Genomic DNA, 139,248 nt, shown 5'->3' with positions numbered 1-139,248 from the left:
TTTATAAGTTCTGCAGGCAACTCCCAGGTACAAACTTTTAACAAATCTCACCATCAAAGGTTATGACAGGTGGCTTTATATTTTCTGTACTTTGTTTGGTATTTTTGTTTTGTGAACAAACCTATCAGCAATCATAGCTAAATATAACTATGGAATTATAAATAATCACTCATATTCAGTAGCTCCGGGCTTCATTGGACAACTTCATGATGGCAAAATGAGCAGACAGAGCTGACTTCCTGTTTCTCAAAGCATGACGAAGGGAAACTCTTTTTTTCTAACTTGTCTGTTCACAGATAAGGTTGATGTTCATTCTTCTGCTGATCAACTGATCCTAATAATCAACTGGTTGTAAAACTGACACTATTCTCATTTTATCTGCAGAAACTCAGGTACGTTTACATTGTTGATTGTGTTGATTTAACCAAATATTTAATCGAGTTCTGTCACTGTACATATTGTCAAAAACACATATTGTTGTTGAAAATATTTCAGTTTTCAACAGACATTGAAAGAAAGTTGAAGATTTTGATTTGAGTGTTGTAGATAATTTCGAAAAGCAAAGAGGATTAGTTTTTTCCTAATGTCGTCTTCCACACATCAGTTCTAGATGTGTGTTAAGCTCCTGGGTGCAAACAGCATTCAGAGTTAATTTACAATGAGTTAAACCTCTGACCTCAGAACTACTTTAATAAATGATCTAAATGTTTGGTTTCCAGTCTGAAGGTCTATCAAAGTCTGTCTGAGAACATGCTGACAGTCATCATGTTACTGAGTGTCTTCTTTCTTCCTGGTGAGATGTTTGTCCTCTTCCTTTCATTCACATGAATCATTTCTAGTCTGAAATATTTGATCCACATGTAACCTGCTGCAGCTTAACTGGAGTTTGTGGATCATGAAGTTTCTCTGCAAATAGATTTAGCTCCACATAATATTCATCATTTGTCTGATTTTACAGGTGTTTTTGCTGACTACTGTCAAAACAAACCAGTAGCCCTCTTGATCACAGCACCAAAGGAGATTGAAGCTCTAAGTGGATCTTGTCTGGAAATCCCATGTAGCTTTAAGACAATGAGGCAGTTTGTCAGCAGGAGAACTACCAATGGAGTCTGGATGAAAAATGACACAGATTTTAGCAGCGATCCAAATGTAGTTATTTTCAACAGCAGTAGGTCAGTTAACAAATATCCACTGAATATCACTGGAAACCTGAGAGAGAGAAACTGCACCACTCTGTTTCCTGATTTAAATACAAGTTATACAGACAAATACTTCTTCAGGATTGAGAATGGACCATTCAGAACAACAGCTTGTGCTGATCCTCTTCAAATAAATGTTAAAGGTAAGAGAGGTTTTACTTTATAAAACAGTAACATTAACATTCATCTTGACACTGAAATTATCTCTGGTTTAAGAGAAAATACTAAACAATGTTATAGTCAAGACCACCTAACCCGAGAAAAGACCTAGACTTTTAGGGTACGAGACCAAGTCAAGACCAAGATCAGGGCCCAGTGCTGTATGACACAATAAAATGTGAAACAGGATAAAAATTGCTTCTCAAATTGATCTGAAAGATTCACATTCTCATTAAACATCTGGATATTAAATACTTAGAGCTGAAAAAAATTTAACCAATAATAAAATTGTACAATCCGTGGTGGTCTCATGCCATCCTTAAAAGATAACGCCTTGGGCGTTTGACCATATCATTCATGTCAGAAACCACCACTCTCTGCACCATAAAATATTGCAATTAAGGCAATGCACTAACAATAAACAACGCCCAACTATCAACACTGACCAAAGAGCAACAAGCAAGAAGTAATCAAGCACAAAGCGCACACCATGACTGTTCTCACCCTCTCTCCCACTGCGTGAAGCCAGGCAGCACACAGTGCATGTCTGCCACATGATAGGTGATAAAAACAATCGAAGAGCAAGAGCATGCTCTTTCGTCCTGTGTATTATTTATTTGCTAATTAAATAAATATCAATATATATAATTAAATAGAATAATGATAGCTACTGCAGTGAACACAGAGCATTACAAGAACAAAAAAACGCTCATAGTCCCCACCATCTATGAAAGCAAAGCGCTGCTTAATTAGTTGTCACCATCTGATTTTTTATTATTATTATTTGTAGTGCTATTCTATTACTGATGATTAGACAGACATCTTCTTTGGTTCAAAGAAAACCACTGTGCATGTCTTGGAGTGCCGCGTGCCAGTGAAGGGTGGGAAAGGGAGTGAAGAAAATAACAGAAACAAGTAATTAGCAAGTCAGGTTATTGTTTCGATTTTAATCGGTGCGTTTTGCATCCAGGAAAAACAAAGATGTTAACAAACAAACTAGACAGTATGCTGCAAGTTTAGTGATATTTCCACTAAACTTCGAGTACTACAACACTGCTTAATAATCCCTTTTTCAATAAAAAATAATCAATTTGATTTTGTCTAGAATTGTTTTAAAGCTTTAAATTATTTTTCTTTTTCATATTCAGCTATCCATCATGATGTAGCTGTGCAGAACCACATTAAAACTGTCAGTAAGGAAAAGAATATTGAATGAAAAATCTGCAGTTGGCAGAATGTTTAGTTTAAATAAATAGCACTTTAAATGATCTACAGTACATTAATGTGAAATTTAAGCACCTCCTGCCTTATTATAAACTTAATCAATGAGTTTTTATTATTCATGTCTGGAAAAATAAACTTTTATTTATTTAATAATAATCATCTGTTAATGAAAGTTGTTTGAATTTTTTTTTCTTTCTCAATCGTCATTAAAATAACTGCAGTACTGCAAATATGTAGATGTGCTGCACAGACAATAATGACTAGAAAATCGCATACATGCAGTAAGACTTCATTTTTAATTGGTTAATATAGAAATAGTAAAGCATTGTATAAATATGCTCATTTTAATTTATTTTATACATAAGAAAATGTAATTAGATGTTCATTTTTTTAAATGTGCATCTGATGTGAAACCCCAGATTCTCCTTGGAGTCCCAGCATTAATGTTCCCTCTGACCTGAAGGAGCATCAGTCTGTCACTGTAACCTGCTCAGCTTTCACTCCCTGTCCAAACTCACCTCCTGAACTCACCTGGAATCTCCAACAAGACTCTCTCAGTCAAACACAGGAAAAAACAAATGGAACTTTTACAACTAAAATCCAGGAGATCATCACTCTGTCAGACACACATGATGGCTACAACATCAGATGTTCTGCCAGATATCATGTGATTGGAGGAAACAAGACAGCAGAGACAGAAGTGACTCTCAGTGTTTCATGTAAGTGATTCGGTCAGCAGGTTATGGATCTCCTGTTTCTGATCGATAAAGTTCATGTGTGTCTCACTTTCCTCAGATGCTCCTAGAAACACCTCAGCATCCATCAGTCCATCAGGTTTGGTGTCAGCAGGTAGCTGGGTGGAGCTGAGTTGCTCCAGCAGAGCCAAACCTCCACCCAGATTCACCTGGTTCAGAAAGAGCAAAGAGGGAACATTTAATGTTTCTGTGGAGCAGGTTTACAACTTCAGTGTTAGTGAGAGAGGAGAGTTTTACTGTGTGGCTACAAATAATCTGGGGAATCAAACATCATCAGTGATTCTAACTGCTGAAGGTAAAATGTTACTCTTTCTTGTGAATGTATAATCTCTTTTTTATATCGGAAATGTTGAATTTATTTAAGATAAGAGGCTTTTCTCCATGCATGCAGCCAAAATGTTTAGCTAATAGAACTAAATCTTTAAAAGTTGATTTGAAATTGTGTCAACTTTTACTCAAAATGGAGAGACAGGTTGATGTTAACATGATTCATGTTAAATATTTCATTTATTTTGTTAAAATCCTTCATGTGTTAAACATTTCTTTTCATCAAGTGTTAGGAGTTGGGGTCTATGCTACGTTGAGGATTCTGGGAACATTGATGCTATTCAGTGCATTCTGCATCTTTCAGTGGTAATAAATGTTTTTCTATGAGCTGCAGACCTGCTGGTCTCTGTTACATGTTGAAATTTGTTAATATTCTGATTTTTGTCTTTCAGCTGGTTTAAATTATCCAACATACAAACGAAGGTAAGCTAATTAAACCCAATATTTATTTTCAGTCAATAACAAAATGTGAAACTTTTAGGAAACATTTTGTTGTAGACAACATCTTCAGCTGACCACTATCTTCCTTTTAAAGATAGAGGTCAGTTTAAATTATTAGCATAGAGGAAATTTATTTTCAGTTCCTGAAAGTGATAATCTAAATATATTTTAATTAATTAATTTATTTATTTACATGATGACAACCTAAAAATGTTGCTGACATAACTGACTCTTCACTGAAGCACATTTTAATTTGCTCAATCAGTCAGAGCAGAAAAAACATCAAAACTTCAGCCTGTTTTGTATTTATGACATATTTATAGGATGGATTCAAAAGAAAACTGGTCAAACTGAATGAATATGTTTTTTCACCAATATTTTTTTTTTTCATTTTAATTTTTTAAGTTAAAACCTTTGTAATTCCATTCAAAACAGTTTATTTCCAATAAAGTGTTTTGCAAAACCAACAGATTGACATTCCTTCGCTGACTCTTGTCCTCAGGGCACAGGAGAAGCAGACGATGTCCACAGAGTGACAGGATCAGGCATCATGAGCATCAAGGAGACATAGAGGACTGATGTGATAGACTGATGAACAGTAGTCACTTTTCACCAGTCTATCAGGTCACCAGTCCATCACTGGTCCAACAGATTTGGTCCAACACTAAATTGGTATTTCTCCTGCTGATAAACTGCCTCATTGTCAGTTTATGAAAAGACATATGTATATATATATATATATATATATATATATATATATATATATATATATATATATATATATATATATATATATATATATATATATGTGTGTGTGTGTGCGTGTGTGTGTGTGTTTTTACATCCTTTAAAATCTTCAAAGAAATTGTATTTTTTGCAAGTTACTCCTAATTTGTTTTACCTTTACCTGATTATTTAACATTCTATACATTTTTTTTTTTAGGTGAAAATATTTTATTTGGTTTAAAATATGCCTTCCACCCCCCAAAAAATGTATTTAAAGTAAAAAAGAAAAGCAAAATTATTTTGATGTAGGAAATAGCAACGTCTTGGTGGCATTTAAACAAATGTTAATATTGTCAGAGCTCAAGTGTTCATCAGGTTAACATGATGCTTTAAATCTCAATGTTTCTCACATTTTAAATCAGTTTTACTGACACAGAGCTAACAGAGTCTCTCTCTCTCTGTTAATTATCTTATTCTAATTTAAAGTTAAGTTTGGCTTCTCTTCTCCTCTGTTGTCACATCATGACTCTGTCCAATCAGGTGTTGCTCCTGTTTCAGAAGCTCATTTCTTTTTCTCCTCTTGATGCATTTCAGTCTCTGCCTGCACACTAAACTCCATCAGCAGCTTTCATACTGCAGACGTCTCTCATGTTTCCTTGTGATCTGAGGAAACTTTAAAATAGAGGAAGTTGTTTTTTTTCTTTTCTTCGGGTTTATCATAAAGACTGTAACTAATGTATTGACTGAAGTGAAGTGTCTTAGTTGTAAATATGTTTTCCGTTCTTGTTTTATATGATTATCTTTTCATATGTTTCTCATTCATATTTTTCAAAAATAAAAACGGTTTTAAAATGAAAACTAACTTGTAGGCTGTTTCAAAAACAAGGTCTCAGTTCCTCTATTATTTTTAGTTCTGTTATTTGCAGGAAATATTTGCAGCACTTCTATTTTGGGTTCATAAGCAGGCACGTCTGTAGATGAAGTGACAGATGGTTGTTATGAACCCCACTGGCTTTTTATTTAATGTTTTAAAGAAAAAAGCGAAACAAAACAGTAAATGTTTTCAAAGGCACCATTTATTTTTCAAGTCACTGTTCCCACATGTGAAAATTCTTATACATTGCACTTTCATTGAAAAAACAAACTTGAAAATACCTGATAATCTCCGAGGCATTTATTGGTCCGACTTTTCACAAACTGAGTGTAAACATCAGCTGAGATTTGATATCAAACCGTTTAATCACAATCATTACACAAATGGCAGAGAGAATAATTTGTAGAAATCTTAAAAACTGTAGTGAGGAGTTGGCAGACATCTTCATCAAGTTGAGCTTAACTTAATATTAAAATGCATTTCATGACACTATTAGTTAAAAAAAAAACTTTAAATGAGTAAAAACTTTCTTTAAAAAAAGCTCTTTGGTCTTCAGTCTGTAAACTCTACAAAGGCACTTTATGGTCACCCTGATTGAACATCAGCAACATGCCGGCAGGTATGTTTGGACGGAGGTAGTGATGTTAAGTCCTTCTAAGGATACGTTCACACTGCAGGTGAATTGGCTCAAACCTGATTTTTGAGGAATGTGGAATGTCGAGTTACCATGTCAGACTTTTTAGAATAAGTGTGAGTCTACATGTGGTGCTGAATCCAACTCAAATAATTTTCTTAAATGCTCTTTCCAGCATCTCCCCGTCACAGTGATGTGTCGCACCAAACAAAATGCTGAATTTCGCTCTCTTTTTACTGGTGCAATTCCTTCTCAGTGCCTGCTGGCACATTAACGTAAATACACATTGTTTTTCATGGTTTCTGCACCAAAGATTGCTGTGTGAATCTATCGTTGTTTTGCACATTTGTAACCGCGAACAGTCGCCACGGAAGTCAAATACGGTCATCATTTTAATAGTAATGGAATGAAAGGCTGTGCAAAAACAAAAACAAAAAAAATGTGATTCCCAAAAAAAATCAGATTTGAGCATCGAGATCCACAGTGTGAACGTGGCTTTTGAAAGTAGGTACGAGTTGAACTGCAAACTGAGCCGCGTTTAAGCAACTGTTGCAGCATTAATAGTGTCCAAAACGTAGCTATTGCATTTTTGAGAACTGTGTTCACAGGCACAGAGAAGGTTCAATCATCTGATCTAAAAACTTGTTTATGTCTTAATTTATCACAGGAAAAGCTGTTTTCTCAGACAACATGATCTCCTCTGCACCTGAACCCAGTCATAGACTCTAACTGACCCTGATGAATCCCGTTTCCTGAGTGCCTCTCTTCGTCTGGATTAGCTTCCTGTTCCTGGCTCATCTAAGCGTGGACTCTGTCCTCCAACGCCTTCAGCTCCGTCTCCACCTGAGCGGGCAGATCAGCTCCGACCTGCTGAGTGAAGTACGCTCTCAGCTCCTTGGTCTCCTTCTGCCAGAATGGTTTGGGCACATCGAACAGGGCGCCCATATCCACCTTGCTGCCCAGACCTTTAGTGTTGATGGCGCCATCTTCTGGCAACCAGCCAATGTAGCTCTTCTTGGCTGCTTCCTCTTCCCTCTCTCTGCCGCAGCGCTTGAAGATCCACTCCAGCACGCGGGCATTTTCTCCGAACCCGGGCCAGAGGAAGGCGCCAGTGGCAGGGTCCTTTCTGAACCAGTTGACGTGGAAGATCTTGGGCAGCTGGGTGGGGGCCTTCCTGGTCTGCATGCTCAGCCAATGGGCGAGGTAGTCGCCGAAGTTGTAGCCAAAGAACGGACGCATGGCGAACGGGTCGTGCATGACCACCTTACCTGGACGAAAAGCAAAATAACACAGTCAATCAAAAAAAATGGGCCTGGGAAAAGGTTATGTACCAGTGTAGGGTTTCCACAGGTTCAAATTTAAGACTTTTTAAGATCATTACGGATAAAATTTAAGACCTAATACATTAATGTAAGACTTCTTAAGGATGTGCAGCATTATTAATCCCCAATATACCAGTTAGGTGTGTAAAGGCATGTACCTTTATGCTCTGCAGCTGCTGTGGCCTCTGATCTCATTGCAGCTCCAACAAACACTCCATGTTGCCAGTTGAACGACTCGTAGACCAGAGGGACTCCTGCAAACATCAGCATTACTTCATGCTCAATGCTGCGCTGGGTTTGAAATGTTATTAAATGTACCAAAGTTAGTTAGTTAGTTAGTTAGTTAAACTTTATTGTCATATTGCATACACAAGGTGAATACAAAACGAAATTTCGTTGCATACAGCTCAGGACAGTAAATACGTATATAAATATAGAAAAATATAGAGTGAAGGAATAACAGTAAAAGAGTTCTTTGTTCTGTGCAAGAGGCAGATATAATGTGGAGACCAGATTTTCAAGTGCAATACGGTTGGGAGTTCAGCAGTCTAATGGCAAGTGGAAAAAAGCTGTTTCGGAACCTGGATGTCCTGCACCGGATGCTTCGAAACCTCTTTCCAGAGGGCAGCAGGGAGAACCATCCATGCTGTGGGTGTGAAGGGTCTCTGACGATGTTTCGACCTCGGGACACGCAGCGCCGGGATGAAAGGTCTTGAACGGAGGGAAGGGTGGCCCCCATGATCCTCTCTGCTGTCCGCACCACTCTCCTCACGTTCTTCCAGTCGGAGACGCTACAACCACCACACCACACAGAGAGGCAGCTGGTCAAGATGCTCTCTATGGTGCTTCTGTAGAACGTCTTGAGGATGGGTGGGGGCAAGTGTGCTCGTCTCATCCTCCGCAGGAAATACAGACGTTTCTGTGCCTTCTTGACTAGAGACGCGGTGTTCACAGTCCAGGAGAGGTCGTTAGTGATGTGCACCCCCAGAAATTTGGTGCTGCTGACCACCTCCACAGCCGAACTATTTATGAGCAGTGGAGAGTGGCTGGGCCGATTTTTCCTGAAGTCGACGATCATTTCTTTAGTCTTGTCAACATTCAGGATCAGGCTGTTCTCTCTGCACCAAACTACTAGCTCCTCCACCTCCTCTCTGTAGTCCAGGTCATTATCATCTGTAATGAGGCCCAACACCGTTGTGTCATCCGCGAACTTCACAATGTGATTGGTGGCGAACCTTGGGGCACAGTCGTGTGTCATCAGAGTGAACAGCAGAGGACTCAGGACGCAGCCCTGAGGGGAACCTGTGCTGAGGTTGATGACATCGGAGGTGTGTTGTCCAATCCGGACTGACTGTGATCTGTCGGTGAGGAAGTCTAATAGCCAGTTCCGCAGGCGGTTGCTGAATCCCAGGTGTCCCAGTTTTTCTGCCAGATGCTGTGGGATGATCGTGTTGAACGCTGAGCTGAAGTCCAGGAACAACATCCGCACATGACTGTTCTTCTTTTCCAGGTGAGCCAGGCTCAGATGAAGGATGGAGGAGACAGCATCCTCAGAAGAGCGGTTTCGGCGGTAGGCAAACTGGTACGGGTCGAATGTGGGAGGGAGTCTGGAGACGATATGCTCTTTTACTAGTCTTTCAAAGCACTTCATCATAATGGGAGTCAGTGCCACAGGCCGGTAATCATTGAAGGAGGTGACTTGAGTTTTCTTTGGCACCGGAATGATGGAGGCAGTTTTTAGACAGGCTGGCACTGTAGCTTGGTATAGTGAAGTGTTAAAAATGTCTGTGAGGACACCAGCCAGCTGACCTGCGCATTCCCTGAACACCCGCCCAGGTATGTTGTCAGGGCCTGGGGCCTTGCGTGGGTTGACTCTTTTCAGAGTCTTTAACACCTCGGTCGTGTCCAGGCAGAGTGGCTCCTCTTCCTGGTGGAGGACAGTTTTCTTTGCCGGAGTGTTATTTAGTGACTCAAATCTTCCAAAGAAGTTATTGAGACCATTTAAAAAGTCAGCATCAACTTCCCCCACTGGGGGGGAGGATGGATTGTAATCTGTGATCGCCTTTATTCCCTGCCACATAGTTCTGGTATTGCTTGTGTCGTGGAAGAACTCCTGTATTTTCCGACTGTGGGTTCGCTTTGCTACCCTGATAACCCGGTTCAAGTTGGCTCTAACTGACCTCAGTACTTCCTTGTCGCCAGACTTGAAGGCTGAATTTCGTGCTTTTAGCATGTCCCGTACCTCCTTAGTCATCCAGGGTTTTTGGTTGGCCCGGGTGATAATGTTCTTAGTGATGCTGACGTCGTCTGTGCACTTGTTGATGTAGGCTAACACAGTCATGGCGTACTCATCAATATCGGTCTGGTCGTCGAAAGTGGCTGCTGTCTTGAACATATCCCAGTCAGAGCACTCAAAACAGTCCTGAAGTGCCTCCATGGCCCCCTCAGTCCACATTCTCACCTGCTTCACTATAGGTTTTGTTCTGATCAGCAGGGGCTTGTATGCAGGAGTTAGCATAACAGATAGGTGGTCTGAAGAGCCAAGATGGGGGCATAATCCACCAAAGTACAACATGATCAAATTTGGCCTGTAATGGTTTTCTTATGCAGATGGAAATTTTTGAAAACCAATGTTATCAAAATTCCAAATATTTGGAAAAAATAACCTTTAGTATGAGTATATAGGTAGTTACCTATAAGAGTAGCAGCAGTTTTGCTGAAAAAAGCCTTAAAGTAATATTTTCTTTCCTACTTAATAAATAAATGCTTCATTGTTCTAAATTATATAGTGTGTTTTCTATGTGAATGGAACAAACCTTCAGGCCTTCTGCCTCCAAATATGATGGCGTCGATGGGAACCCCTTCCTCGCTCTCCCACTGGGGGTCAATGATGGGGCACTGACTCGCCGGGGCACAGAAGCGTGAGTTAGGGTGGGCACATGGTGTGGAGCTTCCTGGGTTCAAACAAGAAACATTGTACATTATATTATATTAGTATATTACATTCTTCAATTTTAAAAACTGGAACTGGCATTACTTTAGTACACCACAAGATGGTGCTATACTCACTAACCAGGGGTGTCAAACTCCAGTCCTGAAGGGCCGCTGTCCTGCAGTTTTTAGATGTGCCACAGGTACAAAACACCTGAATCAAATGGCTTAATTACCTCCTCAGTTGTCCAGAGCCTTGCTAATGACCTAATTATTCTATTCAGGTGTGGTGCAGCAGAGGCACTTCTAAAAGTTGCAGGACACCGGCCCTCGAGGACTGGAGTTTGACACCCCTGCACTAAACTAAGCTTCGTGGCAGAACTAGTAATATTCATATAAGTGTGGAGAAAAGCATGATTTAGGATAATTTATTGGTCTTTTAGGATCTAGAATGTTTGAATGTCTGAATCTGGTTCTACCTGGTTTCCATGTTTTGCCGTGCCAGTCGGTAAGCGTAACCCCAGCTGCGGGGTGCTCCAGCCCCTCCCACCACACTCCTCCGTCGCTCGTCTCGCCAACATTGGTAAACACCGTGTTCCTGGAGATGGTGGCCATGGCGTAGGGGTTGGTCTTGTCAGAAGTGCCCGGAGCGACTCCGAAGAACCCGTTCTCTGGGTTGATGGCCCTGAGTTTGCCTACCAAGACCCGACAAGCTCGATTTAACACACAGGGACATGAGGGACGACGTCAGTATGTATCATGATAGGCTCACGCTCACCTTGACTGTCAAACTTCATCCACGCGATGTCGTCCCCGACGCACTCCACCTTCCAGCCGGGGATAGCAGGCTTCATCATGGCCAGGTTGGTTTTACCACAGGCGCTGGGGAAGGCCGCCGCCACGTAGCGCTTCACGCCCTGAGGGTTGGTGATTCCAAGGATCTGGGGACGGAAAAGAGTTGTAAACCAAGATAGAAGACGTTCCACAGTGCATGGACACTGTTGTAATATCGTTTTTCTTTTTGGTCTCACCAACATATGCTCAGCCAGCCAGCCCTCATCCTTGGCAATACGAGAGGCAATACGGAGGGCAAAGCACTTCTTCCCAAGGAGAGAGTTTCCTCCATAACCGCTGCCGAAGGACATAATCTGCCTGGTGTCCGGCAGGTGAGATATTAGGACTTTGTCTGGGTTGCAAGGCCAAGAGTTGACCAGAGGAGCTGGAGGATGAGAGATTTAGAAAGGTAAATGTAAACACAAACGCATCCCACCTGAACTTATTCAGTCCCTGAAAACGTTTGAGAACGTTTGAGTACCTTTGAGCGGGAAAGGTCGTCCTAACGAGTGCTGACAGCGGACAAACTCTTCTCCTTCGTACAGTTTCTGCAGAACAGGGGAGCCCATGCGCGTCATGATCCCCATGCTGGCTACGACGTACGGCGAGTCTGTCACCTGAAAGATCCGCAACATGTTCACGACAAGATCCCTGGGTAATAACCATAAAACTACACAGATTCTAATTAGGCTGTAATATAAACCACAACAATAAAGTCCAACATCACAGTCACAACTAAAAAAAAAAAAAAAAAAAAATCAGCAGGGTTATCGTTTTATTGCAGGCTTTTTTGCTGAGTACAAGGCATTTAGAGAACAGATAGTACCTGGACGCCATATTTACTTAGTGTTGAGCCGACAGGTCCCATGCTGAAGGGAATCACATACATGGTCCGACCTACAAGGGGAACCCAGAGGTAAATAAACACATTAGGGTTGTTGATTTCCAAATTATTTCTGATAAATGTCGGCAGTAATGTTTGTATCTTTAATGTTAGAGCAGGGTACAGGGCCTCTTGTGCCATTACAAATCCCTTGTTTTACTAGAAGACTTACAACAACAACCAGTATTAAATAAGCATGGTAAAGGAATTAAAGAACTAAATATTGCTCCATATCACGTAAAGTTCTCAGAAGTTCACGTGTGGGTTCTTGTCCCTATACTATAAAGCACCAATGCTTCATCTAAGCACATGGAATAAAAAACTTCAGACTGTTTTCTAAACTGACTAAAAGCAGTTAAAAAAAACAATGCCAAACTGCTGGATCTCGACCACAGACAAAGTGCAAAGTAAAACCAAGATCTGAGTTAAGGAAAGTGAAATAAAGGCAAGAATCAAAGCTAGACAAGTGTAAAAAGGAAGGTTATGTTGCCTTACGAAACAAACTTTAGTATTAATTTTAAATATCCCGGAGGATCAATTTTAGCCCATTTGAAGCAACGAAACTGAATGGCAATATTGACGGATGTGACCAGCAGGACAAAGTAACCATCTGTTCAAACATACAGAGATACTGAGGGTGAAAGACTAAAGTTGCTTAGAGTTTTAAGGATGATCTTATGTATATTTTTAAACAACATATAGTTGGTTGTTTATTGTGGAATATCCTTCAAAATCTGAACTTGGGCACGGCAGCGGCTCAGAGGTAAAGTGCATGACCCTTGCATGGGGCCCTCAGTCCTTTATGCAGCAGTCACAGGTCCTGCCCCCTTTACCTTTCCCGCATGTCTTCCCTTCTCTCACAAATTACATTCCTTTCATTTTGCTATGAAGTAAAGGCGACTTGAGCGAAAGAAAACCCTTTAAAAAATGAAAACTTGAAAAGTTGAAGGTGGCAAAGAAGTGAGGTTAAAGGGATCGTTCAACCTACCTGCCATGCACCCTGGGAAACGGTCTCGTCTGGCTTTCTGCCAGTCCGACTCGCTCATCCAGCTGCCCAGCTGGCTCTTCACCCCTCCAGCAGGGATGGGGATGGTGTCTCTCTGGTTTTTGGTTACGATCACAGTTTTGCTCTCCACCCGGGCCACATCCTTCGGGTCTGTACGGGCCAACCAACTGCCGAACAGAAAACTTAGCTGCAGAACAACTGTTCAGAATAAGCTATCGAGGAAGATCAGCCGATCATTCGTGCAACTCCTACCAGTTCTCGTATTTGGGAAGCTTCTTGACCATGCCGTCCCTTTCCAGGCCGGCCAGGATGTTGGCCGTTTCCTCAGGAGTACCGGTTACGACGTGGATGTTGGCGGGCTTGCACTCGTCCGCAGCTCCCTTCACAAAATCAGCCACGGTAGGCGGTAGAGAAGGGATGGAGGCCAGAGACCGGACCCCGACACTGGCCCCAACACCACCCTGCCTGTAAGAGTAGAGCACCCAGAGTGCTTAGACTAAAAGTGACTAAACTTTAACGAATAGGTAGTGATCAACTACTCCTGGTTATTTGCTAGCTAATTGCCATACAGAGACCCCCTTCCTATAAGGTACACCTCATATTTCAGAAGGAACTTGTGTCTGAGTTACAGCTGCATTCTTCTGCCTGAGAGTGGACAGATATTTCCCATGTACTTGTTTTTCTAGGGCTGCCAAGTGTAATTTAATGTTTTCATGTGGCTGCAGGGGTAGCTGTGTCTTGTACTGCTTTATGGGGAAAAAAGGGTGGATTGGTCCTTTTCAGTTTGGGCTGAAAACCTCATAATGACATCTGCGGACAAAGAAAGGCCTGTGGGGGAGCCAAGCTATTGTTTGTCAGCAGCATAATATTCATGTACACGAGTCAGTGAGTGGCAGTTGCCATGTTTACTGGTAAAACACAAACCTGGGTGTGTGTGTGTGTGTGTGTGTGTGTGTACCTTCTGCCTGTTCACTACCACAAAACATACAGTGTTATCTGCTCTGCCGTGGCCAACTCCATGTTGTTGCTTAGTCTCTGTAAGTTCAGCAGGCCTTAGGAATTAAAGATGACTATTACAACAAAATTAAAAGTTTAGCTGGTTTAACAGGCAACACAAGTCCCACGCTTTCATTTCAGGGATGTTTGGTCAAACACAGGCACGTGACTCCCAGGTGGCGTCTTTGAGTCTTTATTAAGCGAACACCACGTCCACACAAATACTTCAATAAATGCATGCAGATAAACTCGTAAAGCTGGTCTGAACATACAAAGTGTACGTGCAGCAGGTATGTTGATGAACGTGTATCATCACAAAGCGAGGGCAAAGAACCAGAAACTAGTTAATAAAGCAGAGGCCAAAACTTTCTTTGAAGTTGTGCTTTGAGAATTGCTTAACCATTGGCGTGAGAGCAATTAATCATCAACACAGTCAAACTTGTGCTGAGAGTGCAAGTAAATGTGCCCCAAGACTCAGAGTGGCAGTGTCCCATCTTTGATCTTGTTATCTTGGAGATAAACTGGAAGTTACATCAAGCAGCTGGAGCACAGGAGGTGGTCGGCAAGAAGATAAACCCTTTTTTGGTTTCTGAATACCGATGGTTGTTGACCATCGGTCTACAAAGATGTATGCAGCTGGGAGTCGAACCAATGAATGTTCACAATGAAAACACCGACTTTGGATGTTCCACATGTACTGTCGTGTTCACCATTTGATTTTTATATTTGAGCATGTTCCTAGATGGGTTACCTTTGGACCTCAGATAGGTGGGGCTGATAGACATGCAGGTTTGCTGATATTTGGCCATAAACTAAATCTACAAGACAGCTGCTAAGATCTTCCTCCAAGCACACAACGCCCACCGCTTTGTTTTTTTTTTACTGACGTGAAAACAGAAAAACAATAAAGTATTCTTAGTTTCCCCTAAAATATTGCTCAAGTCTTATGTTGCTCTCTTAAACCCCATATTGTCTATTGTCTAGGACTAATGAGCTGCATTAAATAAAAACCACTAATGATTTGTTGTCAGGCCAACAATGTTTGGTTAGAAAAGCACAAAATGAACTTTCAACACAATTAAGTAATTTGTGGGGGAACTTATTGGGTACTCAGTATAAAAAAAACTGTGGCTACAGAGTGAACACAAATGATTTGGAAGCTGTGAGAACATAGCTGCTCACTAGCTGGTACGGTTAGAACAACACTGAACATTTCTAAGGGGGTATTTCGAATTTGTTTTATATACCTAGACTGCAGTTGGTTATCTTTAGTCCTTAAGCTGATCAAACATGAACTGTATACTATTCGTGGTCCGTTGTGTCTAAAATATTGAAAAGAAATTGTAGCTTGGGAAGCTGAAACACCTTTGTACGATGTTTCATTTACAAAATAGAAAATCCAGGATTGCTGTTGATTTTCCTTAGCGTTGAATCCCCAGAAGCAGAGACAGCAAATTTAGTGTCTCCTCTTAAGTGTATTAATGCATATTTATGTATATTTGGTTTGGGAATGATAGTTATAAATTATTTTAGAGAGGGTCTCACATATTAGCAGATTTCAGCTATTCATTCACAGTTGAGCCCACTAACCCTTGTGAGTTCTATGTTGAACACAACTAGTGATTAGCAAAATCTTTATGCTGTTAGTGATTTGGTTTTTTTAAGACAATTCTCCCTGTTCTCACAAACTACTGCTTTTACCTCGCCTCGTTTTGTCTCATTTCGTCTCCTGAGCCGGATGCATCGTAGCACCCCAACATTTCACATATTGACCTGCATATTTAATTATTCATTGAGTTGAGCAGATCAATTACAGATCAGTGAGGTCGAAACCGAACAAAAAACCTGCCACTGTCTTCTGACCCACAGGACAGACAGACAGAACCCTGCCAAGAAAACTTAAGGATAAAGACCCTCTGTTCGCCTTTTCTTTTGTGATTCTGGATGAAACAGTCTCTTCAGTCAGACCTGCAGTGAGTCAGTCTTTTCACCACACAGGCAAACAGTTATGCACGTTATTCCCGTCATGCTGTTAATTACTGTAACTGGTGAGGTATAGCCAAACATTATGATCACTGTGTCTCAGATCGAGAAAAGAAATGACCTAGATTGGATTTTGACTTAAATTTGTTAGAGAGAAGCTTGTTAAAAATTAGAGTAACATGGCGTATAACTGGTAGGACTGGATTAGTCGTTTTGTTCTTTCTTCTTTTAAGAGAATTTGCGTCTTTTTCAAGCTGGTGACCTTTGCACTAGTTTAGTTTTTTTCTCCCCTCAAAACAGAGAAACATCTCCTCGTGTTTCTCTGTCTGCTACCAGTTCTCCACCCAGTTCCTACCCCAGACCAGATATGTTGAAGAATGTCGCCTCACGGCACGTTTTGCAAGATTAACGAGATTATAATCCGGCAGGAGGTAAACGGGACTATTCAGCAAGGAAAACATGGAATCCTGCTTTCAGTCGTAGGACGTTTCCTTGAAAACGCACACCTGCGATTCGACAAGCCAATCCACACACACCGCAGGCCAACACACCTCCTCTCCCACCTCACAACCCCTGCCTGACAGATCCTGGTTGAACGTCGAGGGGCCAGAGTCTGAGGCAAGCAGCAGCCAACAGCAGACAACATGCACACATGCTGAATTATATTTCGCTTCCAGTGACAACTGCACTTGGCAACAGGCCTTCAGGCAGAAATACAAACAGAATGCCCCATTGATGCTCACAAACACACATATACACACGCTGCACACAAAGTGTCAGTGTCTCTCTGGAATGCACCTTTAGAGATGAAGTAAAAGCACACACTATTTTAACTGGTTGCTCACTTTCACTGCAGGCTTCCTGTGTGATGTGGCCTCATCACAAAGCCTCCGGGGTGCAACGGTAAAGAGAATGAAGAAAATGAACGAAGGAACAGAAACTGAACACAAATTCACTGCTTTGGCAAAAGACACAGAGATGTTGTTTTCCTGAAAGTCAGTTGACGTGGAGCCGAATCAAGTCGGACTAGTTTCTGACTGCAGCCCGCAGAGAAAGTGGGGATCCCTTTTCCCCCACTTTTCTTTGCTTCAAGAGTTTCCAATAACTCTTGAAGAAAAGGTTTAATACTTTAAGTGGAAGTAAACAGAGATTTCGCTGTCAAATAATAATAATAATAATAAATGACATCAGATTAATTGAACTGCATCAGAAAATATTGAATGACACGAGTAAAATACTCACCTTCGTATAACTCCTAATAAAAGGCACGACATCTTTTGGTGCTAAACTTGGACTGATAAGTTTTTAAAAAACGGTTAAAAAAAAGCCACATAAAAGTTATCTGCGGTGAGGGGGGGGGGAAAGCGAACGACAGCAGCTAAAGTTTTTCACAGCTCATATCTGTTCTCTCACTGAGGACCTTGTACTTTGCTCCAAGTGAAACACCTCAGAAGCGGCTCAGTAGATGCTGTCCTGCCTCTGCTGATCCACGACCGGAGCGGACTGATGGCTCCACGGAGTCCCCACGCTGCTTTATCACGGTGAACTCCAGACGCTCGGCTCGCAAGCTTGCAGAGGCGGGGAGGAGGCGCTTCTGGTGGAAATTTACATATGCTGTTGTTAGTTGGCTTGTCCGCAGATTGTGTCCATGCTAATGATGTCCCTAAGCCAGGCTGCTCGCCCTGTTCCTCCCGGATGATGCAAGCCCCGACAGTTCCTGCACTACAGCACGTAAAAACTGACGCAGAGAGGCTCCGGAACAACCCGGAAGCACAAACTCAAGCGCGGAAACAACCTCAAAACAGACAACTTGTTCTGTTCTTATAAGAATGGTGATAAACACGTTACAAGCTCGGTTTTTATCTCTTTTTTGTCAAAACATCACAGTTTCGGTCTTTTAAGTCGTAAAATGTGCGTAAAACTAACGCGTCTTTTATTATTATTTCTAGTCACTCGAAAATAACTTTTCAAACCCACATAGAGGAGACCTGGGATGACTGTCATTTTTTGCTTCTGCTCATTTAACTACTTCTTTCTTGAGAATAAAGTTCTCAAACCAATACACGTTTTTACAGCAAATGGCTTTAATAGGACGCCCTGTAAGTGTACTTTGTTGCAACTTGTAACAAATGCAGTCAGTTGAAACAATGAGACAAAATAGTGACTACATTGTAGATTCAATTTTACAACAAGTGTATCTGAGAAGTAGAACAATGTCTGTCACTCTTTATGATGGACAGAAATTAAAACACAACTCCTACTGACTTTGTAGTTCTCGCTGTATATTCTCTATAAAGCAACAAACAGACATGTGGAGTAAATTTCTGACATTTCTAGACTAAATTCAAGCTAATGGTGACCTACTCTTGACTTATTAGGGTCTGAAGTTGATCACAAATTGTTGGTTTCTGTTCCTCAGGATCTCAAGAAAATTAAGATCTGGCAGGATTTCTTGTTACAGATTGAAAATCCAACTCAGTTTACTTATGTACCAACTCACAATAAATGTGGTGTGATAGTACAGTACAGTACAGATGATGACTCCAAACATGTGTCCAGTTAATACCCAATTAAATAAAGCATACAATACAACCATGTAGGGAAAACATAGTTAAATACACAATGAACTAATCAAAATGATAATGCAAAACGGACATATAACATATAATGCCAGTTGGTAGACTGTTATCTTTCTGAGCCAAATGTGTGGAGTCATCAATTTTGCAGTAATCTTTTCTGTGGCAAGAGTTGCTAGTTGTTAGAGTTGTTAGAAATTATCGCAATAATTCTCAATGTTTCGCTTGTGACAAGGTGTTCCATTAATGCTGAAAAGATTGTCCACGTTTTGTGTCCGGATTGTTGGAAGAAGTTACTCTGACAGGACTTTTGTCTTTATTCAGGACTGTGTCCTTTAACAGAACCGGATCAGAATCAACCCCACACATGTATCGCATCACAATGCTTTACTGTATAAAGTTATCCTTTCTGTGTCAGGTAAACATGTTTTCTATGTGACCTAAGCAACAGGAAGGATTAAATAACAGCAGAAATCTTCTTTTATTTTCCATCCAGCAGAATTTTAGTCTGTATTTATGGGGGCTTTGGGTTAAAGTTGCCTGTCTTGTTACAAACACATTGTTGGAAAATCATACTTGACCATACTTTTTACAAGACTGATGAGTGATTGCTTTTAAATTTTAAGGTAAGCCAAGTTAAAAGTCTAAGAAAATAATTGCAAAAGCACCTACTTCTCTTTTTCCAAATAGATTATAAGACAAACCAAAACAACTATGTACTGTGGCAAAAATTCGGAAACTTACAAGGTCTCCTGACATGCTGCTTTTCACTTTCTCTTTTGTGAAAATGTGTTTAGTAGACCAGCTCAGAGATCGTCTCAGAGTCTAGTATTCTGGGCCTCTCTGTGTTCTGACTAAAGCAGCAGTCCAAAATGTTTCCAGCTGTGAGAACACAACACCAGCAGATCCCGCAAAATGTAGCTGCAGGAAAGTCCAGACCTACTTTTTTCTACATATTGCCAACCCATAGTCCGATGTTCATGTGTGGAAACCAGTTGTTGAAACTATAATTACAGAGCCACAGCTGATTTGAGACAAACACTAAAGGAGGTTTAGCACAACAATGTTTCAGAGCACAAACACTGTGTGGTGAGCTAACACACAGAAACCATGCGCTGCCAGACATGTAATGACACTTAACTTGCGGAATAGATTGTCTGGCACCACTTCTGTATGACAAAGTGCAATTTCTACCAAAACAGCTTAAAGGGCAGGGAGAAAATAAACCTTTGCTGTATTTGAAATTTGAATGGCAGATTGAATGGATGGTTTAGATAAGGGAGAGTTTTACAAGTAGATAAGCTTTAACAACGTAGCAATGATGGGTCCAAAAGTATTTATATACTTTTGCAAGTATATGAATACTTGCAAAAGTATTTATATCTCCTGAACTTTTTCTGTTTGTTGTGGTACAACCATAAACTTCAGTGTATTTTAACTGAACGATGAACGCCAAGTGGTAGAAAAATGTGAAGATGAAAGAAAATAATTTTTATTTTTTTTGCATTTTCTTTCCCATACAAATCTGAAAGGTGTGGTGTACATTTGTATTCAGTCCCCCATACTCTGTTACTCATGAATAAAGTCCAGTGCTGGATTCAATGGGCTCTTTATCAAAGTGTGTCCAGATTAAAGCTAGAAATCCCTTTTGCAGGTCACCACAGGAAATTTCTGGGACAAGGTGATCTGGTCAGACGAGATCACAACTAACCATTTTAGATGCTAAAAGCAAACAAAGTTAGAAACCTAACACAGCATTTTAACACACCATACCTATAGTGGAATATGGTGGTGACAGTATGATACTGAGGGGAGGAATGGAACTAAGTGCAGGGCAATCCTGGGAGATGATGAAAAAGGCCGGAGTGAAGGTATACGCTCTCCATCAGAACAACTACACAGTAAAAAAAAATTCCGTAAAAAAACAGGAAAATGTACTGGTAATTTTCTGCCAGTACATTTTCTGGTTTTTTACGAAATTTCCAGCAGAATTTTTTCTGTAATTTAACAGATTTTTTTCCTGAAATTTAACAGCTTTTATATGTAAAATTTTTAACATAGAAAACAACCAGGTCATGTAGCGGTTCCATTGACACTTTGCCCTACGCCTGTTAGGAGATGGAACCCAAATAACAGGGCAGTAAAGTGGAGGGGCAAATGGTTCCCTGACCGTCCTGTTACGCTGCGTAAATCACTGCCAGTTCAGACTTGAGAGAATAATGCATTTAGTTCCCACAGATTCTATTTTTTTTCATAGCGCATGCTCACTGCGTGCTATTATTAGCCCTAGCAACAGTTGCCATGCTGCTGACAATTATGTCATCAGCATGACTTCAAATGATGTCTGTGTCATGAGGCCCTTCTAAGGTTGACTTTGTGATGTCATAGAGGCAATGACATCACCAACTGATCAGTTAATTCTCTGATCAGTTACCATAAATCAGTTAAGTCAGTCAGCACAAGATTCTTTTGGACGTTTTAGCTCAGCTCAATTAAGATGAACGACGAAAGCCCACAGAGAGAAATGGATGTAAAGCCTAAGGTCTCTTTTTGGACAAAAGTGAAAAAAACATTGTCCAACAAAGTTCACCCTGGTCAAAGAAGCCCAGATTACAAGAAGAGAAACTTTCTCAGTGAACTTCTGTGGGAAGTGATTGAAAAGGCTGCAGATGGACCAACTCTGCATCTTGTCAGACACACCTTTCAGGAACAACACAGCAAAATTTTGATCTTGCTTTTGAGAAAAACTGGAGAATTAAATGTGGACGTACTCTCCGAGGTGTCAGAAGAGGTAGGAGAAAGGATTTTCCAGAGTATTGCGAGAGATGCATTTCACTTTGTCAGTGGCCTGCATTTAATCGCACGCCTTGATTACCCAGAAGGACACCAAGTAATTGTGGAGAAATTCAAAAAGCACCTGGAGAATCCTATTCCTAAAAAGAAAATGTTAGCGTCTACAAAAAGAAAGTTCAGAAAGAAATTTTGTCCTACTGAAGACTTGTATGCAGATGAAAACTGCCTGAGTGAGGATTATACTCAGGCAGCCATGGACCCTGAACAGTTTTTGAGGGACGCAAACAGGATGGGTTTCAGACGAGGAACCGAAGACGAAAGGAGAGTTATGGTGGAAAATATTCTTTGGAGAATGATTTATAAGTCTAGTTACAGATCTAGCTATGGGCATTACAAAAGGAAGCACACCGAACCTGTCCAGAGAAAGCTTGCTCCAAAAATCTGGAAAGAAGTAAAGGACATAGATTTCGTCTTTTTTGAGAAAATGGAAAAGAAAATCTGCAGAGACATCTTGCAACTTCTCTGGGGCAATGAAGATGCAGTTAGAGAACTGCTCTCCAAGTTGATCAAAAGCGACAACCCAATTGTTATTTATAAGGTTGTCCAATGCTTCAGAAGAACCCTGGCACGGCCGCGGAAAATCATTCTCCGAGACACCGTTCTTCAAAAGGCATGGGGGCTCATAGGCTGCGTGTTGTGGAGACGCTTCAGAAGAAGAAGAGAGGCAAGAACCTACCAAGAGTGGACCGAACGCTGTGTTTAGTCCACGCTTAGTTGGGCCTCAAAGTTTGGTTTGCTCAGAGGTCGGTACTGACTCGGAGGAGTCAGGAACCACCTCCGAGACAGGATCCGGCTCCGAGATAGGACCCGCCTCCGAGACTGGACCCGCCTCCGAGTCTGGACCCGCCTCAGAGTCTGGACCCGCAGCAGAAACAGGACCCACCTCCGAGACAGGAACCGCCCGCCAGACAGGAACCGCCCCCGAGACAGGACCCACCTCCTAGTGTGGACACGCCTCCGAATCTGGACCCGCCTCCGAGAGCGGTCCCGCCTCCGAGCCAGGACCCGCCTACAAGACAGGAACCACCTCCGAGTGTGGACCTGCCTCTGAGTTTGGACCCGCCTCCGAGTCGGGACCCGCCTCCGAGACAGGACCGGCCTCCGAGACAGGACAGGCCTCTGAGACAGGAACCGCCTCCGAGACTGGACCCGCCTCCAAGTCTGGACCCGCCTCCAAGTCTGGACCCGCCTCCGAGACAGGACCCGCCTCTGAGACCGGACCCGCCTCCGAGACTGGACCCGCCTCCGAGTGTGGACCCGCCTCCAAGACCGGACCTGCCTCAGAGTCTGGACCCGCAGCTGAGACAAGACCTGCCTCTGAGACAGGAACCACCTCCGAGTGTGGACACGCCTCTGAGTCTGGAGCCGCCTCCGAGTCTGGACCCGCCTCCGAGTCAGGACCCGCCTCCGAGACAGGAACCGCCCCCGAGACAGGACCCACCTACTAGTGTGGCCACGCCTCTGAGTCTGGAGCCGCCTCCGAGTCTGGACCCGCCTCCCAGTCTGGACCCGCCTCCGAGACCGGATCCGCCTCCGAGTCAGGACCCGCCTCCGAGACAGGAACCACCTCCGAGTGTGGACCCGCCTCAGAGTCTGGACCCGCAGCTGAAACAGGACCCGCTTCCGAGACAGGAACCGCCCCCGAGACAGGACCCACCTCCTAGTGTGGCCACGCCTCCGAGTCTTGACCCGCCTCCGAGACCAGATCCGCCTCCGAGTCAGGACCCGCCTCCAAGACAGGAACCGCCTCTGAGTGTGGACCCGCCTCCGAGTTTGGACCCGCCTCTGAGACGGGACCCGCCTCCGAGTCGGGACCCGCCTCTGAGACAGGACCGGCCTCCGAGACAGGAACCGCCTCCGAGAAAGGACCCGCCTCCGAGACAGGACCCGCCATCGAGACTGGACCCGCCTCCAAGTCTGGACCCGCCTCCGAGTCTGGACCCGCCTCCGAGACTGGACCCGCCTCCGAGTGTGGACCCGCCTCCGAGACAGGACCCGCCTCTGAGACCGGACCCGCCTCCGAGACAGGACCCGCCTCCGAGTGTGGACCCGCCTCCAAGACCGAACCTGCCTCAGAGTCTGGACCCGCAGCTGAGACAAGACCTGCCTCTGAGACAGGAACCACCTCCGAGTGTGGACACGCCTCTGAGTCTGGACCCGCCTCCGAGTCAGGACCCGCCTACGAGTCAGGACCCGCCTCCGAGACAGGAACCGCCTCCAAGTGTGGACCCGGCCTCTGAGTGTGGACCCGCCGCAGAGTCTGGACCCGCAGCTGAAACAGGACCCGCCTCCGAGACAGGAACTACCTCCGAGTGTGGACACGCCTCTGAGTCTGGACCCGCCTCTGAGTCGGGACCCGCCTGAGACAGGATCTGCCCCCGAGACAGTACAGGCCTCCGAGACAGGAACCGCCTCTGAGACGGGACCCGCCTCCGAGTCGGGACCCGCCTCTGAGACAGGACCGGCCTCCGAGACAGGACCCGCCTCCGAGACAGGACCCGCCTCCGAGAAAGTACCCGCCTCCGAGACAGGACCCGCCACCGAGACTGGACCCGCCTCCGAGAAAGTACCCGCCTCCGAGACAGGAACCGCCTCCGAGACAGGACCTGCCCCCGAGACAGGACAGGCCTCCGAGACAGGAACCGCCTCTGAGAAAGGACCCGCCTCCGAGACAGAAACCGCCTCCGAGAAAGTACCCGCCTCCGAGTCTGGACCCACCACCGAGACTGGACCCGCCACCGAGACTGGACCCGCCTCCGAGTCTGGACCCGCCTCCAAGACCGGATGCGGGTTCCTTCCAAGTGACGTTAAGTCCACAGTAAATGTAGTTTTAGAACACAAAACACTTAGATTGAAAGTAGCTCATGCAAAGTGATGTAAAAATGAAACCATTCTACAATCAATTTGCAGACTTTATTTTCCAATTTAAGAACATAAATTGACGTCATCTAGTGTTTATAACTAACCTTTGCTATTATATATTAAGAGTTAAACATATTCTTGAGCTTGCTAATGTTTATCTTCTGCACATCACAACTAATTTATTGCATTTTACTATGCAAATTTCAACGTATAAATTAAATGTAAAGCAATCTTGACTAGTCTTTGTAGTCAAACAGTTTTGTTAATTACTATAAGATGGAACATACAAAACATTGCTTTGGAACATAAAAATCATAGTTGTAAACAGGACCAACATACTTCAAAATAAATGCAGAAAAATAAATGAAATACAGGTATAAATATTTAGTTAAAAATCAAATGCTACATAAACCCAGCCTAATGCCAACAACAGTGGAAGACACTGGATTCATGAGTGTGTGCTTTCATTACCTCTAGTCGCTGTGAACATAAAACAAAACAGTCTATTTTATGTTTATGTTCTGCAAAAAATAGGTTAATCCAACTCTTAGGTCCAGTTACTAAGAGCTTGAAATGTTGTTTGACCAGTTCTTGTGCTTCGCAAAGGTTCTTGGTGCACCAGGTTTGATGAGATGATCAATCACGTTTAAACTTCAAAAGCTCAAATTTTCCATGGATTCCCAGTCATTCAGTTCATTAAGGGACTTGAACCATCTGGTGGGAATGCAAAGCTGCTTCTTCACCTTCGTCTGCGTCATGTCAGTCGGCCTCATTCAGGGTTTGAGCCCAGAAAATCTCTAAACAAAGAGAATGGATACTTAAGTTTAACACAGAAACACTTCATGCTGTAAACATACTTTTTACAAAATGCTTCTAAATTACATTACAGCAGCATATCACCTTTCTCATCAGCGTCTCACCGATTGCTAATACCTCTATCACAAACAACAACATTGAGTAATTTTGATAAAAAATCTACACTAGGAGTGTGTCAATTGCAGATTTCTGGCCAATCTTGAAAAATCTGACTTGTCAATTCTGATTTTGGCCGATACTGATCGTTTTGTCTGAATATTGCCAAATGCAGAAAACGTCAGTGGGTTGGCAACAGTGGGGTGACCATTGATAACTGCAAACATGGAGACATGACCTGGTGGGCCGGTCTATCAGTCAAACGTCTCTAACAGCTCTCGAGAGGAAAGCGGTTGATTTTTAGATCTTTGCTGAGGTAGATAAGATCAGTGGATGAAATCACTTTCACATGTATTGGCGGATCACCAATCTTCAAAATTAAGGATTTGGGGAAGATTTATTGGTGCACCCCTAACATACACAATACACAAATATTTTCTTTTGAAAATAAAAACATACCCTGATTTTTGCATATTTGTTAAAATAAAGTCACCATGTCATGATTTTATGTCACGAGACGTATAATTTGTGAAAATAAAAACTCCTCCATTTCCCCTGAGCTACTATTTCCATCTGAAGAAATCCATCACTCCCAACCAAAACCAACCAATCAGAGACAGGATAGTCTTAGCATTGTCAATCAACCTCTTCATGTTGTCAATAAACTTAACATTACAGGAAAACCATTTATCCACTGTCATCGGTGTCCATGCTAACTAGCCTTAACATTCATGCAGCGTAGCCAAATGCAAGAGATCAGGGAGAAGTGGGATGAGCAGCACCACAGTGACAGTTTCAACATATATGTAAAAAAAAATGTATTATAAGTTATAGTGCTGCATTAGATATTATTAGAAAGACACATAACAAAACATTATGCCTATGTTATTGTAGAAAACACCACATATTTCTTAATTTAAACTAAAGGTTTAACAGGTTGAGTAAAACAAAAACAAATGTACAACCTATTTTAAAGATGCTTAGTTGCTTTCCAGGAAAAAGTTCAGGAGTGTCTGAATGCAGCTGTTGAGAGGAAACAAAATAACCATTTAAGGAGAAAGAAATATAAACACCCAAACATGCAAGTCTTCCAATAATTAAATCAATTAGTTTTTTTATATAATAAAATAAAATAATTTATTCTGACAACAAATTTAGAACAGTACTATTTATATAGTTTTTAAGCTAAGCTACAATAACCAATAATGAGTTTGCAAGTAGGCATTTCAGTAAAAACTCCCAATTGGATTTTTTTTTTTTTTTTTTTTTTTGCAAACGTCACTTTTATTTACTCTCAGTGATGTTTGTTCCTATTTCAGAAATATGAAAATTAACTATCTGTATGTACAATCCACTAACTTACAATTTATATGAAGCAAGAAGCTTCTGACCCATTGTAACAGTTTATCAACATTACCTAATCTCAACATGCCTGATTAGAGCACCAAACATGCAACAAATTTAACTGACTGAAACACGAACCGTCGCCACCCCAGTCTTACCGTCGTCCTCTGGTCTAACGGTTTCCCTCCGCCCCCACATTACGTTCGTTCGTCTGTCCCCTGGTCTAATGGCTGCTCCCGCTCCCCCCAAGTTTACGTTCGTTCGTCGTTCGACCCCACCATACTCCCCACCCGCGACATCTCCCATATTCTAAAACCCCAAACTTGACATTGAAAGTATATTTACCAAAGTTAAATGGCCACCTGCTTTTATGTTAACAACCGGGACATCAACTCATGTTATCAAATAAGACAACTGCAGCTTGATATTTTTAAAAAGCAGTATTGAGACATAAGTAGCATGACGCCATGAACGGTTGGCTTTCACGCGCCCAGTTCAGTTTGACTTGAAAAAATGGCCTGTACTTTGAATTGGTCAAATACATGAATAGTAATACAGCAATCACCGCATTTTACTTTTATAATACACAAACAAACACAGCATTGTAAAAAATAATATATTTTTTGTAAAAAAAAAAAAAAAAAAAAGACTGCAAAACAGTCTGCAATTATAGACTGCCAGGAGTCTCACGAAGTCAAACGAAGTCAACTACAAATATTTAAAAACATTATTCACAGAAAAGAATGTGTTTTTATTTATTTTACTTTACCAGGGAGGTGGCAGAAAGGTAACTCCGTCTCTTAATCCAACCGAAGTCCAAAAAATATATGTTCCAGGGTCCGGTTAGCGAGCTTGACATGTCGTCTGACCAGTTTTCGCGCTTCGCGAAGGTTCTTGTTCCGATGATGCAATGCATAAAATGGAAAATACTGTACAAATACCTGTAAAACTAAAAAACGGAGAAATTCCTTCAAATTTCTACAGTACATTTACCCGGGTTTTTTTTTACAGTTTTTTTTTACAGTGCATCCTTAGCATGCAAGAAGGTTTATGAGTATATCAATGTCTTAGAATGGCCCAGTCAAAATCTAGAGAACCTGTGGCAAGCACCATGTACTCCTTCCAAATTAGCAGAGCTTGAATTCATAGTTTGTGGTTGTAATACCTGGAGGTGCAAGTGTTGACCATGTTTGTAAGGGAATTAATATTAAATCAAGTTACAACGAATTATAAAAATATTTCTATGAAGTGATGTAAAGAAGAATCAAATAAAATATTAAAGAATACACTTTTGGTAAGCTCTACAGTTGTTTGTGCGAGTGGCTGATGGTGCTTACGTGGCTCGCTGTGATGACTTTTAACTGGATGCAACTTTTAACTTTGCAACTGGATGCAAAGGAAGGAAACTACATGCCTGTTCTGTTTTTATTTGTAGCTACTGATGGCTGCAGAGGGTCAAACCTGGTGCAATAGCATACTTTCCAAACACAGAAGCAAGTCCAAAGGTTCCCTGTGCACCTCCTCTCTCTGTGCCCCACTTTTTTTTTTCTTTTTTTTTTCTTTTTTTTTTTTAGAGATATGTGAACTTTGTCCAGACCATTTCTCAACTGAACTGGACCGAACTCTGTGAGCTTTTAATCACTCACCCAGTCAAAATAAGTCAATAACAGGTTGTGTTTTCAGTGCAAACAAGTCCAGCCTTTGCTCTTTGGATCCGGCCCTGAATTACATGATTCCGAAGAGTTAAAGTTCATCAGCAGAAAACAGAGTGGTCCACCCGCAGCCTGTCACACAGAGCAAATGATTATATCTAACAGAGGTAATTCATCCCTCTTGACGGATGTACTTGCTAACACAGTAGTGCGGTATAAAACGACGCACTGTAAACAAGCAGAATCCTGTTAAGAGGAGGAGGCTCTGTCCTCTCTGGAGCCTTTATTTGTTTGACCGGAGCAGGTTAACCACAGCTCTGTCCACAACAGTTCTGATGAAAGAGACCCCGTGACAACAGATGTGCGACAGCAGGTCCAATCAATGCTGCGTTCAAACTCAAACTCTGCATTTATTTAAAAAAATTGGGTTGCTACATTGCTGCCACTACGTAAGTCTGGCATGAGAGATGAGCCTTGTCCTCAAATACCTTTAAAAATTAATTAAATCTCCTCACATTAGTTCCTTTCCCATGTTAATAAGGTCACTAATGCCAAATAGTCTTAAAAAAAAGAAGAATGTGACTTGAAAAGGACTAGCTGATACAAAAAGACACTTTAAACAGACATAATGTTGTATAATGTTGTTTTTCATGAGCTTGTTCAAGGACTGTTAATGTTTGTACTACATGTTCTCCTCTTGTTTGTCACAAACCCCTTCACAACCCCTGAGAAAGAAACAGCGACACCAAGTGGAACCAGGCAGAACTAAAACTTATGGACTAATTTAAACAAGTTCATTGAGTCACTGAAGTAAAATGAGGGGAATCCAAAAACGAAACATAAAATAAAATAAAATCATTAAATAATAATAATAATAATAATAATAATAATAATAATAATAATAATAATAATAATAATAATAATAATAATAATAAAGAGATGGGGTTTTTTTCCACGCTATCTTTACTTTGTTTTAATCAGCCTGTGAAGTCCAAACTATGCTCAGTTGGTACAAAGGGACCCAAAGTGAGAACCATTACACCTCCACCAGCCTGAATACATACCAGGATGCTTGCTGGAATATTATTCTGTTACTGATCAATTTTAATGACTCTCTGAACTGAAGCATAAATCTCATGTACTTAGTTGACAGAAAATGCACCCAGAGTAACCGCAACCTTCCTGCTTCATGGTTCAAAGTCTAGTGCATTCAACCATAGTGTTCTGAATATCGTTTGAATCATTTTTTACCATCTTGAACCAATTTGGTAATTCTTCTCATGGATGAACCAACTTAAATTGTATCTAAATCATTTTTAAGATTTTATTTCCACTTTTTAGTGCTACCAATTTTCATTGAAATTACCCTAAAAATGATTTGAACAATGGTTGTTTGAGTGATTGATTAATGTCCTGTTAAAATGAAACAACATGCTAGGGAGTGGATTTTAAACATAGGTTATGTTTTGGTTGAAATTATAAATTTGCTTCTTTTATTCAGAGTTTTTCTAAGTGGGTTTACCTGCAGGAGTTTTCTAATAGCTTTTCCTCTCAGGTCCACTTGTTCTGGGAAGAGTAGTGTTGGGGTGGCATAAAACTACAATGCCCACAATTCACCGCGACCGCTCGCAGCGAAGTGGGGGAAAGTACGGCGTTGTCACAAAAAACCCTGCTACTTTCATTTTCGCTCTTTATGCTGAGTAACTCTGAACACTTTCCGTGTTCTGCACGGCGTCGAGTTTCACAGTGAAAAACGCGTATTTACCCTTTTCTCAATCGCTTTTGCCAAAGCTTAATCATTCTTTTATAAGTTTATTAAAATAAGTTTTCATCTGCAGAGCGGACATGGCTTCTCCGGGTATTCAACTCGAGTCGAAGAAACAGGTGAGCTCCGCGGCTAGCATGAAATGTTAATAAGAGCAGTTTCAAACGCGCTGTCTCTTTAAAACACCTGGACAGAGAGGTAGTGATGCTAACAGGTGGGCTCGGGGGGGGGGGGGGGGGGGGGCAGCTGTGTGTTGGCTTTGATTAGCAGGCAGACATTAGGGCTGGGGTCAGGTCAGGTCAAGGCTCAGGTTAGCCTCACGGCCTACAGTAGCGTTGCGTCGAGAAATATAATCCGAGCAGGCTGCAGGCTGTCACTATAAAAGCTCTAAAGTGATATTTTTGTTTCAGGTGGATGACTTCTGTCAAAACCTTTCCAAGGAGGTGATGTTTTATTTTTAATATTGTTTTTGGAAATATTTGGACTCTCAGTGATTTTTGAGTGTTTGTTATTGACGTGAATTGTCTTTAACAGGCAGAGCAGCTGCTGTCCAATTTTTTTCCTGAGAAGATTGAACAGCTGCAGATGCTCCTGAAGGTATGAGGAACTCCTCCTTCTCATCAAAAGTTCTTAGAAGTGAAACCAAAAACATTCATGGTGTATTTTATGAAAAAACGTCACACCTTTTGGGGTTTTTATTGTTATGGCAGACATCTTTCAGCTGCGATGACCTAGCTTCCCTGAAGGCGCCACTGGACATCCCAATCCCAGACCCGGCCAAAGAGGAGGCCAAGCGCAAGAAGAAGGAGGAGGTCGGTCCTGAACAAAAATGGTGTCCAACTCTGACCTGGATTAAATAACATAAATATAACATTTTATTAGTTTTTTAATTTCTCACTTCAAGCTCATTAGCTCAGTGTTTTTATCTTTGTTTTTACGTTTTAAGTATGGCACTGAAAATGATTTCTTGGCTACCGTGGCAACAAATCTCTCCAGGACTTTCATAGACCTAAAGATGTGTGGGCCTTTTGTTTCAGATGATGCATAATCCCCTTCAATATTTTTACTTGGCAGAATAAGTCCCACAAGAGGTGTTCACATATAAATAAAACAAAAATAAATCTCCTTACATAAAAATAAATATTACATCCTATCTGCAACATATTTGATGTCGATATTTTTCAGGGGATTAAGTGAAAATGATCAGTCTGCTAAGTTTTGGAAGGAAGCTTTATTTGCAAATGCGCTTAAAATGTTGGTACATGTTCATTTTAAATAGTCATAAAGCACACGTGAGTAAGCTGTTCAGCAGACAATCGGTGAAAAACGCTTGACGAGAGACTTTTCGTTCTCGTGTTGCAGAAAGAGGCGAAGGAAGGGAAGAAGGACAAAGACGGCGATAAAGAGGAGGAGGATTCAGGTAAAACTGGAACAAAGAGGAGCTGTTTCCCAACACCAATCACGGCGCCTTGCTAAAGCATTCATAACTCATGAACCTTTTCGTGTTTTCTCACATTACAGCTACAGACTTCAATGTGTTTCGTGAGGGGGTATCATGTGACAGGCCAAAACAAAAGTAGAGCAGAATTAGGAAGTGAAAGAAAAAGGAAATGTAAAGGGGATGGGTACTTTACCAAGGCGCTGCAAACTACTGATTAGAACAACGAACAAAACTAAATTAATTCAGAAAACGGCTCCAATTCTGCCTCTCTAAAGTATGCATGTGTGACTCCATGTCCTCTAGGGCCTCCTTGTGGTCCCATCTGCAGCAACGAGAGAGTGGAGAGTCTCTTGAATGAGGTCAAACCTGAGATCCAGACTCTGAAGGAGAAGCTCAACACGGTCAGTGTATCGTTTTAGTCTTTCCGGTTACCTCCTGCAGATCTGTTAGACCTAATTAACGAGTCGGACGATGTTTCCTGTCAGGTGTCAATGTGGGTGCAGTTGCAGATCCCCAGGATTGAAGATGGCAACAACTTTGGAGTGGCCGTACAGGTTGGTAACTATTAAAAATCTGCTGGTAAAACGTAGACATGCTCTAACGCTGTTGGAATGATGTGGAGCTGAACTTTCAACGTTCGATCTTGTTAACAGGAGAAAGTATTTGAGCTGCTGACCAACACGCGCACCAAGATCGAAGCATTCCAGACTCAGATTTCAAAGTAAGGGCCAACTAATGCGTGCCGGGTTTTTGGCCAAAGATGAGAAGGAGCTGGTTTAACTTCTGTCTCTGGTCCTTTTCATTCTCACTCGTCAGTTCTGAGTTTGCGTCTGCAAATGTGTACTTTACATCAGCAGATGGAGGGGAACACCACAAGGGCCATCGGGTTGTGTCTGTTGGGTAGCATTTCTGATACCCTGAGCTTTGATTTAAACTCGTATGAATCTGAGTAAAGTGTAAAAGTGACAGTTTTTTAGCCAAAGATTTTCTGAAAATCAATAATTATCCCTATTTACTCCCTGTGTTTTGTAGGGGTAACAAACCACAATGTCTGTCAATAGTTAAAGTTTGCAAATACTAAAGACACCGCTTTTAAAAACACTTGTAACTTCCTATTTTAATGATTAACACTCTAAATATACCTTAATAAGCATCAATACGCACAGTGGAAACTGTCTTCTGCTGCATAAGCTAATACCTACAGTCTTCCTTGTCTCTGCTTTTAGCCAATCAGCAGCCAGGAAAATAAATGGTGCTTCTGGATTGGCTGGTTTGTATACATATGCCAATAGAATATCAAGTAGCATTGCACATTAGTACTTTTGCTCCAATGCTGCGCTTTCTTGAGAATATTCTAGATATACATTTTAAATATACGCAAATAATTTTGAGTCGCATTACACAGAAAAATCTGCAAATACTGAATTAGGATGTAAAAACCAAGAAGGTCTTCTGTGTTAGCCTGCTGCTAATCTTTTATGGACGACCAGACCTTAAGACGTTTGCCACAGTCCATAAGAACAAAAAACGTGGCATTTTTTTTAACTATGAAGCTTTGTTCTTTATTTGTAAGGCATTCTGTGTGAATACAATATGTAATAGGTTTTGAATGGAGCAAATCATCTTCGCTAAGACAAAATACAGTTTTTCTCCATGACAACATGCAATGCTTCAGCCAAGCACTCTGCCAGAAGCTCGGTTGTCACCTTTTGATCTTCTGCTCTGTCTTTACTTGTTTCTACCGGTTAAATGATGACACGTTGAGGCTGGTAACCTTTTGTGAGCAGCTCCTCTTGTGTTTGTTGCGCCAGGTATTACAGTGAGCGAGGCGACGGTGTGGCCAAGGCCTCCAAGCAACCCCATGTGGTGAGTAACTGTCACGTTTATCAGCCAGAAACCTTTACAATCATGTGGTTGCAACGTGACAAAATGTGAACAACTTCATCTTAAATTCAGCATGCACTCACTCTCTTTTAATTATTATTTTTTTATTTCACTCCTCCTTTCTGACACAGGGAGACTACAGACAGCTGGTTCACGAGCTGGACCAGTATCAGTACAGAGAGCTTCGCCTGGTGGTCTTGGACATCCGCAACACATACGTAAGACGCCATACCTCCACGCTGTTGTTGGACTGATTAGAAAAAAGTTGTTAATCACATGTGTTAAAGAGGACACTGCCATCTGCTGTGTTTCGAATCAGATATCCAGCATGTAAACAATTCCAGCTGCGTCCAAGCAGCGGGGCGGTGGTTCAGTGGTGCCCCAGTTAATAGGAAGGCAATGAAACGAATTGCTTTGCTTGTGTTTAAACTGATTAGCGCGCCATATCCCGTCCAATAACCCGTGCTTCTCGCCCCTTTGGTCTTTGTCCTCCCATGTTTGACGCTGGCGATGAAGACTGCTCACTCGGGTCTCATGTCTCCCTCGTAATCATTTCATCCTGCTGTTTCTCTCTCTCTTCCTCTCTCGCCCCTCAGGCGGTGCTGTTTGACATCATTAACAAGAACTACGACAAGATTAAGAAGCCCAGAGGAGATGGGAAAGCTCTCATCTACTGAGATACTGAGACCAGCTTTGTTTTTTTCTTGGTCTTTTTTTTATTTTTATTTTTTTTTAGACAAGCTACTGCTACTTTTCTGTGACACTGATTGAATTCCAAAACACACACGTCCTGGCAGAGAATGACGTTCTCCCAGAGCGCTGCATGCATGTTGTTTCAGATGACAAAAAAATAAAACAGGATTCTTACGAGTGTTCTGCTGATTACTTTGAACAAATTTAAAGGGGCAGTGTTGCGTACAATTAACTTTTTTTTCATTTCTATATTGTTCTATGCTTTGATTCCTTTAATCTCCCATGGCAACCACTCAAAAGGCAAAAACATTTGCTCTCACCAACCGGCACATTTTCAACGTAGCCACTAACTGGAGCTGCAGCCTCCCAGCCGAGCCTCTGCCTCCCAGAGCACGCCTCCACCCGCCCCCTCCCCCACTCGGCTCCTTTAGACTAGCCAGCAGCAATAAGCGAACACCTGAGCCTCTGCAGAGCTCGTTATACGTGAAACGCTCTAAGGAACAACTGTAGATGGGGAAAATAGTGGAAAGTTGTTGGTGACTTCCTGAAGGTGGCAGGAGCTTCTTAAAGAGACAGAGACCCAATTTCAAGATGTTCAATTGCGAAGTCAAGTTTCTTCGAAGTCATAATTGATAAATGTATTATTTTTATAACAGCTGAAGATAAGTTGCTTGATTGTGCTATAAAATGGCACATTGTACCTATACAATACACAATACTGCCCCTCTCAACTACTGGGAGTGTTTATCAGAGTCTGCCGGTGAAGAGGGCCTCTCCGGGTAAACCAGGGGACCCCTGACTGGGCGTTAGCCGGTACCATCCCTGATAGAGGCCCCTCCACCCCAGGTAGCCCAGAGCTCCTCCCAGCTGCTGAGACGGCCATGCAGGAAAGTATGCCAGCAAGCACAGGAGCAGGACCAACCATATGACGAGCAGAACTACACAGAGGAGGAAGAGGACTCCCAACGGAGAGCTAGGGGACCTATGAAGACGCCTCTCCTGCGCCAGGTGGCAACCGAATACGGACAGTTCCTCCACAAGCAGCAGGCAGCACAGGCAGAGGACGAGCGTTTCCTGCGACACTTCGTACCCTCTCCACATCATGTTGGCCTTGAGGCACGACGCCTTGCTCTGGTTTTCGTGCAGCAGTAGCAGAGGCTGCCCCGGGGCGGGGGAGCTGTGGGCGTCCTGGGCGGGCGCCAGGGGTTCGTAGCAGGCACCAGCTGCGTCCTCCAGCAGGGTCAGAAGGCGCCGGCAGCCCCACCACAGCAGACCAGCGAGGCCGATCCGAGATAGGTGGCGCAGGGTGAGGGAGACGGAGCGGCGGGCCGAGAAGGTTAGGAGGGCGACGAAGGAGCCTGTGAGGATGCAGGTCCAGCCCCAAGTAGACCTGAGGAACTTCCTGTAACACAGAGGAAAACATACGGCTCAAAAGTCTGGAAAATAGCATGAAAACATAAACTTACCTGCCCAGGACACTCCAAATGATTCCAGGTTTCAGATGAAAAGGCAAAAAACTGTAGAGATAAAAAAAAATGTCTTGCATCTAGAAATTGAGCTGGTGTCAAAATGAGATTATTCAAATACTAAGTGAGAAGCAGAGATGGGCAGAGTTTTTACCCTTTGCCCTCTGATCTTTGAAGGAAACACAAAGTGATTAAAGATAATAAAGTATTAGAAAGGAGTAGCGCAATTATATTATGACAGGCCAATGTTATAAAACAAATGAATCTCAACTATTACTATGCAAATAAGTAGCCTTACTTTGTGCAGGGGCCATTTTAACTTCCCTAGATTTGGACAAAAACAGACTTTATAGTCATTCATCTGTATATTTAAAATGTAAAATAAGTAAATAAGCATCAATATTCAGTAGGTGTAAGATTATTGTTAATAATTAAGGTTAGCTAGCCCCAGAAAATATTCATAGGAGCGGCCAGACTCTGGTCTTCGTGCTGCCTATCTATATATATAAAGTTAGGTGGCATTAAAAAAAAAAAAGCAATAATAATATAACTATATTTTGGAGAGAGAAGGGGATTCATTTATGTCATGATTTAACATGATTCTCTGAAGGGAAGGGGCGGTGGGGTGGTCATGGCCCCCATTAACCCGCCCCTTGGGGTTGCAATTTTTGAAGGTTAATCTATCGATTTGAATACAAATCAATGTTCTCGGCATGAATAGTATTCCTTATAACTGGAATTACCAAGTTACAACTTTAGTTTCACTCTTATACACTCGAGTGTTTTTGTCATATTCCGTTCATTATTGTTGGTCTTCATGCATCAAGTATTTTCCCTGTTTTTTATCGACTTGCTTCTCAGCCAACTCAGCTGTCATGTAAAAGCATTTCATATCCAACAGTCCCCATAAATCACTCGCATTAGGACCCAAAGCTAATCACTTTTTGTCGCTGAAAGCTCTCACCTGTACAGGTAGTGGTTGCCGTTGGCGAAGATGCTGTACCTGGACACCCAGAAGCTCAGCAGAGGCCCAAAGAGGACCAGCCCTGACAGCATGAGGTGGAAATGCCTCCGGACCAGGCTGCATCCTAAAACCCAGGCCAGCAGCCGGATCACCAACTCCAGAGCGGCGCACAGAGGTTTGAGGATGAATCTGCCCGGGAGAATCAGCTCCGCCGCTACCTTCTGCAGCTTTTCCAAGTTGACTTCTGCCCCGAAGCTTTTCAAGGAGTTTTCGGTGTTTGGATCCATGTCAGTCGATGGTCTTGTTTGTTGCTTAACAGGCTGGTGTCCTGTCGGTGTCTCTATTTTGACTGTAGAAGGCACACCAGTCCCACTTTGTGGCGGTCAGGCATGCAGCAGACCACATGGTATATAAAAATACAACACCTCTGCCCCCTTTTACCCTTAAAATCCCCCACCCCCATCCGAACACAGGCTGAAAGAGGAGCTGTGTCCATGCAAGCTGCTGCTAATGATCCCATTATGTTTTTCAAAGCAGTGGTACAGCACCAAGTCTTAGTGTTGACACGACAGCTAAGAATACTAGACACTCATAGCTACTGTTATTTTCTTTTCATTTTTGCTGTCAAATTTTAAAGAATTACTCCTACATAGACAATCTGTCTTCTTTTTCTGACTCTCCTTTCATTTCTCTAATAGAATTGCCTATTTTTAGGTAAAAAGTTGCTGCAGGCCTGCAGTTCGCTCCAACAAACAGCTACATTTCTCACAATGCTTTCAGCCTTTTTATTTCCAGTGCTGGTCATCAGGGTGCAACCTTTTTTTTTTTTTTTTTTTTTTTAACTACGAGCAAAAACACTGACCACTTCCATTCCTTCCGTTAGATTCCTGTGCTAAAAACAGGGTCAGCCGGGCCTGCTACTCCCACGTTGAGCTCACAGACTCATTCTCTGGCAGCTGAACACGTTTCAGACTGAAAGGAAAACTGAAGTTGGTGGGTTTTTCGACACGATTCGAACGGTGGGCGTAAATAAACGAGCCACGCCAAAGAATCTCAGTCTAATTTTAAAGCACTTGCAGCATGGCTGCCACTACAATGTCCTTCAGGCCTCTTTGCTGTGGTTACTGCAGCCGGCCGCTCATTGTTCATTGTTGTTTGTCGGATGCATTTCAAGCAGCTCCCCTGATTAAGCATACAATTAGTCCAGCGATATGAAATTGTGGAAATTCGATTTTCAAAACAGAGCAACGTCAGAAAGACGGTTCATGTCCTGTGACTTTTTAACTGGGTTTGAAGTGCAATCAGATTACCCTTCAAACCTAAAGTTTAGATCTAATCACCACGCATCCCTCCACTGGCTTTTTTTTTTTTTTTGCTATAGAATACAGTTTTGACACTTTCTGAACGGTTTCTAAAACTGATAGCCACCAGCCAGCGACTAAACGTGCTTAAGTTGCTTTGAGGACGCCGACCCACAGGAAGTGGTGGTTCTTGTTTACGTTTTTAGAATATCCTTATGGTTCAGTCCAGGATGGATCTGTCTACCTACTTAATGCTGGGAGCATTTTCCATACTATTTAGTACTAAGCAGCTTTCTGCCACAAGAACAGCAAGAAACAAACGTCTTTCTAAAGAAAGAGTAGGGATATGTAGAAATATAGAGTAGTTTTGGTTAGATTCCAGCTTCCTCCCGTCACATGTCTGTTCCTCTGAGCGAGGCTCGTAATCTCAAGTTGCCTACTGATCTGTGTTTTGGTGTATTAGGTGAAATGTGGCTGTAGTGTGTAGTGCTTTGGTTTATCAGTTTGCCTGCAAAAGTGCTTCATAAACTCAGTCTGTTTACCTTGTTTTTATTAGCTGCATTTGACTGAAGAGATTTTTTTTCGTCAAAACAATATTGTAGTAGTCTTGATATGGGGGAAAAGCCACATGGCCAATTAATGACCAAGTAGTGATGCATACATTGTAATGAAACTGCAGCCGCTTTTCTGCCTATTTTTGTCATTCAGATAAGGTGTACTATTATTGAGAACTGTGTGATCTTAGCTTTTATTTCTCCCAACAGTATGGTTAGCTTAATATGCTAGCAGTGGTGGTAGCCAACACCTATCTGTGAAGAGAGTGAACCAGTAGATCAGTTTTATGCAACCATGTCCTGTTAAGTAATTACTAATTCTACCTAAGGAGTCTTAATATCTGCCTTGTATTGTTGGAATGATTGTTTTCAATACCTTTCACAATTTCATACAAATTTTGCTTTTCAAGTTATCGTCTACATTTTTTGAGAAAATCATCAAAAGGCTCATTTCAGTTTTGAAATCTGTCTCCAAGAAGCTTCTGCTCTTTCTGACACTCCACCTTCAACACTGCTTCTCTTTTATGCTGTTTACAACCACTCTTAGGAGCATTAGACTGAGAAGTGGTTCATATGAGTCTAGCCACAAAATAAAGCTTGAAAATGTCAATTTTACAAAATAACTCCTTTTAAAAGATTCAAATACTCAAAAAAAATTGTTTTCATTTAAAACCAGATTGTTTTAGAAAAGTTTTTTTCCTGCTATATTTCATAAATGTCAACATTTATGAAAATATGTTTTATATTTACCCAGGTTATCTTTCGTTTTAAAACTTTCCAGTATGTCAAAAAAGCAAAAATCTAAAAACAAAACATCAAGAGCAAATATTTCAATTAATATTCTCGTTTGAGATGTACCCGTGTTCCCTTTTTTATGCTTTTGCCCATTTTGTTTTTTTTTTGTGGACAAATCAAATTGCATCCACGTTTTTAAGCTCGTCGCTCCTGCCGAGAACCACAAAGAAACATATTTAATAGTAAGAACCGACAGTCTTTGTGATACAATCAAAGAAAATTCTCTTTTTATCGACAATGTAAAACAACTGTCTGAAATTGAGACTTGAAGAAATTTATAAACACCTGAAAATTGCATATACAGATCAATGTGAGAGATATTTACCATGAGAACGTCCCCGGGTCAGGTTTCAGCACAATATCACGCATATTCAAATCTTTGAAATTTATCACAGGTTCATACTGCCTAACACAAAAAAAAAAAAAAATCACTCTTAAAAAAAATAAAACAAAAACCCACCTTGGACCAGTATTGCGGACTGGTGAACAGAAAAATCTATCATCAGGCGTAATATTTGGGATTTTGGGCATCTAAATCTCATCACAGCAAAAATGAAAACAAATACCGACATCAGTTCCCCGCAATGCACATCTCATTAAAATACTATACATGTATACAGAATCATCATCATTTTCTCCCTGCAATATCCATCAAGTCTAACTTATTACGTACTAACTTATTACGTTTTAATATCGCTCTGACTGCAGCACTCTGCAGCGCATTTAGAGGTCTGGTTAAATCGAAAAGCGTCGCCTGGTTTATTTCAGCACAAGACCAAAAAAAAAAAAAAAAGAAAAAAGGGAGGGGGGGGAACAAAGATCCAAAAACAAAAAAGAGGACGTCCCTCGGTGTTCAAAGCCGCTCGGGAGGTGGGACCATTTAGCCGTTCCGAAGCAACACTCCACAGCCGTGCCAGCCTCGTGATCGATAATATCCAGCATTGAATTCAAAGGGTCACAGTTCATCTGAGCTTCCGAACTCCCAGCAGCCTCGTTTTTGTCGTCGCGTCCTTCATCTCTTCTCTTCCCGCTCTTCCTCCAGCGGGTGGGTTTGTCTGTGCTCCCACATGCGCACTGCTCCGTCCCACTGTGGGCACAATTTAAAAAACGGGATTAAATACAAAGTCCAAAGTTTTTTCTTTTGGGTTTCTTTTTTTTTTGTTGTTTTTAGTCATGTGTATGTTGTCAACTTGCTTACCGCATTTTAGGACATTTACAGGTTACTAAATTCTGGTTATAATACTTAAGTTTGTTTAAACGTCTTAAGGACTTGATTGTATTCTTAGTTACCATTTCCACAATTTCCACAATTCATGACATTTCATTCTAGTTTTCCAATAATTGTTGAGTTACATCTGGTTGTATCCGCTCTGTTTCCTCAAACACCGAGTCGGTGTTTGTCTCCGTTAACTCCCCTTTCCTCTCCACCGTCGCCACATGCACGCTCGGTATGAGGGTTTGCTGTAAAGTCATCTGCTGTTGCTACGTGGTTGTCCAGGAAGAGTTACTGCTACGAGTCAATAACTCAATGCAACCTGCTGGGTTTCATTAGATAGAAAATGTTTTTAACTAATTTGAATAAAGAACTGAACTAAACGTTTCATAACTAGAATGAGTTGAATTGAAAACACTTTTTTTTCTGTAAAACGTCTCAAGATGACATTTGCTGTGAATCGGAGCTACATAAATGAACTGGATTGAACTGAATGAAAGCTGAGCTAAAGACAGCTTCATGTATCAACTCCGTAATCGTGTATTTGTTTAAAAATGACATCAAAACCATGCTTAAATCATTTTTAGCACATTCTGTGAATTAGCCTCTACTTCTAATACAAACATTTAAGGCATAACAGCAAGAGAAATGTTTTTGATTATAAATTTTACAAATCCTACATGCCGGCACATGTATTCATAAAGAGACCATTTTTATCTGAAAATTGATAGATAGGAGTTTGAAAAAAGGGGGTAAAATAGCAGCAGAATATGACAAGATTTTTATTTATTTTTTATGTTGGGAGAAATTTTTTGAGAATTAATAGCTTTTTAAAACTGCATGACTAAAAAATAACATAATTCTTTATTAGTCTCACAAATGAGAAATGTATTTATATTAATATTATATTGAATAAATATTATATTTAACTAATATATTAAATCTCTAAGCAAAAATAATCATCATAATTAACAGTAATAAATTCTATAAAACATCAGTCGGTGTGTAATTAACCTATATTTTCAGTTTCACTTTATTTCAGTAACTAACTTAACTTTTCAATAGTTCTCAATTTTATTGAACATGACTGTTTCACACATTGCATATATAAATAGAGAAAACAGCTTTAGTCTGCTGTGAAATGACAAATCTGTCAACTTCTACGCTTTAAATTCAAGACCATTGTACAAAGGGTCCAGTTTATATGTTTCTATATAAGCGATTCTAAAGTTAAAATGACTTCCTTTAGATGTGATGCCTGTCTGCATGAATAAGACTCACAGAGCTGCTGATGATTTTGTCATCATAGGGGTGCCAGCTGACGTCCCTCACACACGCGTCATGACCCGACAACCTGGACACCACCATGCCAGTCAGGACGTCGTAGACTGGACACACACACACATATATACAAGCAACTCGTCAGATTTGTGTAGAGCAGTGGTTTCCAAACATTTTCTGGGCCCCCCCTATGGATTACAAATAGATGTCTGGTTGAACAATGTGTGTGGGGGAGAAGGAGGGGGGGGCGACTTTTTTGGGGGGCAAAATAGACATCAACATCGGTAGCCTACAGGCTACTTGTTAAGCTTAAGGTGATGTATTGTTATTAGCTAGTCATCCTTTAGCTAGCATTACCTGCATCCAACAGTTTTACTCAATGGAGTCTGTTAGTTTGGGGAAAAAACAGTGAAAAGTTCTTTGCGTTTTGCTGGTTTGCTGTCATGATTCACACCTGCGTAGCTCTGCACAGCAGCAGCAGGTCTCCTTCACTGCCGCACAGGTCTAAACCCAGTGCGAGAGTCCTAGCACTCATGTTGCGTTTAAAGGCGGCTCGGAAAAACAGGTTACCACATGTTAACAACGGATTAAACAGTTTTAACTGCTGATAAAAGTGACAGAGGACACAGATATGGGAAGTGTGGAAGCCCCTACTGTATCAAATTTACAGAGGAATAACAGAGTTAGACATTCTAAGGTAAAAACTAGAGATGTGCCAATCAGGTTTTTTCCTGCCGATACCGATCACCCATGAGGGCCGATCACCAATACCGATCACATAATTATTATTATTATTTTTTTTATCATAAACACTACCAGTTACATTATGTGGAAAAGGGAACCATGAATTCACCTCAATTTAGACAAAAACTCGTTTTTAATAACTTTTTCCAAGAAGAAAACTAAACAAAACAGGCATTGTACAAATTGTACTGCTATCGGTAATACTATCTTTAACAGACTGATAACATATCGAGGTTCTGAAGAGGCTAAATAATGCAAAGAGCCAAAAATAAAACCTCTCAACATTGCCAAAAAAAAATTTAAGTATAAAACTTAACATTCAAAGGCAAATACAGGTTCCATTACAATAAACAATCCTGAGTTACTGAATGAAAACTTCCTGATAGCATGGCGGCTAGCTGATTACTGCTAGTTCTGAGTGGCTGTTTCTGACTGAGCGGAGTAATTATGCAGAACAGGGAGGAGATCGATTATTTTTTTAGAGATTATCTGTCTCATGTTAGGACAGCGAAAGTTTTAATACGTATGTAAAATGTATTTTTTTAAGTTAGATGCTGCAGCTTTAAGCAGAGGTTCGGTGTGAGAGTCACTACCAGGTGGAGCAGAAGCGGCGCTCCGTCTGTGAAATATTACTACCTGTAACGCGTAGCAGCGGTTTAACATTGAGAACAGAACCAGCGTCTTACACCGCAGCTCGAAGACATAAATAATTTTGCGGGTTATTTGTTTAGCTTTCTGACCACCATGCTAATCCGGGTGAGTGTTTGTAGCTGTGTGCTGCTTTACCTGCTATCTGATCCTCCAAATGTCTTTCTTACTGCAGTGAGCCTCGATGTAGCCAAACTCCGTCAAGTATGGCATTGTTTTTATGTCGTATTAGCTACGTTGTGTTGATGCATTTTGACGTGCTTCAATTTTCCACTGCAACACGCTCCTTCCCCATTCACTCAGTGCGTTATAGTCCCACATCGCTTAGGATTTGCTGCTGCGCGTTTGCGCAGAGTGAAGAAAAGAGGAGACCAGCTGCACAGGCAGGCTGAGAAATGAGGTGCAGATAGCCAATCACCGATCATACACTTTTTCAGGAAAATCGGCCGATTATGATCAGTGACCGATCGATCGGCACACCTCTAGTAAAAACCGAACGCATACAGCGTTCATGTTTTTTTTCATCCAGACAGCTTTCTGCGCCCCCCTGCAATGGCATGGCGCCGCCCCTAGGGCGCGCGCCCCACAATTTGGGAACCTCTGGTGTAGAGGAAGAGCGGCCTTTTTTTTTCACGCCGGGAGTTCCGCTGGAACGCCAAGAGGAACGAGGACTCACTGACGATTTTTCCCGTGGAGCAGCCGGAGTAGATGAACCTCTGCCCGGTGCTGAACTCCGGCGAGAAGCGGCAGCGGATGAGCGTGTGCAGAACGCCGTGGCCGCGGTAGGTCATCACCGAGGTGTCGCCAGTCAGTTTGTGTTTCTTCAAGGCTGCAAATCCCCCCGCCCAAAAAAAAACTTATTAAAAAATGTAAAGTTTAATGTAGGAAAAAGCTGAATGTTTCCAACACAAGTGATCTGAACTTTCCATTTAAACTTATCAAACTACACTTTCTCAATAAGGTATTTTCTTATAAATTCAAGTGTTACAAAAAAGTTAATCAATCCGAATAACTCGATTTAAAATCATATAATGAAGGATTCATTACACTTGAAATCGCTTTTGCAACAATACATTTTGCTAGACGATAAATTGTCACAGTAATTATTGTGATAGACGATAATATTGTTGTTTTGATGTCATTTTTGAAGCCATAATATAAAGAAGATATAATGTAAGTATCAGAATGGAAATGATCAAGCTCATTTTTATTCACAATGCAGTTAATTGATTATCTGATTGACTGCGACAGGCTTTGCCTAACAATCCTCTCAAGTATGCAGTGATCTCTTGTTCTTTGTGCTGCTCCTTTAGCCAAACTTCTTCCTTTCACTCAGTTTAGCAATAGCACTCTGAGAACACCCATCTTTTTCTTTTTTTCTTTATTGGACTAACTGAATTTTCAGTTTTCATCATCCAAATTAACAGAATTAAATGATTTAAATGCCTAACTCTGTTTGCTTTTTTATATTTAGCCGAATTACTACATTTGACTAACTTTAAGACGACACTCTAATTTACTTAAGTGAGCCCCCTCGGCCCCGTCCTCACCTCTCTGGGGAACCTGCTGCCAGCGGTAGTCCCAGTTTTGTTGGGTGACTGCCAGGCGGGAGGCAGCCAAACCCTCTTTGGGTGAGAATTTCCGAACGTCCCACAGCTTGATGGACTGGTCCTTCGAGTTGCTAATGAGATAGCGAGCGTCGCCCTGACACACGAAACGCAACAAAGAGTTGAGGCGCACAAGCCGAACATCATAAACAGCTCAGCTTTTTTAATGACGGGGCCGACGGACCAGCAGTGCCACCCACCTTGCTGTGGATGAAGGTGACGCCATCTCTGTGGCCGGCCAGCTGTCCGACGGGCTGCGGCCTGTCCTCTCGCAGCGTCCGTCTGTCCCACACCTTGCACAGAGCATCGTCGCTGCCAGAAAAGAGCAGCTGGGACGAGCTATCGGCGAACGCCACCGCGTTCACGTCGTCCTCGTGGGCATCGATCTGAGGAAGGGTGAGGGGGAAAAGTGGGGGCGGGGGGGTCGCAAAAGAGAGAGCTGGTTATTGTAGGCGAACTCGAAGCGCCGACACGTAATAAAACAGATATAAGGGATGGATTCAGACGGTGAAGGAGCAGATGGTGGGAGTCGCCTACTGACTGCTGGGCAGAGTGAAGCTGAGGGGCGGGGGGTGAGGGAGTTTGGTTCTTATCCTGAGCTGCACTCTGCGGAGCAGCATGACTAGTCGCTGGAGAAAAGTCTGACACTACAGGAGACTTCGGTTGATAGATGATCATAGAGAGCGCATTCTCTGTGCCAGCGTTGTACATCTGGAGTAGATGTTACGCGTTCGTGCCATTCTTCTTCGCAGAATAGATTAAGCTCAGTCAGAAGAGATGCAGAGCAGCAATATTTAAAGATGGAGAATGTAACTTTTATAAACAATGTTGTTTTTTTATATATATTTGTTAAAACTGTCAGTATATCCTTATGTTACAATACGAGACAGATAATGTGTGGAAAAAAAAAATAGCTCCTCTGGCTTCTCCTTACGTTAGTGTTCCCAGTTGGAAATAACCAATCAGAGCAAGGGGGAGGGTCTTAATGCTGTCAATCACCACCACTTCTGTGCTGTGACTAGCTAGTTAGCATAGCTGTCAATGATGGAGGATGAACAGTTTTCTTGGAACAGTAAGTTGTTTCTCCCCCCCTAGCACATGAAGCAGCATGTACATTGATTGACAGCACTAAGACCCTCCCCTTGGCTTTGATTGGTTGTTTCTGACTGGGAGTGGTGCTTTTCTGCAGATGGCAATAGGACCAAAAGCAGATGCCAGAGGTTATCTGTCTCCAATTATAAAGTGATGATCGCCGTTGGATTTAAGCTGGGAACTATTATTATTATTATTAATAATTAGAGTATTTTGATGTAATAAGAATATGCTTTGATCTCTTCCATTATAGCCCCTACAACAGGTTTTCTTCCAGGATTGCCTTGTATTTAGTTCCACCCATCAGCCCATAAGCCCCATTTCCCCAACAGGATGATACTTCCACTACCACATTTCACAAAGGTGATGGTGAAATCAGTCTGCCAGTTTCCTTCCTATGTATAATGTTTACATAAATGTTCATAGTATATATGACACAAGCACACCGATCTTCACTCACCTTCAAAGTTCGTTTATTCTGCTCAAGATCAAAAACGTAAAGGCAGCCGTCGTTTGCTCTGAAAACACAAAATGGGAAACACTGAATACATTCTCGCTCTCGACACTTCCAAGCAATTTACAACCTTCCTTATGAACTGGTGAAGTAAGCAGCACGTGCTCCCTCAAGACAAACGGCTGCAACAACGGATTCAATTTTCCTTAAAAGAGCTCAGTGCTGCCTGTCAGTCACTGCTTTGACGCGTTAGAGCGAGTTGGACTCACCCGCCCAGAATCTCTTTGCCATCTGTTGACGCAGCCAGCGAGAACACGCAGAACCTCCTCTCATCTGGACTACAGAGCACACACACACACACGCACGCACGCACGCACGCACACACACACACACACACGTTATTATCACAAAGCAGTAAATGCCAACCACGCAGCCGACCAAGTGATATTGCACATCAAAAAGAAAAGAATAAATCAAAAAAATAAATAAATAAATACATTAAAAAAAAACAGCGACATGAGTTTGAATGAATGATCTCTGCGTTGGACAGAGGGACACAGACACACACGAAGAGGAGGGACAGGATGGATGATGGGGCGACAGATGCTGACAGCGTCATTCGTCCCGGTGGAAATGAAGGGGGAGTTGGAGGAGGCCAGGCGGGTAAGGAGTGATAGATTACCTGCTTAATGTTATAAGTTACTATGAGGGGAAACACTAACTTGAGGTCCAGGGCGGTGTGGTTTTCACTGTCTCCATCTATACTGCACAAATGAACTGTGGGAGAGACAGAAAAAGAGAGAGAGAGAGAGAGAGAGAGAGAGCGAGCGAGCAAGTGAGAAGCAAAATTTCTTTATCGCACCAGTTGAATAAAAGATTTTGGAATATGCACGGGATAGCTATCGATAGCTCATAGTGAGGTTTATACAAGAATAAACAGTTTTTGCATTTGCCTGAGTGTGTCAAAATAAGAGATTGATTGACAGCACCGTGACCCTCCTCCTCCTGGCTCTGATTGGTTGCTCCTGACTCAGCTGTGTTTTTATGCAGATGGCAGTAGGACCACATGGACAAGGTAAAGTAGTTTAATTTTTTTCTTCTTTTTTTTCTTTCACAGATTATCGGTCTCATAATATACTGTCATGACATAGTGACACTTTTAAGAAATGTCAATATGTTTTCAAAAAGTTACCTAACGCAGCTTTAGGTTTGGGTTTCAAAATCAAAAAGGTGAAAAATATTTTGTACAAATAATTAATATTTCATGTTATTTTGGTGGCACAAGGAATAAATGTTACTTTCTTGTTTTAAATAAAATAAATTAGATACACATTTATATTCTGATGACTTAATTATTTGAATGACTAATGATTACTTTATTTATGGAGAAGCGGCAAAAGCAAATGAGGTGGATCAGCAGGGCTTGCACGCTTTCACATTGACAACTGATGTGAAACATCGTCCCAGCTGCCCCGTAAATTAAAACGATAGCTGCTAGCAACGACACTTTGAAGTTCTGCTGCAGAACGACGGGTGAGGAAAGCAGAGGAATGGGACGAGTCATGATCCGAACATCATCTGTAAAACATGTGTGAGCATAAGAACTTCAAACAGCTCTGTTATTAGTAAAATCTGTTTTACAGCAGCTGCTCTCCTAAGAAACAGCACGACTTTGCCTCTGCATTAAATATAAACAATTAATGACTCACAACAAGAACAGAATCGGATTTTCCCGAGCTGCTCTTTTATGTCCTTCTTAAAGAGAAACCAAAACGACTAAAATCAGTAAACCAAAGCTTCGCCAAAACCGCATCTCAGAAATTGGCAAGAAAATTCCGACCGACGTGGGAAAAAAACCCCGCGCAAACACGAGACGCGGTCACTAAATTTGGGCAAATACATTCCCTGTTGTAACAGTGTTTCATTTCTCATTTTACCTTTAATACACTGACATTTAGCGTAGCAAACCGTCTCACTGATTTGGAGCTAGATACATTTTCAATTCGTCTCCCATTTGTCTCGACATGCATTTTTAGTCATTAAAAATAGTCAGCCTTACTGTAATCAGACCAGCTGGAGTAGAGCACGTTGCGAGCGTCCGGAGTGAAGCAGACGTCCAGCACGCTCCAGCCCACGTCACGCGCCTTCACCGTCCGCTGCAGGTGGAAGCGCCCCCTGGTGGTGTCGTACAGGCGGATATTCTGGTCTGCAAGACAAACAACATATATTTGCACTGCTAAAACTCAAATATTTCCAGGTTTTAGTATAGAAAATGACATTACTCTTATATAGCTATCTATTATTATTATTGTTATTATTATTGCAATAGTTTGATGGAAGTTTGGCCCATTCCTTCTGAATGAACTGGTGTATCTGAGTCGGGTTTGTAGGCCGCCTCACCCGCACACAAAACTTTCTTTGAGACCAAGATGAAGATTTTGCGATGACAACTCCAAAACATTGACTTTGCGTTATCCATTTGCGTTACCCAGCTTTAGCTTTCTGGATGATGTCTTGAAGTTTTGCTTCACTATTCTGAATCTCTTTTGTGAAGTGCAGATTAACGAATGCGTACATTCAAGCGTCTTTGCCGTCAAGCTCATCGACGTAAAAACTGGCTAATTCGTTCTTCGTTCTGCGCTCAGCGACCTTTAGGGCCCAATTATACCTAAAAGATAAAAGATTCAGGACCCCAGTCGAGCTCTACCACCAGCATTAGGCTCCTTCTTCAGTGTCTGCAGCTGACAGTGAGCTTTTTAATGAGGAAAACAAATAAAATCCAATGACTAGGAAGGAAGGTGGCAGCTGTATTGTTTGCTTCCAAAACAGCAACCTAATAAAAACAGAAGTATGCAATAAATGAGGAATTGGGGGGGGGGGCAGAAAAAAAAGGCTTTTAAACAAGAACTGCAAATGATTCCAGGATCATTTCCTCTGGGTTTTCATGTCAGATACCGTATTTTTTACCTTGGCAGGCGGAGAGGAACATGTTGCCCTCTTCACTGTACACTCCACAAAAAGCTTTCTGCAGGTAAGTATCCTTGTGGGACACGTAGTTTGGCAGAAAACTGCAAAAAAGAAAAAATGGTCAGAATAGGGTCAGAAAAGTCCTCGTTGTATCCAGTGAATAAAAATCTAATTGTAGTGAATATATACTGCTCAAAAAAATAAAGGGAACACTTCAGTGTTTACTTAAATGTTAGTGTTCCCTTTATTTTTTTGAGCAGTGTATATATATATATATATATATATATATATATATATATATATATATATATTTTACCAATTTTCATTGTCTTTTTCTGAGAGGGGGAAATCTACTCACTGTGTGCGAATACGGCTGCACTCTCCATGTGAAAAACTGGAGCCTCTACATCTGCCTTGTTCTCTCTGGGCATAAAACAGTTAATAAACAATTACTACCTGACAAAAACACACACACACAATTAAACTCTGTTAAATATATGTTTATAGTCATGTTTAAAATAAAACAAGTTGGACTAAAGCACATATTTTGCCATGTTTTTTTTTTAATCTTCGGGATCAGACCTCTGTGAGCATGTTGGTGAAACTGTGTCGGCTTTTTAAGGCGGATGAGGCAGTAGCCAGGAGGATCTGCGTTCGGATCTCACTGCGGTCCACTTCCTGTGTGTCGGGCTGGGAGTCCACTGGACGGAAATAAATACAGTCTAATAAGCAGAAAATTCTGGAAGTGTGTGCTTTTAAAACATAACATTCCTACAGTTTTCAAGAACTTTCTACTCAGGGGTCAACGTGATTTTGCATGAGTGCTAAAAAAAAAGACATTGTAGTTTTGAAAACGGGGACAACTGATTATGGAAGAGGAGATGATCAAATCGAGAATTTGTCTGGCTCACACGGAGATTACCTGGCGGATTGTAGCGGTCGCCCAGCCGCCCGTCCCAGGCTCCGTCGCTGTCCTCATCGGAGTCGGAGTACGACTGGACCAGCTGCAGTCCAGTAGCTTCATGGCCATGGACCACTCTGACCTGGCCCCTGCACACAAAAAGGCAACATTAACCAACATCCAGGAAAAAATACTGAAGGGAATCTTAGCCGATGCACCAAAAATAGAATAATTCATACAAATTATGTTGTATGTACAGTATTTTTTGTTTTCCTTTGTTAAAAGGTGAACGAGGAGCTCAAAAAGTAGATGAGAGCAAAAAAGTCACACTTAGTTATTTTCAGGTTACGATAATCTATGAAATTACCTTGAAATATTTCACTTTTTTTCACACATTTTGTGCTAGACCAAAAATAGAGTAAAGCAGAATTGTCAAGTGGAAGGAAATCAGTTTGTGTAACAATAATATCGCAAAACGACTGCCGACAGCGCAATCGTTTCTGGCCAATTTAGTCCAGATGTCATGAGTTCACACTCTGCTTACAAATGTAACCTTCAATCTGCTGGAGTCTTACGCCAGTAGGCAATGCCAAGGAGTGCAAAGGTCACAGAGGTTCCTGGAATATTATGGGATATTACATCCACTGTACATTTTATGTTTTTCTTTTATTTTTAGGACCAGCTTGCGGATTCACGCCATGCAGGAAGGTGCTCCACTCACATCAGATCAAATAACTTTTTTTTTTGCTATTGAAGGAAAACGCCACCTGTGAAAGAAAACTGTTTGCGCACAATATCAGTGGAAAAAATGGTAGTGGCAGCATCATGAGGTGGGAATATTTTCATTTCTTGTTTGTAAAAAAAAAAAAGCTCAAAACCGTGTTTCATTTGACTTAGCTTTATCAGTTTAAAAACTTTGTCTTTTTACTTATAGGGTCACTTAGAGAAATGTAACTTTTTTGTTTTGATGGACTGAATCCGAGTAAGCATATCAGCAATGGAGTCAACAAGTATAAAATTACTATTTTGCGATTAAATTACAGCCATTAAATGAAATTAACAGTGGTGCAGAGCCATGCCTTTTGTGATCAAGCCAGTAGTTTTATATTCTAGAACGGGATTTAATTACAAATTCTTTATTTTTCAGCACAGTATTTTTCAGTCAGAACGTAGGTTATTTATTCTGTAATGGAAAAAAAAAAAACAACAGCCACAAATTTTAACGCCCTTCAAGTGACCCCTAATACTCCTTTGTACCTAACAGAAAAACATTCTTTTAGGGGATGATTTTTCATGAGCAACTAAACCAAGAAAACTATCCATCCATCCATTTTCTTGTACCCTTGTCCCTCAGTGGGGTCGGGAGGGTTGCTGGTGCCGATCTCCAGCTGACGTTGCGGGCGAGAGGCGGGGTTCACCCTGGACAGGTCGCCAGTCTGTCGCAGGGCAACACAGAGACACACAGGACAAACAACCATCCACACACACACTCACACCTAGGGGCAATTTGGAGAGGCCAATTAACCTGACAGTCATGTTTTTGGACTGTGGGAGGAAGCCAGAGTACCTGGAGAAAACCCATGCATGCACAGGGAGAACATGCAAACTCCTTGCAGAAAGACCGGGGCCGGGAATCGAACCCAGAACCTCCTTGCTGCAAGGCAACAGCTCTACCAACTATGCCACTGTGCAGCCCCACCAAGAAAACTAAATACAGATAAAATGCAATTAAGATTAAAAACCCATAAACTTCAAACTGATTTAATACCTTGTGACGTTACACGAATGAGCTGGTATGATTATCGATTAGACCGTCTGCTTCCATGCACTTACACTGTGAGGTTGTTTAATGTGTGTAGAGAACGATCACACAGAAGATATAGCAGATGTGAATGCGCTACTGTTTTCTATGCCAACAGTCTCGTGAAAGTGATAGCCCTGCCATTCACAATTTAATTTAAAGGGATTCTGTGCATTCTCGTGTCATCTTGACTCAATTGACCTACATAATATAAGCAAACAGGAAGTAGGTCGTTTTAGTGCCCTTATGTGAGTTTACAGAGATAATTAGATTCCAGTAAGGAACGTCTTCGTGAGTTGTCCAGTTATTGAGTAGTGTCTTCATAAATAACACACAAAATAACGCAAACTTTGCGCTTGTTTTTTGTTGTATATACAGGGGCGGATCTACTGGGGTGGCATGGGGTGGCAGTTGCCACCCCAAATGAGAGCCTTGCCACCCCTGTTGCCACCCCAGCTGGCGACTATGAATTCAATAAATAGTTATGGAAAATCGGACATTAAGCGCATGAATCTCTTTTTTCCGACAACATTGAATGCAACACAATGCAACCTGACACCTACTGCTGAGTAGCGGGAAGTGCAAGAGAAGGACAGAGCGCGAGGCAGCAGCATTGATATGGATGGATATAAATGACTGGACTAGACATTACGTGACTTATCGTGCGCCACACCTGCGCCATTGCTGTCCATTGAGTCACCATTATGGGTGGTCAGGAAATACCACAGTCACGCAAAGAATCTGAAAAATGGACGCGATATTTAACGGTTAATTCAACCCTATGAATTAGATAACAAGGGCTTCAGATTTAACAGGTGAGGAAAAAGTTTTAACTTAAAGAAAACATTGAAGAAGTGAGCAGTGGGTCAGTTATACTAGCCTAACTGTTGCTAGCCTTCTATTGACTTTGATAAGCTTAACATGTGCTGCGTAGTTCGGTGTGTTTTGGTTCCGTTAGCACTAAAACAGGTCAACCTGCCCACCAAGTCATCAGTAGAGCAGCTGTTTAAATAAGCTAATCAACCACCGCTGTGCTCAGGCGAAAACTTATTAATAATGACAATATAGACATCAAGCCTGTCAGCATAATGTCAGACTGAATGTTCCGTTTTGGTGTTTTTGATACTTTTTTGTGTGGGAAATGTTTGTTTTTTGGTGTTGATTCCCCTGATCTGTAATCTCTGCTCCATCTGCTCGTTGAGCTGTTGTCTGCCGGTTGCCATGGCAACGGGCCCACGTAAAGCCGACACACAGAGCGAGAAAAGGCGGAATAGAAGTGGTGTTTGGTTCTTCACCTGTTTAAAAGCTTTATTGTACCTTTATTGGGGCGTACTGTCTGCAGCCGCTGCAATTCCTAAAACTTAAACAAGCTACAAAAACTGAACTAATCATCAAACTAGGGCTCCTGCAGCAAATTTAAAATAAAACGATTGACCAATATAAGAGAAATGTGCCCCTTCTTGCATCTTGACAGAACTAACAGAAACAAAATTGTTTATAGATTTATATCACGGAGAATTTGTCAGTTTTCTCCTCTTTAGTTTTAGTCATATAACAAATGATGGCGCTACAAATATTTTTGTGACAGTTTTCTGCTCGTCCTGCATTGGGATAAAATGGTTTTCTGGATATAATTCAATGAATCACATAGCAACTAATAGGCGCTGTCCAATTCAGTAATACATATCAATTAGCAGGAGTATGAAAGACATAAAAATAATTTACTATATTAAGAAATTATATTTAATCCTCAGTGCTACATGAAGCTCATTTTGAAACAATGCAAGTTGAAAACAATATTTTGCAACAAGTAAATCAAGTAAATTAAGTCCAATGTTAGGTCTGTGTAAGCTAAACGTGAGAACGAGACGTTTTTGTTGCTGCCACCCCTGAAAAAATCCATGTCCCCCTCTTGCCACCCCATAAATATGTTTCTAGATCCGCCCCTGTGTATATAAATGAATTCCTGCCACATTTACCTTCTCAGTAGGTAAGCCAGCACTTCAGCTAAATCGACGTCCTCCTCGAAAGCGGACTGCCGGTCGCTCTGCTGCCTGTCAGCCGTCCTGCGGCCTCGGCTGCTGCTGCCGCTACTACTGCTGCTGTTGCTCTGGTTCTGGTTCGGTTCTGCTGCTTCAGACTGGTCTCCTGGGTTGCCACTGGAAGAGCCCCTTCCACAAGACATCCCAGAACTGGACTGCGAGCCCATAGACTGAGAGGGCCTAGCAGAGACAGAAGGTTAGGAGACATTTTGGGAGGACAATTTCGGGTTTTAGTTTTGCAGAGGTCATGTGAAGAACACTGTGTTTATTAGGAGGAAATTATTAAAAGAAGAAGCGTTAGGTAATGTCAGGCTGCATCTAAAAGAGTCACTTTGACAAGTTATTTCATTACTTTGACTTCTTAAACCCAAACTACCTATGTTAAACTACGTATGTGGTTCGCCAAATAAAATCTACCGTCACATGTATCCTGTGTGTATGTGCTGCAGAAAACGATGCAGATTTGAAAGAGTTAGCTAAAGTTGCTAACGATAACATTAGCTACCGATGGGCAGTCCTCTTGACAGCTCGTTGGTCCAACTCCTCCTGGTTTCGGTGGGGCTTGTCCGCTAGCTGGATCGGGATTTTCAGCCCGGTCTACCACACAATGCTGGTTTTTGCAGCGAACATGCGGTTCTGACAGCAGCACAGTGTTTGGTCAGCGGGCAAGCTGGGCCACTCCGTCAATCGCCATGTTGTTTACAAAAGTGTGAAAAAACCCTGCGCGTCACGTGACCAGCTGTCGACATATAACCGGAGAGCACAAATAACTTTCACACCTCACCGATGTGCCATGGGAATAACACAAATATTAGGAATCAAAGCAACACTAATTCATGTTACTTTACTACCAATAGATTGTGAATTTCTCCTAGAATTATATTTGTTTGTCTCTACAACCTTTGCTGAGCTTCTTCGTGACAGACCAACACAAAGTTAATAATAATTATTATTACTATACTGTAGTATAGTAAGCAATTATTATTGCTTAGCTACTATTATTAATGTTATTAAATTTTATATATATATATATATATATATATATATATATATATATATATATATATATATTATTGTATTATAATAGTACTATAAATAAATAATTATTACTATTATTTAGTAATTATTATTATTGCTATTAGTTATTATTATTACTATTGTATATAATATATTATAATTAAATAATAATAATCATAGTAATAAGCGTTATTATTATTATTAGTAGTACTATTATTATTATTATTATTATTAATAATAATAATAATAATAATAATAATAATAATAATAATAATAGAAAGAAAACAATATTATGTTTTGAAAAGGTTTTCCAAATAAATCCTAAAGAGTGTTTCATGTATTTGGGCTTTTTGAACCTCTACATGAGCCAGTAAAGTGGACAGCCAATCCAGAATAGCAATTTATTTTGGCCCTGATCGTCTGTACCTTCAATAACAGAAATATATAGCTTCTATTGTAGTGTTGAGGCAGTTTCCATTGTGAATTTAATGCTTATTCAAATATATTTAATGTTTGAACTATCAGAATGGGAAATTATGTGCATTTTCAGAGGGAGTCTCAAGTTGCATTCAAGATTTCAGCTATTCCCAAGAGGTAGTGGTCCCCTAGCCCCACAAATACAGAGGGTACATGCTGTTGCTCCCCTGCTGTACTTACAGTGCAAGTCTTTGAAGTACATCCTGGATTTTCAAGACTTTTACAGCCTCTAAAATCTTCCAGGCATCTCACCATTGAGCAGCTTCCCTTTAAACATTGAAGGAAAGCACAGTGTTATGATAAGTTCAAGGTGATGAACGGTGTCAGTTTTCTGCAGCAACTGTTACTTGCATGTATTGCAAAAAGTTCAGTTTTGGTTTCTGTACCTACTTCCACATTTTTATCATCTTGCCTGTGGAAAACTATAAGCTGGTCTTTTTTGTTGCTGTCCTCTTGCCACTCCTCAGCCAAAACCAGATTTGTGGAGTAAGTTAAGTTCTTAAGTTCTCTTGTCAACAGAATCTCTCGCCTGAACTGTGGACATACTTTGTTTTTCAGTTCTTCCATAGTTACCGTGTACCTCTTGGCTGCTTCTCTAAATGCATAAATTAAGAAAGATAGACCATTAGGTCTTCCTTGTTATCTTCAAGATTTTATGCAAATTATCAAAGCTACCATTCAGTGACCCTTCTCAAAACAGGCCTAATCTGATAAAGACAGATAATTAAGAAGGAATAGGTCAGGAGCTAACATTAAGTACATACAACAACATCTGGGCTGGTTTTAAGGGTGAATACAGGCTAATCAGCGAGGGACTCCAGTCCAGAAGATACTGAATTTCTGGAGGAAGACATTAAACCTTCAAAGAGGATTTAGTGTGATTAAAAACAACACATTTGACTAAACTGGAAAGACCAGAAAATATCACCCAAATAGTTTCTTTTAAAGAAATGACTTTGCAGAATAGTTTTGATCATGGGTATAACTTCAAAGCTGTGTGAGTGGCTTCATCAGCTGGATCCAAGTACTAGACTGCAAGGGCTCAAAACGCCACAGGTTTTGGGGTGGTAGCGTTTAAAAAAAACACAAAAAACACACACACACACAGAAATATCTGGGGTTTGCTTGTTAAGTAACCCAACAATAAGCATTGCATCTCTCCAACTCTGACTCTCCTGTGAAGGTAAACACGTCAGGGTGTGACCTGCCTCTTGCTCAGTTACTGCCAGTGTAGGCCCCATTAATGGATAAATAGATTTTCATGTAGCCGTTTCCTTTACTTCTCCCAGACGTTTTTTTTCTTTTTTCTTCTTCTTCAGTGACTGGGGATGTCTTAAGGCCATTGTTTTTATTGTTTGCACTCCTTTGTGCTGCCATTTTAGCCTCCAGATACGTAGAAATTATAGACTTAGACTGATAGACTTGTTAGGATCCATTCCAGGTTTTGTATTAATCCCCACCGGAGCTAGTTTAGACTAGTAGAAGCCAGTTTTATTCATCTTGTTTATTTAGCGCAAAGCTCTGTTCTCCAGAAGACTTTAATCCATATTTAGTTTCTGTTTCAAAAGGATATTTTTGTTCTATAGTACCTGCGCCAGCATTAGGCCTCATCTTGACCTGATTTAAACCTCGTCTGGGAAACTTTGTTCATCTGGTTTAAAAAGAAAGAAAGAAAAAAAAAGTTTAATCGATAGAACGATATATTACAAGTTCCACAGCTGTACCATGCTGAAGTTTATATATTACAGAACATTAACTTAGATTAATGTGTTATTTTCACATGTTTACTAAAAATTGGGCTTCCATACAGTTACATGAAGAAAGTAAAAACCAGTAGGTAAAATTCCGTACAAGGTCAATGGAAATAGGGATGTATGAAGGATAACAGATAGTTTGTTATCAAGAAGAAGCTTTGTGACAAACCGCTAAGGAGGCATCGAGTTGATAAAATCTGGACACACGATATGCGGCGTGCTTAGCGTTGGGGACCGGACAACTGAGCTGTGGTGGCTTGGACTGGACCTGCATAAAACGACTACATCACTGCTTTTTCCTTCCATTGCTTGTCTAATGGATGAAAGCTTGGATTATATTCAGCTGCATTTACAAACAGAGCATGTCCAAAATGAAAGAACAGATGGCTGTGTTTTTGGTTTCAATTATCTCCATACCAGTCTTTCTGAACCCAACTGGACGTACTAGCCATGCTGCCAGCTGACACCCTTCCATTCAGGTGAAAATGGAAAAATGTGATGTTGTCTTGATGGTTCATCTATGCTGGAAACTTCTGGCACATATTGGCCAGAACAGCAGTTGGTCACCATTGGGGACTTTAGTTGCAGGCAGGTGGAAACCCATTGCTGACATAAGAGTAAAACATTTTTTATACATATGTCGGCCAAAAAAGTTGAAAGTATTCACAGGCACCATGATTTGATTATTTTTAAAAGTTAAAAGCACTAAATTAAACAGAAAAGTCCGATTTTGTAAATCATTGTAAACCCAAGCTTAAGTATAATTCGACGTGTTTATTATTTATTTGTGATGACTTTGCAATCTTTTTAATTTCGCCCAATTTTAAAAACGAGTGCACAGCCAGGCTAGTTTTGTCACTGGATATTGCTAGAAACAAAAAAAAAAAAGAAAAAAAGAAAATTATGGTTAGTAAAAAAAAAGGAAAAAAAGATTACTTTGCACCTTGCGTGTTTTCAGAAGATTTCAATCGATCTAATTCCTCTTTGAGAGGAAAACTTCACGCTACAATGTTTCCTTTGAATTGTGCGATGTATCAACTTCCTGTGCTGGTGTTTGGTCACAAATTTGTGAAATTTTTCAGCTGTGGTTGCGGGCTGCTCAAAACCATTCAGCCGCCGCAAATGGTCTCCGGGCCCGCTCTTTCGACACCTCCGCGCTGCTTCATCAAAATTTCCCAGACAAGAGAAATGCAATTTTGCGTCATCACGCAGTAAAATTGTAATAAGTGCAGTGACAATTTAATGTTATACTGTCGACTACCAAAGTCTTTTTTTTAATTATTTAATAAGAATCGCAACGAAGAATTCTCCCACTAAACATGTTTTTTTTGATGATTTGCACATCATCTCTAAACTTAATATGGAATTGTTAAAGCTTTGTTTTTACAACATCGGAGTATATATAAAACCCTGCAACCTTTACTAAAAGACATGGGCGAGCATACGCCACAAAGGGCATTGTCTATTCGAACTTCATTATCAAGAGAGACTTCCTCCTTTACAAATTTGCTGCTTTGGTTAACCAAAAATAGCCATCAAGCATAATTATTGTTGTTCCCCTAAATTGTCTGTAACCATCATTGTAGTTTCTGTTCTCCTTCTCACTAAACGATTAAAGTACATATTGCGTAGATGCCCTTCATCTGAAGATGGGGCAGTTAAAACCCCAGTGGTAAAACCTTTAAAATAAAGATTCAAAAATGCAAAAATATTTTCAGAGCTACAGGTTTATTTGAGCCATGCTGCATTGTTAATACTTACAGAATACCATATGATAGTGTTTGCATACTGTATTTTTTTGTAACTTTGGTTTATAATAATGACTGCATTTGATATTCAATTAATGCACATGGCAGCAAACATGTGATTCAGTGAATCCCTGTTTAACAGCACAGTGAGTAACCTTTAGTTTGAGTTTGTGTATGCACTGGGTTGGCATTAAGAAATTATTTTAGCAAAATCAGAGCTGACACATCTTAGAATTCTTATAAACTTGTTACTGCAGCCTTTTTGTAATTTATATTACAAGTTAAACTTTGTTTCTTTGGTGTATGAGGACAAACTAACAGAAGCCAAGTTTTTTTCTTGCACTCCTCAAAATGGGAATGACAAAGAAACATGCCATTGAGATGAGAGTTGATCTTCAAAAATTACAGAATTTTTAGAAGACAAGTAAATGCTCATCTAAATGCGTTTATACATGCAGTCAAAGGAATATCTAAAGCGTTTAAAGACAAGCCGAACATCTCCATAATGACCCCCTTAATTCATCACACCTATTTTACAACAGCTCCATTGGCTTCCAATCACATCAACTATAAAATACTTCTTCTAACTTTTAAAGTAGTTTACAACCTCACACCTTCATATCTCTCGGACCTCCTTCACATTGCCACACCCACCCATCCCTCAGATCCTCTTCTTCTGTCCATCTCACTGTTCCCCCTGTCCGTCTTGTCACTATGGGGAGCAGAGCATTCAGCCACTCTGCTCCCAAACTCTGGAGCTCACTCCCACCTGATCTCCAGAACATTGAGTCTTTGCAATATTTTAAGTCCAAACTCAAAACCCATTTGTTTGAACTAGCATACAACCTTTAATTATCTTTGTACCGCCTTATAAATCTTGTTCATGTTTTTTGTTTTCGTTTTTATTACCGGTATGCATTTTAGAATTTGCTTGCTTTTATGTCAAGGTGACCTGGGGTGTCCAGAAAGGCGCCTACAAATAAAATGTATTATTATTATTATTATTATAATGACGATAAGTTGAGATCTTCTTACAAACTGATAATTTAGGTAAAATATCAGAAAATACAATTAAAAAACTATTTGACTTTTTGGCAAAAGAAAAACAATCCCTCCACATGGATCTGTCGTGAATCAAATAATGAATATTTGCAGTAAAGTTTGGCATTATTGTTAGCAGTAATGGTGAATATAAAGACTCAGTGAACTTTATCACTTCATGGTATCAAGAACACTTAAGAAAATCCCCTGATTTTGACTAACAAAGTGATATCTTAGAAATCCATAAAAGCCCTTTGCCATTTTCAGTTTTTATTTTTTGCTTATATTTACCAGAGGTGCAAATAATTGTAGAGGTTACTGTGAAAAAAAGAAAAGCAGTTTAGTAATGCTAACCAGAACTGGACTAGCAGATGGTAGTCAACTTTGTTTTTGGCTCCATAGCAACATGAATTGGACTACAGCAAGCTGTCAGAAGACAATAACATGAACGCAGATTAAAGAGATAAGAATTAGTTATTTAATATATAGTGTGCAATGTCAGCATACCGTTTGCACTGTTGCAGGAGTGCAGTGTTAACCTGCTCTACATTAAGATGCAGTCAACAGTCCATGAGAGAGGGTATGTCGTCTCCAATTGACAGACAAAAATAGAGTACCCTTTTTGGAGGAATGAATAGTTCACATAGTGCCGTGACTGGCAATGACATTTATAATAATATAAATTCATCGGGAGCAACTGCAGTTCATTCTCAAGCATTTTCACAATTACCCGGCAACTGCATTTTGATACAGTTCACTCTGCTTATCTAATAATGACATTAGGTCTGTAAAATATGACTAAGTACAGTGAGGAACTATTAGAATCAGCTGTAATGTGCAGTATTTTTTCTATAAAACGTGCGCGCTCAGCAGTATTGCATATTGCTCTGGACGATATCTTTTAAGGTAAACAGTCATTTTCCCTTCAACTCGTCTCTCCTCGTTCAGACCTGAGTGGGGAAAAAAAAAAAAAAGGGGAGAAAATTTTCACTAATACAGAAAAAATAAAAATCATGCTAAAGAAGTAAAGAAGAGAATGCAGCAGATAGCCTGATAGCTTTGAGCTCACCCAGCCTTTGAGCGGTGTGTCTGATCTTTTCTTGTGCAGACTGTATGTCTCCCCCCTCTGGAACAAGGACCTCTATCTCCCCCACATGGTAGCCAAAGTCAGCTTGGTCTAGATCTATCTTCACCCCGTCCTCTCCTTTCAAAGTAAATGACCTCCGTGTTGTGGTAAACTCTGCGAAGCAACACAGCTTCAACGTGTTCAGCCAGGAGTCGTCTTCGTCAGAAGGGGTAATGTCCGCATCGCAGTTCTCACATGTGTCTTTAATCACCTCCTTCACTCTCTGGTAAATTTCAGGCAGATTTGTGATCTCCTTATATTGAGTACACAGAGACTTTTCTCTTCCTGGCTCCACCGCGCCATTGACCGGATCTATTGGACACTTGAGCTCCCAGGATTGTTTCCGTCGGCGCAGCCACACGTCTCTCAACGTCAGTTTAAAATCCGGGGTGTCAAAATACTTATCGTGAAACTGTTTCTGCCCGACACAATCTGTAGAAAGGGATATAAAGTTAGAAACCAATGGTTAAAACTAATTAAATGAAGCTGAATATGTCTGGAATGGCTGCAGGTGCAAATCAAGAGTTGGGAAATTATCAGTGAGCTCATATAAAGCATTTCTTTATACTTGCCTCCAATGTCCTCTATCGCTTTCAGGGTGTCAGAGTCGAATAAAAACTTTCGTTCCACTTCCACGCTCATCTGAAGAAAATACAGCAACATCAGCCTAGAGATGGTTATAAATAAAGCCAAAGTGCTTCTAGACTTTAAAGGACAGAACAACAACACAGCAATAAACAGATGGGTGTTTTTTTAATATAGTATGCAATTTCTCCTTGTTTTTCCAGAACAAGCAAAAGTCATGATGTGATTTCCACAGAATCTTGATGTTACTCAAGTAGAAAGCTTTATCTGTGGCTATCACCAAGAGTCATTTTAAAACTTGTGAACTTATTCTGATAATTTCATTTTTAAACTTCAAAGTTGTATCAATCTCAAGATATATTCTCAAATAGTCAAGCTCTTCTGAAACATGTTTTGGTTAACTACCAGCCAAACAATAAAAAATTAATCTGGATACCTCTAATGCACCATTTTAAAGTGAATATACAACTTTTTGTATTTTATGATGGAGGTAAAGCAACATGTATTGGTGCCTTGGAAAAGCACAAAAGCACTTCATGTCATGTATTTTACCAGTGTTAAATCTTAAATACAAAATAAGTACCTTATTTAACTGTAACATACAATTTACTTTTTATTTAATTCAATAATATTTAAGAAAAATAATCATTTGCGCAAACCAGTCATAGTATTTAACTTAACTGGTCAGCTAAAAAACAAACAAACTTACGGTCCACCCTCTTTAGGAATGCAGTCATTTTTGTTGAGATGGTAATTAGAATTAAATAAAAAATAAAACAAAACACCTGCCCTACGAACAGTCCGAAACGCTGCTGGAAACATATACCGTAAAATCTGCGAAAACAATGTGCAAAGCACAATAGAGGGACCAATGTTCCCACATACCTTCACAGGTGACGACCTTTCAATTTCAATTCGGGTTTTTCTCTCTCAAAACCCGAGTTTTTAGCAGGTTTTAAGATAACTCGGGCCACTAAGCTAAATCTATTTTTGCTCAGGCGTATGAAGGGGCACCTATAGAGGTGTTCAGGATAGTCAGCGGCCGCCTCGTCGGGGCAGAGGCGCACAGATGGTGCAGTTTTAATCCTCACCGATTCATAAATATTTATTCCGCACACTCGACTGGTTGATGTGCGCCACACCTAACATTTGATTGAAAACATGTCATAATTCGTGCGGGAGGCGCCGAGCAGTGGCGTTGCTGCTTTGGCTCCATTATTCAGCTTTAATTAACTCGTCTGAATGTGTGTGACGATCCAAGTTGGCAGAATGGGGGCTCATTTATAATTCACCTTTTAAAGTGGGAGTGAGTGATGGTTTCATTTTAAAGGGCATTCCGTCTAATCTAGTCATCGACATGTTGTTTTTTTCGTAAAGGGGAAATTAGGCAATCGGGCTGTTTGTTCTTATGATAATTGCATTGGCCATTAAACACTTCCTGATATATAAATAATGTGTGATATCTGTGGAGTTACATAAGGGATTTCATAGTCATGTATGGAGGACCAAAACTGCTACAGTCGAATGAATAAATTCATCCTAAAAACATGATCTACAAATAAGAACATTCTACTCGTAATTATTATAAATGTACCATTTTATTATTATTATTATTATTATTATTATTATTATTATTATTATTATTATTATTATTATTATTATTATTATTACTACTACTACTACTCAGAACAAATTTAAAAATGTTACACATATTTAATCTTGCATGTTAGATGATAACATGAATGGAAACAAAAACAGAGTCAAGACAATTTCAGAATTAAGTCACTGATTGGTTAGGCTAGAAAAGTAAAGTTTATGAAGGCCCTGCTACATGTAAGAAAAACAATTATGTTTTTGTTCATACAAGTAACATTTTTATGACTATGGAAACTTACTATAAACTTCATAAAAGATATATAACTTTATTTCGTTCAAATACATGCAAAGGGCTGTGTAAAAAAATTTCTTAATGCAGCCAGTCTATGAGATAAAATATGAAGCATAGAGTTCCTTCTAATACACAAGACTTATTTCTTAAACCCAAAATTATGTTGCTAGGAAACAAAACGTATATAATTTCGTAATAATAATAATAATATTAAATACAAAAACAGCATTAAAACAAGTTGAAAGGATTTCAAATATGAATAATAATTTTTGACATAAAAAGAAAACTAAAATTACAGTTAATATATGCAATTGAATTTATTAATTTGAAATTGTTTTGGAGGTAAATCAATTAACATTAGCACAGTTTTACTTTGGTTAGCATTTTCAGCTCTTAATTGTACATATGTATTACACATATATATGTTGCTTTTCTAAATTTTTCTATCAGTAAATATTAAATCAGTGTAGCAGGCACACTGATTTATCATTTATATATTACACTTAAGTAATTATTTCAAGATTCCTATTAATTATAAATAGCTAAAAAAATAACAAAATATAAAATCTATAAAATAAATATGCAAATAGTTTTTATTTATAATTTAATTTTGCGTATAAATTGATATTTATTCATTTGTTTTTTATATAGAAATATAGGAGTATTTTACGACTTATTCATTTACTGGATTTTGGCACTTCTCGCTCTCCATAACGCATGTGCCCTCTGAATGTCAGCAATCAGCCTTGGGGGGAGCTGTGGTCTGTTTACTAGAGGGAAGAGGGGAAGGAGAGAGGGCGAATGAAGGGAGGGGGAGAACAGAGGAGAGCAGAGAGAGAGCGAGAGAGGGAGGGAGGGCAGGCAAGAAAACTTTTCACTTGTGAGGATCCACAGAGGAAGCGTGTGTGCGTGTTGGAGCGGCGACCATGCAGGTAAAAACGCATTAGCTAATTGCTCCGAACTTAATTAAACGAGATTCGCGGTCGGTTAATTGCGCCCGTTCGAACGCGGAGAGTGGCCTGCGACTGTTAGACGAGCGAGTAAAACGACGGATCGTGCCCCGATACTAATCCGATCCATAATAGAAATCCTACATTAAATCCCAAACTTTTTTTTCTGCCCCCTCCGTCTCTGTTTCGCCTGCTCTCCCTGCACCACCCCCATCGTCGAGGCGAACGCGACGCACGTACTCCGCTTTCAAGTAGCTTTTTTTTGTGTGTATCGTTTAATTCTCTCGCCAATTACGTGTTGGGAGCTGTTTAAATAAGAGTTTAAAATGCCCATGTGTTGCACCGAAAGTGTTTAAGGTGTGGATACGAGCGCTAGGACGCAGTTAAATAGGGGGTCTAACTGGGCGGCGAGGGAGGAGGGGGTTCGAGTGTTCCCAACACATCTGTAAGCGGAGCCCACGTTCATTAATTAAATGGCTTTAGTCGGGCTAGGCCTCCATTTACTCTGCTGAGCAGCAGGCGGCGGGCGGTGCAACCCTAGATGCCCGATTGGCAGCCCACAATCAGAGGGGGAAGGAAATAACCAGAGGCCGAGGTTGTTGTTTTTCTTTTTTTTAAATCCGAAGTTTAGTAAGAGATTTTTTTTTTTTTTTTATGGCACGGGTTAACTCGATCGATGTTTTCCAGCTCCCACCTGGCCCGGACAGAGTTTGTTTCCAGGGAGTGGAGAGCACCCAGTTGGAGGCAGTTTGAGCAACGGTTAATTATCAGCGCCTGCTAACAGGCTAGCTAGCGAAGTGACACGGCTGTTAACAGCTCCGGCTCTTTTGTTTATTAATTTAACGACGGCCCAGCCCAAACTGAGAGCCGATTGGAGATTATGCTGAGGCTTTCCTCGTCTTTTTTCGCAGTTTCAGAGAAGTGTGTCCGTCGCCGCAGGATTATTTTTTGGTAAACTAACGGCTAACGAGCATTTCCAAGCAGCACTGTAATGCGACGTTGCAGGGGGGCTTCACAGCCTAGCTTGCTAGCTAATTGATTCGGTCGGCATAGCTAATTAGACTGCTCATTAATTAGCCTCCTTAAGGCAGAGAGACCCAAAAAGCTGCTACGTTGTGGTCTTTATTGTTAAATGTGTCACGGGGTATTAAATGCGATGTACACAATGCAGGGGTAGGCTCATCGAAATAGTATCCGATCACATATCCCCGCTAGCTTGCTAATTGGCATGAGTAGGAAGTAAGGTGGTAGCTGTGTTGGTATTTTTCCTCCCAGGCACGGGTTGCGTTTTTGGCTGCATCTGTGTTTATTAATGCTAGCAGAAAAATGCATCTACGGTTTTCTTGAAATGCATACTGCTGGATGTCTTTTCTTATTATTATTTTTAGCGAATACAAATGCATGCTGTTGAATTGAAGCAACGAGATCTGAAAATAAACGGCCCAGTGTTTTTGTGGCATCTGTCAGAAGTGGTGCTGCATGGCATAATTTGCATTTCTTTTTTTTTTTTTGCCTTGTTTGTTCTCCTTTTTTGTAGTACAGGTTTGTGCACATGTGCTCTGAGATTAGCCTGGATTTAGTTTGAATTAAAAGAGGAATAAAACATTAGCTCTTCCATGTGGGAACCTCATTATATAGATGGGTTCTTGCATCACAATGTGAAATTTGAGCAGGTTGTGGCAAACAAATAAAAGGGGAACCTCCCATAAACACATCGGCCAATCTGACGATCCCATGCTATCATAACCTTATATAGGAAAACGAATGAGAGACAAATTTACATACTGCAATCTAAGAGATTTTATTAAAAAGAGAGAAGCAATTATTTCTACAGTTCTGGTAGGGAAAAAAAAAAACAGTGTTACAACCTGGTTTCTTTAACTAACCAATTAGCAAAGTTTTCAAGAGTTATTTTCAAGACAAATGCTTCCTTCTGAATGTGAAAAGTAGACATGGTGCCAACGACAGGTGTTTAAGTAAAAGAAAATTAAGATTCAGTGTTTTAAAAGCTGAAAACAACAGGGTGTTTTTGTCTTTCAATTTACACTTAAACTTGTACAACGTGTTGACTACCCCGGCATCACAAGAGCTGTTGCCTTTTTTTTTAATATTGCCACAAATCAACAAACAATATTTAGTGATTTGAACAAATTCCAATTTGTAAACACTTGAATTTTACAAGTCAGTTAACCGACTTCTTTAAGTGGAGGAACAACATTAAGATTTTATTCTTCTTTACAAGTCAACATTATAGCTGCATGCTAAAATGAACTATTCCGTGCCATTTTTAGCAGAAACCGGAGCTCGTCGGGACTATTTTTATATTCATTGTTTGATGCAAACCTTCTTGAAAACATTAGCTAACTTATTTTTTAAATTATTATTATTCACATACATTTGGCTGAGCAAAGCTTCAGCAATATGCTTTTGGCTCTGTTGTTAGAAGTAAAATAAAATTGAAATGACAATCTGGATATGTTTATTGAAAATGTTGCAAACAAAGCCAAAGGGGGCGGAGCAGCCAGCTGCCTAATAACCAACCAGATGATTGGAGGACAAATGGTGGCATGAACCTTGCTCGAACATCATGCGTTTTATTTATTTTTAATATATCTAATCAGTATTGGAGAGTAGTCCATCTCTAAAATTAGCCATCTTTAGGTGCTTATTTTGAAGAATCCATATTTTATTTTTTATACTTTTTGATTCAATGCTTTGTAGAGAAACTCCAGTATAACACGCTAATACTGGCTAATTCAACAGAATACTTTGTTGGGTAGCTTGGTAGTTGTCTGCTTATATCAGACCAGAGAACAACTTTAACTTAATTTGATGGATAGCGGGCGCTCTTTTTAGTTTCCACACACTGATTTGTTTATTTGTGTGTGTGTGTGTGTGTGTGTGATTGAAAGCATTTTTTTTCTTGAAAACAAGGCCAAAGTATCCATGTTTCAGCCAGATGGCTGGCAGTACAGAGCAACAAGTCGGGGCAGCACTGCTACCCTGACACTTCAGCATCTAATTGAAAGTAGTTTAAGTCGCAGGAGAGAACATGTTAGTGGATTTAAAGGAGTAACTTTTGCCTACTCGTGTGGTTAAAGATTTGATGTAAAGGTGGAATAAATAATATAATGCTGATCTGAGATTAGTTTGTATTTTAACTAAAAAAAACTCCAAAATGACTCCCTTCTTATGGATTAACATGGTTAGACGAGGTCAATTGATTTGACTCTTCGGATGGTTTAATGCCTTTTTATTTAGAGGGGAAAATTATCAGCTGGAAAAATAATGTATTTCCATTTGCATTCAAAGTTTGTTGTCTCAAGAGTTGAAATGCGTTCCAGGAAACGAGCCGTGGGGGAGCATAAACAATAATCATTCTCAGAGTCTTTGATGAAATTACCCCAGTATCAAGCAGCTATTAACTGGCCTGCCACGAGACTTAACCAACAAGTGCGCTAAAGTATTTTTAGAAGGAGGAGCGTGATTCACTGACATTCATTTGTATCTGTCAGGAGGAGCCTGGAGAGACGGTGTGCAGTGAAAGGAATGGAGTTGCAAAGTGGCTGTGCCCGCTGTGCCAACAAGGGCAGCCTGACAGATTTTCCTTGTCTCTACATCTCACTGAGCAACACAGTGTACTTCCATCGTGTGTGGACAGACTGCTGGACATTGTGAGTTTGGTAAGTGACTACTCACAATATCTTGCATTACAAATGTCATAATCGATGGCTTGACTCATTTTTTTTTTTGACTTGCTTTCTAATTACATTGCTTAACCCAATAATTACAGCCAGTGGAAGGAAGAAAGTAAAAGATCTGGGTCCTATAGATATAACATCAGGTGTACAAAAAAAACCTACTACAAATTGAAAATGATCCTGTTATTAAACAAAAATAAAATCAAAAGCCTTGCTGCTTCTATTTGGATTAAGCAGAAAAGTTGCAGCCCGACGCATCTAATTAAAGCACTTCATTAACTAATCATCACCATGTGGGACAATGTTTCCTGTAAAAGCAGGAGCTTTGGCGGTTTAGTAGTCTTGAAGTCTTGTGTCCATTTACACAAGGCCAAGGTGGAAAGACATCAGCAGTAACTTTAGAGAAGCAATTCCTGCTGCCATTTAGTCTTTCAAGGAGTTGTTGGGCCTCATCAAAGCAGGTTTAAAGACATCGTTTAGGGGCTAATTGACACTTTCTTATCTTCCCAGGATGGAATGTTTTTGAACCATGTTTGTAGTCAAAAGCATGTTTGTAGTACAACCTTGAGAGATGATGGTTAAATCGCCAGGCTTTAACTCTGGGTGCTAACTCGTGCCTTAAAGTCTTAAAGTATTTAAAATGAAAGCCCTAGGATGTCTTAAGTTAATTTTAAAATAAGTTGGCTTTAAATATGTTAGTCGGGGTTCTTACATTTTGTTGTGACAGAGCTATTTAATCATAATCTGTGCAGTTTTCTTTTTTTTTTTTCTCATGAGACTTTACTGTTACGCAAAACTTGAGTCACATGCAGACATCTTCACTGCTTTGTGTGACTCGGGGTGGTTGCGGCTACAGTAACTAGCTGCTAATATACCTGTGCTAGCTACCTTAATAGATAGCTAGCTATATTAATACAGCTAGCTAGCTAACCAGCAAGAGTAGCTAACATGGTGACAAAGGTAAAGCTAGCTATCTATTATGTTTATCATGGCTAAGTGAAAATGTATTGCCAGTTTGCTGGATAATGTTTGTCTTAGCTGTTGGCTCATTGCTGTTGCCAACCCATACAATTAATTTATTAGTGACTTTCTTTTGTACATTTCTGTCATGATAGGTCTTAAATCTCGTTCATAATGCTCTTAAAACATTGGTTAAGAAGTTTTTAATTTGAGTCAGTGAAATGTGCGTAAGCCTTGTAACTTAGACTTTAAATTGGACCGAAGTGGCTTAATTTTCTTAATCTTAAAATTACCCTTTGGTTAATGCTTATAACTCACAATTAGCAATGAAATACTTGTTAAAGTTGTCTCTAAAGTAGTCGTTAGAGACAATTAACTAGAGGAATAAATAATGCAATACAAAATGTGTTAATATACTAATAGGATTTGGCAGCTCTAGGTGAACACGGTTTATTATTAGAACAACAATAGACTAAGTTTTAAAGTGTTTATGGAGACACCACATTGGGAATAATGAGCCACCTCACAAAAAAGAAAACTTTAAAGAAAACACTTTTTGTGAAGTGTTGGGGAGACGGCGAGTTTGTATTGGTGGATCTATTAAAGACGGGGTATGCTCTCGGAGTAATTTGCAAATTAAAGACTAGCCAGGCTTGCTATGTGTAATATAACCACACTTGCTTGAGTCACGCCCAAATGTGCTACATAATGACATTCGGCTCATCTGGCAAGAGCCACTGCAGAGTCAAGTTTGTGATGGGAATTCAGCTGAACGACTCCTTCTCTTTTTACAGGCTGTTTTGAAACAGGCTGCGAGTGGAGCAGAAGATTGCAGAGGTGTTCAGGAGACCACAGGTGAGTGTTGGGAATACTTACACTTGGTTAAACCATAAATGGATATGACATATTCATCTATGTGGGCATTTTAAACTAACTGGGTGGATTCCCAGACTAGTAAATATGGATCCTGTAGCGCTGTGGAAAGTATTTGTCCATACATTGGTTTTGCTTTTTTTGTGTCATAGTTAAATTTCAGATTCAAATCTTGATATAAAAGTTGACATGACAACAAAAGGCCGTTTTCAAATGACTATCGCATAAGAAAAAAAAAACAACCTCCAGACCAACATATGTGAAAAACAAACTGTTTTTTCCTCTCTTGGCCCTTGAAACATTTGTTAATGCTGGCATTGAGCCTTTTACTTTGCATTAGTGAAACTTTGCCCCACTCTTCTTGGCAAAAAATACATTTAATTTAATCACATTGGAGGGTTTTCAAGAAGATCATCACACCTCTTCTGAATCAATTGTAAGTCTAAACTTTGAGTAGCCACGCCAAAACATTCTCTACTGCAAAACCCGATTTCACTTTAGCTTTAGTTGACCATCCGATGCCCAGATGTTCTCCTTCAGAACTTGCTCAGGAGCAAAATTCATGGTTCCATTATCTGGGTTTGTTCAAGTCTTGAAACTAGGTGTTTATTATTTTTAAATGTTAAAAATATGAAATATAAGAAATGGGGTTAGCAACAAATTAGAATTGATTTTGTTGATGTATATCCAAAAACATGAAAGTTAAGTTTGTTTTTTTTCTCCCCTAGATGCTGAATTTTCACAACTGATGTCCACTGAAGAAACCCATTCAGACCCCTGCCAATCTACAGAGTGTTCAGACGCTAGCCAGACCCTTGCTGACAAAGAGATGGAGGAGGAAAGCATAATGGAACGGGAGGGAGGTGACGCTGAAGTGGTTTTAGAAGAGGAGGGAAACTTGCTCCCAGAAGCCAAACTGCAAAATGCAACTGAAAACTCAGAAATACCAGGCACGAGTGAAAAGTCAGTTGGTAAAAACAGCGTTCCAGCTGAAAAAAGCACCCGGTCATTCAAATGCAATGCCTGCTTGGAAAGTTTCTCCAACAGGACTGCCTTGAGTGTTCATTATACCTCTGCATCCCACATTCAGAGGATGACCTCAGGCGCTGCAAAGCAAGGTGCAGAAGGCTCTACCCAGCCTCCCTCAGTTGCGGGTCTGTCTCGCCCGTACATATCGAACAAACCCTACCAGTGTGCTGTGTGTCGAGTCTCCTACAATCACGCCATCACCCTTGAGAGCCATATGAAATCTGTTTTGCATCAGACCCGCAGCAGAAATGCTGGCATGGTTTCAAACGGTGCAGTACCTGCTGCCAGTTCGAGAAGTAGCAACGCCAGCGCTCCGAACTCGATAGTTACGACCTCTGAAAGCAGAGGCAGCTCCTTGGGCACCACCAGCAACTGTGCTGCTCCTGCGACAGTGATGGTGGGCGGCGCGAAGGATGGAGAGCAGATTGCAGGTTCACAAGTGGCTCCCTCCCTCCTCACGTCCCCGGTGGCCTCCGCTCAGGCAGTCTCTGCCTTTCTCACCCTCCTCACGTCAACTCCCAGCACCCTGTCGCATTCCATCCTCCCGTCGCTGTTCGCAGCGGGCGCCGCACCCGGTACCGCTACACCTCAGCTCGTGCCTCAGCCTCACATGGTCATGCCCCTGATCTTAAATGGGCTCCAAGCCCAAACTCAGCAGCATCAAGACAACCAGCAAGGACAGCTCCTCACGCAGTGCGTGCCATTCGTAGGCCTCAACCCAGCCCAGCAAGCCCTACTAACCCAAAGACTTAACAGCTTACAGAACCAGTGGCCCTCATCGGTTGTTTCAACTCACATGCAGCCCCCTCAGGAAGAGCAAGGGCAAGAGAGGCAGAGCAGCGACGAAAAGTCCTCGGATCAGATCAAGAACGGGGACAACGGGACTTCGGAGAACGCCAAGGGAGACAGACCTGAAGGAGAAACCATTGATGAATCTGCACAGTGTGCAGACGGAGAAGACAAAGGGAAGGTTGACGGCAACGAGGACAAGGTGAAAGAACATCAAGATAGCACAACAGACGGAGATGGCTCTACAGATCAGTTGAATCCGAAAGGTGATAAAGAAAATTGCCTGAATCACTCCCGGGCAGGCACAGGCAAGAGCCTCCGCAATAACAACCTCTCGCCTTCAGCATCTGTGGCCAGCCTCAGTCCAGTGAACTTAGACCTTACACTCAGCCCTGATTCCACCCCTCAGAAATCTCAATCTGGTACCACCCCTTGTGATTCACCAAAATCCAGCCCGAATACCAATGCCTTAACCACCAGCCAAACTAATCTTCGTTGTAACGCAGCAGAGGCCAATCATTTAGACCTTCCTGTACTGTCAGAGTTCCAGTCCGAGGTTCTGTGGGCATTCTTTGAGTCCCGTAGTGAGGCGGATGCTGCAAGTCCTCCTCATGAGGACTGTGAAGCACTAGGTAGAGAGGTGGGGCTTTCAGAGGAGGAGGTGCGGAGGTGGTTAAGCCACGCCCGCCAGACAAAGCAGAGACGGAGAGCAGAGCTGAAACACATGGATGGATTTACAAGACACAGTCAAGGATCTGATAACGACTATGACGACGAGGAAAACTCTCTCATTATCGCAGAAGGTGACGACGATGCTGAAGCTTCAAGTAGTCAGGTCATGGATTTGTCTGGCACGAGAGAGAAATGCAAGAGGAGGGACGCAGGAAAAGAGGAACGTGGAGAGTCCGCTCTAACGTCTGACTCAGAAACCGAAATGTACACTTCTGTCATTGTTTCTGATGAGGAAAGCCAAAACGAATTGCTCAGAGAAGGTCCTGAAAGTCCTGCTAAGGACGAAGCACAGCGGGAGATGCACGGCGACAAGGGCACAGCTGGAGGAAAGGTGCTGCGCTCCACAACTGTGTTCCTCTCCGATGCAGAGGACGAGTACGAAGATGACGAGGGTGGAGGAGCTCAGAGGGCTAAGAAGAAAAAGCGCAAAGGCGATTTTGAGCGAGACGAGGTGGAGTCAAAGAAGGAAAGACAGGACCCGGATGTGGATCTGGAGTTGGAGGCTCAAGGTGATCCTCCGAGTGCGCAATCCGTAGCGATGGACCATACTGAGATTCCCCCCGGTGCTCTGCACTCTGTCCCTTTGTCCATTTCTCCATTTTCTACGCAGTTCCTCAGCCCTTATGTTCTCTCCCTTGCTTCCTCAATGGCAAGTGATGGAAGCAAAATATCGGTCTTTCCAAACTCCCCAACAATCTCTCGCTTTCCTGGCTCTTTACTCTCGCAGACTCTCTCCTCCCACAACCAAACCTCTCACTACCTGTCCAACGGAGATGATTCCGAATCTGCGCTGGATCTCAGCATAGGGAAAAACAACTCCAAGTATGCTTCGTCCTCCTCATCTGTCGACAAAATATCAGTACAGAAGGGACAGCTGTTGGATGGACTTGGCCTGCGGCCCACATCCAAAGGCATGGTGGTTGTCCAGGTTAAACCAGAACCCGGGACTGCCATGCCTTCATCCAATAGCCCAATAAATCTGGTCAACTGCGGCAACATGACAAAGTCGAACATTTATATGAGAGCAGATGACAAGACAAACGCCACTTTTGTGAAAGTGGAGAGAGACCGGGAGAAAGAGACCGAGCTGCAAGAGAGGAAGTCCAAAGGAAAAAGGTACCGGGACATGCGCCGCTCCAGGACCATCATTCAAGCTGAACAGCTTGACATTCTGTATGGCTGCTATTTCAAAGACCCTAATCCTGGGAAGCATGAGTTTGAACAGATCGCTGAGTGGGTTCATCTCCCAAAAAAGGTCGTTCAGATCTGGTTCCAGAACATGAGGGCGAGGGAAAGGAAAGGCGAGGTCCGGTTCATCAGCGACGGCACTTTGGCTGCCGTTGGAAAACCTCTCATCAAATTCACATGGCCTCTTTCTAAACCCATATTCTCAAACAAGACTGCTACAAATAACGCCGGGGGCATCCCAGCTACTCCAATTGTTCGGACACTTATAAAGACAGAAAAAGAGCCGGAGAAAGAGCTGGCAAAAACGGCCTTGGTGAAGAAAGTGATCCCAGTTCCCATCAAGCCCAAGGAGGTAGCTTACCCCACTGCAGGGTCTCCTGTGAGCAGCAGTGTTACTGCAGTGCCAAAGACCAAGCTTGAAGCCAGCAGCAATGTCAGTATGTTGAAAGTTTCATCCAAAGTCCCTACCCCCGTCCTCTATCCCCCACCCAAGGAACCAGTTCCAATTGCCCCACGGCCCATCCAGAAACAAGAAGAGGAAAGTGAAGAAGAAAAAACCGACGAGGAAAAGGAGGATGACAGTGAAATGTTGATCAGACCGGGCATGGCTAACCGCATGGTACCAAAGCTGGCCACAACTCCCATCAACAACAGGCCTCCAGTCTCCACTCTAGTGCCACCAAAACAAAACGGTCTCAACTACTGGACCCCCAAAGTCCCCATAAAGATCAACACTCTGTCAAGAGAACAACTGGCGCTTCCAACACACACACCGCCCCGTACCATCCCCCCTCCTCCCACCCCTAGCATCGCACCGGTCAGCCCAAACACACCCGGTTCCGCTAAAGCGGGGAGCCCGTCCACACCGATCATCGTGAAGTCCAGTCCAACGGAAAGCAGCTTTCTGTCCCACTCTGCCAGCCGCAGGCCACGCACCCACCTGTCCTGCCTTCAGCTGTCCATCTTGCAGTCATGCTATGAAACCTGTGCCCACCCCAATGCTATGGAGTGCGAAGCGATCGGCACAGAGCTCAACTTGCCTCTCAAGGTGGTGCAGATTTGGTTCCAGAATACCAGAGCCAAGGAGAAGCGCTGGAGGCTGCAGCAGGAAAAAATGGTACGTTGCCAGCTTGACATATTTGTCTCGTTGCTACTTTCCTGTACGTATTACTCCGTTTTTAAGACAAACAAAAAAGATAAATATTTTTGCGCTAGCAGTTATCGCTCCTCCTACAGCAATAATCTTAACAAAAATGGGTGTTTTGATGTGAAACTGTAGTACTCTGGTCACATTCAATTTTGATTTTTGGTCCTTTTTATAATATTTGTGAGGTATTCTTCACATCTTCAGTAAATATGTAAAAACTTGAAGTTTCTCTAATCCACGTAGGATCTAATTATAGTGCTGTGAGAAAGCACAGCACTATAATTACAATCATGATTGTAATGATTTTTTTACAATCATTACTTTTAGATCATTGTACAATTTTTAAGATTAGGTGAATAAAAAATACAGTTCTCAAATTATGATTTTATTTACTAAGGTAAAAAAAAAGCTATTCAAGGCAGTCTGAACATCTGTGTACAATTCTGTGAACCCTCAATAGATTCACTAGTGCCAATATTGCCATGTGAATTAATCTTTTTTTTTTTTTTTTTATTGAATGGGGAGTTTGGCCCACTTTTTGTAATTTAGCTAAATTAGTATGGTGGACTGATCCTGATCCTAGAAAGAAATAAATGGCTTGATAGAGTAATATGCTAGATATACTCTATATATATACTTGCAATGAAAAATATTAACTTCTCCAATTTAACTGATTTATACAGTGCAACATAAATTATTATGCAACATTATTTCTACTTTTATCTTACTTCTAATCTTCCCATTCTTTTTATTTTAATGCAATTTCTTTTAATTACATCACATTTTATTTCATGCATTTTGTTTCTTCTAATTTTTTAAAAAAATTTTTAATTTACTGTCCCTTTTTTATCATGCCGTGATTTATTTTCTCTTTGTATTTTCTACCCTCTTTTCTCCTTTGTTTATTTACTGTTTATGTTCCTCTTATTCATTCTTTTTTCTTTTTGTAGGAAAGTAATGTGACGGTAAATAAAAAATAATTATTAAAAACTGAATATAATAAAATAATGAAATAAAGGAATCTAATAAAACAAGACTGGAAATAAAACAGGAAATTAAATACTGGTAATTTGAAATCAATACCATTGAAAATAATTGCTGTGCAGTAATCTAATAAGTTAGGATTTTTTGGGGGGTAGCAGGGCTGCTATGTTTGGCACATTAATCATCAAGCCATTAATATTAATATCTTTTGCCAATTTTGGCAGGATCCATCCTCCATACTTTGCAAATAGTTTGTAAAAGATCATGCCAAATCATTTCAATAAGATTGAACTCCAAACTGTGACTAAACCACTCAGAAAAAGTGTTTATTTTATTTAGCAATTTAGAGGTAAACTTGCTGGTGCCCTGTATAATTAAAGTGCTTGTGCCTTTAAGGCCCCGAATTGAAAGCTGAACAATCACCTTCAGGATTTTCTAGTAAAGAGCAGAATGCATTATCCCATTAATTACAGCTGCTAGACCAGGTGTTGAATCAGCAAAGTGCCACCAACTTATCAAACACCTTCCAAAAAAATTCCTCTTTTGTCCAGAGAATATATAATAACTCTTAGGGATACTCAAAATGCTTTTCAGCACATGAGAAGAAGGGCTTGTTTTATCAGCAGTTTTAGTTTCCCCTGGGATCCAAGTCACTAAATGTCGACTCATTAATAAGGACCATAAGTGAGATTTGTAGGCCTGGAGATGTTCTGTGTCTTGTGAACTTCTGAATGAGTCATCCATGTTCTCCTGGTGTAATTTGATAGGTTGGCCACTCCTGGGAAAGTTTACCACTGGGCCATGATATCTTCATTTGTAGATAATGGCTCCAACTGTGGCTGGCTGGAGAACTAGAGCGTTAGAAATGACCTTGTAAACCTATCCAGACTGTTGCTTTTCAGGGAGTATTTTTAATCTGTTCATGAATTTCTGAAGATCCAGACATGGTGCGTTGCTTTTGAAGATATTTCAGCCTACATCATACTGTTAGACAGGGTGTGTTTAACCGATCTCTTTATTCTACATGTCTGGTAATAAGGCCTTGGTGGGGATACTGTAAATGACCAAGAACATGACCAACTGAACCCAATCCAGGATTAATCAAAGCCCTCGACTGTAATTCCACAAAAAAAATGCCAAGTCAATTTGGATCTCCCTTTTTCCTTAATAAACCTTTACATCACAGATCCCCAACCTCAAATTCCCTAGATTTGAGGTTGGGGATTTCCAAAAGCTTAATGTTGGCTGCTTTATTCATTCTACAATTTTCCATGTCTGTTTGGGTTCATTTTCATGTTGGACCACCCAGCTGAGTCAAAGTGCCTTTTCACACCTGGTATTCCGGTATATCCTGTTTGATTGGGGACTAAAAATCGCAACATTTGCTTACAGTTGCAGCTAGTACGGTTTCCTTAATCACCGCACTTTGTCAAATTATCTAAACCTTTTGAAAAAATCCTGTCCCCCCCGCCACCCTGCATCTCTGGTGGTTCTGGACCAAGAACCACTGAAGGAAACAACACCTAAACCTCTGAAATAGACACTGAGCACAACTTCCTGTTTCACAAAATCTTGAGAAGTGGACGTTTTCGGCCACTTCAAAGATGAAGATTATATTTGGCAAAAGACCACGAGCCATACCTCCCCAAAACAAACCGGACTTTCTAGGCAAACAGACTAGAGTTTGATTAAAGCAGAAGGAACAGGGCTGGTGTGAATGCAACCTATTTCGTTTGGTTGCTGTAATAATTCCTGATACTTTCTTCCAATCTTAATGAGTCTTTTCCTATCTCCATGTTTGTCTCCCTTGACCAACCGCAGTACCCCCTGTCAGATGGGAAGGTGGACACCAGCTCTGGAAGCTACCTTCACTACAGCGCCCTGAAAGCCAATCGGCCCATCCTTCCCAAGCCCGTTCAGCTAACGATCACCGAACCCGCGGCCTCTCCGGTGCCGGGCCAGCCCGCTCCGAAGGAAACCCTGACGGGCCACTGCGATGCCTGCAATGTCTCCTTCGAGTCGCGGGCCGCCGCCAGGGCCCACGTCTTCTCCCCACATCACCTGGCCACTTTGAGAACCACTAACTTTGGCCAGCCCACGGCCCTGGTCAACAAGAACAGCTCACAGGGTTCTCTCTCCACCGCTGTGACCAGCCCAGGAGCTGGTTCCGAAGGGGAGATCGTCATCGAGTTGCCACCCTCGACGGCCACCAGCAACAGTTAAAAAGACTCAGATCAGGCATGGTCTGCACATTGACAATTGTTGGACCCGTTTGGGCTCCTCAGATTTTAATAAACACATTTGAGCACTAATCCTCTAAAGGTAATCTTTCGCTACGCCTCCCTCTCACCCACTCCCCACTTTTTCTCCGCTCCTCTTTGCTCGACTGTCACTTGGCCTGACATCATGAACTGAGCAGACTCTCTTCCCCATGCTGCTTGTCACTTTCTCAGCTGATTTCCTGATGAGTGTGCGAACCCTCTAAAGGTCTCCTTGACTCTTTCACACCTTACCGCAACAATTTCTGATCCTGACCCTGTGGTTATGTACTGACTAACTTCTTATAATTTGTAAAGGCACTCAACTCACGATGCTTGAGCTGTTCTATCCTAAAGACTGATACAAGTGTTTCTACTTTTTGGCAGTGGCCACGGTGAGCCCATAAACACTTTTTTTGAGGTGACATGATATACTCACATAAATAACTGCCTGTTTTTTGTTTTTTCTCCCTGTGGAGTTGTTGTTTTTCCCCCTCATGCCAACTTTTCACCTCTTCTCGGGCAAAGATTGCTTAGACATCACACAACTGGACTGAGCTGTTGGGAGAGGAGGAAAAGCTGGTAATAGCCAGCTTTTTGGTTGCTACAAGAATTATTTGTTTTCTCATTTGGGATTTATGAGGTACTATAGAGAGAAAGAGAGAGTAGGGCTGCAAACTTGTCCACAATAACATGTTCATAGTTTCATGACAATCTAAAGAAAAAAAAAAGACTGAGCTAAAAGGTTTTTAAAAAAGTAGAATCTGTGGCATACCGCACTTTGACATTTTACATTGTTTGAGATGTTTTTAAGCATTCTGATGCAGGTGTCTTTTTATGGAAAGATGCATTAATGCATGTTGGATGCCTTAATATAAATCACGTGAAATGGATTTTTTTTTTTTTTTTTTTTTTGCTAATCAATTGTAATATGCTTTGGTTATGAGCGTAATATACAAAAAAAGGACTTGTCAATGAAGAGCTTTTTTTCCCCCCAACCTTTTTACACCCATTCAAGGGGATCTGTCTCTTTGAATGTCACAGCTGATATTCTTTGAGTTAAGAAATTCTGCCTGTAAATCTTTCAGCGTTTTCTTGGCCAAGAACTGTAATAGTTTTTTTTTTTGTTTTTTTTTTTTACATTAAATTCTGTTTTGTTTTTTGTCAATTTTACATCCTCCTTAAATGTTTGTGTGTCTCATTTTTGGAATGTGACTCTTCAGACTTGCTTGGGAAATCTAAATGTTTTACACCTCCTGTTGGTGTGTTGGTAATATGGCAGCCTTAAAAGGAAAAACCCAACAGGGGAGCTTTGTAAATTGATTTCAACTCTATTTGGCACCAAGACTCGGACTGATTTCCCAACTTTTTTTTTCTTTCTTTTTTGTCTTTTTGAATACTGTAAAAGTTTTTTTTTTGTTTGTTTTTTTTAAATACTCATTTTATTCTCTTGAGTGTTTGTTCAACGATGGGAAGCAATTACAACTGGCAAAACATTTTTATTTAGGTCAAAAGCCAATCCAGTCAGATTGAGAAAGCAGGCCTGTTTCCCCCTCTTTTTTTCCTTTTTTTTGTTGGTTTCAAAGCAGAAAGTGATCCTGGTCATGTATGTGCTGTGAAATGGGATGTTATACTCTTGAAACCCACTATGAGGGAGACAGTTGGGTGTTATTGGTATCATCTAGTGGTTTATGGGTACTCAAATCTAGGAAATAAATTAGGAAACAGAAAATGTATTCACTGAGAGCTAATAAGATGGTGCTGTGTTGAAGGACACAAACTAAAGATGTTTTCCTTCGGTTTAAGTTGTATATTAATGTTACTATTAATAGTTTTAACAAAAAAAAATGCAAAACTAAAACCTGAACTTTTTTTGTAAAGAAATATATAAAAAAAAAACTGATATTCCAAAGTAATCCTCACTTTGCTTTCTGTCATTCAGAAACCAAAAAGCAATCTTTAGGTCGACAGAGAGCAGGAGAGGTCCTAATGCAAACTGTAAAAAAAAACAAAAAAAAAACAAGGACATCCCACAGCTTGACACTTGCACTAGTCCACCATTTTTGCACAAGCTACAGACATGTGAGACGAACGCAGCCATCGCCGCAGCGGTGAAACAAAGAGGGGAATGATGTCCTTTTAACCATGAGTAATAATTTGTACTTCTGTTGGAAACTATCTTGTGTGTAAAGCAAGGACTAGTGTGCTCGAACCTCAAGACTGGGATTACACACACACACACATATACTCACACATATGCGCGCACACACACACACACACACGGTGTTGCACTGTCCAAACTAGATGATGTTTTTATGGAGATCTGCTTTATATTCCCTTATGTTTCATTGTCACTTTTGATTATCACTATTGTTATAACTGTACTACTACTTATACAATTTATTATTACTACTCATCACTGTTTTTTTTTTGTTTTTGTTTGTTTTATTCTTATGGATTCATAATGGTTTTTAATGCCACCGCTCTGCTCAGAAAGAGTATGGTATTCCTATGAATTTTGAACAATAATAGTGGCAGTGTTGTTATGAATTGTTAGATTTTATGATTAAGCTTAATTTTCCTCCTCACTTGTACCTGCCTTTGTGTTTGGTCTCCATTATGCTTTCTTTGTTATACAGAAAAACAAATAAAACCAGTTGAACAACAATGCGAACAAAGTTGGTCTGATTTCATCAAACCTACTGCTGAAAAGATAACTGTAGTGCATGTACTGTTAGATCAATACAGCAGGAGATGTTCATTTGCATACATGCTGTTTTAAATATATTTAATATTTTGCAATGCAAACATGTTAGTTGAAATTTTTATAAAGATCTCTTGAATTGTCCAGGTTTCCTCTGGGGAAACCAGAGTGGGTGATTTTTTTATTTTTTTTTTAAATTGGTAAGAAAATTTCTGGTAAGCATGCTAAAATACTTTGTTTTCAAAAGTGACATATTTAGAATAGCTTTTATTTTAATATACAGGAATTATTCAGCTTGCTAAATGTTGGTCTCGACACGTAAATAATTTCAGAGTTGCAAACCCTTTTAACCTCTTCCTGCCTAGCGGTCACTGTCGAGGCCAGTTATTTAACAGCTGCTTTCTAGCTTGTGGGTGTTTGATTGTATTCATTCATTGGACTCGAGTGCGTCACTCCATAAATCTGCCACCTACTGGGCAAACGTTGTAACTTCAGGAAATGAAAAGATTCATAAAATAACACGTGGTGGTCCCCTTACAGTCGGACAAATGCTAAGCACTGGACGAAATATTTACCAGTACTGCTAGAGTATGAGATCATTATCAGTAAAAACAATAGCAAAAAAATAAATACATAAACAATATTAGTAACATTAATAAACTGCTAAGAACCAATATAATTGTTTAAAATTGAGAAAGATCAACATTTATTTTCGGATTATGTTCCAAATAATCACGTTTATTAACAGGAACACCCTGTGTCACTGGCTATATTTTACTCAAGCATTTTTTCATCACTGGGACTATAATCTTGAAAGTAGTTGTAACACCTGCAGTCAAAAACTTAGTTTATCACACAGCAGTGTATTGTTTTTGTTGCTAAAATCTTTTTTCCTTTTTTTGTAATAAGTGATATCTTGATATTCCTTCTATAAAGGGCAAAAACTAAGATGCTTAATGGATGTTTATGTAATTCCAAAAAAATGCTGGTTCTGAGATATATGCTTAGACTTACCGTGGAAACAAAAATGCATGCTTATGGTTTTCTTGGTGTATAAAAGAATAAGGTAATGGACAATAATGAACCCCACACTGCAAAAATTTTAATTAAAATTAATAAAAAATGAAGACATCCTTTAACCTTCCACCACAATAAATAGCTACAACTACAGCTGAATTTAGATCAAAGCACATGTGTGTGTTAGAGTGTCTCAGGTGAAGTATAGACACAAAGAGAGACAGTTGATGTTCAAACACACTGTCCATCCAAACTGACTGTGACTGAGCACAAATTTCAGTGTCTAGGTGTGCAAAGCTGGTGCAAAGAGGCTTAACAGAAAATGCTAATTTAGGGGGTTGAATACTCATGCAGTTAGAATCATTTTATTCCAAATATAAACTATTTTTCAGTTCTTTTATATCACAAAGTATAGGTAAAAACAAAACGTGTGGTCGTAAAATATTGTGAAAAAGCTGAAGGTGTATGACTACTTTTGGCATTACTTTGGTTTTCTTTTGGTTCAAGAAACATTGTGTTATTTGTGCAGTTGGTCAGATCAAGCTGTGCATACCTAGTTTTACAGCAGTAATAAAGACGATTAAACATCAATAATTTCAAATGTTGTCAACAATATCATTTCCTGTCAGAAATAAAATGCTTATAATCCAAATCATTCAACGTAAAAGTAATAGCTTCTCGGCAAAACACGTTTGTTTCCTGCAAAAGGTTTCCATGTTTATTTGAACTAAAATGGCATAAAAAGGTTTTTCAGAATGATTTATTAAAGGGACCTCGCTCAGTAAGGTCAAACAGGGTGAGACAGTTGACATAACTCGCTCAAATATAATGGGAATTTATTCGGTGAGCAATGGGCTTTGTAAGTTTATTAAAGTACCAAGAGGAGTTCGACTGACAGAAACATAATCCAATCAAATACGTACGACGCCATTCGCGAACCGGAATGCCCCGTGTGATTGTCCAATGAACACACGGCAAATGCTGAAAAGGTTTGTCTAGAATTCTCTGTAGACCAATAGAATTGAGAGATTTACGCCTGCAGTGCTAAGTGACTCCGCCCCCAGCTTCCATTTCTGAACTGAGGAGACGCCGCCGCGCTCGCGTACAGCCCTAGCCTTTTTTTAAATATACACGTTTAAGTAAATAAAGTCGGTTCGGTGTCGCATATTTAGGCCATTGCCTAAAAATAGCGAGTGAAACAGCACACATTGTGTGTCGTGGAACGCTGTTTGAGTTATAGCTAGAGCTGAAGCTAGCATTTTATTTCCCATTTTAACTTTACAGAGCGGCGTTTTCCGCCGTTTTTTTTTCTTTTCGCCGCCCCGCTCACTCTACCCCCTTGTGTGTGAGTGGGGGCCTGCAACGTCGGTTTAGCCACGAGGCGCGTCGGTAGTGTCGGATAAGAGCGATGGCGGAGTTCGGCAACGGACTAGCAGATGAATCTCTATTAGATTCAGATCCCGGACATCCCGAACTGGAAGACCCAGGTGTCGGTGACGAAGAACCGGGGTTAGAAGAGGGAGAGGCCGCAATTGAAGACCCGGTGAGTAAAGGGTATTGTTCCACGAGTGAGAACCATCTTGAATACCAAGGCACGTTAGTGCCACTTCGGAACAGTTGGTTAAACAGAACGTATAGTTTTTCTGATCTCCTACAAATCTTTGGTCGCATGCCGTCTGATAACGCTACTTTTGGTATCAACCGCCATTGTGGTTCACGCAGTGCAGCAGACTTGGGTGGTGACATGCGTGGTGTCCGCGGCCATCTTGGCGCAAGAGCAACACCAGCTTCTCTGCGCTAGAGAGAGCAACCCTAGCCTGTTGGGGGTGGGGGGGAAAATCCTCGTCGCAAAAAAAAAAAAGGGAAAAAAATGCAGGACGGAGATGCGGGACATTGTTGGGGCGAGCACTGGACAGGCCGCCGCCGTTAGCTGTCGTTTTAAAAGTCTACCTCCTTAAGAAGGCGACCGGCTGACGGTAATTTAATCTTTTATCTCCTTTCATTTTTCTTCAATGAAGCTGCTTCTGCTGTTCAGGCGCTGCTGTGCGCGCACACGCGAATGACCCAGCGGCAGAAGGCTAATGTTAGCATCAAATGCTGCACCCTAAATGACCAGCGAACCTGTCAACTGTTGTCGGTAGTCACGGGATAAATCTGCGGCACGTCATGGTAGCTGTCGGGCTAATTATGTTACACGACAGACACTTATTCTCACGGGATAACATTGGTGTGAGCGAATAATAAAGCCATAGCTAGACGAGGCCGACATACACTTAACCATCTTTTTTAAAATTTTTTTCCTCTTTCCATTTTCTGTGCGCTTTGGCCGACTGTGGGCAGTAACCTGCATCACGGCGAGTTTAAAATTAATACCAGCTGCACATTTTCAATGGACTCACACATGCGTATTCTATCATTTTGCACGTCAGTGCATATTTCCCAGGTACTGGATAGCATGCTTTGGCGAGGAATTTAGGTTTTCTTGTAGAAAAATCGTGGCTGGGGACGCAGATGGAAAAAGGGGGCTGCGGTATTGAAGGGGCTGGGTTTGCATCCTTCACTGTTTTTTTTTTTTGTGTTTTTTTTTCTGGAGGAAAAGACGGGAGCGTAAGACCTTGTTCTTAACATGCGTCAAAAAATAGGGGTCAGAACGTGTCAGATGCAGGTGGATTGCTCCCCTGGTCTACATATGAATCGTGAGGATATTTGTGATGTCTTGGATTACAACAAACTGAATGCAGGAAGAGTGACTTGGTTACTGCAACTCCCTCTTATTGGGAGATCCGAATTTGGGATGATTCTTGAGTGTTGCTGTGAGCAAATTAATGAAAAAAAAATAGGCAAAAAGGCAGTGGCTCTGAATGATGCTGGAGCGACTCCCGCTGTGCTGCAGTGCACCACTGTCAGACAGGAGGGACTTCACACACGAGGGCACCGTCAAGTCAGTATTCAGCGCAAATGATGTGACGGTTTTATAGAAAAATGTGTTATTGAATGAGAATCAATATGGCCTCAGAGCAAACTGATCTCAGTTGTTTGAGCTGAACAGTTATTTGACAAATATTTAAGTTTATTGAAGTCCTGGGTGAAAACACACTCATTTTCTTGGAAGGTTTGGTGTTGAAACTTGGGAGCCAGAATTTCTAGTTTACATGAGATTTATAAAATGTGTGGCAATTTGCAATGACTTTTGTTTGTAGATGACGACGCTATTTTTTAAGAATTGTATTTATTGTTTTTTGGCTTCGGCAATGACTGATAAATGGTTGTAGAAAACATGGCTGATAAAATGGTTGACCTTAAGTTGTAGACTCCCAATTCCCATTAAATTTATAAAAACTAAGAACATCATCAACAGGTTGTACTGTGATGCACTGTAGAGCTTTATAAAGATAAATAAATTGTGTGACCTATGCTTTAACGCATTAATTTGGGATAATCATGTCAACTATCTTTTAGTCATTGTCTATCTGAAACCTGTCAAATAGGTTTCAAATGGACAATAAAACCTGAAATGTTTTATTTTCATGGAAAAATTGGCTGTGATTAAAAATTTTTTGTAACCAGAAACATTTTTAACAGTTACACATCTTTGCAATGAATTAGTGGTTTGTTGTTTTTTTTTCTTGGCGCAAGAGCAGCACCAATTTCTAAGTTTTTTTTCTTTCTTTCTTTTTTCCATTTCTTGGCTCTGTTGGTTTTTAGTTGTATGCTGTACAGAGAGGAAATAAAAAAATGCAGAGAAAATAACCTGCAGCAAAAGGCCATAGACTGGATCTACTCAAATGAGGACTTTTAGCTATGGTGCATATATATAACTGTTGAGCATCAACTTCAGATGCATGTCAATGGTAGCAGTTTGTGAAGCTGCTCGTTTGACAGACATATTGGAAATGTGTCCGATTTGCAGGAACTGGAGGCTATTAAAGCCCGGGTCCGAGAGATGGAGGAAGAGGCAGAAAAGCTGAAGGAGCTACAGAACGAGGTGGAGAAACAGATGAATCTCAGCCCCCCACCAGGTACGTTTGTTATTCGGTTGACCAGTCTGTAGTTTTCCTCTTTATTTCAGTGAAGGGAGGATGCTATAACAGTTTTAAGTGACTTCTTGAAAACAATTTTGTGTCAATTTAAACTTTTGAGTGGCCCTGTTTTAACTTTTTTTCTGTTCGATTATTTAAGGTTAGTTCATTGTAATTAATTGAATTACTGTTATTTTTCTTTCTCTCTTTAAAAAAATTTTTTTTTTTAATGAGCCCTGTCTGGCAGTGTTGCATTCACAATCATTCTTTGTGCAAAGGAGAAGCCCAACAGATTTACTTTCATAAGTGACTTTCACTGTACTTGAGTTTCATATCTCTCTCTTTATATATATATATATATATATATATATATATATATATATATATATATATATATATATATACACACACACACACAAGCTCACAAGCTTTGAGATATTACCTAAAATGGACTGTGATGACTAGGCTTATTTGTATGCTTAACTAAATATTCTTGGGTAGAAAACTATTTATTGCATTGAGGTTCTTTGTGTTTTCTTAAATCCTGCCATTTTATTTAGTAACACTGCAACTTGATGCAGTGTTTTGATTTGCTCGTTGTTGTTGGTTTTCTAAGCAAATATGGTATTCTTTTGTATACTCTGAATGGATGAAAAATACCTCTCTGATTGGCTGGTGGTGTGGCTCATTTACAATAACTTTGTCAAGTCCGACTCTGAGCCAGAACATTAATTGCTCTTAAAGCCTGTAACAAGCCATTGAAAATTTTACAATGTGCTCTTCACCCCTTTTGTGCTTTAGATTGTGTCTGATGATGAGATCATGTGTCTGGATGATCTCATCATGAGATTGGTCAAGCTGCTCTCCTGTAGACTTCCACAGTACCATATAACAGCAAGGGACATCCTTCATCCTGGAGACTACGTGTTACTCCCCCAATGTAGAACTTATCTGCCCTCTTTAGCATGAAAAAACAACCCCCTATCCTTAACAATAGACAAACGGCCAGACCATCTGAGTTGGGCTCCACAGAATTTTTGGTACATAACAATCAGTGATTCACACCTATTGTCCAATCAAGTCTCTCTTCTCTGATCAGAACCTATAAAAGGAAGCCAGATTCACTGTTGGTCAGAGCAGACTTGACAGACTCATTTGACTCTGTATTTCTGTTCTCACCTTGCAAGGTTCTAATAAATTTCTTATTTCTTCTCATCCAGACTCTTGTTAAAGGAATTTTTTCCACGACAAGCCACAGTTCAGTGTGCCGACCATAAAGTTGTATTAACCCGTCTTTTTTATTACTGTTATTTGTGTATGAAAAACATTTTTAAAATGAGCTAAACTTAGCCTGGCAGTCAGGTGTGGGGGGGCAAGTGAAGCTTCGTGCCCCGCCAGGCTTATAGTCCTCTGGAGAAAACTCTGGGTGTTCTATACTGAAATTGTTTAAATTTGCTGTCAAAACTACAAGGGTGGCTCCTGGAAATGCAATTTTGATTTGGAAAGTTGGTTTCCAAACTCTATACCCAATATGGCTGCCACATGTATGAAATACAGCGATGGTTGTTAAAACTGTTGGCACTTCTTTTACATTTATCACATTAGATTTGTCACATTCATGTTGGTGTTTTAATAGATATTTGGTCCTAAAGTGTTTAATACAACTCAGACAAATATATTATGGGCTTGCATTTCTGTTAGTAGTTAGCAGAAATGCTAACAGAAATTGTATTTCTGTTAGTATACCAATAGAAATACTATTCTGTTAGTATAGAATAGTATTTCTATACTAAGTGGTATTGGCTAATGGTGGTATAGCCATTAGCCAATACCACTAGGTTTCCAACCTACAACTACAATACACTCCACTCAGGTGTGATGCCATGACACCCCAACCCTCATCTGAGCTCACAGATAAATTGAATAGCAGCAAAAGACTCTAGATAAAAAGTGGAAGAGGCATGCTTGTGAAAATATAATTGGTTCATAATGAATGTACCACTAGTTGTGGTGATAATGCAAATGGCTTTACTTTTGAGTGTTTTGTTTGCTTGAGCAGTCCAACATCGCCAACTGTTTGAAATAAAATGTTTGACCTATGAGTGTATTACCATGGCAGAGCAAAACCACAGTTTTATTTGCAGTTTCTAAGACAAACATAATCATTTAAGGGTTTTCATAAAATTGTCTGGCAAGTGTTTCCAACCACAGCAACACCACCCAACTAAATTTTGTACTTAAAAGGTATCCAACTCGACCAAAAGTTGTTTAATTGTTGGCCCAGTTGGACTTTCAGCTCAACAAAGCCTGTTAGCTCCTTCACATGTGATGTATTTCCAGTGCTGCCTCACATAACTGTGGGCCTGCTCTGTGGCTGCCATGGTGAAGAAGACAAGTTGTTACTAATGCAGAGGAGCTCAAAATTGGTTTCTATCTAAATGTCCTTTTGCTATTCCTGAAGTCTTCATTAGGAGCTCCTTTTTGAAAGATGAAAACTTAGGAGCACATCCTAGTGTTTGCCATGAGGTGAGGGATCAGGATGACTCAACATTACTTTAAGGAAAACCGTCTTGCAGGACAAAATAAAAATTCCTGTCAATGCATAAATTTTTTCTGGATGACCTGATTAAGGCAGGGACACAAGTGTCTGTCCCAACCAGAAAATTGCTTGGCAACGTAAGACCACTATAGGCCGAGTTCAGGGTACGGCCACCACTCTTAGCAGAGATGTGCAAAAAAGGTTTGGATCAATGGTCTCTGATTTTCCAATAAACTTGAGACGCAATGTGAAGCAAATAAACTAAAAGTGCCATAACTTTGCTATATGATTCAGTATTTTCTTTTCTATTTTACATAAATCCTGTTTCCTGGAGTTGTCTTCATCTCCAGTTATTCAGAGGTCACCATTTCAAAATAAAACAATTTAGTGATCTAGAGAATCAAATACAAGACGGGTTTAAATAGTTCCTCTTTTTTAAATACATTTATGTAATGACATTCTGCAGTCGTGGAACCAAGCCTCATTATGAACTGGATTTCTGTATTGTCTTGACTGTTGCTGCATACATTTTGATAATTAACCAGTTAAACTTGAGAATTCATGCGCCGAGTCATTCTCTATATTTTTTTAAAAGCACTTTCTGCTAATAAAAAGTTAGTTCAGACATGGAAAAAGGCCATTATTTTAATAAATTATGAACGAAAATGTAATCATAACTGATGGTGCAGAGGTTATTTTGGGTAAAATCATGCAGCAAAACCTCTGTTCCTAGACTGTACAATGTTGGAATTTAAAACCTGTAATTTTGCTCTCCAGATCTGTCCTTCAAAACCAGCTTGTTGTAGGCCGTCTTGTCTGCCTCTCAGCAGTTATTGACTTCTTCTCCCTCTGTTTTCAGTTGGTCCTGTCATCATGTCCATCGAGGAGAAGATGGAAGCAGATGGCAGATCTATTTATGTTGGCAATGTGAGTAACAGTCTGTTATCCTGCACTATGTTTGACGGGCCGTTTGTCAACTTGGAGTTTAGTCAAAAAAAGACCCAATTTCCTATGTTGCTACTAAGAGAAAAGGGGGGGGGGGGTTGGAATTTATCGTTATGAAGCGGGTCAGTAATGGTTGGTATTTGTAGTTCTTTCACTTTAAATGAACTCCAGACATTTTCCAAGACAAACCTGAAAATCCTGTTTAGCTTTTTTGTCATGAAAGGGCAGCATTCAGCACTTCCATACTTGTACTGATAGTATTTAGCATACAAATATTCTGTGCTGTAGTGCTCAGCTCCCTACTGCTTTGTTTGGGTTTTGTTGGCCTCCCTCTCTTCTGCCCTTTTCTCTCTGACACTTCAATGGCTTGGCTTGTTTTAGTCAGAATGAACACTGTCCTGCACTCAGGTTGCTGTGGTTACATTGTGACTTCTGAAACCCATCAACAATGACGATGTTCATATTTGAAAAATAAGTTCCTTTGTTGTCAGATTTGTTGGATGTTGGGGTTTCTCCCTGTGACATATCTGGTAAATGTTTTTCTACATTTTCTTTCCTCAGGTGGATTACGGTGCTACAGCAGAGGAGCTTGAGGCTCACTTTCATGGCTGTGGTTCAGTAAACAGAGTCACCATTCTATGTGACAAGTACACAGGGCATCCCAAGGGGTAATAACCCACCTAATTCTCTCTTGTGTGTACCATGAGTTGCTGACTAAGAATAAGTTGGCAAATATTTTAAATGATGCAAGGATTAATTTAATTTCGAGATAAATGCAAATGGTGTTTAGTTTTTCAGTGAGACGGGGATAACCTATTTTATTTTTTTATTTTTCTGATTTGAATGACTCTTCCAATGAAGGAAGTTTCAGTTCCCATCAGTTTAGTTTGTTGGGATATTTAAAACAAGAAGCCCAGCAGAAATCACAAATGCACAAAACCGATATTGATATCTGTATCGGTCCTGATATTGAAAAGAAATTCTAGTGTCAGTCACAATGTGACCGATAAATAAGGGTTGATCTCTTTAGTCTAATTCTTTGCGTTGTGCTCTGACCTTTTGAAAGGTTTGTTACAGTTTATTTTTACATGTTTGGCCAATGTTGTCAACCTATGGTTTTTGTCATTTTCAGTACTTCTAATTGCTCTAACTCAGCAAATTAAAGCTGCGATGTCTTTACACGTTGGACCAAACCTATGAAGTACTGTTGTGTGTTAGTGTGTTGTAATGGTGCAGAGTTATCAAATATATATGTAATTAAGTAAATTTATGTCTGTTTATAAAAGAAACATTTTAATTAAATTTGGCACCGTTTTTCTGTATGGGATCGATATCTGCCAATACTAAATCTAAATCCGATTCTGTATTATCTCAGAATTTTTTATTATTATTGCATAATCATGTTCTTTTATTTAGAAATTTCTGTTGATTAGCAACTTTTTCTCCCTTCCCTCATTTTTAGGTTTGCTTATATCGAGTTTGCAGACAAAGAGTCTGTTAGGACAGCTATGGCTCTGGATGAATCCCTTTTCAGAGGAAGACAGATAAAGGTAAGAAACTTTCACTTTAACATGCAAAAAAATGGACAGTAACTTAGTTTTTTTTCCCATGTACTGAAAAGTAAAAAAATGTAACTTTTGTGATCTGAAACATTTTACTCATCAATAAAATGGTCCAAGTCCAAGGCGACGTAGTAACCATCCAAAAAAGTGTTGACGTCACAGTGGAACTACATGTTTTGAGTCTGAGAGCTCCTAACACCCCAAACTGTGTTCAGGTGGGAGCCAAGAGAACAAACAGACCAGGCATCAGCACCACAGATCGCGGTTTTCCTCGGGGCCGGTTCCGATCACGGGGTGGAGGAGGAAGCTTCTCCTCGCGTGCACGATACTACACTGGTTACACGCCACCTAGAGGCAGAGGACGGGCCTTCAGGTGAGCTGCTGTCAAGGCCACTTGCGTCAGACCCCCAGGGAGCCTTACCTTCATGTGTAACATGCCATCCACCGTCAAAATCTGTCGGTACCCTTCACTTAAAATGTAACATTAGAGACTGTAAAACGTTCCATTTAGCTTACGAATATCACTGAGAGCGAGGGCTTCACGTTGTCTGTTATTATCGCTACTACAAAGTCTCCAGGCCATTTTATTTGTCAGCTTTGTCATACAGGTTTTCTTCTGGTCCTTGCTACCTTATTTAGTGAAGCTGGCATTCAATTGGAACAAGTCTGGGTTGTATCCTTTCATTTTTGTGAGAAAATGTCTGACCTTCAAGGTCACAGTCTCTAATCAGCCACTCCCACCCACACACACACACACCATGAAACCTTAACCGCCCCAGGCCTGTAAGAAAAAGAGGGGAGAGGCTTGGATAAGGGCAAAAATACTGATACTAATGGACAGAACCTCAAATTCCCCCAAGGACTGATTAAAAGGTGGGAATTAGATAAACTATGTGGTTAGAAAGAATCTAATCTTAAACTCCCGATGGCTACACAATGTGCCCTCATTAATCAGCAGCAGCATTGGTTAGCATGTCGAAACCACAGAACATTCAGAGTTGTTCCATTTGAACTGGCCTTGATGATTTATCTCGGAGAAGTCTGGTAGCTACATCAGGACTTTTATTACTGCTTTAGTTCAGACTGAGCTGCAGATCTGAACCACATGTAACATTTCACCAGTGCTTTGTCTTATTGTGGAAAAAAATATCAGCATCAAACCTGGCACAGAGCTGCAGCAAGCTTGGGAAGGTTTCAGTTTTTAGCTCTGATCAAATATCAAGCTTGTTGGATTGGTTCTTTGTTCCTAGCTAAAACCACCTCAGCTAGCATTTCACTGTGCTAAAGGATTGAGTAGCCAAATCATATTTCTTTAAAACCTACAACCTACTCTGTCGACAAGAGAAACGAGGCATGGAGCTTTTGGGATTAAAATCTGAAGTAAAAATACTGTAGAATCTCAGTATTTACTCAGATTTAAAACTAGAACATGAATTGCAACTAATGCTATCAGCATTTCAGTAGTACCTCAATGTCACGCCTCATTATTATTTGGTTAAGTGATCTCTGCAGTGTTTATAGTAAAAAAAGATCAGTATGCACTGCCCCTTAATAAAATGCAACATGCCACTCAGAACTTCATAACTTCTTGCTGTAAATAATTCACTTTTGGAAACAAATTTGTAGACAGTTTTTTTTTTAATCTAGGTTTTAGTTTATATTAATGTTAGACATGTATTCCTGAACAACTTTCTTTTCCATTTGACCTTGAAAGAAAAATAAGCAAAGTAGTAGCGCTGAACAATGTTAGGTTATTGGATCCAAAATCTGCTACCATTGTGCCTTATGCTTTGCCCACATATAGCCGGGTGTTTATAAAACTGAATAACTCCGCTACATCATTTTAAAAAGTATCGTACACAAGGGATTTCAGAAAAGTTTACATCCACATGAAACCATGCAAATCTGCCCCAGAGTTTTAAATATGCCAAACCCATAGAGGGCAATGTGTGGAACCCTAAATCTCAGTTTTCACATAGTTTTCTCAAATATCCACTTTGGAGTTTTTCTAAATAATCCTTTTTAGTGGATCAAAGACCAGGCTACATGTGGACTAGGCCACAGACACTAGGCATGCATCGTGTTGCCGATGACGACACTTCAGTTTGAGTTGGCACAGAAATGTGTCCACCATGTGGGGAAATGTGGCCGTCTCACAACCTGCTGAGTGGCAGTATGCAGCAGCAGTAGGTGTGGGAGGGGCCATCCTGCATTACTCCATGCTCCATTCAGTCAGAATAAAGTCTCTCCAGCACTTTATCTGACACCTCAATTAAAAGACTTGAAACTTTTCTAAACCTTGATGCCAAAATCCAACCCAATGATGTCGGGATGATCACATCCACACAATTATCTTCCCAAGTACATGCAGCGAAGAGCCAGGATTTTGATGCCTAACAGTATTCACAGTCGTTTGTTGTTTATTTAAAATTTTTTGTACTCGTATGTATGTGGATTTTTTTTTTTTTGCATGAACATGACTCCCCGCCCCCCTCCACTTACACCGTGCACACACTCGCTCCAGCTTCACACCACTCACTCCCAGAAACGAGGGTTCATTACTGCAGCCTGACCTCGGCATCTGGCCTTCCGAGCGGCAGGGCGTTCAGTCCCAGTGTGACCCGTTTGTGCTGTCTGTGCGAATGAGAGGCGCTCTGCCGCTGGCTGGCGTCCCTCTCTCTCTGTGTGTGTGTGTGTGTATGTGTGTCACGTTGTGTTTCTGAGTGTGGATTAACGCTGCAGTTGAGTCCAACGTGTAAGTGAATGCGTCTCGCTGATGTGTGTGATGCTGTTTGTCCTCACGGTCTTTCCCCCACAGTGACCCCCAGAAGGAGGCTCTCTCATAGAGAGACAGAGAGAGAGAGAAAGAGGGAGAGTGCCATTGCTGTCCCCCCTCACATCCCCCCCCACACACTTATTGTTCTCACTCAATATCTGAAAAACTATTTTTCCTCCTTTTTTTAAAGCTATTGGTCTGTCCTTCCACACTGATTAAAAGACAGCCTGTCTCATTTTAGACATTTACAGTTGACTTTTTATTCAAACCTTTTCCTCCCCTCACACACTCTCACTTATCTATTTATATATATTTATCACACCAGGAAATTGGTGTCCATCTTAAGCCAAACAAAAAAATCTCACCCTCTTTTTCTCTCTCTTTTCCAGGGGCCGAGGGCGAACAACATCGTGGTATTCCCCTTACTAAACACCCCCCCTCCCCAGTACTCCCCTTACTATCAGTCCTCCCCTCCCATCTCTGTTCCATTTTAAGACACACACACACACACACACACACACACACACGCAATGAAACTCCTCCCCTCCCCACCAAAAAAAGAAGAAACCACTGAGAGGAAAGGAAAAAAAAGACAAAAAATGGAAAAAAAAAAAGAAAAAAAAACACAAACCCCTCTCCTGGACAGAGAGACTGGCTGGCCGCAGTGTGAGATTGTGTGAGAGCGTGCGTGTGCAGAGCTTGATGCGGTCACACCTGGTAAGGTAAACCTCGGTTGGCCATTGGTGGGGGTGGGGGGAGGTGAAACATCTGTTGGGTTTCTCTTTTTTTGTTTTTGTTTTTTTAAATTTTGTTTCTGAATGGGAGGGATGGGTTGGGGAAAAGAACAACAAAAAAAGTGGTTTAAAAAGAAAGATGGTATCTCAGGCTGCAGATGTGTCTCCTTTGGTCTGGCTGTGACCTCCTGCTTTCACACCATCACCAGTACAGCCCACCCACTCACCTTCCACCGCCATCCAAAAAAAAAAAAGGGAGGGGAGGGAAGAGGGGAAAAAAAGGGAGGGAGGGCAGGAACAAGGAAAGTTGATGTTCGATTTTTGTTTTTGTTGGTAGCGCATCAGTGTGAAATGTCCACTAGCTTTTGAGTGTTTGTTGTTGCAATTTTTGTCGTTTGGAGTTTGTCATTACCTCCTGATCCCCTTCCTTACCCCACCCCACCTCACCCTCTCAACCCTTTCCGTCTGTTTTCTCCCTCTTACACCCTACCCCATAAAATGTATTTTGTTTATTTATGGATTGTCTGCTGTCCAGTGAAGGACTGTAGGATTGTATTTTTTTCCCCCTCACCTGTTTTGTAGATGAAGTAGCTTTGTTTTCGCAAGTTTTTCCCAAACCAGGCATGTTTCATATCATATTTTTTTTATTATTTTTAGTACTCCCCCCTTCATTTCCCCCAGCGCTCCTCCCTCTGTGCACCTTGTCTTCCATCTCTCCACCCCCTCCTCCGCCTCCTTCCCCCCCTCCTCTCTCTGTATATTAGACCACTTCTTGTCGTTTCAGGTTTCAGGACCAGTGGAGGCTGACAACCCCTCCCCAGGTGGCGCCGGCCCCCCCCACTGTCTCCGCAGCATCTCTGTCTCTCTCCGCTCCCGCTATGCACACTCACCCCATCCTGTCGGTGTGGGGAGGCGGGGGAGGGGGGCAGGGCGACCACAGGCCCACCGCGGGGGGCATTTACTACAACAGCAAACGCTGACGATGCTTTTTAACTAACACTTTCAAAAAAATGAAAATAAATTAAAAAAAAAAAAAAAAAAAGTCACACACACATCGCTCACAACAAACATACACACCTAACCAAACACACCGCAGAACTGACGGCCAGCCAAGCCGACACATGATTTCCCACACACAGCTGAAGCCAACAATAGCCGAGTGGCAGACAGGCATGTTTGTGCTAGAGGGGGGAGAAACTGAGTGAGACGAGGGGTGATTAATTACCAAGGTGCGACTCGAGGGCGCCCCCTTTCTCTGACTAGGCGCAGTGTAGTCACGGCTTGTTTGAGAAAGGCTGCCCAGCTAACAGCATTGATTTAAATTGAAGAGTGGGCTGGAGCTGTTTTAGGGTGGGGAAAGTCAGGGGGTGGGGTTGGTCTGGAGACCTTTTTTGTTTGTTTTTTTTTTGTTTGTTTTTGGGGAAGAAAAAAAAAGATTGGGGGGTTTGGGTTTGAACAAATGTTTTGCTTTTTTATTTTTATTTTTAACCCATGAGTCTGTAATTAGGAGAAAAAAAAATAAAGACATTGTGTAAAAATGAAATTGCGTCAGTTTTTCTTTCTGCTGTGGTACGTCCAAGAAATGTTCACATGTATTTATTAGTTCCTCATGTAAAATACTGAACTATTGTGGCATGTCTTGAACCCATATTTTTCTACCAAATTTAATAATTCACAAGGATTGTTTTCATTTCAAGGAATCTTGACTTTTTGTTGAGGGAGTAGTAATACATTTGACAAATACAATCTGAATTTACTCATTTAAAATTTTAGATGCTTTATATTTCTAATAAAATTCCTATGCTGCTGTCTTAACATGCCTAGACAACACACCTGACTACTGTATTTATTAAATGTCTGTGAAGCAATACTAGTAAGCTGAATCCTACTCCCTTTAGTTTTTTCCAATAAAGAAACTTATCTTTAAAAAAAAAAAAAAGCTAAAGCGTTTTGGGGTATGATTCAGTCTATTGGCTGTAGTGTTCATCTATTACATTCCAAGGATCATGAATCAGTTTGAAAGCAGTCAAATGAGGTCAAGTTGCTTTTTACTGAAGTTAATATGCTATTGAAATCAGTATTTCAATGCAACAAGCCCAAACGTGCCTAATATGTGCAATTAATAAGAGGTTAGATGTTGGTCAAGTCTATGCAGCATAGCTTAGGAAAAATACAGGAAAGCCATAACTTTAAACAAATGGCAAAGAAAAATGCAGACCCTACTCTTGAGCACTTTTTAACCTTTTAGTTTCTTTAGGGTTATTTTTTTCTCTCCGAATTGGAATGTATTGTGCCGAGTTCCCACTCTTTATGTATAAATGAAATAAAACAAATTGACGCATTTCTAGACACCCTTATGTGACCAGTATCTCACTTTCCATTCCCCAGTGTTTCCTAAAATTTGATCAGAAAACAATTAACTTCAAATGTGTTTTGCTCCTTTTAATCTGAGGGAGCCGTTTTGGTACAGCACTGGTTTTTGCTTTGAACAGCATATATGTTAAACTAGATGTGATGATACCACAAATATCATCCGTAACTAGATGCAACCAGGGATGTGTGCCAAGTTGTTGCTGTTGGCACCAAGTTAAGTAGAGCGAGCAGCCGTGGCGGCCATTAATCCTCCCCAACATCTGGCTTGGCGTCCAGCAGCTGTTCGAGCTCTGCGCGCCGTTACAACTGAAAAGGTTTTACGGGGCAAGCTTCTGTTCTCGCACCTCATAGAAAAGGTAGGAACGTATGCTGCCTTCCAGGTGAACTCGGAACTGGGAAATTCCGACTCCCCAGTCGGGGAACTGGGACGCCCTCCGAAGTCGGATTTCTCATTGGGGAAGTGGGAGCAACTACCTCCCTCCAATTAGGACTTGTTCGGCGGACTTTGCGTTTCAACATGGCCGCTCTTCGCATCGACAGTAGTAAGCTGTGGTGGAATAACATTTTACAAGACACATTTTGCACGTGTCTACATGTAACATTACTTTAAAATCAATGCTACATGTAGCACCCACAACTAAACAAATTTAAAGTGTTTGCTTATAGGTATTGGAAACTATGTTTAGGCTCACCATGTTGGAAATTCCGACTGTACTGGATGGAATGCTATTACCTGGGGTCTGACGTCAAACCCAGTTCCGAGTTCTGAATTCCCAGGTAACTGGAACACAGCATTGAATTGTGTAGCCTGTTTGATTGATATAGGAAACACGACTGCCCTCTAGCGGTAAGTTATGACTGGACAGCTGCAATTTTACAACCAATAAAAAAACACAAAAAAGTGATGTGGAGTTTATTCAACACAATGAATAAAAAAACATTTTCATTTAATATTCTGACATCATTGAACACCACAGCTTGGTTTATCTGTGTTTCTTGAAGGCTGTAAAAAGAAGAAACTATGAATAATCGTCCATTCATTGCACACCATACACCCACTCCCTTTTCCTTTATAACGGACTCACCTCTCCTCTTGGTTTTCTTTTTCATGAGTTTCTTCTTCTTCTTTGGTCTACCGCTTTCCCCATCCTGGGGTAATTAGACAAAAAAAAGTATCTCAGAACTGACAGATAAAGAGAGCAACACATATCCCATAATCCACTGGCGAACTTGGTAAAGAGAAAGTTCCTCCATATATGCCATTCACTTGTGAGAAAGTCAGAGGTCACTGAAAACACACCTGTCCACCTTCACCGCCGGTCAGAGCTGTGATGTCACCGAAGTGTGTGATGCCGCTCAGCTGGTCGGACATGGCCATCGTGCTCCTCTTCCTGGCTTTCTTCTCGTGCTTCGGCATATTCAGACGCACCATCATCGACTCCTCGTAATTTTTCCTGTAAAGTAGCAATTGGTTCAACATTCTTAAACTCCCACTACCATTTCCCTGTAACGGGAGTATTTGGTGCAAGTCTTTCTAAAAAACACCAGACGAGTAACACAACACAAAAACCCTAATAAAATTCGAACAGATGGATCTCTGAACAGACTGCAATGAAGCCACCAAGTCTCAACCTGTGGAGCTCGTCTCGGCTTTCCCTCTCCGTCTGGAAGTCTCGTCTCTCCCGGATCTCCTCCGGAGCGTCGCTGTACTGCTGCCTCAGCTCCTGGATCACGGAGCTCCGCAGAGCTGCTCGTCGCTGCCGCTCCGTCTGAGCCTTCTTCCTGTCCGCTTCCGTCATGTCACCGTCTGAGGGGAAAATTGGGGCATTTAAATATCCGATACCGAGAGACCGCCGTGAAACAACTCTGCTCCCTCAGAGGTGAATGTGGTTACCATAATGCACTGGCGCAATCTTTGGCGGTACATATTTCCTGCCACTAGAGTGAGCTGCTTTCTTGTCGGAGGCTGCCTTGTTCTTCGTTTCATCCTCAGAGTCCTCCGATTCACTCAGCTAGACAATAAGGCACAAAAGAATCTCTACTTCTTTTTTTGTCTCTTTACCCAAACTTAAACAACTTCATTCCAATAAATTGAGAGGAAGACTCTTTATAAGCCATTTAACTAAAACTCTTCGGTAGCAAGCGGAAGAACTTACTTTGCTGATGAAATTTTCAGGATTTGGACGCAGCTGGAGCGGATCATTTTCAGCTAAACTCAACAAAATCAGATAAAAATTGTATTCAAATCAGATTGCTTAAGAACTGATGATCTTTCACATATGACATTTAATCTATACCATTACCCAAACTTCCAGTAACAGCAGTGCGCACCAGTTTATCGATCTGGTACTTCAGTTTGTGGTCTAGCGGTCGCATTTTCTCTAGCACCTACAAAAGAGGGGAAAAGCTGAATAAAGAGTGTAACCTGCGCAGGCAGGACCTGCGGCGCGTCTTGTAGACATTCTTACGGTTCTGATGGTGACCACTCTGCTCAAAGCTTCGCTGTCTTTCATCTTGCCTCCTTCGGCCTTGATGCTGATGAGATGAGTGAGGTCCTGAAGGTAGAAGAGCAGGAGGTTGTAGCGAAGGTCCAAGAAGGACAGACCCTGTAAGGAACCATCAGAAGCAAACAGTTTATTATTATTGTTATTTATTGTTTTTTATTACATATTTACAGTACCCCAAAGAAATGTTCATACTTCTTGAACTTTTTGACATTTTAGCAAAGATAACTCACAATTTATTAGAAAATTATGTGACTACGGCAAAAAAGTAGCGCAGGAAAATTAGCTGCAGCTTTCTTTTTACAAAAAAAACAAAACAGCATATGTTGGTATTCAGCGGTGGCAGCATCATGGTATGGAGATGCTTTTTTTTTTTTTTTTTTAAACACGTTGCTTTTTTTAAATTATTTTTTACAAATAGTATGAAAAATGTGTTGCACATTTGCATTCAGCCCCTCTGAGTCAGTATTTTTTACAACTTTGTTGCTATAATTAGTCATTTTTCTGACAAAAAATAATAATAAAAAAAACCCTGCATTGCCCAAATTCGAAATCGTCAAGTTTTTAAGAAAGCAAAACTGGTGCTACCATATTAAAAAAAAAAAGCATGTTTGACCATTTGTCTGGTTATTTCCAAGATTATGGTTTCAACTTGACAAAATGTAAACAAGTTGAAGAAGTACGTGATGGTATATCTTAAAACTAAAATGTGTTCACAGATTTAGGTCATAAAGAGTTATAAAGACTCTCCCCATGTTTACTTACCTTTGAAGTGTTGAATACTCCATTCTTAACTTTAGTCAGCAGCTCTCGAACATAACTGGTTACTGATGCTACCTAAAGTAAACAAAAAGGTCAAACCTTCACCTGTGGTGAACCACTACAGTGAAAGCAATAGGTACATAGTATTTTCCCAGGAACCTCTGGAAGGTTGTGAATATATGCTACTTTATACAACATCCAGTTCCACTGCAATAGCATATTACAGCTTCTGCCACCATCTAATAATCTCGAACAAAGTTATATGTGATGCAAAATGTGTTGCTACCGTTTCATTTAAGATCCTTCGAGCAGAAGCTGCGACATTTTCAAACCTGAGGTTTAAAGTAAAGCCTCGACATCCATTTATTTCTATAACATACAACTAAACCTATTACCCTTACCTGTTCTGTGAGATTATTCAGCAGCTGCACAGCTTTGGGTAAATCACTTTCGATTAGATCCTGTGAGACAACAGACACACATACACACACACACACACACACACACACACACACACACACACAAAAAGAAATAAAATACAATACATGTGAAATAAAATAAAATTTAAGAAAAAACATTTGAACAATTAAGTACCAAAAGGTGAACGGGGTGTTTCTCCGTAAGCTTCGTCGACTGCGTATTAATATTAACATATGGCACAAATATTCAGAGATGTTCTCGGTATTTAAACGGCTTTCAAGAACTTTAAAGAAACCCTTTGTACGAATACAATATATAAAATATCTGAGCAAGATGGATTTTACTCACGTTGTCAACAGGAGCAGCCATTTTAACTTCACCCAACCTACGGAAGCCGCAGGGAGACAGTCTTCTTGCCGCGCCTACTGTAATGACGGGAGCTCAAAAATATTTCCATTGAAAATAAAACAAATACGGCGGAAATTCTCTTAGTCAAAGACGTCTCCCGAAGATTACAAAATATAAATGAAAAACGTGTCCGTGCGCCGTATCGTATCAGAGAGGATACTTTACTTCTACAGGAGTTTCTTTTAGCTGTTTTATCACTGTGATACATTTTTATGGCGACTTACTTTTAGCTCAAATCAGGTCAGGTCGCCACGTAAGTTCAACAATACTTCCCAATTTAAAAACAGGTGTGTACTGTCTTTTTCTTTCACAATCTTTTATAGGCTGGGTGTCAAGATAAATAATCTGAAACATTTAAAAAATATTGTCTTCAAGGCAGCTGGACTGCATTCAGCAGAATAGAGGTTGAACTTCTATTTCTTTCTGTGTCTCAATAAACTATTGTACAAGATGCTTTTGTACAATAGTACAATATATATATATATATATATATATATATATATATAACTGCTCAAAAAAATAAAGGGAACACTTCAGTGTTCACTTAAATGTTAAAGTATTCCCTTTATTTTATTGAGCAGTGTATATATATATATACAATTATTTTATTTTATTTTATTATGACCATATTATGCCCGCTCTATCTAAGGCCCATAAGCTTAAATGTCGAAGGAAAATGTATGTTTAACAGTAAGCTACGGTATCTATGCAAACATATTTAAAAAAATTATTATATGCATTCTTATTATGCTTATTTATCAGATTAAAAGTACATTTTAGCTGGCATTAAGCATACTTTTTATTAGACTCACATTTCTGTATAATATTTTTTTATTAGTCTGACAATATTCTAATCTTAGCGGCCATGTTCTCATTAGCTGTAAGTGGGGAAAAAAATAATTAAAATTAAAGAAAAATATGCTTTAAAACATCATCATAAAATCTATATAATGTGTGTTTCGCTTTATGCATTTACTGACTGAGAAACACTTTTCAACAATATTTCAATGTACTGAATATTACTGTGTATGATGTTTTCCGTACGTTGTGGTCCAAAGGATCACAAGGCAACACAAAAACTGTAGCTGCCCTTCTTAAGATTTCGCAATGCAACCACTTTTCTGATACAACCGTGTGCTCTTTCCAAATCATTTTATTTGAAATCAAACCTTTTTATTGGGCTTGTATCATATTCTGGTTCACAGTTATATGAAATAGTAACATTTAACAGTCATGATGTTGAAATTAATCAAATATTTTACAGGTATGTTCTGCTGATCCCCTTGGATGACGTTCCACATTTATCCCAATGCTACTCTGTACTTCAGGGGGTGTCAAACTCCAGTCATCAAGGGCCACTGTCCTGCAGTTTTTAGATGTGCCACAGGTACAAAACGCTGGAGTGAAATGACTTAATTACCTCCTTCTTGTGTAGATAAAGTTCTCCAGAGCTTTGCTAATGACCTAATTATTCTATTCAGATGTGGTGCAGCAGAGTCACGTCTAAAAAAATTTTCCCCCACACCTAATATCACTCAGACAAAATCTCCTACAAATTAATTACAAATGTTAAAGTCAATTTTGGGGGAGGGGGGGATTTCAAAATAGAGCCACACACCTACGCCAGCTTTACGTAGATTGTCACAAATCAGCTCTCATCTGGGCAACCTGGGACGACTTACCAAGTCAGTGTGAGAATCTCCACTGTCAGGGTTAATTGGGGCTGATCAGATAAAGACATCCTGGATGTGTTGCCTCACAGTTCAGGCCTCTGGGATAACTGCTGAACTTGATAACCACCTGTCCTCCAGAGATGCTAATGAGGCAAAATGGTAATTCGGGGAGCCTGGCTGCGGTGGGTGACTAGGTGATGAGTTTTTTGGGGATTTCAGAGGAATGTATAAATGGAAGTTGATGCGTCTTCCTAAAAAGGATAAATGTGTAACAGTTAGTGACTGAGAAAGTGACAGAGAGAGAGAGAGAGAAAGAGAGAGAGACAGGAAGTGCTGATGTGATCATCAGAGGGGTACCTGCCTCTCGGTGTCCTGCCTTCAAGTCATTACGGCTCGCACCGTCTGAGGAGAGCTGCAGAGTTTGAGGAAGAGTCATGGTAAGTCACAACCTAACTTTGTCGAAAAGTCCAAATAACTTAATGAGGATTTCAGGGTTTAAAAGAAAAGAAGGAGTTAAACGGACACAAATGAAGGAAAACGGTACTGAAACGGTATACATTCAGGAACTTTTAGGGGAACCATCGTTCGATGGTAAAACTGACTCAGAAGGTTGCTGTGTGAATATTAGATTTAGAGATTCACCGTTTTCTGTTGTACTTTACTGTTTGATGTTGGAAAAAAGAAATTGGGAATAATGATGAAAATCACTTTGGTAGACGTTTCACATGTCAAATGTAGAAAGTAGCTTCTACACTTTGATTGCCAGTTTTAAAAAAAAGTTATATTTTACATTCAATGTAAATCTAATCTAAAGATGTCCCAAGACAAGCTTTAAAATGTTGCTTGCTGTTTTTTTTTTATCAAATATATATCAATAAAGCATATCATATCATGAAAAAGTTAATATCTTAATAGTAATATATTTTTGACACGAATAAATAAATGTATGAGGTAAATCCATCTCCCATGTGCCCAGTTTTATGGTTTTAATATTTTTTTAACAGCCTAAAATTTTTCCTTTCTCCATTTTGAAAAAAGAAAAATACAAATTATATTATAACATGAAAATAAAAAGTCATGCAGCAAAGGCGCACAAAGAGCGACATGGTAGTTTTTAGTTCTGCTTTCTTCTGAAGATGAATTTCATTGTCTTTTTTATTTTGCTTTTTTTAAACATGAAGTTGTTTTACGTCACTTATAATAATCCGTTACATTTCTGGTTGTTATCGAATTGCTGAATTTGTAGCATGAGAGCTAATCAGATTCCGGGAAGAAAAAAAAAAATTAACTAAAGCTCAAAGAACGTGCCTGAACTCGACTATTTTGACTGAAGTAATTTAAGAACAAAAAAGCATGCTGCCTAATCTAATTCTGCCCACCAAACGCTGCCCGCAGATGTCAGATTCCAGAGTGTCGTCTGTCATCCAGGAGTGGGTGAGTTCGTATCCAGGTCAGCCTCACAGCCAGCCCCTGAATCCCGTCGCCTCCAACCAGGCCGCACAGTCCAGTCAGATGTCTCAGATGGACATGATCTCGTACGGCCAGTCTCACACGGGGATCATCAGGGGGGTCGCTGACGAGAGAGTGGCTGAGCAGATGATGGGACTGCCCTACCTTTCCTACAACACGTCCTGCCTCAGCAGCAATCCCAACTCAGGGAGTTCAAACCACCACCAAAGCCACGCCGGCGCTCAGCAGGTGAGTCCAGCGCGTTGCGTTTGTGGGGTACGGGACGTCTACCAGAAGAGCCGCTGCTCAAACACCCGTTCTCGTTTCTCCACCCAGGACTTCTCGTCCTTCCTGCTGCCCAGGGTCCCAGTGACCAAGAGGAGCATCAGCAAGGACAGCGCGGAGTACCGCCTGCGGCGCGAGAGGAACAACGTCGCGGTGAGGAAGAGCCGGGACAAAGCCCGCAGGAGGATCCTACTGACCCAGCAGAGGGCCCTGCAGCTGCAGGAGGAGAACCAGAAGCTGCAGATGAAGATAGGACAGCTCACCCAGGAGCTGGACACTCTGAAACACATCCTGTCACAGCGGCACCTGCAGGGAGGCGAAGACGGCGCGCCGCAGGAGTCTGGTATTTGACCTTTTTGCCCCCCCCCAGCAGGCCTCGTGGGCGTCAGAGCTGCCTGTCAGGATTAGACGTGAATGTCCGAAAGACTGAAAAAAAAAGTCTGTTTTACACTAACATTTGTGATTTTGGGAAGTGGAAAGATTGACTTTAGCATAGGTTTAAAATGTGTGTTTGTTGAAGTTGCATAACGGCAGAAAAAAAAAAGAAGAAAAAAAGCAGAACTAACTCAAAGTGACCTAGCAACCACATAGAGGTTGTCCACCACCCTTCTCATTTTAATGCATCTCTTTGTGTAACGTAACTTGCCATGTCTGCCCAAATTTTCTTACTGCGCTCACAAGATGAAAAACTAAGAAAATGAAAAGAGCCTTCTTCACTGTGCTGTAATATTTCACAAAGCGTCAACAGTGGAAACTATGTAATTTATCAACTGAATTGAAAGCTCATGGATTTGGATAACAGAGGAGAGTTTCTGAAAACGGACTTGAGTTTGACTTTTTAACTTTAATAGGAGGATGGCTCAGAATTAATAAACTCTAGTTCAGTTTTGATTCCACATAAGTGTCTCTTCTAACTCATCGATTTTAATTGGCAACTCTTTTTTATTAGCTTTCTCTCACTAGGTAAGGATTTTGAAGGATAAATTCTGTTTAAGCAAAAATTAAACCTGAGGATTTTCTACATTTACAAGCATTGCAATCCCATCTTAATTAACTTTATCATCTGAAATAGCATTTTTACCTGCTTTTGATAACCAGTGTTAGAGGCCTATTTTATCACAAAAGAATCGTGAGACCTCAGTTTGGGCTCAGAGGACATTCCTCTTCCAAAGTTACATGCTGAAAGGGTCAAAACTGGCAACGTATAGAAAGACTGATCCTGCCTAAAGATAGTCGAAGCCATATGCCGAAAAGGGCCAAAGTTGGAGCTATGTGTTGGGGAAGGCAAAAATAAATAAAAAATGATACCGAACTGGTGCGATCTGGAATTAAACCCGTGTTCATGGCTTCTTTGAAGATTCCTTTTGCAGTTTTACTTTAAAAACGAAACATTTCCCAAGACGGTGTCTGATCCGTGACGGGCTTGTTTGAAATAAAGCCTCTTTTATTCAGAATTCAAGTCTGTCTCTGAATTTATTTTTAATTTTTTAGAATATCCTCACGTAGGTGTCTTCGAAAGCAGCAGAACCCACGCTGTTTATACCCTACACGTTACCAGTCTATTTTTACCTGAGGTTAACAATGTCAATATGGAAAAACTACAAAAGAAAATCTGAGCTCTGACAAATCGTAAACTAACAGTCGAGCTTTAGCTTAGGTGTAGCTTCTGATGAATATGAATGTTTGTTGACTTTAGCTGACGTTTGATTGAACAGGTAAATATTTCCGCTCTTTAAAGTTTAAAAAAAAATAAAATTTAAAAAGTGAATATGTTGGTGTCCAATTCGTAACTGATGACATCTTTCAATTTATGATTAAAATAAGAATTTCTCAGCTTTTGCTTACTAGCTAACTCTTGCAGATGCATGTGTCTGCCAGAGCTAGGAAATAAGCACAGCAGAGGTTTCTTGTGTGTCGAGTCATGACACATTTGTTTCCTTAATATTAAAATATGTTCTAATTTAAATTAGGTTGTAAATGGCAACATCTTTAATTTAAGAGGTACTTTTATATGCTTTGATAACTTCCAGGTCATAAAAGTTGAGTTTTTGCCACATAAGGCTACTGATTTTAGTTTTTTTTTTTTTAACTTAAGTTAAGACTATCTTCTTAAAAGTAAATATTAATTCCCTCAAAATGTTTTTGTATAATAAATTTAAGTATTTCATGATATGTTGTCTAATAGGGAAAATTTATCCTTTAAATTACTGTTTTAGCTTGTGCTAACTAGCTAGCAGTTAGCCGCTAATCAAGATAAAACTTTGTCAAAGTTATTTTTCTGTAGAACAAGTAAATATCCTTGCCGCTATATGTTTTAAAAATACACATATATAAGGATTAAAAAGGTAAACTAGAATAAATTAACGGCAACCTGTAACAAACTATAATTAATGCTATTTTCAATCACGTATTAAACGTAACTCACTGAAAAACAGCTTATGGTCCCTTTCAGACACACATGATAAAAGACATATAATCTCTTTTTGGGTGTGTTTATGTTCCTTTATGTGTATGTGTAATATGTTTGTATAAAAAAGCCAAAAAGGTCAAATAAACCCAAAGTCGCTAAACAGAATTGCTGAGCTATAAATGTGTAAATATCACACACTAACAGTTAAAGGTTTAAGTTAGATAAATGAAAACAGCATTTTTAGTTGAAAATATATGTCTTTTTTTATATTATGATGGTTAAATTACTAAAATAAAGAAGATGCAACATAGGAAGAAATGTCTCTTTGTGATACAAAAAAAATACATTTAAAAGGAGTTTTTTTTACTGGTTTTAAAATCAGATGTGAAGAGACTGAGTTGTTCAGAACCACACTGACGTTGACGATCTCAGCTTTAACGTTGACGATCTCAGCTTTAACGTTATTAGAGCCTTCAAAAAGTTTTCCACTGTCTCTCGCAGACTGATTTGTTATCTGACTTCTACTTTATAACCATTGCCTAATTATTTTTACCTGACATTCGAAGGTCCGTCAGGGCTGATTGTGAAGCGTTGTTGCCCAACAGAGTTACACAACCCCCTGTGGTTTGTAGTGAAGGCGATGAAATCTAAAAATCTAAGTGCCTCCGTCCATAAATATTTGATTTGTGACCACCGTGATGGGACTCTCTTGTAGTAATTTCACCAGATTGTTGTTGTGGAGTCTGGTTTGCAATTTTGTGCAGTAATTCTTGATAAAAAAAAAAAAGTCAAATTATTAATATTTTTCCTCCCAATAGGAGATCTTTGTTTTGTTTTCTTGTGACACACAGATTAAAGGCCGGATTACACTAAATTATCTTAAAAGCATTTCCAGAACAGCAGCAAATTGGAATATGCGACTTAAACAACTGCAGAAACTTGTGAACGAATCAACATGTTGTGTTGTCATCGATTCCCCTACCCCCCAACAGCATCCTTCGTCAAGGTGCACACCAGCCGCGCTATTTCCCATAAACCCTCTACCCACAGAAACGGACGTCATGCCATGGACCGTTGTGCCCCAGCGGTTTCCCTTTGTGGGATGGGCAAGATTTCGACACAGTGGAGGACAGAGATGAGGAGTGCAGAGATAATATCAGTGTTTGGGGCTGTCAGGGCCTTCCTGTGGCTGTGATGGTAATGAAGGGACACAGAGATAGGACCCAGACGGAAGGGGTGGAGGGCATCAAGCCAAACATTTGATTTATTTATTTAGTGTAATCTTGTAGATTTCTGATTGGAATATGGCCATATGAATTTCAGACGACATAGCAAGTACCAGGGTGTGAAAAAGTATTCCACCTCTCATTTCTTTTTTTGTGTTGTTTTTTTTGTCACACTTATATTATCAAGATAATTCTAAAATCATTTATCGTGCCCTCCTTCCCCCACATCAAAAAAAGCAACTCCAATTCAATTGTTTGCCCTTTTTTTTGACGATTCTCAAGACTTTAATGAAAAATATTCTGTGGCTTGATGAGACAAAGGCACAACATAACAGAAGGTTTATTTAACAAGTAAGGTTGTCTTTTCGAGATAGAAAAAAATTTGTTTCATTATCTATAAAACAAACATCTTGGTGATGAAAAACAAACAAAGCAAAAACAGAACAAGAACAAAAAGGCAGAAGTCGTCTTGACGTGGTTTTTTTTTTCCCACAGGATTGTAAAAATGAAACAGAATAGCAGTTTTGTGTTGATACCTTTTGTTGTGTGAGACCACAAGAGGTTTTTTTTTTCATTTAAAAAAAACAAAAACAACTAAAAACATTTCTGAAAAGATATTTGATAGCGAGTACGCTCAAGAAAAAGAACATGTTTTCACATTTGTTAAAGTTAAAAAGATCTCTTAGTCTGCAATTTTACAACATGCAATAAAAACCTAACGGGACTGCATATCAACCCAGCATAAAGGCCTCAGCCGGACCTCGACAGTTAATTTCAACGCTCAAGATTATAGCGCATCAAAAATAATAAGAAACGTACTGACACAGAGATTCTAAGAAATGCTGTAACACTTCCTGTATGCACACTGGAGGAGCAAAGCAAAAAAAAAAAAAACTCAGACATTTTCCAGACATTTTTTTTTTGCAGCAACAAAATAAAAAGCAGACACTTGCTTGTGAAAATTTGTGAAAAAGGAGAGTGAAAGTGCAACAAAGTCTCTTCTTTTTTTTTTCTTTTTTCTTTTTTTTTCAGTCTGACAAGTCCCTCATGCAAATAAAAACTTCTTGTGTGACCATGTCTGTTGAAATGTCCCGCAGCGTCATGTGGGGCAATATGTGGTCCCAGGACTGCGACATCTCCACAGAGTTAAGAAAGCCTGTATTTCACCTAATCCCTACCAAGTTACTCAACAACAACAGTGCACCATGTGAACCCCACCGCCACCCCACCGATGGAGCTCCACTCCGAGATGTGATATTGATAAAAAAAAAAAAGTGTCTCCACTTTATATCAGGGGGAAATGAGAAGTTAGATGACCACCGACGATGTGTTATCTTTGATTTTAGACATTTAAAAAAATGTGTTTCGTCAACTGAAATACGAAGCCTGAATGAGGAAAACGCATTAATTCTGTAAGGTAAGGCAATTTTATTTATATAGCACATTTTCAGCAACAAGGCTATTCAAAGTGTATCCTCCACTGCAATGAATATTTAATTTCCTTATAACTGCCTCTACAGCATCCTGCTCTAATGGCCATGTGGTCCATGCCCCAGTAGAACAAACAATGTTGGGGTCATCCACTGAGACTTAAAACAGCAGGTGAGATTTTTCAAACTAATCTAATGACAAAGTTTCAAACATTTAATGCACTGCAGGAGTTACCTGTTGATAGTGATGATGTTATTATCTTGCTTTATAGATGCAGGTATCGGGCACACATGGATAAAACGCCTCCATTCTCCCAACTCTTACCGTGCAAAGGTCCAAAGCATAAAGGCGTGTTTGACGTGTCACTTGTAGATCCCTGATTTATGGCGCCACCCTGTGGCAGACAAGCGAAGGGGTAAAGAGCACAGACAAACAGATGTCATACTCTGACACCCACCGATGTGCTGCACGACAACATTCTAACTCGGCTGCTGCTTTGTTTCCTCTCTCTCTGGGAAATATATGAAAATATTCTCATTGTGTTGAAATGTTCTTTCTTGAGGTAAAGCTAGGCTTTGGATATCTGTTCAAATTTAAACCTGACATCAATTTTATAATTTTCTGGGAAGCAAATAAATGTTTCAGAAGTACTGTGCTTTAGCATTTATCATTAACTAAACAGCTGGAAGGTTCTAGAAAGGACATGTTTTCTTTCTGTTGGCAGTGAAAGCTATTTTTCCCCTTTGTGACCTTCATGTAAATGTCTGAATATATTCTAATTCTCAAATTAAATTCTTATGTAAAACAACAGCAATGAAGATAAATGGAGTTCAACGGAGGGCGATATCAGAATTAAACCTAGACTTTGGCAGACTTAAGAGTGAAGTGAATGTAAAGTGTAGCAGTAAACCTACAGCTAGGTGGTTTAAATCAAATCATTATTTTGTATTAGAACGGCTCAGTCAAAGTCAAGTTCTGAAGCGAACTCAGAAATCTCTGGCAAGACTTGAAAATTGATGTCCGCTTTTTTTCCAGGCAATCTGACTGAGCTTTAGCAATTTAGCTATTTTTTCTTCTTCTCTCTCCCTTAGTTGTACAATGTTGCTAGAATATACCTCCAAAAGGCTTACAGCTGTGGTTGCAGCACATTATTGAGGATTAATAGGGGTTGAATACAGAGGCATGCCACACATAGATTATAACTTGTGAAAAAATAAAGCAACTGTGTACTGTTTTTCCATCTCATAGTTATGGATTACCTTCTATTGCTCTATCACATAATAACCCAATAAAATACGTAGAGATGTGTGTTGTTAGGTGATAAAACATCAATAAGTTAAAGATATATAAAACAAGGTACTTTAGTTTAGGGACATATAAATTAAGTATTAATATATTTTGTCAACAGATAGATATGTCGAGATTTGGAGAAAAATAATTCTTTGAAGTATAGAAATCTAACAAATTATTTAGGTTTTTACAGGTATTGGATTTTACCATATGTAGTTTGGAGTATTTAGCATTTATTAATGTCTATATTTTTAAGTGTTGCCTCTTACTGAACCTTTTTTTCTCCCACAGAGTGAATCCTCAGTTCCCCACACACGATCTTTGGCAGCGGTATTAAGACGAGACGCTGTTTCCACGATTTTAGCCGATTTTTCTCGAAGTGCTCCGCCGCCGGTGGAGCTGCTCCCTTTAAACAAGCGGCTTCTCCGCAGTTTTCCATCCGCTCTTTGTCCGCCAGGCGACGCGTTTCTTTTTAAGGTGATGTCGCACACATTCATGGGTAATTTATTTTGGCTCCTGTCGTAATGTCGGCGCTCCGAAACTTGGACTGACACAACCACACTGAACTAGGGAGCGGTGACGGCTGAACTAAGGAGCGGGGAGTCCAGCGAGCATCCCCCCCCACCCCGGCGGCGGGGAGCATCACATGTCAAAGCGGCGGAGCTTTAGCTGAGCTCCGGACTGACATCGGTCCAGCGCCCTCGCCGGAATCAAAGGAAGCCCACGGAGGACACCAGAAACCGAAGCCCTTCTTCTCCAGGACAGAAATGTCTGCTCTGTTATTAGAAAACGCAGGTTGGCACCGAGGCGCAGTTGAGAAACGGTGAATGCGGTGAAACTCTGACTCAACCCGCAATGTCATGGGTGTTTGGAAGAAACAACTGACTCTTTCTGGCTCTCCTTTAACAGCCTTTTGATAAACGGTAAGTGAAAGGTGCGTATTTATCTTAGCCACCAGGCAGATGTAATAGTATCTGTTTGTTGTGGTTTAGCTTTCCCGGGCAGGTGTCTCGACAGTGGCCCCTCCATCACTGCTGCTCTCTGTTTTCAGAGGCCAACCAGTTTGTCCCCGTGTGTTACATTCCTTCCACGTCCTTTCTCCTCCAACCTCCTGTAAAAAAAAAAAAAAAAAAAAAAAAGAAAAAAAACCTCTTATGTAACCTTGTGGGATTCCTTTTCTGTTAGACTTCCTGGCCCCGTGGAAAGAAAACACGGCAACTCCTGAAGGAGCCCCATGTGGACAGAAAGGCTGTCCCAATGCCAGATCAGAGCTCCCTATTCTCTGAAAGCACACAGGATGCTAATTATAAGTCACAATAAGGCTTTATTTGGGTATTTAGCTGAAAGTTAGCCGAGAGTGCCATCTCATGGTTTTGATTCTGCAATGGTATTTTCAGTGACGGTGTGACAGGAACTTTGTACTGTCTGAAGTGTATGCGGACACAGAAAAGGCGTGACTACGTTACGGATTGCATCATTTAGACACGCGCAAACAGCTGTTAAATACAGAAAACGTCACTGTAAATATATTTTTTATGCCGTTGTTTGGCGCCCGCTCTAGCACAGCGCCCCTAACCCCACTTTTTACGCCACTGACAGGATCAGTCGATGCATTTTGCAGGTTTTGTTTAATCTGTGACCTTGTGTGTTGGATGTGACGTAAAAGAAAATATGGTCCAGGTTAGAGAGAAAACAAAATGAGCAACATGATAACTTAAGAAATATATCAAACAAATGAACACGTTTTACCTTTAAAAGGACAAATTGCTCACATTAGTAAATGGAGGAGTTTTCAGTGAGGTTTTGAACGTGATTCTCTCTCTTCTTTTTTAGTGTGAAAACAGAAACTCAGAGAAGTGAGGTCTGATTGCATCTGGAATAAAATGCATTATGGGAAATTAAGGCTCTACTTTTATTTGCAACATACATGGCTGCTCATTTTTTTTAAAAAATTACTGTTAAACAAACAACACACGATATGTGGCAGAGGTGCAAGGAACAGCGCAACGCTAGTAGGAAAAAAGAAACAGAAAGTTTAAGACTATAACAACAAGCACATAAAAGTAGGAAATGCTCCAAATATTTAAAACAAAAAGATATTTTGTTTGCAAATACAGATTTAAAACATTTCAGTGAGGAGTAATAAAGTCTAAGTTGGTGTGAAAAAGATCCAAACAGGGAGTCAAACTTACAGCATAAGTATATAATACTTAAGAAAAACAATATTTATGACCTCTCGGAACATTTTCACTTGCTGTTGTATTGCTTTAATTTGACATGGAGAATCAGAGTAAAGTACAAATGTACCCCAAATAGAGCTGGGCAATAAATGATTAGCAATATGTATTGCAATAGTGGCGCGGTTGGTAGAGCTGTTGCCTTGCAGCAAGAAGGTTCTGGGTTTGATTCCCAGCCCCGGTCTTTCTGCATGGAGTTTGCATGTTCTCCCTGTGCACGCGTGGGTTTTCTCCGGGTACTCCGGCTTCCTCCAAAAAATTGACTATCAGGTTAATTGGCCTCTCCAAATTGTCCTTAGATGTGAATGTGTGTGTGCATGGTTGTGTGTCCTGTTTGTCTCTGTGTTGCCCTGTGACAGACTGGTGACCTGTCCAGGGTGACCCCGCCTCTCGCCCGGAACATTAGCTGGAGATGGGCACCAGCAACCCTCCCGACCTCACTAAGGGACAAGGGTGTAAAGAAAATGGATGGATGGATGGATATTGCAATAGATCAATATCGAAAGATAATATGTCTGATAAAATATTCAGTACGTAAAATATTGACTGAACTCCTATCCAGAACCGCGCAACGTTCTGGGAGATGTAGGCAGAAGACAGACTTTAACTGCTCAGCTTCTCACTTCTATGCTAGCTGGGTAGCATCAACTCACTCACTCATTGGTTACCTATAGCAACAGCCTGTTGAGTGACCCGCGGTTTGGGGTTTGTCACTCTGCCTCATAGCTGCTAAAAAATAAACAAACATGGAGTGAAAACTGAATAAAACAGGGAAGAACACACAACCAGCTTGGTAGTATTTCAGATATTCAAAATAAAAAACTAATCAATAACTATTGATATTGACAAATGTCAATGCTTCTATCGTGATAAGTTTTTTCAGCCACATCGTCCAGCCCCAAGTCCAAACAGTTGTTTGTAAATTTCACGTCTTGGAGCACGTAAAATGCTAAGCAAAGTTTGTGGTTGTATCTATAAAAAATGTTAAAAAGTTAGAGTTCTTTTCGAGACGCTCCTTATCCTGTAAACATCTGCTGCTTTTAGTGGGAGAAACAGAATTTTCTTTGGATCTTTGCATGTAGTTTTATAGTTTTCTTGCTGTTGTTATAGAACTGTGTGATCTGTTTCTCTCCCAGAGCTCCGCCTCCCATTCTGCCTGAGGACCTCCGACCTCAACGACAAACGATGACCTCCCCTGACTCGCCTCCCCTCGTCTCCCCCTCCCCGTGTCCGGCGCCTCCCCCGTCCCTGCCCTCATCCCCGGCTCCCTCCTCCCCGGCCCCGTCCTCCTCCTCCATCCCGGCCCCCCCGTCGCTGCCTCCCACAGGCGAGGTAATGGTGCTGGCTCTGGGCAGGAAGAAGCAGCGCGTGCTGATCGCGCTCTCCATCCTCCCCAACCTCTTTCTGGCCTTCCTGCTCTCCTCCGACCCCCTCATCACGCTCTCGCCGCCGCACCACTGCCGCCTGCCGGGCCCGTCGCCCTCGCCGGAGGCGCTGAACACGTCCCTGCCCTGGGAGAAGGGTGCGCGGCCCAGGGAGACCGGGAGCCCGTCCCAGTGCAAGCAGTACGCCAACGGCAGCCAGTCGTCTGTGGTGGACTGTGAGTCCGGGTGGGAGTACAACGTGACAGAGGGGCTGAAGAACAACATCGTCACCGAGGTAACTCTTCAGCCTAGCTGCTCAACTGTCAAAGTCTTTTCTTTTAGTTAGGATTTAGGGCTTAAATGCTGATAAACCTTTTTTTTTTGTTTCCGCCCGTCTCTACTGCAGAGTCCTGCTGAGCTTGCAGCTTCACTTTCTGCAGAGTTGTGCTAAACTTTGATTCGGCTTCACAAATTTATTTAACCTCAAGGGACAACCGGATAAATATCTCGTGCTGCAACACAGGAACATTAGTGTTTTCCAGGCTGTAAGGTCAAGTCATGTTTATTTATGTAGCACATTTCAGCAACAAGGCAGTTCAAAGAGCGCTACATCGTAAAAACATCATACAGTCACGATTTATGAAACAAGCAATAAGCATCACATTCTATCAAAGGCCATCATCAAAATCATCAAACGTATACAGCATTGAATATCTAAACAGAAGGAGTTTTTAGCCTTGATTTAAAGGACCTCAGTGTTTCGGTTGTTTTGTAGTTTTCTGAAAGTTTGTTCCTGATTAGAGGAGCATAGGAGCTCAACGCTGCTTCTCAGTGTTAGCTTCTGGTTCTGGTTCTGGTCTTGTTTAAACAGGACGACATACAGACCATTCCAGACAGCCTTTGGCTTCCATTCATTTGAAGTACAAAAAGAAAAAAAAAAATGCGCAGAGGTTCGGTTCTTCCTAAACGGCGAAAAGCAGTTTGCTGTGTTTGCTTTTTAGCGCAAGATTTATTTATTGTGAAAATCTTCCTTTGACTTTGACTCTGTCATTTATCAAAAATCAGGGAAATTCCTTACATCCTTTTGGTTCCCAAGCAGACCTTCTCCATGGTGTGGAATGATTATTTTCTACATGATTTTCCTAAATTGGTAAATGTTGTCTAAGTTATTGATTCTAATTTACTAAAACATACACAGAGCAAGAGAACAAAGGTGAGTGTGTGCAGTCGCTATCTTTAAAATCAGCCACCTGTTTCATGCAAATCATTTTCCTTTTAGCTAAGAATATGTAGAAAACTCAAAGTCTCTGTTGTTTGGATAAGCTAAAAAAAGTTTAATAAAGATGTAACCTGTGTTGATGATAAAAAACACCTCTAATGAGTTGAAATCAGTTGAAATTAAATTTTAAGATGCCTTGATTTATTGCTGCTTGTGAGAAACGAGCTCAAAACATCTCAGAATCCTGGATAAATTCTGGTAAATATATCTGAAATGTTTCTTGTATAGCAAGCTGCTTAGGTGTAGTTTGCTGCTGTTGGCAAAACGGCTTTGACCGGTAAATGCTAAAACGGCTTGCCATAGACAGCAGAGGAGATCATTTAGTATTTCACTGTTTGAATAGGATAAAAACCATCAGGCTGTTCAGTTTGTTTAAGACTTGTTGAAGTGCAAAGTGCTCTTTTGCACAGCTTTTACGAAAGCTCATATTTAATTTCGCTCATTTCATTGTTTGCCCATAATAGCATACAACTTAACAAGGCGGCCTTTCTGTTGGCTTTAAAGCAGATTAGAGTGAGAGAAAAAAAAAACACAGCCACATACTTCAACAAAACATGTGCTACAAATGAATAGGAACGCCTTTTTTATTTTTTGTGTTTTCAACATAAAACACAACAAACTGAGAGTTTAGGTCCTGTTCTGTGTTACTTTGGTAACACTAAAGCACAAGAATATAATGTGGATAGTCTTAACAGCAGTTCAGCTTTATTTAGATCGTTGTGCGAAGAAGAATTTGGAGGAGCATGTTTGGGATGTCCAAGATAAGAATTTCCATTATCATAGAGGACGATCCTGATTAGAGAGGGAGAGCTGCTGCGCTGATATAAATGGAAACTGAGGTATTAAATAAAATAAAAGCATGCTGGGTAAATAGTTTCTTTAGCAGCTTTCCTCTGTTTCGGTTTACATGACCTGTTATGTGCAACATCAATCATTTTTGCTTCCTAGCTTTGAGCACCTAAACCTCAAGGACACGGCTTTGTGTCTCCAACCTTTCAGCCGACCTCTCTCCTGAAACTAACTGTAATTACAGCTGCTTCTTTCCCAAATACGTTGCGCAGATCTCTGTTGCTCCCTGTTTGCGAACAACTCGTCATACATTTCTGCTGCCTCCGCACCGTGCACCACATATTTACAGCACTCGGTGTCTGTGCCCTCTGCCGATCACTCTGCTGTAAGGAACCCCACCCAGTCCACGGTATGAGGGCATTGTGCTGGTGATCCACCCACACCACTGCAGCAAGCGGAAGATTCTCCAAGCGCTGCCAAGGGACGCATTTGGATGCAAAAGCTTCCGTGTTGTTAAAACAGTGTTCACACTCAGGTTTACAGACAGGATGCTTCCCTGTCTCTGTGTGTGTGATATCTTTTCCTCCTTCCTGTGCAGCTTGCTTCACTGTGCTGAGGCGGGTAGCAGTGTGTTTAAAGTAAGACGGGACAAGCACCTGATCACCTCCAGATCAATAAGTACAATAAGTATCGCCTGTTTCCACACAGTACAGGCTGTTAAGTTAAGGCTGACTTGGATTCATTTGGCTTTACTCAAAGTCCCACTCGCTCTGGTCGTCACACTTTTGACCTTGTGCTGACATATTACGTGTGAGAAAATAACTGCACTTCCGCATAACTCTGTCCTGTCTGAACATTTTTTAACCTTTGAGTTCATTTTATCTTGGTGTGCCAAACCTAAGAGAAAAATGTAATTCTAGTAAATTTTGGTGCCTCGAGATGGCATTTATTGCGACAGCATCGTGGTCTTCATGATGATGTTGGTTCTCTTTAACAAAGCGAGGCCTTCACAGAACAAATTAATTTATGCCGAGATGAAATTATATAAATGAAGAGAAACAAATGTAAACTAAAGCCGACCCGATGATTCTTTGTTTGGGAGTCATCCATACTGAGCCAAACAGGCTCGGAGGTGGCAGCTTCATGCCTGATTGCAGGTTTCTTTCTGCTCCCACCAAACCAGTCGGGGGAGTCTCTGAACTCGTTTGTGCTCATTCCCGCTCCGCTCTTGTCATGCAAAGCATTCCAGGCGAATGAGAGACATGCGATGTCATGCCGCCCTTTGTCCAGACAGCGTGCGCCGTTGTGATGTCGTTACTCGGCAACAGGACGGCTGGTATTACGTGACGGGCCTTTTTCTGTTGCGCCGCATGGTTTTCAGTCATGCGAGGCCTCTTAATGTTTAGCCCTCTCCTCGGACTCCATATAGACCGGATCATTAGAACCGTGTTATCTCCCCCTCCTCCTCCAGCAGAGCTCAGCTGTAAATGCAAATCAATGGATCAATTTGGGGAGATGAAACTCTGAGCCGAGAGCAGAAATCTGGTGTCTTAAACAAATGTGCTTCGACTTTCTATCTCTGCTCGTATGTGACCACACTGCACTTTCAGCACAGTTATTTACTTTTACATTACATAAAAGAATCAGAGCCTCCTGTATTTGCCCAGTGGGTGTTAATCCTTCTTTTGTTTAACTCCAGACCTGCATTAAGTTTGGTTTCACTGATGTTTTACCTCTTAATCATCAACTACAGCTTTCTGTTTATATGGTGTATCCATCTCTTGATACTCTTGATGCTTATTGACTCTAACCTTTCTTAAAAAAATCATAAATGCTGGTCCTGACTCAAGCAGATCGTCTCTGACAGACCTCTCTCTCCGTCTGTCCAGTGGGATCTGGTGTGCGGCCAGTACTGGCTGGTTCCGGTGGAGGAGGTGTGCTTCATCCTGGGCGTCCTGACTGGATGCCTCAGCCTAGGCTACACAGCTGACAGGTAAACTTAACAACGTTCTCTCACATCCATTTATTCGGATGTGTAGTTTATTTCTTTTAAAGACAGTTGGACCTTTGTTTCTTTGGTATTTTTTTCCATTCTTTTTTTTTAACTTTCTTTCTCTCTCTCTCATTCTTTCTTTGTTTCTTGCGTCACTCAAGTTCATGTACGAGTGAAGGAAGGCGAGGGAATACTTTTGGTTGTTTAGTTTGCCAAACCTTTTGTAAAACTTGGTGGTGGCAAAATCATGCTGTACTGATGCTGGTCGGATTTGATGGGAAGCTGGTTGGAATAATAAAAAAAAAAAAAACTTGCATAATTTTTCCCTCTCCTTGAAATTATCCTGTGGTGTGCCACAGAAAATCTGAAATAATTTGCATTAGAGCTTGTGATTAAAACGGCACAAATCATGGACTTCAAGTTCTTTCCTCTTTATTTTAATTACTGTAAGAAACTGGAATGTGATGTTTACTAAAGTATTAAAGTAAACCTCACCGATGTGCGACGAAGCAATTAACCCTAAAAAGTCACCATCTGTGGCTTTTTTTTATTTTTTTTTTTAAGCTCCACCCACACTCCCACAATGCACTGTTGGTCTGCATCCGCTGTGTCACTGGAAGGGCTAAGCTGGGAGAGCGATGATGTCATTTCAATCAGCTAATAGCCCTCATTCATTTCCTGACCATCCGAGCGTTGCATGCGTTTGTTAAGGCCAGTAATTTAATGCTGCCTCCTCGGGGCTCCCAACGCAGAGCCTACAACGGGAGCAAGACGGTGCCAAACCGCAAATCAGCGAAACATTGGCGAATTATCACAGTGATTTATAGTCAGGGTTGACTAGTTTTCCTTCTTTAGTTTTCAAGAAGGTATTTGTCTTGAGGATAAACAGTTTTCACTTAAATCACCTCAGTACACAAATGTGAGCTGTTTTTTCCCCCCAACATTAAAGGTTTAACTATGTTAGTAGTTACATGTCTCAGCTGCAGCTTTGTGTCTCCATGGTTCTGCAGGCTGGGCAGGTCCAAGACCCTGCTGATCTCTCTGACTCTGTCGGTGGTGTTTGGGGTGCTGGTGTGTGTCTCTCCGTACCCTTCCATCTTCATCGTCATGCGCTTCTGCCTGGCTGCTGCCAGCGCAGGGGTCTATCTAACTCTGTACATCGCCCGTAAGTATACCCAGTTATTAACGTATCATCCAAGTCATACACAACCAGACAGACATTTCTACGTAGAAAAAGCAAATAATCCAGTGGGTCTCACTATTATTTTTTTTATTTGTTGACAGCAGCAGGAGGCTTTTCTCTGTAAAATGGGACTGGTTGTGAAAACTCTGAAAACATCACAAATTTATGAGGCTTAATAAGCTATGGAGACTTGTGACATGTAAATAATTGCTAACTAGAGCATAATTAATCCATCTCACCAGCCATGGTTAAAGTTTCATTTACTCTTGATGTAATACTTTTTAAAACTACTCCATAGTTTGTTACACTCCAACCTTAAGCCTGAATTTTTGGGGGATTTTAGATCATAGACCAACATAATGTGGCATAGTTATGGATTGGAAGGACATCTATACATGGGTTTTCCTAATATTTTCCTAAAAAAAAAATCTGAAACGTATGGCACACGTTTGTATTTGGCCCTTTTTAGTCTTGTATCATAAAATCAAATGGCACCTAGCAAGCTACAGCAGTCCACCTAAGCTGGCAAGGTAACTCTAGAGGAGCTGCAGATATCCAGAGCTTAGGTGGGAGAATTTGTTGACATGGCAACAAGAAAAAGCAACAATGCATCAATTACACATCAATCAAACAAACAAAAAAAAGCCATCCTCATGTTTGCCTGTTTGTAACAGTAAATGTTTTCATCTGGCTCAGACTGGCGCTTCGGCTCGGACTCACCTAGGTAAATCTTAATAATTAGCTTTTAATTGCCGCTCGGAACTAGCGTCAAAAGACCGAATTTGTAAATATCAGCGTGCAATTACTCGGCTGGTTTAACACGCACAGAGAGTTGGAACGGGTTTGTAAGTCAAAAAGTGAACCGTGGGGAAAAAATAAGCATCTCAGAGCAGCGGCAATCAGAAGTAGTGATGTTTTCTCGCTCTGCAGGTCTGGAGCTGTGCGAGCCGTCGCTCAGGCTTGTGGCGACCATGCTGGCCGGTTTCATGACCGTGGCGGGGGAGCTGCTGCTGCTGGCCGTGGCCCTCGGCTGCCAGTCCTGGAGGGGCCTGCTGGGAGCCGGGGCGGCCCCTCTGACGCTCTTCCTCAGCTACGGGTACGACCGCTCGCCCAAATTGGTAAATCGTTGAGTCTGTATTAAAAGGACCCGAGTCCTACAGCCAGCTGGCTTGCAGAAAGCTCTGTCAGGTTGTATTGATCTACTCCCTGCTCGCGTCAAGACACATTAGGACCACTTCATTCAACGGGCCAGGTTTCCAGCAAGCCCTCGCCGCTTCTCCTAACCAAATTAAATGAGATTATCGGCAGATTTGCAGCAATAATCCTCAAATTTTTAATAAGAAAGGATTAAAGATTTGCACCACTTGCTGACTTGTTTATTTCTTTGGCTCACGGAATAAATTGGTGCCGCAAAAGCTCCACGGTTTTCAAATAATTCCGTTTGAGGCTGAAAGGGTGATTATGTGCTGGGTGTTCCCATCCTGCAGCGTTCCCGGTGTGTTCCCAGAGTCCCCTCGCTGGCTCCTCCTGTCGGAGCGATCCGCGGACATGAATGCGTTCAACGAGAGGAGGAACTCCAACAGAGACCTGAGGGACGACGAGAGCTTCACAGGTTTGTTTACAAACTCGCCAGTGTTCAGTTTACGCACCATCTCACTTTTCATTTTATTTCATTCACTCGATAAATATGAGCAACTAAAAGGCTTCGGGAATGAAAAAGAGAAGAAAGAAGCATATACTTCTAACATCTGCTCCCTATTCACACAAAGAGAAGGTTAGCTATTGAACTCAGAAGACTATTTAAGACTTATTTGAAATGCACCAAAAATACACAACAAAACATCAGCTTATTCAATGGCTTATTGCTTCATCATAATAATGATCAGATTTCTTTTAAATGCAGAAAGAGCTTTTGATTGTTTTATCTGTGTTCTTAGTAGTGTAACGTTTTTATTAAACCATACATTTTTTTTTTTTCCTTTTTACAAATATAGTTTTGTTTGGGGAAAAAAAAGCACTTTTTGGTTACATTTTAGTATACTGTACTCCATCGATTCATTAAGATTTAAAACATTTAAGTGTTTAAATATTGGGTTTGTGCAACTTCTGTCTCCACTTATTTCAAAGTATTTACATTTCTTACTGAATGTGGCATTTTTAAATTATGATTTCAAAATGAAAGTCTGTAAGGTTTAAAGTTGTTTTAGTGAGATGATGCCAGAGAAAAGTCCAGGGGTTTTGATCTGAGATCTGCCATGTTGCTTCTCTGCAAATTGTTTCTGCTTCCTTACAGCTGCTACATTATTCCTTTATTTATGCAAAATGACAAATTCAGTTGCGTGGACGGTTCAGCTGCAGGCTGTCCAAGCAGAATGCCTGACTAATATCACCTTTTTATACCTTCTTTTCCTCAAAAAGCAGACAGCCAGAAATAAACCTAATATAATGGAGGTTTATTTTATATATTTGTTTGAAGCTTTGCTATATAATCACATTAATACATGTTATAGATTACATTGTCATAACTTTATTAGTCAGTGCCACATTCACTGCTGCAGGAATAGTTGCTAATTTCATGTTTAAAACAGAACCAGTTAAATAATGTTTTAGATATTTTTATGTAAATATGCAGTGAATGCCAAGTTATAATCAAGGATTTGCTGAACGCATTTGCTTCCTGCTTTATAATGCAGCTATTATGAGCCATAATGACATGCTGCTGCTGTGCAAGACAACCTAAGTCAGGCTTTATTTACATATAAACATGTTTACTGTTTTGTCAGCTTAGCTCTGACTTTATCGTTCTTATCCTCCACAAACCTCACTGCTTCGTTGTCTTAGTAGATGGGAATAAACTGCATTGTCAGTAATTATATATGGGAGTTATGTTTTGGTATCTTAAACAAGTGAAACTGCTTTCGGATTTGTGCGGCATGAGGAAATTAGTTTAGCCCCGTGTGTCTCCTAAAACAAAGACGGAGCCAGATTCATGTTTTGTCTAGCATGTGACATAAGAAATGGCAAAAAAAAGTACATACAAAAGATCGAAATGTAGTTTTTTTTTTCTAATGGGATCCTTGTTGAATATGTGTTGAAGAAGAATTAGTAATAAAACTATGCCACAGTAGCCGTGCTAAAGAAAGCTCTGCCTTTAATTCACAGCAAATCTTTGTATACAAACATGAAAAATTGTCTAAATATATCTGAGAACTCTTTGTATTTGAGAGAAGCGGGGCATTTTAATGTATAAAATGTGTAGGAACCCTGATTTGAACTAAAATGATGACTATATAAATTATTAGTGGAAACATGCACAGCACTCAAAATTAGTCACTTTCAACATAAAAGAAACATTTTTCTATCAGTGACGTTTCTAAAAGCGGAATAAGCGCACTCATGCTGGGCAGCATAATTATTCTGCTTAAGGGTCTGTTAAAAAGGCGTTTTTCTTTCCACTGTCGCCATGTGCATCATCGATATGACTAATTGCCACAATAAAATCAACAGCTTTTAATACTCAGTCGTGTGATGTTTTTAATTATTTTTTTTTACTGTTGTCTATTTCTTAGAGGTTTTTTTCCTGTTTTATTTTATTTCACCCATTGTAAAGCACTTTGATTAAACTATTGGTTATTGTAAATATTACTATTAACGTTCCTCTGTCACCAAATGCTTATCTAGGAATTTTTCCTGCTAAATCAGTGACTTGGTGCAACAGGCTGGGTTTACTTTAACAGAAAAATGACAGTCCTTAAATATTTACCAGTTTAAAAAAAAAATTCCCCTTTCTAAATTGGTTAAATTTTTGTAGCTTTGGCGTGTATTTTAGGAAGGCAGAGGTTGTACAGTATGTTTGGACTTTGATGGTCTTGGTCCCGTTGTTCCGCAGAGCTGGACTCGGAGCCGGCGCCCTCCACCCGCCCCCATCTGTCCTTCCCCGAGCTTTTCCACAGCAAGAACATCTGGAAGAACATCTGCGTCCTCGGCTTCACCTCGTAAGTCACCCCGCACTAATTTAGCGCCGGGACAGTGTTTTGTGTCAGCGCAGCGCTTTGTTTACAGGCGTCCTGCAGTCTCGTATGTCATCCCTGCGGCCTTGTGATGGACTCTAAACCTGCGTGGACGCTCACTCTTCATCCTTCCCTCCCGTCCTCTCTCCTCAGATTCATCTCTCACGGCATTAGTCACTGCTACAGCTCTTTCCGTGGTGACGTCAGAGGCACCGCCCCCAGCTTCTACTGGACGTACCTGCTGTCCGTGAGCGCGGGGGGCGGAGCCTGGGTGCTGCTCTGGGCGACGGTGGACAGGTGCGGTCGCCGTGGCATCCTGCTCCTGTTCATGACGACGACGGGCCTGGCCTCGTTGATCCTGTTGGGACTCATGGAGTGTAAGCTGGCTTTTAGTGGGCAGCGGGGGCTTTGTCTTGTTTTTTTAAATTTTTTATTATTATTGTTATTTTGAATAAAACTACACTCAAACAGGAGAGACTTAATAGTCCAACAAGGTGGAAACAGGATCTTTTCATCTCATGCTGCTAAGGGAATGATTAAATGAGGCTTATGTTGGGATTAAAGTCCTACCTCTAATGATGGAGATTTCATTTTAGCCCACATTCACCTGCAAGATCAAACTGAACTTCATCCATTATGAAAACGATAAACAGCACACCAGTCTGCTTGGTTCGTGGAAAAGTCCAAACTATACACATTGTTTTTCCATTGCTTTGTGGAAACACACATTTCAGAATCTCTGTCTCCCCCTAGTGGCTGATAAATAACACAACTCCTGGTTTATGTAGGACACTGCAGTGAGAGCAAAGTCAAAGCTGTCAGAGGCTGCGCTTTAATCGCTCATCAACAGCGAACAAGGTGCTGATTAGACTGCTGGGTGGGTCTTTGTTCCTTTACAAGCCAAAGGAAGTCGAGCTGACTGAGTCGATTCAATCACATGAGACGCATCACCTTCACGTCGTCAACACTTTCTCTTCTCCTCCCTCACAGATCTTAGTGAGACGGCCATCACGGTTTTCTCAGTGCTGGGTCTTTTCTCCTCCCAAGCCACTGCATCCCTCTGCATCCTCTTCACTGCAGAGATCATGCCCACTGTCATCAGGTAACAAACACACTGACTGAACACTACTTTCAAAGCTTGGAGCAACAGAAATGCAGTAAGTCACGAGGGAGCAGAGGATATGTCGTGTCAATAGGGACCCGTATAAAAATGCTTGAATTTCAATTAGGTGTTTTCAAGGTTTAGAAAGTGCTGGATTTCTATTTAAAGTCCTTGAAAGTGCTTAATGTTCAAACTACACGGTTCTGTAATGCAGGGCAATTGAACTAATTCAGATATTTTCAGAATACAAAGACACGAAAGTTTCAAACAATCTCTAAAAAAGTGTTCTCGCTAAGTTTTCTGGCATTTAGCAAATAGAAGCAAGATTTACGAGCTTGTGTGGATTACAGGAAATCCTAAATGTATTCAACACTTACTGTGTCATCCTGCTAACCCAGGTGTCTGCAGTTAAACCTCATTTAGAACCAATAATGTCACATGACAAACGGAAGAAAAACAACTTGTATTTTTTGAAAAATTTCCACTTAAGATCTTTTTAAAGAAACTAATTTTTGCTATTTTTGAGGTTTTACATGTTGATAATTGTGGGAACTTGTGGACAAATGGTGAGAGAAATGGGTTAAGAATATATCACTAGTAGGTTTAGTGTTATTGTGGAAATTCAATGCTATTATTTCTTGAAACGACAACAAAAATATAGCGAAAACCTAAATTTATTATCACAGCCATACTTAAAAACATTAATTCTTTATCATTTCTTGTTAAAGTTGTATAGAGCCATACCTCTGCTTCAATCTGTCAAAAAAAAAAAAGGATCCAAAATGAAGGCATTGAGGATGAGTGTGTGTGTCCAGGGGCACCGGCGTGGGCGTGGTGCTCGCCCTGGGCTGCGTGGGCCGCCTCAGCTCCCCGATCATGGACCTGCGGAACCACTACGGCTACTTCCTGCACCACGTTATCTACTCGTCCCTGGCGCTCCTGGCCGTGCTCTCCATCCTGCTGCTCCCCGAGAGCAAGAGGAAGCCACTGCCTCAGACACTGGGCGATGGGGAGCAGTACCGGCGCCCCCCGCTGGGCCGGAGGAGGAGGGACAACGTGCCGCTGCTGGCCACCCCAAACCCAGAAACCTAAAAGAGAAGGTCTCCGCAGCAGCGTCCCGCAAACAGATGCCCGTCTTTCGTGTTTGTTCGCAGGAGGAGAGAGGGAGAGAGAGAGACGTAGCAATATGGAGACAAACAGGAGGACGACTGGAGATGAAAAGGGCTGTAACGGACTTTATGCTTCCTAACATATCACACTCTTTGTCATTCCAGACGCAGACTGCTTGAGCTGCCTCAGACTTCACATCTCTCCGTTCTTTTTCCCAGAACACTTAGATTTACCTCTGAACATTAACAACATCCACGCACATTCAGGAAGCTCTTCATTTTCTGTCACGAGACACACCAGCATTCAGCTACACCTCTGTGTCTGTGTGTCTGTGGTAGAGGCTGCATCCTACGGCTGCAGGTGGCAGTCATTTGTTACAGTTCCTATTTTCTTATGCATTTGCTGTGGGTGAGAAGACAAAAAGTGCCCAGAGGTGTAGAAAAATCGAGGTTTATTTTTATTTTATTTTATTTTATTTTTTATAACTTGCGGATCAACTCTCCGATCTGGCACTGGAGCCTGGTGGGGAACAGCAGCTGTAACAGGGGAAAAAAAATAATTGTAAATACTCTTAGGTTTTAGTTTTTTTGGGGCATCTGAGTTTTGTTTTTTAATGCCAGACTCAGTGGCTGGAGTGATCCAGTCTGCAATGAAGCTGGGCGACGAGAGAAGAGCACTTTGAATATTCTGCTTTGTAACATTAACGAGTTAATCCGACCAAAGTCTTCAAGTTTAGGGGGGCAGGCCTGTGAACATAAATCACACATTCTGATCAGAAACCTCCCAGTAAAGATGGCAGTAAAGTCTTGCCTGGAGCTAGAAATATTTATACTATTTATGTGGTTGTTAAGTTTAATCAGTAATTTATCCTGACACTTTGAGTCTTAATTGTGAAGCTGGATTGGATCCGTGTAAGCCTTCCGTTTATCCCGGATGTCAACCATGAAACATTCCTGTCTGCATGTTTGGAAACACAGAAGGGCTTGTTTTCTCTGCATTTCCTCCGACTTGATACCTCTAGATCAGTAGTGTCGGCTGTCAGCTGATGCTAGACGGATAGAAACAAACCGCAGTAGAGGTGTTGATCATGTAGGCGTATGTAAATTGGTCTTTAATGGAGACAGAAAAGTTGTCTTTTTGGGAAAAAGGGCCCAATGAGCATGCTCCATGTTGGGGAGCTGAAGAGGGCCCCTGAGCTCCAAATTAACCCGTCATTCATTCCCTGTTGCACTCTGTAGGGCTCCGACCCAGTCTGGAAAAGTCTGGAATTTGATTTTATTATTTTCCTGGTCTGGAAAAGTGTCGGAAAAAAAAAATCAGATTTAACTCGCTTTTCTGTTGCCTAAATCTGCTCTTTTTTCCCTGTTTCCTCCTCTCCTTTGTCCTCATCAGCTTTCTTTTTTCCTACTTCTTCTTTCTTCCTTGTACATTCCCCTCGTTTCTTCTTTCCTTCATTTCATCTTTTTCTACCTCTTATCCTTCATTACGTCCTTCCTTATTTTCTTTGTTACAAAAAATTATTTTTTCTTTCCTTCCTGTTTCTGGTTTTTGCGTAAAGCTTATAGATTCAGGAAAGGTATCTGCCATGAACACAGTGAATTTTATATTTTTAAAATGGTGTTAAATACTGACGACTTTGCAGGTTTGAGACAGGAAAAGTATGGTGTTTAATCTATCTTGTGGGAAAGAAATATCGCAGGCAGGATGATTGAAAATGGGTAAATCTGTTTTGCAGATTTTGCTGGACTTTGAAGTTAAAGAAATGCAAGTTTGTTGATGACTTTTTAAAAAAAAATATCTGTATGTTGCACTCAACAAGTCTAACACTTATACTCTAGTTCTTATCATTAATTAACTTGGCTTGAATATAATTATGTCTGACAACACTGGCTGATCTGTTCAACGATGGAGTGTGATGCAGTTAATTCTGATCTTATGTCAATTAAAACTGGTTTAATAAAAACAAGCGCTGAATTCAGACTATTATTATGAGAACATGAATGTGCCTGTTTAATTGTAGAGGAAGACAAAAAAAATCCCGCAAAAAAATAGTTTGTAAATAGTGAATGGACCGCTGGTCACTGACTGGTTAAAGGGTGGAGTCACTGGAAACTACTCCCTTAAAATAATCTCACCTGTCTGTGATAACTCTGACGTCTTGGCGCCATTGTAGATTTGGGTGGAAATTTCCACCAAAAAACAAAAAAAAACAGAAATTTCTGAGCTCCCAAAATTGACTTTTGAAACTCAGAAATGTCCAAATTTGTTTCTAGAAAGTTTGTGGTGGAAATGTACTCCTTTAATTGAGAACATGAGCCACTGACCTTCAGCAAATATTGTCGATTATGAGAAGTTTTCCTGAAGACAAGAAGTAAAACAAACAAAAAAGAGTACTACTACTTCATTTTGGGGGTAAAAATAAAGACATTTTGGGAATGCCAACTATATGTTAAATTGACAGTTTGGTTTCATCTGGTAAATGGTTGAAGATCTTTCTCTGAAGGATACTTCAAACTTTCCCATAATGTTGAATGAATAATCTGCCTGGGGAATTCTGCAGGGGGCTTAAACTGAATTTCAACATAGTCAAGCCAGCTTGGTTGCTTTTTAAAAGTCTGTTTCAGCAAGGAAACATTTGGGGAACAATGGTTAGTATTTAGAGCAGTGGTCCCCAAACTACAGCCCACGGGCCGGATCCGGCCCGCCTCCACATTTGGTCCGCCCCCCTGAACAATACCAGAGAGCATTCAGATTTTTTTTTAATTTACAGTATTTTCCGGACTATAAGCTATATGTTGATTTTTCTTCAACCACCCGGGGACTCTTTAGCAGGAAGTGAATCATTGGAAGTCTTGGTTACTTGCGTGCCAACACTGAGCCCACAGGCAGCAAAATGAGTAAGAAACAGATCAGATGTCTTTGGAAAATTTCTTTGCAAAGAGGAAAAGGCCCAGAGAAGAGACAGGAGAATGGATTTATCCTGGACCGGTAGGTGAGTCCCACATTACAAGCCCGCTCTGCGTAACATGCGGCGACCAAGCTTTAAGCTGCTTTGCCACGTAGAGACCAAGCACTATGCTCAAGCAACACAGCTCGGGTGCCGTTGTCTCTCATCACTCCCAGATGGAACCGTCTCGTTGCAGAGAAACGAGCTTCGTTTTTGTGGCGCTTCTGTATATTATTTTGAAGGGATATATAAACGTTACCATAGCGACCAGAGTCGGAGCGTTTGGGCAGTGGTCGAGAGGAGATGAGTAGAGCTTGTGAGTCTTAAGTCTGGTTTAGACGGCAAGATTTAAGAATTGTCGGCTGATTCTCCAAACCTCTGTGACCACAGAGCTGATAAAAGTACAACAGGTTCGATTGGTTTGTGTTCAGCCACAAGGCAATCCTGAAAAACCCCCAACATAAACGGAATTTAGAATAACCAAACACGGATGACGATGTAGAAGCAATAGTGATAGTTTGTGGAGTAATTTTAAGAAATAAAAGGCGTAATAAAAAGAAAAGGCGGTGGCTAAAAGACGACGGGAGCAGCCGCTCTATTTGCTGCACTATGATATGGAGGTGAATATGTTTTTTCATAGTTAACCTTTTTAATTGAATAAACATAATAATGACCTTTAGATTGAATCTAAAGGTCTGATATCTCCGTTATCCACCGGAATCTCAGTTGAGCGATATGTCAGCTGTTTGGGATTCCCCTCTGTTCTTACGTCACCGCGCTTTCTGATTGGCTACCCGTCACATTCAACAGGTTGTGTTCTCGTTCGGTCGTTCCCAAGCAGGGAAAACCCCACAGGCTGCGATAAAAGGGCCAAGACAACCCAAATAGGGCATATTCAGTATTTAGTGGGAACACCAACATGCAGAAGCCTTATCTGACTGACAAAATTTCCAAGTCTTGACCGGTCCGCGGTAATAAAAAGGTGATAAATAAAAAGGACCACTGATTTAGCACATGCTAGTACAGTGTTTCTCAACCTTTTTTGGGCCAACGCCCCCCCAAACTTAATAATCCATCCATCCATTTTCTGTACACCCTTGTCCTTGCTGGCGAGAGGCAGGGTCACCCTGGACAGGTCGCCAGTTTGTCGCAGGGCAACAAGGAGACAGACAGCACAAACAACCATGCACACACACCTAGGGACAATTTAGAGAGACCAATTAACCTGACAGTCATGTTTTAGGACTGTGGGAGGAAACCCATGCATGCACAGTCAGAACGCAAACTCCATGCAGAAAGACCGGGGCTGTCTTACATGCCGAGCCCTTAGAAAGTGCATGATAACAAAAATCTTTGTCCATCCATCCATTTTCCTCCGCTGTTTCTGGGTCATGGGGTAACAGCTTCAGAAGGGAGGCCCAGACTTCCCTCTCCCCAGCCACTTCTTCCAGCTCCTCGGGGGGGAATCCCAAAGCGTTCCCAGGCCAGCCGAGAGACATAGTCCCTCCAGCGTGTCCTGGGTCTTCCTTGGGGCCTCGTTCCGGTGGGACATGCCTGGAACACCTCACCAGGCAGGCACCCAGGAGGCATCCTGACCAGACGCCCGAGCCACCTCAACTGGGTCCTCTTAACTTGGAGAAGCAGCGGCTCTACTCTGAGTCCATTCTGGATGTTGGAGCTTCTCACCCTATCTCTGGCCGCTTGTATCCGTGATCTCGTTCTTTTGGTCATGACCCAAAGCTCATGACCACAGATGAGGTGGGAACGTAGATCGACTGGTAAATCAAGAGCTGTCTCTGTTTGACTCGGCTCTCTCTTCACCACTACAGACCGGTACAGCGCCTGCATCACAGCAGGCACTGCCCCAATCTGCCTGTCAATCTCCTGCTCCTTTTTTCCCTCATTTGTGAACAAGATCTCCAGATACTTAAACTCCTCCACTTGAGACAGGAACCCCTCTCCCAATCTCTCCCAGAGAGGAGACATTCCACGTCCCAAGAGCCAGGTTCTGCAACTGAAGATCAGGTCGATGGGAACCCCTCCCTCAAGCACCATCCAGATTCAGAAGAGGACAGGACAGTTTAGGACAGGAGTTTTGAACACAGTCAGTAGATTGCCTGCAGCTGCCCCAAAACCTAGGCCAAAACTCAACCCACTCATAAAGGACTCTCCGCAATCAGACAAAAAAGTCCACATGCTCCAGGGTGGACGCTGCTGCTGCCTCACTTCTCCGTTTAGATTTTGGATTGGAGCCTCCACTATTTGATCTTCATCAGACTCATCTAAATTGTAAGATTTTTTTAAGTGTCTTTATCAGTCCTGCCATTTCACCTAGTAATTCCTCTGTATTCAAATATTCTAACCTCCTTCTTTGAATCCTAATATAAAATTCTTGAAGATCCTCAATGAACTCCGGATCCTCCATCTTACACGTTTTGCAACAAGTTTCCAGTCTTTCTTCAGTGCTCGAATGAAAGATCTTGGGAAAGTTCAAGTACTTAGAGACTGTTTTATGATGTCATAACAAAAGAGAATGATATTATGACATCACAGAGAGAGTGATGTCATAAATGACATATGTTAGCATTTGCATATATTTAGGCATTTTAAATATGTTTATATGGTTTTCTTTTTTACATATGTTGAGAATGGAAATCTTAATCGATGAATCATAATTTGTATTGACACATGGAGCATAAAATCAGCTAACAAAAGCATTCGGACTTTACTTATTTTATTCACTGTCAGAGCTGAAATTACATTCGAGAAGAGTTTCTAAAAAAGTCTGTGCAGCATCTTAGGAGAAGGAGAAGGCTAGCTGATTATATGGACTGAAGATACTCCCTGAAATCACACCATGTCTCTGTGGCCTGATAAGCAGGAGTGAAAGTAAGGGGGTATGATCGGGTACTGCGTACCCCTAAAAGATTTAGCGGGGGTACGCAGTACCCGCAAGAGAGAGGAGAGGCTGTCTGCTGTAGAAAATCAATGGGTTCTCTGTGCAGCTGTGAGTTCACCCACTAATCAGCCGTGATTGATTAGTTTTTCAAGAACAATCTAAAACACGACTTAATCAGTTAATGAATAGCTCCCCCCCTATTTCACATTGTTTCTGAACTGTTCGTGCTTTACTACAGCAGGGCTGCGATACGTCGATCACTGAAGGGTTTGAGTCCATCTTGGCATCAGGTGACAAACTGAACGCCGCCAGGATGCTGAGACCAGCACGTCCTCCTCTGACTCCTTATCAAAACGTTCATAACTTTATTAAAGAAAAAAACAAAAAAACAAAAAAAAAAAAAAAAAAAAAAAAAAAAAAAAAACAAAAAAAAAAAAAAAAAAAAAAAAAAAAAAAAACAAAAAAAAAAAAAAAAAAAATCTAATGTAAATATACATTATCATAATGAACATATTTATTTTAGAATGGTATTAGTGAGAAATTTTTTAGGCGGAGAGGCCATTTTGGCACATTTATCCAAATGTCACCAAACTGTGCCAAATGTGTTTTTTACATCAATACTGGGGTTTGTTAAAATTAAATAGCTTATTACCACCTAATGACACTTTCTACATATAATATAACCATTGGTCATGACATTTACCCCATTTATATGCAAAATGTACCATTGTGCACAGTGTAATATGTATAATAATGATGACCTGAAAGCTCTTTCTTTGACTCCAAATAGAAACTTTTATTGAAATAAGATAAAACAGTCAAAAATACTTTTGAATAATTTAAAAGAGCAAATAAACAATTTTGAAAATCCACCACCACCATCACCACCAAAAAATGGACATCTTACCTCAAAGAAGGTGAAGAATCATGAGAGGTGGGGGAGGTGGGGGGAGGTTCAGCGTCACCTGAGCTTGATGGTTCGGCTTCCACTCGACTATAAATAAAAATAAAGTATTTGAAGAATTAGAGGTTTATTACAAAGTAATGAACCAAAGTAAACATGAAATCCTTACTAGTAAAATAAAACATATTTTAGTAAAACATAAGTAAACAAATAACCACATGGTTTTACTTCCTGCCGTTATTACAAGCATATAATCACTGAAATAAATAAATAAATAGAACCAAAACATCAAATATTTTGTGTGAAATTGCGGGGGGAAACTTACACATCACCGAGATCAAGTCTGTCAGCTGTGTCCGGCTCTTCCTCTTCCTCCTCGTCCGAATCCCACCAGCTATCAGAAGATTTAGCTCCACTCGTAGCAAATCGAAAAACCGTTGTTGTTCAAAAGCCTTCAAAAGCCTCTAAATCGTCCAGTTTCTGCTGCTATGATCGATTTATCATAAATAAATCAAAACTGAACTCACGGAACCGAGATAACTCCACGTGCTCAGACTCCCGTGTACCACACGTGCTTATGCACGGAGAGCCACGGAGAGCGCAGCGAGAACGCGCCGAGAACGCAAACATAATAATGAAAATCATTCATAATTAATGATCCATTTAACAAAAATTAATAATCTCATGTAATTATCTATTTAAACAAATTTAAAAAAAAAAAAAAAAAAAAAAAAAAAAAAAAAAAAAAAAAAAAAAAAAAAAAAAAAAAAAAAAAAAAAAAAAAAAAAAAAAAAAACAAAGTGTTGCTCAATTCTGTGCGTTTCTTTTCCATTATCAAAATAACGAGCAGAGCAGGAGTTTAAATTAACTAATCAACCACCGCTGTGTTCCTTAGGCTTATTAATGATAGCAAAATAAATATCAAGCCTGAAAACCTGATATCGTAACGTACTGCCTGTTTTTAACGTAATCTCTGGTCGGCTTGTGGAGCGCTGGAGGTTGCCCTGGCAACAGGTGTGCTTTAATGACAGAGAGAGACGGAGAATAAAAATGTGCGAGTGATTTACAGTTGATCACCTGTTCAGGTTGTTTTACCTTTGTTTACCTTTGTTATGGCTCTTTACAACTGCTGTAATTTCTGAATGTTCAATAAGACAAACTTGGACTAATTACCTCGTTGTTTGTGAGTATACGTCATTTAATTATGTGAAGTTAAATTAATTGTCTAAAAAATAGTTTGGTGCTCTCTGGCATCTTCTCTTTGAGCTCAGAGTCTGAGAGACTTTTCCTCTATCAAACTAATTTGTTTGCCTCTTATTTAGTGGAAATATTGATGTTGATGATTCTCCAAAATAATAACCTTTTTCAACCTTTATAGCTCCACTGTTGAAAATGAGGCTCTAACATTCACAAATGACATTGAAATAAAATCCAGTCCAATAAATTCCATTCCTCTGGAACCTGTTGGAGGAAAAATATCCCAACTTCAGAAGATGAGCTTTAACCTAACAGAGCTCTGTGGTTCCTCCTATCAGTATGAGAGTCAGGATGAGGAGGCGCTGTGTTAGGAAGACGAAGTGGAAGCTGCAGGATCTTCAGAACAAACAGGTCATGATGCTAGGTTACTGATTATCCTTCTGTCTGGACACAGGATCAATATAACCAGTTTAAAAGCTAAAATGAATGGTTATATGCCAGACATGGAAAACTGGGATGCACTCCATGCCATGATGTTCAGAATTTAGGTCTCATGGCATCTCAAGGTGTCAACATAGCAGCCAGTAGGCTGAGGGAAATACAGCTTTATTTTGTAACAATTCAAGAGCTACCAGCTTTTATCACTTCGCAAAAAAATTAATCAGCACAGAAACTCCAAAGTACACAAAGAAGCTATATATATATATATATATATATATATATATATATATATATATATATATATATATATATATATATAATGACTCTAACAGTCATTAGAGAAAAATTCTCTAATGACTGTTAGAGAATTTTTCCTAACAGTCATTGACAATCACTTTCAGGGATAACGACCAATCAGGAAGCATTCTTTGAGCAATCAACCAACATTTCCCTAGCAAACATTTTTCAAAGATTACTTTTAGCCTTTAGCAAACGTTTTCGGTAAACTTTAACCTCTAGAAGTTACTGACATCTAAGAAGAAACCTTTGATGAGCATTGGAGATACTAGCTCTAGGTTACAACTGACTTAATGGGAACATTAAGTGGACATTTCCCAAATGTTCATTGAACCTTCACAAAGCTTTCTTCGTTTTCCAGTCAGTCACAGTCCTCAACTCTCCTCAATCTCATGCTGCACTGCCAAAACATAACTTTTCTAGCTTATTTCTGTATTTTCTTATTTTTCATACAGCATCAGCTAGGCCAATCAAACTGATCAATCTTGTTTAACTGTCAAATCGACTTGGAAATGATGGTGCCTGTATCACACTTAGTTTGACAGTAAGAAACTAGATAAAAATCTAGCCTCTACAAAAGAACACGCTTTCCAGAAAACCAAGCTGTTATAAGTGTTTAACGTGAAGACAGCTGAGCTCCATGGAGACGCTTTTGAGGGTTGGCGTTAAGTGAGGTCACAGCTAAACCCGAGGTGTGAATGCTTGACGTTCAAGGAGCTCCTCAAGTGGCATGTTAAGGTCCACAAAAGAAATCCTCTTACATGGATTCCAATTTTCACCTCTCATCCTTGGACAGTACAAGGCTGACAGAAATACCAACCTCTCCCTCATAAAGTTAATAATATTGTCAGTGATTTGTTACATTTTATTTTTATTTTGTCATATTGGTCATATTACCAGAGCAAAGTTTTTTTGTATTCTCATAGGTTTGGCTGTTTAGGCCGTTTTTAATATTAGACATATGGACTTCATCTGTTAGCAGGTGGAAGTGGCACAAACCCTTATAGTAATTAGATTTCATCTGCTATAATTAAGTCAATGCAACAGACAGTTGATAGTTATTCATTATTTATTCAAAAAGCTGAAAGATTCGTAATTACAAATATAGTTATCTTTGATTAAAGACAACGAGAGACATTGTTCTTAACTCAGCAGCCTTTATAACTGTTCTAAGAATGTATTTATTTATTTTTGGAATAGCCACACAAACATTTTCTTTCATTAAGTGGACAGTTCCAATTCAAAACATGTTTTTTATTTTTGTTTTTTTTACATATATGCAGTCGTATTCAGTAAAATAGAATATGCATTGTGAAAAGGTTGTTCGTCTAATCAAAAGTATCTTTTCAAAATGACTTTGACTTTGTTCAAGTATTTCACTTTCCCCAATCTCGTGTCCCCCAAGACGGCGACAGGTGGGCAGACGTTGCTTTGTCCGTGCCACCTGACTCAGCCTGTCTTTGAAGACAAAGGACGTCGGCCGTGGAGACGGTGTGACGACAGCTGAGAATGGATTTACACACCGGTATGTTCCAGCCTGAAGGTTAGAGCGGCTCGTCTGAACAGGAGGTGTGAAATCAGAGACACGGCGAAGAGACGGATAAGGGTAAGGTGGCTGACACGGGCTGACATACGTCTGAAAAAACACAACCACGTTATTAGAGAGGCTGCGCACGTTACCTTAAGCATCAGGGTTTGTGTAACCCTGAGGGGACAAAATGAAGGCTACCATGGGTACAGGAAAAGTAGCCCCATCACTTTTCCACAATTGTTTCATTGCAACCACTTATACTGATGTATTTTGGGGGGAGATTTTGCACAGTTAGGCTTTTAAATATTTTACAATTAAAAATGTGTTAAATTTTACTCTGATACCCTTGCACGCAATCCTATGCAAGCAAATGCCTTCGGATGTCACATATAATCAGTAAACAGGCTTTGATTTAATCTCAAGATAAATCCAATTGTTCTGTGAAGGCCTCGGAGATTTGTTGGTAAACAAATTGAGAGGCCCATGGTAACTGGAGGAGCTGCAGAAATCCACAGCTCGTGTTGATAGAACTACTCTCAGTCATGTGATCCACAAATGCATTAAAAGATGCGTTAAAAAAAGTCGTGTCCGTAAAGAAAAAAATTTCCAATTTGAACTTTGCTACAGGCCATGCAGGGAATGTAAACGAACAAGACAAAAAGTTGAAATTTGGACCTGCATGCAAAATATTATGTGACATTACAACTAACACTACAAATCACCCAGAACACAGCGAAGATATTTTAAGATGTACTGGAAGAAATGCTGCAAAATGTAATATATTTACCGTAGTCACTACCGTCGCAGAATCAGATTAAACACTGTTTTTAATCATAAAATGAGAAACCGTTCAATCGATGAACTCCTTCTCTCTGTCCTCCACCCGATCACTCCCACATGCACACCTCTGCCCTCACCCTCCTGCTGGTTCAAACAAAGCACCAGCGTGTAAATGGCTGCCCTAAAGAGACAATAGAGGTTGCTGTACAAGTCCAGGCTGAGAAAGAAAGCTGCTGGCATGAGGACTATGTCAGGAGCAATAAGTCTGAAAGAGTGACACTTCTGTAAGAGAAGGAGCATGCAGACAGGAAGTTAAAAGACGTCTCAAAGTGTCTGTGAGCTATCAAGTGATGAAAGAGGCTTGTTATACAGCGCAGAGGTCTTGGAGGAGAAGATTCTTTCTCCAGACATGTTTGAGACAAATTATCACCCTCCAGGCAGCCTGACTCTGCATGGTGAAGAAATAACTCTCTTGATCCTTTAGTTGACTGTCAACACTTCTGAATTTAAACATTTACCTTAGCTTATCTTCTCTGTACTGGGGCCAGAAAAAAGGAAGAAAACTTTAAAACGACCTATTTAACTCAATCAAACAAAAAAAAAAAACTGTCTTATTAAGTGAGAAATTATGACGCAGACGAAAAAAAAAACAACAAAACAAACAAACAAAAAAAACAACCATCTTCAGCTTCCAAAACAAACATGGAGGTGTTATTTTTATCTGAACGTGCGCACGCACGCGCGCGGTCACAAAGGTTGCTACAGCTGAGGAGGACGAATGACGCAGCGGGGAGCCTTCGTTCACTTAAGCTCGACAGAAGGAATCCTGAAACTATTTCACAGGTTTATCTTTGTCCTCAAGGCTAAATGGAAGGAAACAATGCGGGTCCAACAAGATGCGCGGTCGGTCAGTGTGCAGTTACAGCCCGGGGGCGTGAACGGTGGCGACCCCGGCGACAGCTGCGTCTCTGATGGCGGCTTTGGTTGGAAAGTGTGAACATAACGGCAAAAATGTAGGTTGAAATTGGTTTTCTTTTTAAAAACACAACTAATGTTGAGGATAACGACAGGGAGGCAGTCTCGCGAGCCGGGCCAGCAGCCGTGTTTATCTGCTGTGTGACACTTTGTGCCACTCGGCCTTTGTTCTCCGTCTCAGTGCGCCATTGACATTTGCACTGGCTTTGTGAAAGTCATGTGGTTCATCTCACAGCTAAAGGAGGCGAAAAGACAACACGGTCTCATGAACGCCTCTAAGTCTGATTTGTTTTTTAAGGCATTATGCTCAGGAATCATTTGGCTGACACCCAGAGGACTGTCACAAGGTGTGTGCTGATGTTATTTAATAAAACTAGACCCTGAAATGGGATTAAATCAATTTGCTGCATTATCCTTTGGCAAATGCAGCCGGACCATTAACCCCCAACATTAAATACTGTAGTTTAATACACTTTAATAAAGTAACTGTACTTGCATATCACATATTTTTAAATAGATACCTGCTGTGTGTTTTAATTGATACCACTTAATTTTCATCTTCTGATGCAAGGTGAACCTCCACTCAAGTCTCGACTCTTTCCAGCTACATCCGTCTTCCTAACAAGTGTAACTTCCTGTTGAAGAAAGACATTCCCAAAAAACTACTACCAGAAGTCACCATGGTGATAATGGTGCAGTGTTGGCTTCCTTGGCACACTAAAATTCTGTTTCTGTATTAGCTGACCACATCCAATCCATGGACATGTTTCCTCTGCCCTTTATAGCAAACTCTACATGAGAATTTTCATATTATGCTGTCCTCAAAGCAGTAGTGCAGGGTTCAGTCCCTGACCTTGAGACCATTGTTGTCTGCCAGCGCCCTTCTTCCCTCAGTTCATTTCCTGTCTTGTTAAATAATGACCACTAGTGCTAGAAGATGTTATAAAACATTACTTCCTCTTCACAACACTTCAATAAAAGTCAAGTTTATGGAGTAGGAGACTAATTAGAGTCCCTTCAACAGGCTCTCCCACCTGAGCTGTGGATGTTTGCAGCTCCTCCAAAGCTTTAATAGATCTCCTGGTTGCTTCTCTGATTAATGCTCTTCCTACTTGTCCAGTGCAGTAGGTTGTGCCATACTCTTTTCCATCTTCAGATGATGGATTTGCAATCAGCTGCAGCGATTTTATTTAGGGGTGTCAGAGTTAAGAATAGAAACAAATATCAGACTTTTATGGAAAGGATTTTGAAATCCATCTAAAATGTGTGCATTAAAGTATGTAACTTTTATAAAAATGTATTTTTTTTTTTACATATTTCTTTAGAAATT

The 139,248-nt window shown here is 40.7% G+C and overlaps 11 protein-coding genes and 1 long non-coding RNA gene across 19 annotated transcripts; 6 read left to right on the top strand and 6 right to left on the bottom strand.

Annotated features, from left to right (window-relative positions):
• The first annotated feature begins 53 nt into the window (after positions 1 to 53).
• On the top strand, positions 54 to 4,797 carry LOC103482331 (sialic acid-binding Ig-like lectin 7). 2 transcript variants are annotated; one of them, XM_017302000.2, is made up of 8 exons: positions 55 to 392; positions 720 to 793; positions 959 to 1,342; positions 3,002 to 3,301; positions 3,378 to 3,632; positions 3,892 to 3,970; positions 4,057 to 4,087; positions 4,608 to 4,797. In XM_017302000.2, exons 2-8 carry the CDS (start codon positions 751 to 753, stop codon positions 4,674 to 4,676), a joined length of 1,161 nt encoding a protein of 386 aa, XP_017157489.2. In that variant the 5' UTR covers positions 55 to 392; positions 720 to 750; the 3' UTR covers positions 4,677 to 4,797. The 2 variants fall into 2 exon arrangements, with proteins under 2 accessions (XP_081458048.1, XP_017157489.2); XM_081601922.1 differs by lacking the exon at positions 720 to 793 and having other exon boundaries at positions 54 to 392.
• A 1,092-nt stretch (positions 4,798 to 5,889) lies between these two features.
• pck2 (phosphoenolpyruvate carboxykinase 2 (mitochondrial)) lies at positions 5,890 to 18,048 on the bottom strand. 2 transcript variants are annotated; one of them, XM_008438417.3, is made up of 11 exons: positions 17,537 to 18,048; positions 13,568 to 13,780; positions 13,298 to 13,482; positions 12,253 to 12,323; positions 11,908 to 12,043; positions 11,624 to 11,811; positions 11,371 to 11,533; positions 11,072 to 11,287; positions 10,478 to 10,615; positions 7,820 to 7,915; positions 5,890 to 7,607 (listed from the first exon to the last, which is right to left on the bottom strand). In XM_008438417.3, exons 1-11 carry the CDS (start codon positions 17,566 to 17,568, stop codon positions 7,138 to 7,140), a joined length of 1,908 nt encoding a protein of 635 aa, XP_008436639.2. In that variant the 5' UTR covers positions 17,569 to 18,048; the 3' UTR covers positions 5,890 to 7,137. The 2 variants fall into 2 exon arrangements, with proteins under 2 accessions (XP_008436639.2, XP_081457706.1); XM_081601580.1 differs by lacking the exon at positions 17,537 to 18,048 and adding an exon at positions 17,140 to 17,476.
• Positions 18,049 to 30,128: 12,080 nt separating this feature from the next.
• On the top strand, positions 30,129 to 34,454 carry psme1 (proteasome activator subunit 1). The gene is made up of 11 exons (XM_008438415.3): positions 30,129 to 30,377; positions 30,669 to 30,701; positions 30,793 to 30,855; positions 30,969 to 31,070; positions 31,621 to 31,678; positions 32,003 to 32,100; positions 32,185 to 32,253; positions 32,353 to 32,420; positions 33,511 to 33,565; positions 33,715 to 33,801; positions 34,180 to 34,454. The coding sequence occupies exons 1-11, from the start codon at positions 30,339 to 30,341 to the stop codon at positions 34,258 to 34,260; spliced, it is 753 nt and encodes a 250-aa protein (XP_008436637.2). The 5' UTR covers positions 30,129 to 30,338; the 3' UTR covers positions 34,261 to 34,454.
• fitm1 (fat storage inducing transmembrane protein 1) lies at positions 31,475 to 37,555 on the bottom strand. The gene is made up of 2 exons (XM_008438416.3): positions 36,707 to 37,555; positions 31,475 to 35,678 (listed from the first exon to the last, which is right to left on the bottom strand). The coding sequence occupies exons 1-2, from the start codon at positions 36,991 to 36,993 to the stop codon at positions 35,024 to 35,026; spliced, it is 942 nt and encodes a 313-aa protein (XP_008436638.2). The 5' UTR covers positions 36,994 to 37,555; the 3' UTR covers positions 31,475 to 35,023.
• Positions 37,556 to 39,561: 2,006 nt separating this feature from the next.
• On the bottom strand, positions 39,562 to 54,830 carry dcaf11 (ddb1 and cul4 associated factor 11). The gene is made up of 15 exons (XM_008438414.3): positions 54,612 to 54,830; positions 54,044 to 54,286; positions 50,285 to 50,412; positions 49,945 to 50,063; positions 49,721 to 49,785; positions 49,363 to 49,463; positions 48,455 to 48,601; positions 47,118 to 47,172; positions 46,665 to 46,733; positions 46,402 to 46,459; positions 45,050 to 45,235; positions 44,793 to 44,946; positions 43,919 to 44,071; positions 41,851 to 41,957; positions 39,562 to 40,443 (listed from the first exon to the last, which is right to left on the bottom strand). The coding sequence occupies exons 2-15, from the start codon at positions 54,271 to 54,273 to the stop codon at positions 40,369 to 40,371; spliced, it is 1,647 nt and encodes a 548-aa protein (XP_008436636.1). The 5' UTR covers positions 54,274 to 54,286; positions 54,612 to 54,830; the 3' UTR covers positions 39,562 to 40,368.
• Positions 54,831 to 60,598: 5,768 nt separating this feature from the next.
• Positions 60,599 to 62,923, bottom strand: thtpa (thiamine triphosphatase). Its single transcript, XM_008438413.3, has 4 exons — positions 62,740 to 62,923; positions 61,842 to 61,911; positions 61,213 to 61,701; positions 60,599 to 61,093 (listed from the first exon to the last, which is right to left on the bottom strand). Exons 2-4 carry the CDS (start codon positions 61,909 to 61,911, stop codon positions 60,993 to 60,995), a joined length of 660 nt encoding a protein of 219 aa, XP_008436635.1. The 5' UTR covers positions 62,740 to 62,923; the 3' UTR covers positions 60,599 to 60,992.
• Positions 62,924 to 64,502: 1,579 nt separating this feature from the next.
• On the top strand, positions 64,503 to 81,021 carry zfhx2 (zinc finger homeobox 2). 3 transcript variants are annotated; one of them, XM_008438411.3, is made up of 5 exons: positions 64,503 to 64,674; positions 68,208 to 68,375; positions 70,148 to 70,208; positions 70,955 to 75,081; positions 77,917 to 81,021. In XM_008438411.3, exons 1-5 carry the CDS (start codon positions 64,669 to 64,671, stop codon positions 78,316 to 78,318), a joined length of 4,764 nt encoding a protein of 1,587 aa, XP_008436633.1. In that variant the 5' UTR covers positions 64,503 to 64,668; the 3' UTR covers positions 78,319 to 81,021. The 3 variants fall into 3 exon arrangements, with proteins under 3 accessions (XP_008436633.1, XP_081457537.1, XP_081457538.1); XM_081601411.1 differs by lacking the exon at positions 64,503 to 64,674 and adding an exon at positions 64,986 to 65,287; XM_081601412.1 differs by lacking the exon at positions 64,503 to 64,674 and adding an exon at positions 65,324 to 65,643.
• Positions 81,022 to 83,135: 2,114 nt separating this feature from the next.
• On the top strand, positions 83,136 to 95,691 carry pabpn1 (poly(A) binding protein, nuclear 1). Of its 3 annotated transcripts, none has more exons than XM_008438407.3 (7): positions 83,136 to 83,617; positions 85,985 to 86,093; positions 89,492 to 89,559; positions 90,139 to 90,245; positions 91,040 to 91,127; positions 91,355 to 91,512; positions 95,434 to 95,691. In XM_008438407.3, the coding sequence occupies exons 1-7, from the start codon at positions 83,483 to 83,485 to the stop codon at positions 95,627 to 95,629; spliced, it is 861 nt and encodes a 286-aa protein (XP_008436629.1). In that variant the 5' UTR covers positions 83,136 to 83,482; the 3' UTR covers positions 95,630 to 95,691. The 3 variants fall into 3 exon arrangements, with proteins under 3 accessions (XP_008436629.1, XP_008436630.1, XP_008436632.1); XM_008438408.3 differs by lacking the exon at positions 95,434 to 95,691 and adding an exon at positions 94,305 to 94,920 and having other exon boundaries at positions 83,137 to 83,617; XM_008438410.3 differs by lacking the exon at positions 83,136 to 83,617 and adding an exon at positions 83,911 to 84,050.
• A 2,230-nt stretch (positions 95,692 to 97,921) lies between these two features.
• ngdn (neuroguidin, EIF4E binding protein) lies at positions 97,922 to 101,306 on the bottom strand. The gene is made up of 11 exons (XM_008438406.3): positions 101,057 to 101,306; positions 100,690 to 100,749; positions 100,292 to 100,363; positions 99,491 to 99,628; positions 99,326 to 99,410; positions 99,179 to 99,231; positions 98,917 to 99,034; positions 98,655 to 98,829; positions 98,323 to 98,476; positions 98,108 to 98,171; positions 97,922 to 98,025 (listed from the first exon to the last, which is right to left on the bottom strand). Exons 1-11 carry the CDS (start codon positions 101,075 to 101,077, stop codon positions 98,006 to 98,008), a joined length of 960 nt encoding a protein of 319 aa, XP_008436628.1. The 5' UTR covers positions 101,078 to 101,306; the 3' UTR covers positions 97,922 to 98,005.
• Positions 101,307 to 101,685: 379 nt separating this feature from the next.
• On the bottom strand, positions 101,686 to 111,288 carry LOC145549370 (uncharacterized). 2 transcript variants are annotated; one of them, XR_014085317.1, is made up of 3 exons: positions 111,155 to 111,288; positions 109,825 to 109,984; positions 101,686 to 103,201 (listed from the first exon to the last, which is right to left on the bottom strand). It is a non-coding gene; the product is annotated as an uncharacterized LOC145549370 (long non-coding RNA). The 2 variants fall into 2 exon arrangements; XR_014085316.1 differs by lacking the exon at positions 111,155 to 111,288 and having other exon boundaries at positions 101,686 to 103,040; positions 103,147 to 103,201; positions 109,825 to 111,106.
• On the top strand, positions 103,090 to 105,977 carry cebp1 (CCAAT/enhancer binding protein (C/EBP) 1). The gene is made up of 3 exons (XM_008438404.3): positions 103,090 to 103,226; positions 104,185 to 104,487; positions 104,575 to 105,977. Exons 1-3 carry the CDS (start codon positions 103,224 to 103,226, stop codon positions 104,872 to 104,874), a joined length of 606 nt encoding a protein of 201 aa, XP_008436626.2. The 5' UTR covers positions 103,090 to 103,223; the 3' UTR covers positions 104,875 to 105,977.
• Positions 111,263 to 127,913, top strand: slc22a17 (solute carrier family 22 member 17). Its single transcript, XM_008438403.2, has 10 exons — positions 111,263 to 111,803; positions 114,254 to 114,776; positions 118,439 to 118,542; positions 119,553 to 119,707; positions 120,656 to 120,821; positions 121,213 to 121,337; positions 123,615 to 123,720; positions 123,889 to 124,112; positions 124,726 to 124,837; positions 125,653 to 127,913. The coding sequence occupies exons 2-10, from the start codon at positions 114,303 to 114,305 to the stop codon at positions 125,927 to 125,929; spliced, it is 1,743 nt and encodes a 580-aa protein (XP_008436625.1). The 5' UTR covers positions 111,263 to 111,803; positions 114,254 to 114,302; the 3' UTR covers positions 125,930 to 127,913.
• Positions 127,914 to 139,248: the final 11,335 nt, after the last annotated feature.

This window comes from Poecilia reticulata, chromosome 20 (assembly GCF_904066995.2).
Source record: "Poecilia reticulata chromosome 20, P_reticulata-male-v2, whole genome shotgun sequence".
In the NCBI taxonomy this organism is placed as follows: domain Eukaryota; kingdom Metazoa; phylum Chordata; class Actinopteri; order Cyprinodontiformes; family Poeciliidae; genus Poecilia; species Poecilia reticulata.
Note: the sequence above shows the minus strand (reverse complement) of the source record. Positions and strands in the feature narration are given on the sequence as shown.

What these genes read in the sequence shown, in the direction of transcription:
- cebp1 (XM_008438404.3), top strand. An exon ending in GCCACGCCGGCGCTCAGCAG is followed by an intron (nt 104,488 to 104,574) that starts GTGAGTCCAGCG and finishes TTCTCCACCCAG; the next exon opens with GACTTCTCGTCCTTCCTGCT.
- pabpn1 (XM_008438407.3), top strand. Translation starts at nt 83,483, where the DNA reads ATGGCGGAGTTCGGCAACGGACTAGCAGATGAATCTCTATTAGATTCA. An exon ending in GAATCTCAGCCCCCCACCAG is followed by an intron (nt 86,094 to 89,491) that starts GTACGTTTGTTA and finishes CTCTGTTTTCAG; the next exon opens with TTGGTCCTGTCATCATGTCC. An exon ending in GATCTATTTATGTTGGCAAT is followed by an intron (nt 89,560 to 90,138) that starts GTGAGTAACAGT and finishes TTCTTTCCTCAG; the next exon opens with GTGGATTACGGTGCTACAGC.
- thtpa (XM_008438413.3), bottom strand. Translation starts at nt 61,911, where the DNA reads ATGAGCGTGGAAGTGGAACGAAAGTTTTTATTCGACTCTGACACCCTG. An exon ending in AGCGATAGAGGACATTGGAG is followed by an intron (nt 61,702 to 61,841) that starts GCAAGTATAAAG and finishes CCCTTTCTACAG; the next exon opens with ATTGTGTCGGGCAGAAACAG. An exon ending in ACACACCGCTCAAAGGCTGG is followed by an intron (nt 61,094 to 61,212) that starts GTGAGCTCAAAG and finishes TTCCCCACTCAG; the next exon opens with GTCTGAACGAGGAGAGACGA.
- psme1 (XM_008438415.3), top strand. Translation starts at nt 30,339, where the DNA reads ATGGCTTCTCCGGGTATTCAACTCGAGTCGAAGAAACAG. An exon ending in TGAAGGAGAAGCTCAACACG is followed by an intron (nt 32,101 to 32,184) that starts GTCAGTGTATCG and finishes GTTTCCTGTCAG; the next exon opens with GTGTCAATGTGGGTGCAGTT. An exon ending in TTCCAGACTCAGATTTCAAA is followed by an intron (nt 32,421 to 33,510) that starts GTAAGGGCCAAC and finishes TTGTTGCGCCAG; the next exon opens with GTATTACAGTGAGCGAGGCG.
- zfhx2 (XM_008438411.3), top strand. An exon ending in TGCTGGACATTGTGAGTTTG is followed by an intron (nt 68,376 to 70,147) that starts GTAAGTGACTAC and finishes CTCTTTTTACAG; the next exon opens with GCTGTTTTGAAACAGGCTGC. An exon ending in AGGTGTTCAGGAGACCACAG is followed by an intron (nt 70,209 to 70,954) that starts GTGAGTGTTGGG and finishes TTTCTCCCCTAG; the next exon opens with ATGCTGAATTTTCACAACTG.
- dcaf11 (XM_008438414.3), bottom strand. Translation starts at nt 54,273, where the DNA reads ATGGGCTCGCAGTCCAGTTCTGGGATGTCTTGTGGAAGGGGCTCTTCC. An exon ending in GTTCCTCTCCGCCTGCCAAG is followed by an intron (nt 48,602 to 49,362) that starts GTAAAAAATACG and finishes TTTGTCTTGCAG; the next exon opens with ACCAGAATATCCGCCTGTAC. An exon ending in ACAAAATCATCAGCAGCTCT is followed by an intron (nt 40,444 to 41,850) that starts GTGAGTCTTATT and finishes TTGTGCCCACAG; the next exon opens with TGGGACGGAGCAGTGCGCAT.
- ngdn (XM_008438406.3), bottom strand. Translation starts at nt 101,077, where the DNA reads ATGGCTGCTCCTGTTGACAAC. An exon ending in TGGCTGCTCCTGTTGACAAC is followed by an intron (nt 100,750 to 101,056) that starts GTGAGTAAAATC and finishes GTTGTCTCACAG; the next exon opens with GATCTAATCGAAAGTGATTT. An exon ending in TGAATAATCTCACAGAACAG is followed by an intron (nt 100,364 to 100,689) that starts GTAAGGGTAATA and finishes TGTTTACTTTAG; the next exon opens with GTAGCATCAGTAACCAGTTA.
- fitm1 (XM_008438416.3), bottom strand. Translation starts at nt 36,993, where the DNA reads ATGGATCCAAACACCGAAAACTCCTTGAAAAGCTTCGGGGCAGAAGTC. An exon ending in GGCAACCACTACCTGTACAG is followed by an intron (nt 35,679 to 36,706) that starts GTGAGAGCTTTC and finishes TCTGTGTTACAG; the next exon opens with GAAGTTCCTCAGGTCTACTT.
- pck2 (XM_008438417.3), bottom strand. Translation starts at nt 17,568, where the DNA reads ATGTCGTGCCTTTTATTAGGAGTTATACGAAG. An exon ending in TTTCCCAGGGTGCATGGCAG is followed by an intron (nt 12,324 to 13,297) that starts GTAGGTTGAACG and finishes TTCCCCTTGTAG; the next exon opens with GTCGGACCATGTATGTGATT. An exon ending in TAAGTAAATATGGCGTCCAG is followed by an intron (nt 12,044 to 12,252) that starts GTACTATCTGTT and finishes CGGATCTTTCAG; the next exon opens with GTGACAGACTCGCCGTACGT.
- LOC103482331 (XM_017302000.2), top strand. Translation starts at nt 751, where the DNA reads ATGCTGACAGTCATCATGTTACTGAGTGTCTTCTTTCTTCCTG. An exon ending in GAGTGTCTTCTTTCTTCCTG is followed by an intron (nt 794 to 958) that starts GTGAGATGTTTG and finishes CTGATTTTACAG; the next exon opens with GTGTTTTTGCTGACTACTGT. An exon ending in TCTTCAAATAAATGTTAAAG is followed by an intron (nt 1,343 to 3,001) that starts GTAAGAGAGGTT and finishes GTGAAACCCCAG; the next exon opens with ATTCTCCTTGGAGTCCCAGC.
- slc22a17 (XM_008438403.2), top strand. Translation starts at nt 114,303, where the DNA reads ATGACCTCCCCTGACTCGCCTCCCCTCGTCTCCCCCTCCCCGTGTCCG. An exon ending in TCTAACTCTGTACATCGCCC is followed by an intron (nt 119,708 to 120,655) that starts GTAAGTATACCC and finishes CTCGCTCTGCAG; the next exon opens with GTCTGGAGCTGTGCGAGCCG. An exon ending in CCTGTTGGGACTCATGGAGT is followed by an intron (nt 124,113 to 124,725) that starts GTAAGCTGGCTT and finishes CCTCCCTCACAG; the next exon opens with ATCTTAGTGAGACGGCCATC.